General features: G+C 37.2%; 7 protein-coding genes across 26 annotated transcripts; 4 read left to right on the forward strand and 3 right to left on the reverse strand.

Moving 5' to 3' along the window:
* Positions 1 to 34,470: 34,470 nt before the first annotated feature.
* On the reverse strand, positions 34,471 to 40,699 carry LOC105684363 (histone-arginine methyltransferase CARMER). 3 transcript variants are annotated; one of them, XM_012397658.3, is made up of 8 exons: positions 40,496 to 40,699; positions 39,894 to 40,034; positions 39,307 to 39,801; positions 38,961 to 39,227; positions 38,644 to 38,866; positions 38,275 to 38,561; positions 36,890 to 37,026; positions 34,471 to 35,806 (listed from the first exon to the last, which is right to left on the reverse strand). In XM_012397658.3, the coding sequence occupies exons 1-8, from the start codon at positions 40,626 to 40,628 to the stop codon at positions 35,696 to 35,698; spliced, it is 1,794 nt and encodes a 597-aa protein (XP_012253081.1). In that variant the 5' UTR covers positions 40,629 to 40,699; the 3' UTR covers positions 34,471 to 35,695. The 3 variants fall into 3 exon arrangements, with proteins under 3 accessions (XP_012253081.1, XP_012253080.1, XP_012253082.1); XM_012397657.3 differs by having other exon boundaries at positions 34,471 to 35,824; XM_012397659.3 differs by lacking the exons at positions 34,471 to 35,806; positions 36,890 to 37,026 and adding an exon at positions 37,450 to 37,627.
* Positions 40,700 to 40,855: 156 nt separating this feature from the next.
* Positions 40,856 to 43,848, reverse strand: LOC105684364. The gene is made up of 9 exons (XM_012397660.3): positions 43,630 to 43,848; positions 43,277 to 43,523; positions 42,959 to 43,190; positions 42,781 to 42,878; positions 42,499 to 42,690; positions 42,288 to 42,415; positions 42,018 to 42,219; positions 41,659 to 41,939; positions 40,856 to 41,577 (listed from the first exon to the last, which is right to left on the reverse strand). The coding sequence occupies exons 2-9, from the start codon at positions 43,517 to 43,519 to the stop codon at positions 41,385 to 41,387; spliced, it is 1,569 nt and encodes a 522-aa protein (XP_012253083.2). The 5' UTR covers positions 43,520 to 43,523; positions 43,630 to 43,848; the 3' UTR covers positions 40,856 to 41,384.
* LOC105684341 lies at positions 43,761 to 47,143 on the forward strand. Of its 3 annotated transcripts, none has more exons than XM_048655962.1 (9): positions 43,761 to 43,858; positions 44,168 to 44,344; positions 44,541 to 44,645; positions 44,703 to 44,768; positions 44,823 to 44,956; positions 45,033 to 45,308; positions 45,401 to 45,614; positions 45,681 to 45,910; positions 46,029 to 47,143. In XM_048655962.1, the coding sequence occupies exons 2-9, from the start codon at positions 44,204 to 44,206 to the stop codon at positions 47,044 to 47,046; spliced, it is 2,184 nt and encodes a 727-aa protein (XP_048511919.1). In that variant the 5' UTR covers positions 43,761 to 43,858; positions 44,168 to 44,203; the 3' UTR covers positions 47,047 to 47,143. The 3 variants fall into 3 exon arrangements, with proteins under 3 accessions (XP_048511919.1, XP_048511918.1, XP_012253047.2); XM_048655961.1 differs by having other exon boundaries at positions 43,774 to 43,858; positions 44,015 to 44,344; XM_012397624.3 differs by having other exon boundaries at positions 43,854 to 44,344; positions 44,841 to 44,956.
* Positions 47,144 to 47,269: 126 nt separating this feature from the next.
* On the forward strand, positions 47,270 to 49,678 carry LOC105684342 (metalloendopeptidase OMA1, mitochondrial-like). 2 transcript variants are annotated; one of them, XM_012397625.3, is made up of 8 exons: positions 47,270 to 47,500; positions 47,596 to 48,117; positions 48,201 to 48,340; positions 48,419 to 48,592; positions 48,738 to 48,845; positions 48,919 to 49,119; positions 49,210 to 49,386; positions 49,486 to 49,678. In XM_012397625.3, exons 2-8 carry the CDS (start codon positions 47,772 to 47,774, stop codon positions 49,579 to 49,581), a joined length of 1,242 nt encoding a protein of 413 aa, XP_012253048.2. In that variant the 5' UTR covers positions 47,270 to 47,500; positions 47,596 to 47,771; the 3' UTR covers positions 49,582 to 49,678. The 2 variants fall into 2 exon arrangements, with proteins under 2 accessions (XP_012253048.2, XP_048511921.1); XM_048655964.1 differs by lacking the exon at positions 47,596 to 48,117.
* A 143-nt stretch (positions 49,679 to 49,821) lies between these two features.
* On the reverse strand, positions 49,822 to 58,020 carry LOC105684365 (adenosylhomocysteinase-like 1). 6 transcript variants are annotated; one of them, XM_012397663.3, is made up of 11 exons: positions 57,483 to 58,016; positions 55,758 to 55,805; positions 54,149 to 54,233; positions 53,683 to 53,864; positions 53,278 to 53,602; positions 53,065 to 53,215; positions 52,259 to 52,411; positions 51,926 to 52,091; positions 51,606 to 51,852; positions 51,396 to 51,516; positions 49,822 to 51,304 (listed from the first exon to the last, which is right to left on the reverse strand). In XM_012397663.3, the coding sequence occupies exons 1-11, from the start codon at positions 57,582 to 57,584 to the stop codon at positions 51,298 to 51,300; spliced, it is 1,587 nt and encodes a 528-aa protein (XP_012253086.1). In that variant the 5' UTR covers positions 57,585 to 58,016; the 3' UTR covers positions 49,822 to 51,297. The 6 variants fall into 6 exon arrangements, with proteins under 6 accessions (XP_012253086.1, XP_012253084.1, XP_048511920.1 ...); XM_012397661.3 differs by having other exon boundaries at positions 54,143 to 54,233; XM_048655963.1 differs by lacking the exon at positions 55,758 to 55,805.
* LOC105684354 (rho GTPase-activating protein 190) lies at positions 57,968 to 72,314 on the forward strand. Of its 5 annotated transcripts, none has more exons than XM_048655957.1 (24): positions 57,968 to 58,103; positions 59,588 to 60,745; positions 60,835 to 61,745; positions 61,829 to 62,038; positions 62,168 to 62,179; positions 62,355 to 62,541; positions 62,647 to 62,762; positions 62,839 to 62,991; positions 63,086 to 63,324; positions 63,418 to 63,619; positions 63,697 to 63,867; positions 63,933 to 64,184; positions 64,310 to 64,488; positions 64,578 to 64,761; positions 64,874 to 65,088; positions 65,190 to 65,606; positions 65,794 to 66,033; positions 66,113 to 66,313; positions 66,405 to 66,496; positions 66,572 to 66,956; positions 67,066 to 67,197; positions 67,291 to 67,341; positions 67,424 to 67,520; positions 67,603 to 72,314. In XM_048655957.1, exons 2-24 carry the CDS (start codon positions 60,575 to 60,577, stop codon positions 67,799 to 67,801), a joined length of 5,016 nt encoding a protein of 1,671 aa, XP_048511914.1. In that variant the 5' UTR covers positions 57,968 to 58,103; positions 59,588 to 60,574; the 3' UTR covers positions 67,802 to 72,314. The 5 variants fall into 5 exon arrangements, with proteins under 5 accessions (XP_048511914.1, XP_048511917.1, XP_048511913.1 ...); XM_048655960.1 differs by lacking the exon at positions 57,968 to 58,103 and adding an exon at positions 58,452 to 58,740 and having other exon boundaries at positions 65,190 to 65,387; XM_048655956.1 differs by lacking the exon at positions 57,968 to 58,103 and adding an exon at positions 58,453 to 58,740.
* A 3,926-nt stretch (positions 72,315 to 76,240) lies between these two features.
* LOC105684352 (potassium voltage-gated channel protein Shal) lies at positions 76,241 to 120,699 on the forward strand. 6 transcript variants are annotated; one of them, XM_048656222.1, is made up of 7 exons: positions 76,241 to 79,580; positions 98,175 to 98,337; positions 103,928 to 104,116; positions 104,234 to 104,386; positions 112,176 to 112,217; positions 116,480 to 116,563; positions 118,838 to 120,699. In XM_048656222.1, exons 1-7 carry the CDS (start codon positions 78,466 to 78,468, stop codon positions 119,000 to 119,002), a joined length of 1,911 nt encoding a protein of 636 aa, XP_048512179.1. In that variant the 5' UTR covers positions 76,241 to 78,465; the 3' UTR covers positions 119,003 to 120,699. The 6 variants fall into 6 exon arrangements, with proteins under 6 accessions (XP_048512179.1, XP_012253063.1, XP_020707042.1 ...); XM_012397640.3 differs by lacking the exon at positions 116,480 to 116,563; XM_020851383.2 differs by lacking the exon at positions 112,176 to 112,217.
* The last annotated feature ends 3,031 nt before the right edge of the window (positions 120,700 to 123,730 follow it).

Below are 123,730 nucleotides of genomic sequence, written 5' to 3' on the forward strand. Positions count from 1 at the left end.
AAAATCGAAATTTTTTTTTTTTCTCCAAATCTCGAAGTGAAAGAGAACGATCAAAAGTTCATGGAATCTCAGCATGGAAACGGAACAATCTGTAACCCAAAAACTAGAAACAGAAGAAAAAAAAAAAAGTAATTCGAGATCGTGATGTTTTACTTGTACATAAATTCGTGTACAATTTTCAATGTACATGCATACTACGCTGTAATGACCTGTGTACGATACGTGTATATTGAGGTATTATAACTAAACCTGCAGCAGCGGCGGCGGCGGCGGCAGCAGCATCATCATCAGAATTAATTTATTCTTTGCTAATCTTGTGAAATAAAACGAGAACAAATTTACATGCAAATTTCCAGCCGCAGGGTAATGAATGGTCGGACGTGTATAACGATATCATTTCTAAAGCACAGTTTCAGATTCCGAACGTAAGCGAAAAAAGGAAAAGAGAAACGAAAAAAATAAATAACGTTCGAAAAATCAGAAGAAAATTTACAAATTAAAACAATGCGACGAGAAATAATAGTGTATCTACGTGAAATATGGAAAGTGAGGGGAAAAAAAAATTCTCTCAAAAACAAAAAACAAAAAAAAAAGAGAAACACGAATGCACCGGTGGAACCGAAAGTAAAAAGAAAGTATCAGCAAATTATAATTTGAAAAAAAAAAAAAAGAAAATGATTTACATATTCATACGTGATGAATTTACACGATCCTAATGGAGATTTTGCGATACAAGTTTTCGACGATTTAGTTTTGACGACCGGAGAAATTTTTCTCAATTTTCAAAAAAGCAATTATAATAATCGGCCCGTGCAGCTGTCACTGTACCTGATGATATTATACGCATAATATACAGCCGCGTTCTCGATCCGGTTATACGTCGTGGTTTATTTTCAATTTATGTTATTTTATGTTGTTTTTTTTTTTTTTTTTTTTTAAATGTTTAGTTAAATTCGCTTATACGCTGCACCGTGTTAAAACGATCACCGCGAGCATCTCTCTCCCTTATTCTTTCTCTGCGGACCGCCCACGCAGCAAATAAGAGTGCAACGTAAGATTCTTGATTGTTGTGTTGCCACGAAGAGGATATATATTCGCACGTGTAAATCAGCCCGGAGGCCGATATCTCTTCGTTTTTTTTTTTTTTTCTTTTTTTCTTCTTCCTTTCGTTTTTCTCCTCTTCTTTTCTCTTTTGCGTTATTTGCCCGACTCTTAAGACTATTTTTTATTCCTCACTTTCTCGCCCTTTTTTTTTCGAGTTGCTCATTTTTATATTACCATTATTCATTTTTTTTTGTTTTTTTCTTCTTTTTGTTGCTCCCCCTTTCATCCCTCTATACTATATTTCTTCATCTGTCGTACAAGTTCCGCGAGTTTTGAACGCTTTTTTTCTTTTTTTTATTCGATTCGTTTTTTCTTTGGACTTTTTTCATTTTTTTTTTTTTTTTTTTTTTCTCTTCGCCTGCAACCGAGAAATTCGCGGCGTGTTATAAGCATGAGAGGGTATACTACGGTATAATGAAAACACGTAATCCGTCTTGTAAACCGCAACTTCCCACCTTATATCTTATGATTCTGACTGGATTTTGGGGCGCGGGATGAGAAACGTGTCAAAAATATATGGCCCGCGGTTAGATTTAAATACGGTGTATCGTTTAATCAGGTGTATAATATTTTATTAGCCGCAAATTTGTGTTCGTAAATGATCGTTTAAAAATTTTTTTTTTCAATCTGACAAAAAAATAATCATGATAATTTCGTCTCAACGAAGAAAGAAAATTTTTTTATTTCGTTTCACAATTCGTACGGAAATTTTGATTGTCAGTGTAATTTTTGAATCTCGCGCAGGTCGTTATTTGATTTTTAAGTCGATTTTCGAGAAAACATTGTCCGTACAAGTTTTTGTTCGTTGAACGTTTTCCAGTTTTTACGGATTCTTTTCTTTTCGCGCGGACGAAATTCTGCGGGATTTCAGCCCCGTGTCATGTGCAGAGAATTTTCCATCGTCTCTCATACGTACGCCGCAAGCATGGCGACGATTTCTGTCAAATAAAACGCGAGAGAAACCGTTAAAAAAAATGTTAGGTTAGGTCGGGCGAAAATGTTGTAAAAAATTAATAAAAACGACAAAAAAAAAAAAATAAAAATAAAGATTATCTAAAATAAAATTAATCAGAGGACTCGGTTATTTCAGGAATTACGCAGGAGACCTCATTTCACAAGCTATGCACATACATGTGCAGCCGCAGACTATGTGAAATATTTGTAGATAATGTACTCTACGCGTATAATACGTGTAACGTGGCAATGGTGATTTAGTAGTCAGTTTTATCCGTCGACCGTATAGATGAGATAAAAATCTGACAAACGATCGGATACCCATACGAAAAAGGTACATCGAATTCTCTCGAAAGCGGCTACCGGGTGACACTTATGTACATACTATATCATGTACCAATCCATACTGTAAGAGCTGAGACAAAAAAGGAAGCAACCCACGAAAAATTTGGATCGATTCGAATAAAAAACTAATCTTATAAAAAAAACCGTTTGTTCGTGGACACTCTTTTTGAAAATCTTTGAAATTTCAGGATTTTTTTTATTCCACAATTGGAAAAAGGCTTCCAAAATCGTCCGATTCCAAAAAAAACCGTGACGCGAGACAGCCCTAACTTTCCATCGTAGATGCGCACAAGAAAATAGGAGAAGCAAAAAAAAAAAAATAGGAAACGATTTTTGAGTTCCTATTTTACGGGACCGTTTCGATCGTTTCTTTTCGTGTCATTACAATGTTATAGTTGAAAGTTCCGCGCTTAAGAATCCCGCGAAATCGACGCGTGTGGTCCGCATGAGAACGGAGTAGCCGCCGCTCGATGCTGAGAAAGGGTAGAAGAAGAACATCCGAGATCGGTATGGGTTGCTAATAACACCTAAAAGTAAAAATAACAGACAAATGCGCGGAAAAACGAATAAAGCGAAAAAACTGACGAAGAGAGAGAAAAAAAAAAGAGCACCGAAAGAAATATATATATATATATATATATCGCAACGGCAAAACAGGTTGAAAATTTTTCACATAGACGCGGGTATATAGTCGCCTTCCGAAAGCATCTTTCTGCCAGGTCCGCTTTATATGATATAACTATGTGTATTTTATATATAGATATATGTATACATACGTAAGGAATGCCCGTGCAGCAGTTCATAGTAATTTCTTCCTCGCCGCACACGTTCCTGATTCGTCCCATCCATCCTGTATTCAACATCCTGTTCAGTATTTATGTACAAAAAGTAAAAAGGGAAAATAATCCATAGATACATGTGCATACCTGGTGTCCAATTTATATATATATAAATATGCATTCACTCATTTACATATATGAATTGGAATTTTCTCAAACGGTGTGCGATTTTTAATTCCAGTATCACGAAAAAGTGAAGAGAAAAAAAAAACTTCAATTTTCACAGAAACTCAACCAAGCTATCGTGAAACGCGGCCTTTTTTTTTTTTCTTTTCTCTACAAGCTCGAAAACTAGCAAATTATTTTCACGTGCAATTTTTCATCGTTTTTTTTTCAACAGTTTTCGGATCGTTCTTGCGATACGTAATTATTTTTTTATCGGTCACCCTGTAGATCTGGGAATGGACGAGTCAAGTATTTTGGTTAGTTTGTTCCATATACCTACCTGGTAGTTTTTTTTTTCGATTTCGTTTTTTTGTTTTTTCAGATTCGTACGAAAACTGAATTCTTCGGCTCGTCTGTGACCCGAATCTTTCGCATTCTATCGCTTCATTACCAAAGCGAATTGTCAGAAGTACCCAGATCCTTTTGCCTCCCCCCCTGATCCACCGAATAACCCTCCGATCCCGACGCGATTTGTACGTAGTACACGATATACATATGTACACAAACTCGAAAAGAGATAGAAGAGAAAATCCTTGCGCGATCCGATTGATTTCTTCCATTCGATTTTTTTTCTCCATCTGTTTCGTCGTAATCATTACCGTTCTTTTTTTTTTTCATCCACGATTTTAAACAGCTGCTCCGATGGTTTTGAGGATATTTTTTTGTCGCTTACGTCCTTTCATCATCATGGAAAGAAAAGCGACTATTATACTTTGAGGACGGTAAAAATAATGTCCTTATAAACCCTTTCTCTTTCAAGTATGTAGATTACATATTATTTTACTCGGTTTTCGTTTTTTTTCCCTCGTTTTCCTTCCACCCCTTCGTTTTTTTCTCTCTTCGCGATATTCCATATCGTATCTTTCTACCCATCCGTCTCTGCCCCTCGCAGAATGTTTTCTCTTTTTTTTTTCTTTATTATTTTATTTTTCCCTTTCTCTTAGCGCTACTTTATACGGGAGGGGGGGAAAAAAGGTGTCTAGACTTTCCGGGGCGAAGGGAGGACGGAAAATAGGGGCAGGAGAATCAAGGGGGAGCGTAGTGACGATCAGTTAACACGCGTGTTATAAGGTGAAAGGTTGGACGCGTATGTGGGGACAGGATGAATTGGAATAAAGAAAAAACGAAAAAACGAAAGAGAGAAAGAGAGAAAAAAAAATCAATTCGTAGTCCAACAAACAAATCATTATATAGATTTATTATCGGACACGACATTTCTAAGAAACGAATGATACACACACCATCTAATTTACTCGCACTTAATATCGCATATTCCATATCGAATAACGACAGTCGACGAAATCGATGGAATATTCAAACGGAAAGGTGGAAAAAAATTACCCGATGAATGAACCGGATGAATAAATAACGAGAGAAAGAAAACAGACATTTTGTGGTTCTTTTTTGTATTCCAACTGTTTTTTTTTTTTTTTTTTTCTTCTATCAAAGGCTTGAGCTTTGTGGCGGGCATTGATCGAGTGGCATAGACGAGATAGATTGAGGCGATTGTATATTTTATACGAGAATATTTTTTCGGTTTCTCTGCGACAAGTCCGTACGATTGAAAATCGCGATAAGTCTGCAGCGTCAAAAATCTGTACCACATTGCACAGGCAAAGTTTTCCCGAACTCCGAGATCGGGGGTAGCTGGCCTCGGAAAATATCCGCTTGACCTTGACGCGACCTGCTCATTTGTCAAGCATGCACAATTTTCTTGTGGGCGGGGCGTCGCCCGCCCAATCAAACCGAACGAGGCTCCGCCCATTCTCGGAGTTTGGATTGACTCAGCCTGTACAGTCTAACGCAAGGGTACGAAATTTTCATTCTCGTATACGGACACTGTATACATACATGTTGGTACATGAATTTAAAATTCACCGTACGTGTATGAAAAGTTTTGGTACCTCGTAACTTTGCGGAAAGAAAAACAATTATCTCGACTTTCCTTCGTTTTTCAACTTTTATTCTTTCTCTAAATTTCTTCCACTTCGGAATATTTTTTCCCATCTCGTTCGTTCAAATTCCTTTTTTTTTGTGAGTTTTTTCGATAATCTCTCGTCATAGCGTACGATAGCTATAGTATACGTTGTCCGAAAATTCCCCATTCATTTTATCTCGATGTTCATAAATACACGTGTTGGAAATATATGTATTTTTTTTTTATTTCGTTACATTTTTCCGCTTTTTCGCATAATTCAAGCGGAGAGAGAAAATTACACACTTCGCAGTAATCCGAACGGGACGAACGCCTGGAATATTATATTTACGCCGTGTATATGCGTGCGTATAATGCGAGCGAAAAGTGGGTGGGAAAAAAAAAAAGAATTTGAAAAGAGAAGGTAAAAAGAAAACCGGCGGAAAAAAAAGAGAAGTAAAATGGCGAGAAAAAAATTTTTTAATAAAAAAATTCTCTTCCTTCGCAATTTCGCGAATTAAAATTCAAAAAGTTTAATATCGCATTCGGACGCTATACACTTTTATACAATGTCTTCTTTCTTATTTTCTCATCTGATTTTTTTTTCTGATTTTTTTTATTCCTCGCTTTCCCGAATTCCACACAAGTATACCCCCTGTGATGCAGGTATACGAACGTATCTATAATTGTCTCGTTTGAAAAATCAATTACATATCCGTAACTCGATTTGTTTTTATTTTTTCGTTTCGTCGAAAATAAGAGTGCACGTTGACAAAACCCCCGGCGAAGAATTGAAGTAAGAATAAACTAAAAATAGAAAGAACAGCTCTTCGAAAATGGGGAAAGAAAGAAATGGGTGGAAAAAAAAAAAAAAACGAAGCTGTGAAGAAACGGTTTGAAATTGAATGAAACCGGTCGTTTTTTAGCAGCTGCGAACAGGTCCAAAATTTGACCTTTTCGGTCAGGGTCTTCCAACTACCATTACAAAATCTAATTACCCACGTGCGGTTTTCTTAACACTAATACCACATACGAGAGAGCGACCTAAAAGTGTTACAACCCGACCAAGACGCGCAGTAAATCACTTTGTAACTCGGCAAATTGCAGACTTTTAGAACGTCTGTGGGCCGACCTGAGATAGAAAGAAAAAAAAACGAAGAAAAGACAAAAAATCTAATAAAAACCTTGAAAGACGCCAACAATACAGAATGGCGAAGAAACACGAACGGATCTTACGAAGAAAGACAAAATTTTTAATTCCATATTGAAAAATTTCGAATCCCATTTTTCGCACCCAGTTTTTTCGGTTTTTTTTTTCTCGATTTTTCTAAGAACGAAGAGGAAAAAAAAAATGTACGTCCTCAGAATTTCCGATCATCGCAAAGAGTTAATTCCACAGTCGAAATCCCTGCGAGAATGGGTATAGGCGGGTATGGTATAACTATAGGGGATTCCTCTTATAGTTTTTTCTCCACAGGGGCGCTGGTTCTCATTGATATTCAAGTTGCATACTTTATTAAAGCGATGGGTGCACGGAGTAGTAGGTGGTAGCGCCGGTATAAAAGTACCTATAGCGATGCTGCAATAGTATAATAAGAATAGAACGCGGAGTTTGAGATTAAAGAAGAAAAGAAAAAGAACGTAGGGAAAAAAAATGCAATCGGATTACCAGACATTATACCTGCCAACGAACAGCTTATAGCCCCTTTATACTTTATAACAATAATGGCTGTACACGTATATAGCTAATAATGTAAAGGTAAGTCTAAACGGAAGATAAAAAAACGAATCACAAAACAAAAAAAAGAAAGATTTTTCCGGATTTTTTTATCCTTCAAAGGAAAGACAACCCCGCGTCATGTGGATGCTTTTTTGGCCCTCGATGAAAATTGAGACACTTTTTTTTTCGCCTATTTTGAATATCTCTGTTTTTCACAAAAATGTTACGATACGGCTGGGCGATGAATTGAAAAAATGAGCGAGAGAAAGTTTCGAATTTCTTGAGATTTCGAAATAATGTCCGAACGCCATTCGGACGATTCGAGTGACCGTTTGGCGTGGAGAGGAGATTAAGCCGGATTCGAGATTGCCCCATCGATTTTACGGGGACGTGTAAGGTCGTCGTCGCCGCTATAATTCGATATAGTAATTTTATTGAGCAGCCGGCTACTCGAGATTATTAGGATCGATAGTCGTATAAAAACTAATCTGTAGCATTACGATAATGAATCCGGTAAATTTAACGAAGAAATGTTACCCACTCGCCGCTGGCAAGCGTCGGATAAGGAGTAGAAACGTCCGAAGGGGGGGTCGGGAAACAAATGCGACGTTTTTATACGGGGCGTCAACGGCCCTATCTGCAACGATACAAAGGACCTCCGTGGAAATTTTCTCTACGTATACCACACGTGACCCTCGCTAAATCAAAAAACACCCCCCCCTCCAACGTAGAGTAGGTTTCATCCCTCGTCAGAACAAACGGGACTTTATCCAAAGATTATTGAATTATCGAATAGATGTAAGACTCGCGCAGGTTCTTTTCAGTGTCTCTCAACTCAAAAATCGTTCCAAATGAAGCAATGAATTTTTTTTTTTTGATTTTTTGCATCTAGAATTCGCCGATCCTCGGAGAAGAAAAATCGAACCGTCGAAAACGATGTGCTAATAAAAAAAAACTGTTATCTTTTTTTCCGGTACCTACGCTTAGGTGTCTCTAGGTTTTTGGGGGTTACGACCTTCTGGTCGTCGGGCTTCTAGATATCCGAAGTGGAAAGTTGGGAGTCTTGTCAGCGCTCGTGCGCGAGTCGTAAATAATTTTTCAATTACATATGTAAGTGGATGGTACATAGAGATGCACGTACGTATGTATGTGTACCTACGGATGGGATGAGAACAGTTCTCAAATTAAGTTTTAATCTGATTTTCTCATCGGCTACCGGATTTTATTTCCAATTTTTTAAATTTCTATCTCTCTCGTTCGAACGGAGATTTCACTTTTTACCGTATATACACAGTAATATATTATCCGCGCCGTTTCAACTAACGACAATTTATGTAGTTCATGGTTAATTTACTGCTCACGGGATATAGGGAGTCTAAGGGTGGTTCCATTGGAGATAATCGCCAAGCGCTTCCAGAATGAAATTCGTAGGATTTTTCACGCGACGATTTTGATTTCCGAAAAACCTGAGGAACAGAAAATTGCGTTTTCCTTTTTTTTCATGTTTTCTCTTCATTTTCATTTGATATTCATATACATATGGAGGCGAAATAACATAACCTCACAAATTGTAGTCGCCATTTTTTCTTTCTTTTACTTTTTTTTTTCTTACCTCACGAAAAATATACATCACGCGCCGTGTGTCTGACGAATTTAAACTTCCATTTGAAATGGTCCGCTCGAGTGATTTTTGTCATATACTGCAGAGTGTGAAAGACGTGTGAAGCAAAATTTATCATATTTTTAAGCTGGAGAGAAAAAGAAAAAAAGAAGGATCAAAAAGTAGAAGGAGAAAAGGTGAATTCATCGCGAACAATGCCGCGACTGAAAACGATATTTTGGCATTTTTAATTAAAGCAATAATCGATACAGCTGGAATATAATTGATCGGTTAGTTTCCCCATCCCGATACTCAGGGTGCTCCGGTACGAGAAATGTCGGAATAAATGAAATGAAAAGGTGAAAAGAAGTAATTGAAAAGAGAGAAAGAAAAAAAAATAAAAACCTCTTGTTCGCGTCATGAATTTATGAATGATAGGACCGTTAAGACGTTAGATCAGTCAATTTCCTCGGCTTTCATTTGTTGTATCGATATACCATCAGTTACGTATCTCTCAACATAGGCATTCCATCAAAATAATACAAAAAAGCTTTTTCACTCATTCGTTTCTTTGTACAGTTTTTGCTCTTATGAATCGTGTTTTTTTTTTTTTTCTTCATCTATTCATTTTTTCGTTGAATTTATTTTAGAATTAGCCAGCAAACTTTTCTAAAACGTTTTGCGAACTTCATAGAAATCCCATAATCATAGCTTCCGTCCAATCGATAGCGCTCTCATCGCGACGAACGTAAGTGAAAAGAAAAAAAAAAAAAAAAAAAAAAAACTCCAAACAACCGAAGAATGAAGAAAGAAGAAGAGACAACGAAAAAAAAAAAAAACGCCAAGATCCGCAGGAATTTTACAGGGAGAATCGACTTCTCTACAGTTCGTTCGTTCGATCGTTTGTTTCGCTTCGTTTCGTTTGCTCGAACTAAACTTACGACGCCGAAGGTCCAGACATACTTGAACCGCGTTATTGTCGTTCCGCTGTAGTTCAAAATCGAAGACACACGCTTCTATTGGTCAAATTTTTTAATCTCCCCCTTTTGCTAAACTCACGGAAAACTTGGCATCCGATACAAAAAATCGATACGTCTCCTTTCAATCGATCCGTTCGCCCCCCCCCTCGCGACCTCCACGAATAGATTCGAAAGCCATTTTTTCGAGCGAAAAATATGGACACCCTCTATGCAATGTTCACGCATACAATTTGAAAATCGACGGTGGAAAGCGAACGGCGGGACTGGAGGTAGCGGCTCCGTACGGCGGGTCGCAGATCCTTGAACAACGTTTCCATGTCCGCAATCTTATTGCGGAGTCGAAGGGCCGCCTGTCGATCTGATCCGTCCATCGGTCGCGCGCGACGTACTCACGAGGAAGAAGAATACGGATAGGTTAGGGTCTTTTTAACTCGCGACTGAATCATGCGACGCTCTTCGCTCCTTTCTTCGACGCTGCGCGTATATATGGTGTACGGGAAAAAAAAATAAATAAATAAAAATAAAAATAAAAAAAAAAGGAATCTCCGACCGGGTATATAACCATTCCGCGGACTCTTCTCGCGGACAACTCTCTCTCCCACCTTTTCTTCCTCCTCCTCCTCCTCCTCCTCCTCTTCTTCTTCTACTCCTTCTTCTCCGTATTTTCTAAAGATCCTGCCGAGCTCTCGGCAATAAATAAGGCAGCCCTAACTCTGAAACTTCAAGCCTGAGGGCCACGAGTTGCTGCAAAAGTATCAAGTCACTCTTATTCTTCTTCTTCTCCTTCTTCGTCTTCTTCTTCTTCTTCTTCTTCTTCTTCTTGAAGAGATTCAAGAATGAAAAGAAGCGGGAGCCCGTGATCGGTTAGACAGTAGCTTATACCGCTGCTTCAGCTTTTTACATACCTACCTTATGTACTCGTACGTACGTATATAGATGACGAAGGAGAGAAGGGAGATTCTCAGGTACATATACATATATACAAATATATATATTTCGTATGTATTACGAACTATGAAACTGCACCAGCAGGAGAATGCATCGGCGTTCGTCTGTCGAACGTAAACGAGAACGAAAGTCGAAGAGATGGAATATAAAATTATAGATACGTTGGGAACGCGAAAAATACATGGGTATTTGAAAAATTCAATATTTCCAAAAGAAATACAATGAATAAAAATAAAAAAAAAACCTCCAAAGCCCCGTTTTATTTTTACTTCAATGCTTTTTGTCCCACGGATAACGAACGATAAAAAAAAAAGGCACGCGATTTGGCACAGAATTACCCATAGAAAAAAGAGCCACGAAGTCCTATGTTATGTACAGGGTGAGTCAGCGGAGACCAATCGACGTTACGCCTCGCTTCTGTCACAGAATAAGGATTAGTAGAACCAGAAGCGCCAATAACGGCGGCTCCTCTGATGTTTTTGTTGACAGTTTTCGCGACCTTGAACGGTGGTCGCCATGTTTTGAACAAGTATTTTCTGGCGCGTTTTTCAAAACATCAATTCATAAACGTAGCATCGGCGGCCATCTTGTACTAATCTACTTGGTCAAAACATGGCCGCCGCTCGCTCAACGCCACGAAAATTGGCGGCAACAAAATAGCGCACTGTTGCTTCTGGTTCTACCTGTTCTTTCGATTCTGTGCTTCTGTAGCCAATGAACATCGAGAAAATCTGCGGAAGAAAATAGCGACACGATGGACCGGTTATCGTATTGGTTGTCGCGCTCTTACGAGGGGGTTTAGTCCCCGCCCCTTTCGAACGTCTCCGGTGACGCGCCCTGTACAACACAGCTATGATATACCCGTATTCATCCATCTGACGTTTAAATTACATTTCATGGAACGTGCAATCGGGCATCAAGTTTTACATTAATGAAAGTACATCAAATTGAAAACTTCAAACAGCTATTCGATCCTTTTCTATTTCAATGTAATTCCGATGCAATAAAAACTGAATGCGGAAAACAATGAATGAAAGAACTGAAAGAAATAGGATGTGAAAGAAAATTAAAACAGTAGGATGGATGAAAATGAAGGAATTTCTCATAAAATCAGTGGAAATTTTTTCCACGCAAAATTCAATCGATATTAATGGTTATCCGATAATTATCGCAGAGTATTCAACGACTCGCTATACTCTGACGTTCAATTTGTATTTCCTCGTCATGAATTTTCGTCATTTTCCTTTTTTTTTCTGTGCTCCTTTTTTTCGAATTTTCAAAAATCGGTGCTGTACCGATCCTTTTTGATAATCGTGTGTATAAAAATTTTTCCCCACCTTTCAAAAAATTTGACGACGATTGAACAAAATTGAGGGGAAAGAAAAAAAATCGAACAAAAGTACAAAAATGTCGGAAGGAGGAAAAGAAGATAAGCGTATGTAAAAGAATAAGAATATATTAAAAGACGAGAATCTGAGGAAGAAAATCGTGCCACTTTTTCGCATCGAATAAGCGATATAAAAAAAAAAAAAACGCATAAAGTAAAAGAATAGAAAAAGGAGGAATTTGACAGAAAAGTTTTAACCACTTGGGGAATCGCCGTCAAAGAGGGACGAAGGGAGGATGGAAAAAAAAAAAACTGTGAAAACGTACGGGATTCAACAGCTCAGACGAACAACAACCCCCCAAAAAAAAAAAAAAAAAAAGTGAACCGAAGCATTTACCACGGCGTATAATGTGTACATATGTACACCTATATAACGTACGAAATCAAGGTACATACCGACTCCTATGTACATACAAAGAGAGTAAACATATTTTTGCGGTTCGTTTATTATTCCAACGACAATAATATACCGCGTCTTTATATATTTTCTCCCTGGGGTCTTCGAATCACCTGGGGGAAATGAAATAATATTCCTCCTCGTTCCCGCTGCCCCCAAACCGTTGCAAGTTTAACATACTTTGGATGTTGAAAAGACGCGGTAATGTACCCGCTATGTGCGTATCTATCATGGGGTGGTCCGAACGAATTCCGGTTGAATCTGAACCTCGCTATTTTGAATTTGGGACTTTTTTTTTTTTTTTGCTTTCTTTCCCGGCCGTTTTTGAGTCACGATTTTGCGGGATTTTGAAAACGAGAACTACCGCAGTGTTCGAAATTCTCGAAATTTCACATTCTCATGTACGTATGTGTGTAGCGTGTGTACGTACACATATCGAATGCAAATGTGAATTCAATTACATGATTACTATATACATATACGTTCGGAGCGTGACGGTTTTATTATATATAATATATAAAACAATTCTGACGTTCTTGATTATGCAGTTCATGTACATATGTACTGCGTTAAAATACCGGGTATACCTATGATTTTCGCTAATAAACGTTGCAGACATTTTACGATCGATAAGAGAAATAATAATTTAATACCCGATGGCTCGTCAATATTCATGGAATGCCGTAGAGCCAAAAAAAAAAAAGAAAAAGGATACAGAAACATAATATTCGATTTCACCTTCATATATAGAGTATTGCATGCCAATTCAACGCGAGTTTTCAACCCTCCATTACTTCGGGGAGAAAAAATATATATTTTTTATTCATTTTTCTTTTTCCTCAACATCGCACCATCCCTGCAGGGGATGTCGAGTGGTTCGTTTTTTTTTCGATTCTTTACCTCACTTTGAAAATGGTTTCTTTTTTTTTGGTCCATAATTTTTGAATTCTGAATCAGAGAATCCAAAAAAAACCTTCCAAGTTTACTTATTTATTTACAGACCGCTTGCTTATTTATTTATTTTTGTTTCTGTAACATCTTCGTTTTCTTGTTTTCTCAACTCTTTGCCTGTTCATGAGAGTAGAGGAAAACATCGCTTTGATTAATCGTAGAACAGAAAATATTAATTGGCAGTCTAATTAGCGCAGAGTTTAGTAAAGTATATTCTTCGAATAATCCTCTGTTATCTTACTCTTGAAACTTTTTCTTTCCAAATTGAACCTTATTTTCGTTTCTCTTCAGCTTTTAGCTCTCCGAATCGCCGGGGAAAAGAAATTTCAAATTAATCATTTCAACCTTTTTTTCAAATTCCATCCACTTAGAATTCAAACCCTCAACTTTCCGCTCATGATAAATTTGAGAGATTTTAAAATTTCAAAATTTCTCTTTCTAATGGCAAAATTATTACCGTTCCGCAATCTGCTTTAAATATTCAAAAGATGGCGAATTCAAGCGAGCCTGAAACGTTCTCGTACGTACAACATAACCTCGTCCTTTGTACGAAGTAGATCGTCGGTAAAGAAAAGGTAGAAAAAGAAAAAACGAACGGAAAAAAAAAATTGCTATGCAAAATCGCTGCCGGTGAAATGTACATAATAAATGGAATTGATCGGAGCACCTACATATCATTGGGAATAAATAGATGCAACGGTTGAAAAGAAGAAAATGGAGGAAAAAAACAATTCAAAGATCGGAAGGAGGAAGATTGAAATTTAAGCAGATGAGGTCCATGTGACATGCGCTAAGATACAGCTCGTTAAATCTCGGGCGATTCGACGATTCGTCAGGATATTCAACTCGCTTTTAAATCACATGCGTTTTTTCTCATAACCTATACAAGAGCGTGCTCCGTCGGTACGTGAACACGCGAGCGTGTGTGTCTGTCTCTTTTTTTTTTTTTCATCGGGTTAAGTTAGGCGGGCCGGAGAGGTTGGTAATATAAAACGAAATCAAACGTCACTGCGAATTCTTGACGATTGAAGCGAAACGAAACCTCATGCGGAGAACGACGACGTATGGAGAAACTGTTACGTGAGGAACTGCCTTCCTTCCACTTTTGCGATGCCGTTGCATTTGTTTTTCCATTTTTTTTTTATTTTTTTTCATTTTACTCCCATCCGATTCCCGTACAGGTATACTCCACGCTACCGATCCCCACTCGCATTTGCATCCGCAAATTCAATCGAGACAAAAGAATTGCGACATCGGAAAACAAAAGATATAATAATATATTTAAGCACATGCTTAAAACGAATGAATTTAAAATAGGATTTTTTCTTCGGTATTTCTCTATCCAGGATTGATTCGATTTTTTTCTCTTCTTCGGTTTTATCAAATGATTGAATTCAGTTTTATCAAATTTCGTCTAACCTGAAACTGTTGATAGGTATTTACTTTTATTTTTCAAATTACATTTTGCTCTCGCTAATCGGGTTTACAGTCGAAGCTTATTTAGTTAAATCCTCGCTACGGATTTTCTGATTCGATGAAGTTTTACAGTAAAACAAACTAGAAAGGAAATGAAATTTTCACACTTTTTTATCGAACGCTCATCCGAAATTACACGAGCTGTAAGAACTGCGGCTGAAAACAAAAAATTCTCAACAAAATCCGGATGCTAAAATGACGCTAAAAATTTTCACATTCTCTCCGGTCCCACCTAGATATCGTAAAATTTTTTTTCGATCATTCCGCCTCGATTTTTTTTCATCCATTTTTTCAGGACATCCCCATTTGAGTCGGCGGATGCAAATTTGAATCTATGAACTTCTGGGGGTCGAGGGAGGGGGGGTCATCGGTAAAGGTGAAGGAATGTAAGCCCCTGTTTAAGCAGGAGAGCTTTTAAGAGGGTAGGTGGCTGATATAAAGTGGACACTCCACTAAGCGTGGCGGTAGACCGAGCATGCAAATTTTATAGGTTAAGTGCGGCCTGGCCGGCCATAGAAATAATTACGCCAGTTACCGCATATTTAGTGGGTCGCTGATATTATACACACTTACCGTATACACATTCACATCGCACGTACTACACGCATATACGTGTAATGTACACATATGTGTGAAATGAGAAAATATCGCTCTCTGAAACCGACTCAAAATTCGAAATTTTGGAATTCGAAACTGAAGAAAGAATTCTGAATCTTTTTGCAAAATTGACAGCGTCGGATATCGGGGGTGGCAAGACAGCTCGTTGAAAATTGAAGAAATTTCTATCGAAACAGACGATTGAAAAAATTCAGGAGATGATCAACAACTGTACCCAAAAACCAATTCAAAAACGCTAGCCAATCGATTTTTAGACAATTCGCTGCAATTTTCAAAATTATAAGAGCCCAAGTTTGGAGGGATTCATGAGTGGGTGAATGTATAATGATGATTTGCTGTGTTTTATTTCTTCGGTATTTGCAAAATCGTTTTTTTTCGAAATTCAATTTTATTTACATAATCTCGTCACGACGCTCCATAGATAAGTATAATAGTCTTCGTTGCAAGTTCCAAACCCATTAGCTGGAGTTTCGAAATTTCATCTGCAAAATAAAATAAAAAAAGAGATGGATACGGTGTCGCTGTCGTTTTCATTAATTCTGTGTTTTTTTTTTTTTTTTTAAATCCCAAAAATCAAAAAAAAAAAAACCTTGAATTATCACCCACCTGATATCACGAATACGCGCACAGGATAACTAACGATAAATTGTAATAGATTATAAAAATCGTTAGAAAAATTAGATACAGAATCGCGTAAGTCATCAAAAATTGATAAAACTTTGAAAAGACACTCTCCCCCGAGGAATCTTCAGCCCTTGATTTGTCCGCACTCCACATTATACTCGACGTTATTTAATCAATTTTCACCAATATTTCGTTTTTACTTCACGAGAAATAATCTGCTGTAACGTTGCCGATAAATAATTCATAGTGTCCATGGGAACGCTACTCAATTTTTTCATTAACGAAAATCAAGAAACCAATTTTACAACGACGAATGAGAAAATAATCGACGTCACGCGAATCGCATGTATCGACGTCCGATGGAACGAGAATAGCGTAACCTTCATATTTTTCGATTTTCCGATCGATTTTCGCTCTTAAGGACGTATCCCACAAAACCGAAATAGTTATAATCGAAATCAGTATTCTTTGTCAAAAATGTTATTATATAGGAAAAATAAATTTTCTGCATCATTTTCGCTTCGATTCTCATTCTTCCTTTACCTTTTCTCACAGGATACGTTCTCCTGTTCATCAATTCTCGCTTGATGTGATAAAATCGTTCCGAATGTGAAAAAAAAAAAATCCATAAATTATGTCACTCCCAATTCCGTTCTGCATCCCGTTCCGTTTTTTCAGATCGATAATTGCTCATCGTTCCCCTCTCGTCGCCCTTACCCTGCAAGCTCGACTTCCACCGAAGGAACGCGATGAAGGAGTTAGACGACGTGAAGTAGAGGGTACGTGCTGACAATATATTGTATAATGGTAAGAAAAGAAAGTGCTGAGACAAGCGTGGTTATCGATCGTGTTTTTTTTTTCTTCTCACTTTTTTTCGTTTTACTTTTTTGTTGTCATCTATTTTTTTTTTTTTTTCTCTCTTGCGTTTAACATTGCGGTCGCGCAGTATTTGGGGGTATTCGTCGGCGGTCGCACATTAAAAAACCATGAAATTGAAAGGAAAAAAGATCACCTACTTTGTCGTGTATTGTGTAAGAATCAATTTGGAAGGCAAAATCAACTCTGACAATGAAGAAATAACGTCGGCAAACAGACTTGGCGTAAAAGCTACGGGTCAAAGAGCAGTCGTGCAGGTTCAACGATAAAATGAAGAAGAAAACCAGAAAAAAAATATTAATAATCGAAAGGAGAAAAAAAAGAAAAAAATTAATTGTGAAATCTCCTCGAGTGCGGATAGAAGAAAAAAAAAAAGAAAAAAAAAAAAATTCTTTCAGCCAGTTTCCATGCAGGTTCACGATGGCAGGTGGGATTCGTTTTTTCTCTTGTTTTGTCTTCCACGGAATACCGCCTGGAATTGAGACGAGGACTTTTGGTAGAATTAAAAAAAAGCGAACGATGTAAAATTTTACGACGCTCCCAGTTTGATGGAATAACGAAGTTACATTATGCGAATTACGTCTCCATAAAATTTGCTGAAAAAATTTTCGTCCCGGTGTTCTGATTATTCGAAAAGTTATTCCCACTACGTTATACGTACAACGTAATTTCGCTAATTACGTTGAAACGCTTTTTTCGTAATCTTATATTTACGGAAGTGATTTACCTTCTCGAGAATCTCAAAACCTAATCGACCATGATGGAGTGCAAATTTTCGTCCCTGAAGAACGAACAATTTCTTCTTTTTTTTTTTTTTCAAATCTTCCTGCTTTTTTTCTCTCGAAAAGAAAATTTCGAACGACGATGACGCCGTCCTTGAACGAGGTGGGTACGTAACTTAAATACCCGGTTAAAGAGAGGTTGGTATTAGGATTAAATATGACCCTGGGGTTAATGTTGTTTGAAACGATGCGAAAAGAAACTGTTTTCTTTCTTCCCTCGGCAGAAATGAGGCGTCAAATGAGTAAAAGCTGCTGCTGCCGCCGCCGCTTTCGTTCTACTTGTTAAAGAGAGCTCAGGGTGTCCACGGCAGATTCAGGCCATTCGTTTACCCCCGCGGACGTCGAGGAGGTAAGAGAAACAGTTCACCACTGTACGAGTTACTTTCTTTTTCACGACTAATTGAACGCGAAACTCCAACCGCATTATTTCACCGGGCGGTATAGAAAAAAACTGACAAAAATAAAAGGAAAACACACACACAAAACCACGAACGAAAAAAAGGCAACGCGGACAAAAAATGGCAACTTTCCCCCCTTCCCCCCCCCCCCCTCCCGTCGGTGAACCTACGTCCGCGAATACATCAACCACACGAAATTCGATTCGATCCGCTCGTCGAAATGCATCGGGAGCGAAAATCGACGTTTTCGCTCCTTTCGAGCGGAGTGAAAACGAGCCTTTTCCTTCCTTCCGAGCGGACCGAAAACGAGCGTTTCGCTCCGCAGGTGATTTTTTTTTTTTTTTTTGGATGCCTAATCACACTTCGGTATAGGTTTGTTTGTGACGTTTGAAAAAAACAAAATTTCGTACAATTTTCAACATTTTTGGACTCCGAATTTTCGTAGAACCGCATAAGCCGATCTCCAGGTGCGGAATTCTGTGTACACCTTGCGGGATGATCGCGCATGATTATTTGACACCCCGTGAATAAATATGTTTCGATATATATACACGTATATATGTGTATACATATATAGGCGTGCCCCGTGTGTGTACGTACGTCTTGTGTATTTTAGTGATCGTTTTGAGATGACGCGTGACATGATCGTGTCTGGAAAAGATCAGAAGGGATTTATCGCTTGTTTAGTATATCGGTGAGTGTTTTCAAGTATCCGTCGAAACTATACCTACAGAGAGACGCGGAGTTGATCGTTCCCCGGCGTAGGTTTGTAGACTTTGGGATTTATAGGTGATTCGTCTTATGGTTGCAGTTATAATATCACGATATATACAGCCTCGTACGACGCGAAATCGCCTGCAACTACCACGATATCCTATCCTCCGTCGCCGTAGGTGGAAAGAAGAATGATCGAAAATTAAAATCGATCGTCCTAAATCAAGTGGAATTGAGTTTTTTTTTTTTCTGACGTGAAATCGTTCCGCTTTTCACGTGGATTTTCAGTCCGATCGTCCGAGTGTTCGGGTTGAAAATTCAAATTACGTGTCTCAGCTTTTGCGTTCCCGAGTTGCAGGTGCACGAGGTTGCGCGAGATCGCAAGTTTTGAAGTTTGATTACAGGTGTCGTAGCACGTCGACGACAAGTACTTTTCAATCTTTAAAAATGCAAATCGACTCTCAAGCTACGCGCGGCTCGAGATTTTTTCGAACGAGTTTTAGAGAGTTTTCGCCACGACTTGCATTATACCGCAGCCGAACCACCGAGTACACCACGGTATAAAATGTGATGTAAAGTAGTATATCGGGTTTCTTATTACGTGCGAAGGTGGCAATTTTACATTACGAGAACGCCATCTTCGTCTTCTCCTCGGTCTTCGTTTTTATCTTTTGGTCTCATAAAATTTCATCAAGTTTTTATGCTCACCCATGATTTTTTAACTAATGCCGACAATCGAGAGCCGAAATGAGATAATTGGGTACCGTAAAAACGAAAAAATCAATTTCTCATGTTATTATATACAATTCACTTACCTTTCCGTCGTCTAATTTCTTTAACGAGCTTTTTTTCGTTTCTTCGTTTTCTTCTTTTTTTGGTCATTTTCATTTCTACTTTCGCATGGCTTTCGCAATTTTGGAGCAGAAAATTTGATCCCAAACGTGAACGAAGCCATTTTACGTATTGAAGGAATTCTAAAACGAAAAAAAAAACGAGAATAAAGAGTTTTGAATGTTTTCAATATTACGCGGAATCGAAACCAAAAAACTACGAAATCAATTTCGTCGAAATTTTTCATATCGAAACTGCTGTATTGCCGAAGATCTGGTTACATAACAACGTAAAAAAAAAAAGGAACGGAAAAAGGAAGACGTTATATACCAAAAGCGAAAAAACGAAAACGAAATTATAGAATTTTGAGATTTATTTTCCATTCCGATTAATTTTTTCATTCGCCACGGGGATGATGATTCTCAATCTATTCATGGAATAGATGATAAATTGTCTGGGGTGGTGTATAATTTCAGATTAAACCGAAACACTTAGTGTGATTGTTGGGGTTATCATCTTTTTGCGGGCTGGCTGTATACGTGTATATATATATATATCCCGGTCGAGAAGATTTCGTTTCACCCTTCAGAAATCAGGGTGAAAATTAATAATTTCAGATACGGGTTTTAAACGCGATCGCGTTTCTCTGCACGTAATTCATTATGTGAATGTATACATATACAGATATATTATACATACCCTACAGACATACGTATACGACACGGTCGTCGTTGAAAATTTTTCTTCGACTTTTTTTTTCTTCTCCTCAATTTTTATTTTCTACCAAAAATAGTCTATCAATTTTTTTTCCATACGGCAACGTTCGGCATTATCGTCGGATCGCGTGTTTTAATTCTTTATCCGTGCGCGCGCGGCGACTGATCTACGGTGGATCATCTCGTAACGCCGATGAAAATTTCGTACAAACGTACCACGTCAAAGTACCATAAATCACGGAAATGAAATCGTGATACTCCGATGACTGTCTACGGATTTATTGGATTTTGTTTGGACTTTTTTTCACTTCTTTCCAGGATAAAACTTGGGGTATTGTAATAATTGCAGATACGCAACGGTTAACGCGACGTGAGGTAAACGTTGTCTGAATTTCGGTTATTCGAATTAATTTCCAAGAATATTTGCGCTTGTTTCACCATATGCCACCTTAAATGGGGAAAACGCTATAGATATATGTATATATATACCCATTGAGAATGTATATCGTAACGTGTTACTAAAATCCTGTTTTCCGCAAGCATTCGAATACGTTTCAATTACTCGCCTTATTGCATAAGGATAACAATTATCTCATTTATTAATATACTATAATAACCGTATAATATTTTTATTAACTTGCGTAAGACATCAATTGCATAAAATTCATCGATACAAATAATTCGTAATCGATCGACGTATATTCAATCGATTCAGCAATCGATGATAAAAGTCAAATTTGAATTTCCTCCCGTGGTTTAGAGAAAAAAAGCAAAATGAAATTTCAATTTTTTTTTTCACATTCATCGCCAACGTAATTATATTTACACCTACTCTGATATAATTTTTTCCTCATTCCTCATTCCAAAAACTAGAAATAAAATAAGAATCAAACGTTCTACACGAAAAGAAAAGCGAATAGTTCGCAAAACGAAGAAAGAAAAAACGAGAAAAATTATCATGCCTTTTATCGAAATTTGCGGGCTTATTTTACGTGCATTGCAAGGGTAGCAAAAATTGAACAAACATAAGCATCGATGTTGCAGTTTCTGTAGCTTATAGACACGGCAATTAACCGTTACGAAACTGCATGCGATATTATTTACAGTAACAACGGGTAAGCAAAAACTTGCAGAGTATGCGGTCGACGCAATGTGATTTCTTTTTTTTTTGGACTCTTTCTTTTTTATATAAATTGAAAACGACGATTGAAAAACAGAATCATCTTCGTAGTTGAATATAATTTTCTTTTTTCTCTTTTGTTTCGGGGTAGAATGTTTCGCCTAAAATCCACCCCTTTAAATTTTTATTTTTCACCGTCGACCAACTTCAGGGAATACGACAATTATATAAATTTATATCTGTGGCAACGTCATACGCGTACACCTATACACCTGTACCTCGTTGTAAATGCGTAACGTACGTACACGTTACTGAGAAAAGCTAATCCAATACACACGTCCAACCCCTGAACTCGCGGTTTCTAATAGCGGTATAAATAATATAACCTCCTGAATTATGTTTGTATTACGAATGATTTATACAACTTTATTGGGGATTATAAACGACCAGATCGCGTACTATAACCTTGATGTATAGTATCTACCCCATAAACTCCGGGCAACGATATCCATATTTCTTATTTTCAAATCATGTTTAATCCCTTCACTAAAAGAAAAAAAAAAAAGAAGTTGATGGTTAATTATTTTTTTTACAACTTGAAAAATATGCTACGCGATTCCATGTTATCGACCGATGATAAAAATGAAAGAAAAAAAACTTTAAAATTCTTTTTAAGCACGAACGCGTCTGTGCATCATTTTTTTTCTGGAAGTTCTTGCCATTTTCGAAATACTGTCATAATTATCATCATTATTTCTGAATTATATACATCGAATAGTTATTATATAGTCAATTCTTTTCAAATTCAAACATAATCTGCAATTTTATATTACCGACCGATAATAAAAACGAAAAAAAAAAAAAGAATCTCGAAATCCTGCACGCTTCTGTGTATTACCTATTTCCGTGAAATGTGATTTTTTTCTTCTTCTGTAGAATGTCGCAAATTTTTGGAGACGGTAATAATTATCATGATTGTTATAAATTATATATATATATATATATGTTTAATAATGGGGGGGTAATTCGGAAGGTTCTACCATATTATCTGCCTCGTCAGGAGCTTTCGTTGAAGAAGGGGTCGAGGTACGGGGGGGATGTGAACATTGAACGTAGCTTCAGGTTCTAAATCTTCAGAGTTTCACGTATATTATATACCATTGTGCGTTCCGGTAATTATCTTCACGCATCATTGCGTCCTTTCTATATAACGCGCAGAGACGTCGGCCTCTTTCCAAGATAACAAATACTGCAGCTTTCGCCGTCCTCTTTTCTCCTCCTTCCACCACCCCCCCTCCCTCCCCCCCCCCTCCCGCGTTCCCTTTTCTCTTCTATATAAGCTCTATGAAGATTATAAAGCTTCCTGAAAATATATTCACCATAAAAGATTAAAATAGTAATAATAAAACTGTTTTTTTTTCTCCTCTTTTCTTTTTCTCTCATTTTACAGTTGACTTTTTTACTTTCATTCGTTCGTTCGAAGGATCTCTCGCGAATGTAAAGCACTGTCAAATTCGTCGCACGGTTTTAGAATTTCGAAATCTCATGGGATTTTTCGTGTTATTCGAACAAATTTGAAAGAAGAAAAACATTCACAAATTTTCGAAGATTTGAAGAAGAGAAAAAAAAGTGAAAAAAATTTAAATACTTCACGACAGATTTCGGAGAATATAAATCGTTTTCCATATCGTTCGCTTTCAGTGCGGACATAATGGAGAAGGGATAAAAAGTAGTAGAATAAGTTCTTTTATAATCGCGGTATGAAAAACGCTAATCACTTTCACATTGATTTTAACAAACTGAATACACGTGTACACGTACGTGTACTATAAATTTTCATGCAGGATAGGTAGAGGTGCGGAGGTATAGCAGGAAATCTTGCGAATCTAGAATCATAGTAAATCTGCATAATGGCGGGTTAGCGTGCCTCGCCAATTCATTTCTCTCTTATAACTTCAGGCCGATACAACTGGAACAAAAGTGCACGACAGGAGGCTGTAATGCACGTCGTGTACGAATACCACGTGCAATTTTTTAACAATTACCCAATCATAAAAACGAACCGCAGCGGAAAGTGGAGGAAGAAAAGTGGAGAGAAGAAATTTTTACGAAAATTGCTTGCGGAAAATAATTTTTCTGGAAAATTCGAAATTTCAAAAAATATAGATAACATTATTTAGCACTTGCTATTACAATTACATAATACGCAGAAAACCATCCACGTTAATTGTACGAATCGGTTGAAAAAAGAAAATAAAAAAAAAAATTGATGTGGATTGAAAAAATATTTCGAGCAAAAATCGAATTATAACGATTAAGAAAGCTGCTGACGTAACATATCAACGAATTGCCGCTTAAGAATTGAAGAAAAAAGCAAAAAAAAAAACAAGAAACCGTTAGCAAAAATCGATAATCGTAAATGGCATTGGTTTTGAATAACCGAATGGAAATGTGACGGTGAAAAGAAAAGAAATTTCCGTATATGGTTCTGAGGCCGTTATTTTTGGTATTTTGTCTGGTTTTCTTTTAGATTTTTCTCATTTCGACTTCGACAAACCATAGCTTGATAATTTGATATGGAGAGGTAGGTATGTACGCGTATAATACACGTATACGTATGTATGTACCATAAAGAGGGAGAGAGAAAGTAAATTCAGTGAAACGTAACTCAATGGACCAATAAAACGAAGCTTTCAGTTTGAATCACAGGGGGAGTCGCTTCTTTCGCTTTAGAATCGCACGCTCAGCGTATACCTACTGCGTCTTTTTACGTAGAGGATAGGTATAAGTACAGGTATATAACTATATCTTAACTTGAAAGGACGAAATCAAGTATTGCAAGAGGTGCTTTTAGGAAGAATCTATTTTACTCGTAAAATAAAATTCTTCAATTATTTATCCTCGGCTTATTGAGTCGCCGCGATTTTATTTGACAAAATATATATATACATAGATATACCTATATCGGTACACATTTACGAACATATGAATCTACTGACGCTCCGGAATGGACGAAAAAAATTTTAACCGTGAAAATTTCCAACAAAATGAATAAAAAAAAAAAAAACAGAGAAGCAAATTTTTCAAAATTGTTTCAACGAACGAATGAATGGATGAATAAAAATGCGTTGTACAATTGTCGACTTGTTTTGAAAAGGAAGTGGAAAAAACTAGAGAAATATCTCTCCAATTTTTTTGAATCAAAAATTGGCCACGGTATTTTTGAGATTTTTTTCAAAAAAATCGATCACGGCATTGTTTTGAGTTTCTCAGTTTTAAAAAATTCGAAATTCTGAAACGGCTGGACAAGAAAAATTTGAAAAAAAAAAAATTGCTCAAAAAATCGAAGAGGGTGAGTTCCATTTGGTTTGTCGAAATGACGTGGAATTCCCCATGTACCGCCATGTACATTATACAGAGGGAGAAGCAGATAAAGCTTTCGAAGCCGAAAAAATTGATGTCTGGAAAGTTTTTACAAAAGAAAATGTAACGTTATAGATGTTGAACAAACTAACTGAACAAGCTTCAGAGTTCTGAAATGATTACAACAACTTTTATCCGTTTTACACTCGCGTGCCCTCCTCCATTTCATCTGACCCGGTCAATTCACTGTCATCGATTTCACGAAGTAGAATAAACCAAAATAAAGTTCCGAAAATCAAAAATTCAAACTTGGCTGATTTTTGAAAATTGGACGCGCATGTACCTAAAAAAGTAATGGTATTTCTATTTTTTTTCTTGTCGTCCAGAAATGTGAATGGTTTTGAAAAAATTTCAAACAGTTGTAATTCCTTTGCCAAAAATGGAAAAAAAAAAAAAAAACCATGCCGGTGATCCCGAAACGTTTGTCATCGTCGTTATACTTGTGATATATCTACACTCGTAGATGAATTTCAGAAGATAGCGACCATTTGATTCCATAATTCTATTAGATGATATATTTATAGATACGAGTATGTACTAAATCTGCGCGTAGAATGGAGTTAAGTGAACCCAATTCTATATTAAATTCGTCGGTTTTGAGAGGACAGAAATAACTTTGTCTACTCAACCACTCCGCAAACTATGTCTATAACTGTAGAGTTTTAAAGTAGAGTTAAACACATGGACTGTAACGAGCAAAAACGTCCCAACCAACAGAAAAAAAAAGGGAAATCAAAAGAAGACGACTTTTTACGGTCACCATTAGATCTCCAACGTCTTTATAAAATTCATTCAAGTTTTACGATAAAAATTCAGAGAAGAAAATGAAAAGCAATTACATTACACTGTTCCCATAGACCGATATGATATAAATTGAACGACGTTACCTTTGTAGTAAAATAAAATAGAATTTTGTAGAGATTTGTTTTCCCTCTATTTTGATTTTGTTTTCGTTCTTTAAAATTTTTTTTTTTCTCCTTTCTTCTACTTTCTCCAACACGCGCAAAACGAGATGGAATTAGCAGTTCGCCATTGTATCGTACGCAATCACTGCTATGCATATAGGTATAGTAAAAGTACACAGAAGTACATGGAAATAGGGCGTTCGCTGCAGGGTGCAGACACTTTTATGTACATTTTAAGGGCGACAAAAAAGTTTCCTCGTTACATAACATGTTAAACGCGCAACTTAAATAACCAACCAACTGATTTGTTCCAACTCTCTCAATTCTTTTCTCCCTCTTTACACGTGCAAAAAATATTTTCTTCTTTTTTTTTTTTGTTATTTCAGTTTTTATTCTTCTTTCGGAAATCTAGCGAACAATATTATCAACACTTTTACACGAATCGCAACGAAAACGGACGCATGAATCATGAAATGAATAAATCAAACAAATGAACAAAGAATATTTGAAAATTCGAAATGAAAGACAAAAACACAGACGAACGATAAAGTTCGTTAAACGATTTTCCGCAGCAACGTCATTTTTTTTTTTTTTTTTTTTGTCAAAAAATGACAGACTCGGTTCACAACCGATATAATTGTACGTGAATTATTTGGTTTAGCCGGCGGAGGAGAAGTAGAAAGAAAGTAGAAGGGATCTAAGAAATCTCGTTTAATTCCTATCTGCCTGACGGTTTGTTCGTGCCAAGTAGATTTTCTATGTATGTACAGTGTGTGTATACAGTTTCTCATTAAGTTCAAAATTAGAACATTTCTGTCCGTTTCCAGAAACAGCGGCATGGGTTGCCATATGCATTTGAAGACGGAATAAAACAAGAGCGACGTTACAGCGAGTATAGTCCTGAATGGTTCAATTAATTATTTAGTTACCCTACCGGAGTTGGGAGTCTCGTTCATCGAGTTTCTTCGTCTACAGATTCAGATCTCTTGTTAATTTATTCGCGGAAAATTTCATCGTAATATCAACTCGCGGAACGAAAAATTAAAAAAAAAATATAAATAAATGAATAAAAAAGGCAATTAAAATTAATTAAAACTGAATGAATTAAAATTCGTCGATTCGTCATCGAATGCCCCTTACATATGTACATACATATGGAGTTATGTTTCCATAGTTATTGGTACGAAGGTAAATATATATAATCTGATTTTTCTAGGGTGAAAAAAAAAGGATAAAATGAAAAGTAGAGTACCATTAATTGTTTATAGCAATTAGTAAAAATTCTAACAACCGCTGCACCAACTTTCTGTTCATTTTTTACATACCATATAAATGTATATAGCCGTGTATAAAAATTATTCTCTTGATTATACGTGATTCCTTTTCCAACGTTGGTTTTTTTTAAATAATTATTATTATCATTTGTGTTTCTCGTTTCAAATGTAATACGTATACAACAGTGACCTATATAAAAATATACGAAATATATGTATATGTATGTATAACTTGACGTCCTGCAGATCCTAGCAGATTTTATTTTAAGTATGCAAATGAGATTTTAACCTACAGCCAGTGCAGGCGGTACTTTGAATTTTATTCTTTTTGCCATGCAACTATTACCGTTATTATTATAGTTCTACTTATGACTATTTCGTTTTAAATACACAACCGACTAATGTGACCACCGAGAATTAGGTACGACTGCAGGGTCCCCGCAGACGATGAAACTTCCGGACAATTTATTTCAACGAGTAAAAACTTTCGGGTTTCTTTTTTCCCTCATTTTCTGTGAAATACAAATTTTCACCGCACTTCATTCCCTCCGAATGAATTTCATTTTTCGTTCCAGGTCCACCTCGAAAAGTCCGGATAGTTGAAGGATGATATTAATTTCCGATCGTTTCGAGGCTTCCAAAATTGGAGAGAAAAATCGCGCCGACGCGATTTTTTGGTTTTTGCTTTTCGACGCCCCCCAACCGCGCGTCACAGTAATTGTATACCGGCGTATACGCATTATACCGTTAAATGGAGTGGAATGATTCATGCGAACAGAACTGTAACAAGTTTCATGGCAAGTCGCGATTAATATTTAAACGTTTCGGTGTAGAATTTAGCTGCCTGTGTCGAAGTACTTTGGTAATGTAATTCGGTCAAGTTATCCCCAAAGGGTTGAACGTGATGTATAAATACACACATACCTCGCATGCGCGTATACCTATATTTCTACGCGAGTCCTCGGTTCACGGGGTGACCAAAATTTATTTTATTTACCCATAATTCACCTTATCTCGAAAGCTCTTGTGCACACATTCCGTTAAAGAGAAACGGCTAAAACTAACTTCAAGATTTTCGCTAAAATTACGACTGAAAAAAAAATTTCACCGCGAAAATTTGCAAACATTTAATCAACTTTCGATCTATAACTCGTCTATGCAACCGGAGTTATATGAATAGATTTTTTTTAACGGATGATAAAAATTCTTTACCTTTTTTTTTTTGTTTCAACAATATCACATTGTGTAGGAGAACTGCGCAACGGAATCAAAGATTTTATCACCCCGATTTTGATTGAAAGGCAAAATTTTAGTACGGGAGATCAAATTTTTACTGTAACGTTTTGCAGTTTTTCATGTGACAATTGCCAGAAAGGAATTTTTTTTGTTCTCAATTTTTGACATTTTTTCTTCGATTTGTGAACTTTGTTGCGCTTCGAGGATGTGTTCATCGAAAGTTAACTTACCAAAGAAGTTAATCTAGTTCGAACGACTTTGAAAAAAAAAACGTTTTATTTGACGTTGAGTTTTTCGTTCGTTTTTTTTTTTTTTTGAAAAATATATATGCGTCTGCTGATACTGGAATCTTCATTTTACCGCGGGTAACATCAAATAAGTTAAAAACCCGCATAAATCGAAGGTAATTTCGTATATGATCGCGCCATTAAACCGGTATGCATACTAATTAATCGAAGTCGCTTTAATTAATAACTGGAGAAAACTCGAATATCGATAATAAATAATTCGGAGTCATGTAACGCTTGCCCCCAAACTGAAAAAAGTCAGTAAAAGGTGAACAAAAATGTGCACATAAAATACAACGAAACGTAAATATTGAAACAAAATTCAACACCTGTTCTCTTCGTAATTCAAAACATTAAATGCGTATGCAATTATATGATCGTTATGTATTTATCTTTCTCCTTTTTTTCTCGTCGAGATAAATCGTTTCTATATCTCAATACCTGCAAATTAAATACTGTCTTATTCTCTCTTTCTTACTCTTTTTGTTCATAATTTTTTACGTATAAGTTGCATGCATACTGTACGTGTAAGTATTTTTTTTGACTACCGATCGATAAAGAAATTTCCTGCATTACCGTGTTAGAAAAATTAGTTCCGTTTCGTTCCGTTATTTTTTTGAATCAAATCGCAGCGGGACCCTGTACAATGTATTTTCTAATCTGTATGATATTTCTGATACGAACACGTAATTTAAAATAGATAGGCCGACCGTATGCCCGACTAAATGACTTCTCGAACTTAATCGCTAAATAATTAACAAAGGAATAAACTCCGCGGAGCATGAGAAGCGCATCGGCGCCTGACCGTAGAAATTTCTCATCAGCCGGACGGACTCCGTCGTCATCGAGTATTCCATTAACTTGCAGATAATACGTGTGATGTGTACGTAGCTACACGGTTTTCTATAAATTTGTAACGAGTATTCAAAAACCAAGAGAAAAAAAAAAAAAAAACATGCTAAGAAAAAAAAGGCGAACACATTTTTTTTCCTCTCCGAGATGCGAAAATTTGTCGATCGATTTAGGAAGCAGATCCGGATTCTCGAGCGATCAAACCCAAAATCGAAAACAAAAATCCGAGGCTGCCGGATTTTTTCGACCTCTGAGCGAAAAACTGTGAGCAAAAAAAAAATGTAAGAAAATTTTTTTTTCGCGAGACTAGGAAATCTTTTGAATAAATTTTACGGAAAGCCTGCATAGTCTGCGTTAGAAGTTCGTGCTGGTGTATAACGAAGGAAAAAATAAAGTTGACGGGGTTGCAGGGCTTAGAGAATGAAAAATTAAGGGTTGACGTTTGAGGATCTTAAACAAAGCGGCGAGATGTCACGGGCATGAGGCAAAATTACGTAGAGCTGCTTCTGCCGGGCATATACGTATCGCGTAGTATGAATCGAGTCGAGGACTGGGGGAGGGGGGGGGGGGGGATTTTTACGATACGTAAAAACAATGAAGAGTGTTCATTAGCCATGGGAAATCAAGTGTCTTTATATTCCATGCTTGACGAGTGGGTAATTCCCGTTCTGTATAGTTCCATTACTTATATTTCTTCTTCATCTCATTTGCACCGAAGGCAGCAGCGAAGCAATGGCCCCCGGGCGGTGTAGCGTCAGCAGCGTAGCTATTGTAAAAACTGTAAGAAAAAATCCCCATTAAGTACCCAGAAACCCCGAACCGAAAAAAGGGTCACGTGATACCTGCAGATATGCTTCATTTGTCACAAAGTTTTTCCCTCGCCGTCCGTTTTTCAACTCGTAATACGCACGAACCACACGTGTATATAGATACACTTTTGTCTCTTTCGTTTGGTGCCTTTTTTCTTTCTTGCTATTTTTTTTTTGTTTTCCACGGTGACCAGAGAAATAAGATGTTCAGAATTTTCGTGAAAGAGAAATAAAAAAACTGAAACAAGTATAGCACAGATGATTTATTAATCGATTCAATTCTGTCAAGTTTTTTTTTTTTGCAAATTGAAAAATTAATGCTGCTCAGGAAAATAAAAACGAATGATTTTATTTCGCCTTACAACGGGCACAAATAATTGGTTTTTTTCTTTTCGTCTCACATATATATGATTGAATGAATTTATTTAATCTAAAAAACACACATTTAAAACTACTTACAAATTACATTATATTTATTCAATCAATTAACGCTAATATGGAAGCTGTAAATACCTGGCGTTTATTTTCTTGTTTTATTTTAATTTTAATCTTTTCTTTCGTTCATTCGACTTATAATTTCATGATGAACGTGTACACCTGGGCTAGCTACACTACACAATGTGATCATCATCTTGTCAAATATCAATGGAAACATCGTCTAGGAATTATTTTTTAATTTGTTTTTTTTTGTTTTTTTTCTTTACAAATTTTGTCCGTCGGTTTCATTATACCATAATTTAAAGCGGTTGTAATTTTTTTCTGTTTTTTTTTTTGTATCGTTTGTTGGATGAATCGTATACGACGTAATGGATACCGTAATTAATTACAATTATAATTATAATGTAAGGCCGATCCTAGAACCCGTTTTTTTTTTTGTTTTTTTTTTTTACCATCGTATGACAATAGTTAAGGTAATAATTAGCGATGATACGATAAAAAATTATAACATAAATTAACTAATAATGGAAATATAACGTGTACGTCGTAATATCTTAACCGTATTTTTCAACCGTAATCAGGCTTTCCACGTCAACTCGACCAATATATTAATTTCTCTCGACATTTTTCTCAAAGAAACCGATCTCAAAGAAGCACTCGTGAATTGTTTCGGATATCTTTTTCTTCGACCGTTAATTTTTCGCGAGATGGATTGGATTAATCATAAAAAAATTAACGGCCGAAGAAACAAAATCTGAGAAAAATTCACAGGTACATTTTTGAGATCGGAAAATTGTATGAAAAACCGCTAAGCGGATCAAAAACGTTGGCAAAAACAAAGGCAAAATCATACATTGGTCGAGTTTACATGGAAAACCCCATTACACGTTACATAATCTTTACGATCGATATTATTATTGATACAATGTAGACAATGATTGTTGGATAGGCGATAGATTGAATAATTTCATTTCATTTTATTTCATTTTTTTTTTTCAAATTTTTCTTCGATTTTCTTCTTTTTTTTTTGTTTCTTTTTCTTTTTAGTATAGCAGCACCAAATTGTACTTCGGCGTTCGCCTATACATGTGACATTATTTCGTCAATTCCTTTAGCCTGAGAGGAAATACTTATATTGAGCAAAAAAAGGAAAAAAACAAAACGTGAACGTATATATTTTATATCTGTAAGTAATTTCAATAACATTAATATGAGCGACGCATATATATATATATATACCTATACTAATCATAAAACTAATACAAATGAATAAACGTAGGATCGAGTGGAAAAATTATCGATAATGATATCGTCATGTACAATTATAAATGCAAATTAATTCATAAATAATATAATTAGTAAATATTTATTCATCGTGGCAAGCAAAAAAAAAAAAAATGGCGACTAAATTTCATGGGTGCGTGGTACTATTCATGTTTCGGTGATCATTAGACATAAAAAAATGCGATTCTCTTTGCTTCTCAATTCTTTTTTTTCAACCACACTTTTTCTGTAATCAGAAAACCCTATTTTATCGCGTTACAACGCCCTAGGTCTCTTTTTTTTTTCTATCCAGCTTAGCGAGTGTATCTTCGTTTCATCGTCTTCGAATCCATTCGATATTTTTTTGTTTCTTTTTTGATATTATCTTAAAAAATTAGCTTCATAAAAATTAGCTATGGATAATAATTGATTAACGTAAAATACAAGTTCGTAAAAAATAAATAAGATCATTATATAATCAATCCTCGTACATGCTCACGACTTATATAAAATTATTGATCGATTAATTGTATAAATAATAATAATCACAAGACAATTGTATTGATCGAGAAAAAAATATGATCAATCGAATCGGATTAAAAAAAGGAACAAATTCACAAAATGATGAATATGTTAACGTAGTAGATGAAAATAATCCGCTGAACAAATTGAGACTAACCAAAAATTTGAAAAACTAGAAATTAGGAATGAAACAATACCATACAATGATTATAACATCGGTAATAATAATAAGAATAATAATAATTATGATCGTGATGATTTTGAGGAACAATATGTTACGATTAATTGGATCGTGTTTACGTGTAATATATGATTGTGTTTTTTTATGTATACGTAAAATGTATAATTAATTAGTTTAATCGCATGTATACATATATTGTTTTCAGAAAAGTATACATTATACATCATTGAATTTCACATCGTCTACAGCAAAAAAAAATTCCTTCATACTAATTATAATTTGGTATTGTTGAATCTTCTTCCTTTTTTTTTTTTTAGTTTCCTTTCTTGCTTCAGGACACATTCGCATAATTATATTTGTATTTATAGTATTAATAGTTCACAATTAACACATTTAAATATATTACCATACACACACGGCGTTCGATTCAATTATATGTGTAATATTACGGGGTTATTTTTCATCATTGTGGTTTTTGTTAATATTTTTGTCAACGTTATTTTCATTAATGTCATTATTGTTGTTATTGTTGCTGTTGTTGATGATGTTATGGTTATTTATTGGCTTTTCAAAACTATATGCGGAATAAGTAACTAAATATTTATATTAGGTATATATATGTATAGTAATGTGTATATATATCTTAAATTATACACCCTACGAACTATTATATAGATATTTATATTGCTAAATATCATTACGTAATAATTACTACTAATAATTGTTAGACAATATCGAGGATATCAATCGATGGCAGATCATTGTTTATTTTTATTTTTTTTCTGTTTTTGTTTTTCGTTAATCGTAATAATTATTTGATCAACGAGTCGACAATACTGACTGAAGCGTTCGGTTTCTAGTTTTTTAGTTTTTATTAACTTATTCATTTCATTTTAACTTTTTTTTCCCCTTCCTTCATCGAATTGTCATCAAAAGTTATACACATTTTATTTTATATTAACCCTATAATAATAATAATATTAACATTAGTATTCATTTTACGATCTCACCTTATTCATGCGGCGAAACTAAATGAAATATTGAATAATATATATATAATTTTAAATATTTTTTAAAATAATGAGGAATTGAAATGAGTATAATTACGGTAATGGATGAGTATTGAATTAGAAGTGTAAGATTTTCTGTTTATTCCAACAACGTCGTTGGAGAATCACAAATTGATAAGAGTATTAAAAAATAGTAATTCTTTTAACGTAAGTACAATCGCGCGTCAATCAGTTTATGAATGTCGTACATCTTTAGGACTCTGGAGGATTTTTCACTCGAGAGAATGAGAAAAATCACGTTCAATCAAAGGAGACAATAATTGGTGATTTTAGATTTGGACTAGGGTGAATATAACAGTGAAAAAGAAAAGAATCAAACTGATTACTACTAACCCGATGAAAATTTTGTGACTCCCCGCGTTCACCCTTATAAAATTATATTATATTACCCGAAGAAAATTTAATAACGAGCAGATGTACAAGACCAAAAAACAAAACGGACAAGAAATTGACAGAAATGTTTTCCAACAAACAGACGTAATTAATTAACGTATTAATTCTGGGAAGTTTTTTCTTTCTTTTCCCTTTTTTTTTTTGTCACAAATGATATATTCATCATCTTTATTTACTGAAAGAAAATAAAATATAATCCTACTCGTTTATTGTATGATCTTAAAATAATTATCGTTATAGGATTAAATCGACAAAGAAAACGAACGTATAAAAGTAAAAAACCAAAAGAAAAAAAAAAAAAAAGAAAAGAAACAAAACGACATAGAAATGAAATAAAAAAAACAACACACACAATAGTTCTCATGGCGGTATATAAGCTTTATCAGTTACAGTGTTATCTGCTTATTTTTTATCGGAGCAGATCGAATTGTTATTGATTATTATATTAAATAAAAAATAAAATAAAAATAATCTAAAAACACTTACTATACATATTTATTACGTTGATTAATAAACACACCGACGACGTTTGATCAATTATTGCTCTGTGCATATATATATGTTTGTTTTTTTTATTTTATTTTCTTTCTTCTTCTTCTTTTTTTTTTTTTTTTTGTTTGTTTAAGTATCGATTTTAAAATATCATAATGATGGCGATGGTGATATTAATAATATTAATATTAGTCATAATCATATAGTAATAGGTGATGATAAAAAATATTATAGCTAGCTGAAGTATCTTCTAATTATAGTAATATAAAATAATTCTAATTGTAAGTATTCATAGAATTTGGACTTCATTCGAGCACACAAAAGGAAAAGGAGTAGAAAAACGAAGAAGATCTACATTAATAGGCGATACAACTATCGGAGAACGTTGCGATGGTGGTTGAATGATTTTTAAGTAATTTATTTGATAATTATTAGTTTTTCTTTCCACCTTCATTAAACTCTTCTCGGTTTAAATATATTGTCATTTAAAAATATTGTTATCTACTCACGGTATTTTGGCAAATAACGTCTCTTTTATTTTCTCGAAACACCATTACGTGATTCGCGTGATAAGATTGGTTTATAATTTAGGAGATAATTAAGTATGTATAATTTGATAAATTTCTTTTCGACCGGATCGAAGTGTTTTGAAGTGGGTTAAAATAACGTAAAATTATAAAAACTAGAAGAACAGTTTAAAACCTTAGAATGTTGGCTACGAAAGTATCGCTCGTAATCTTCTCCAACGAGCTTCGAGGAGCGTCTTGTTTCTGTGAAAACCCAAGCCTGATCCGAGGCCGAAATGAAATTCTTTCTCGAAATAGTTGTAACGATATTGTTCGCCACGATTCACAGTGTCAGAGTCTTGTTGAGCGGAGATATTGAACGTCCTCACGATCCTTAGCGCGGAGGAAAGTCGAGGTTTACTTGTCGGCGAGCTAAATACGAGCCTCCGGCTTTGTTGTTTCTGCACGTTGATGCTAATCGCATTTTTCGTTCCGTTTCCGTTACCGTAGTTATAGTTATGGCTAGTTTTGTACAGCTGTTTTATCTTTCTGGAATACGGTGAGCGTGGAGGCTTCGCTATAGATCATTGCCGGTACGGTTGAGGCGACATTCCGTTACCAGGCGTAACGTAATCCCCAATCATCAGACTTGGGTTGACTGGGTAGTGAGAAGTGTTGCCGAGGACCAGCGATTGCTGGAAAGTAACACCAAGCTGTAGCGCGAAAGACACGCAGGCAGGCCAATACTTTAGTACTCTGTTTCAACATTCAAATCGGATACACACCAGCTAGCTGCTACAAACGATATCCACCAAGCCAGAAATAATTAGCCTTGCCCAAAAATTCGCGACAGAGTTTCATTTCATTGCCAAATATACGAAAAAAAAAAGAAACAACAAAACAATAAAAAGTCCTCTATAGGACTAGCGATCTCGAGGCCATCATCTCACTATCGGAATATGTACGCATATACATATATTTCTGAGGTAAAGTTTTTTTGAAAAAAGTAATTTCACAACGAGAAAGCATGACATTCAAGGATACCTATTGTCGGTTTTTAAAATGAAATCATTATAAATTATAACGATAGAAAAAAAGCGAAGAAAATAAAATTAATAAATAAAGTAAACGAACAATATATCCTACGTGGAACTTCGGTGGTCAGGAAATGAGTCGATGAGATGCTTCCAAAAATATGTTCACGCCTAACTATAGTTACGAAAAATTTTCCGCCGGTTATCGGGATAATACTATTTCGTTATTGAATTTCTGAAAATAATGTGAAATTAATAAGAGTACTTATTATTCTACAGAATAGTTTCAAAGACTGTTAGTCATATTATTATTTTTCTTTTTTCTTTTTTAGCTTTTCTTCTTTCACAACATTCAAAGGTCCTGTGGTTTCGTGGGCTCCAGAGTAAAGAAAAAGAAAAAAAAAAAAAAATTCGTTGTAAAGCCTGTAGAAAGACTAACAAAACTTGTTACGTTGCTTTGCGGAATTGAGTTAAATTTTTCGGTCGTAGATAAGACGTGATAAAAATCATTTAAATTTCGATCAACTCTTTGTAAAATTTCTGCGATAAAATGTGATGTAATCTTTTTTTTTTTTTTTTTTTGTTTTGAATTCATTGATTCATTTATTCAATTCAATTTAATTTATTTTTTCTTTTTTGCTCGACCAAATTATTTTCCAATTAATTGTTACTTCTCCGAATGTAAAATTACTGTGGATATTGAGTAGCTAGCTGGTTAAAGGCAACAAGGTTTGTTATACTAACTGTGGCCGGCGAGGTAAACATGTTTGGTGTAATTCCACCACCTATTAGCTGTGCCGCTTGTGTGCTCGTCGCTGTTCCCCCAACTCTCCCTCGACCCGTACTCGATATCGAACCAGGATGAATGTTAGGTTGACCTCCTGCCACAAAAATTAAGAGGATCCTTTAACTTGGCTGAATAAAGGTACTTTATTGTTTCTTGTTTTTATTTTTCTATTGTCATATCCAATTTGATGTACTAAGTTTTCTGTAAAAACAAAGTAAAGAAAAATCCCACCCCTATTTTCTACGGGAATTGTGATTGCGTGCAGATGGACTATTTTCATCATCTTTCAATTCTGTGACGACGCAACTGCGTATGTATTTCTATAAACTTTGGGACGAATAAATCTAAGCTAGCAAGCTCTCGAAGGTAAAATAGTGTGACGTTGTTTAGCTGATTATTTTATTATTACTTTTTTTTTTTTGTAAAACTGAAAAAACTTTATTATATCCATGATAATCATCGGATGTAAAGTGACCCGAAAAATATCTTTGATATGTAATAGAAAAGTGCTAGAGAATAATAATGAAAAGTTTATTTATTTATTGACATGAATTCAATCATCTTATTACAGATTTACAAAACTTTGATTAGCACAAAGGTGTTGGGTGTTGTATTATGTACAAATTAGGTTTATTTTTCGCATTGCTAGGTCAGGTAGTATATTAGATCACAGCGGCTCAATTCGGTACCGGAAACTGTAAATTATAAACGATCATACAAACATGTAAATTGCTCGCATGTACCAGCGCTTGAAATTTCGTTAACATCGAGAACCGAAACGAAAAACGGTGCTCTGCAAACTGAACGTCATTCAAGAATCGCAATATTTATCGAATCGGAACTTCTTAGCGTTGCCGGTTTGATACCAGAAACGCGACGCGGAAGTTAATTTTGTCAACAATCGTTTCGTCGATCGCAATATATCCGGCCCCAATAACTCACGTAGGTTCAATTTCGAAATCTCAGACTTATACCTCGATACAGGTGATCGCCAGTCAATTAACTGGAAAAGTCGTTCGCGGCGTAGGTTTGCAGACCATCTTTTGGGAAATCGGGATATTTTACCATGCTTGATTTTGCTCACTACGAAATTAGCATCCGGGGATACAAAGGAGAGAGATGGAAGGAAGTTTTTTTGAAAATTTTCCTAAAAACTACAAAATGCGTACTCCTAGGTTCTACGACGAAAAACAAAACAGCATGCGATAATCAAGACTAATTACACCTCTTTTCTAGACGAAGAAAAACGTGGTGAAGACGGATGGACAAACGGAGACTTGGATGCGAAATACTCGATAAACTGGTAAAATCCGCAACTACTATTATCTGAACAAACTCTTACCTATCGCTAATAAATTATTCTGATTGACCGCTGAGTTCGTGTCCATTGACACCTCTCCCAGGCCGTTAACGGACATTCCATTGACCATGTTGACGGCCTGCCTCGCCCCTTGAGCATCAAGATTTGTCCAATAAGCTTCGCTTGGAGAAGTATTGTTGAGACCTGGTGGCGGCTGGGCCGCTGCCCCCGTATACCTGAAGTACGGGTTCTTCAAGTCTAGAGTATTGCTGCTCGTCTCCATGTTAGTTCCCTCTAATTTTAGTTCTATCGTTACGTCGTAAGATTGTCTGAAACCAAAGAAGAAACATACAGTATTTCTGATCACAAGTAACATCGATATTGGAACGATTGTTTGAAATTCTTGCTCACCTTTTGTTGGCAATGAGTATAACCTTGCCGGAAAGTAGCTGACCGCTCTTACAGAAGAGGGGATTTTCAAGGAGGCACCGAACCTGGTACCAATGAGTCAATGGCTCCGTTGGTGCGGTACTTAACCAGACTTGCTGAGTTGAACCAATAAAAGCTACGTCAAACCAAAAGGCAAGACCGTGGCAGGTGCCACTCTCTAATATGTGAAAGTCAACGTCTATTTCTGTAAAGAAAGATTTTTTCATGATTATCGGAGCCCTTGTAGTGCAAATGATTTGTTATCGGTGGAGTTATTGCAATTACAGATTTTATTTTACCTATTTTGTGTAAATCAGTCTCATGTGCTGTCTGGAAATCTACTACGTGTCTAACTGACTTTGCCATACATATACGTATGTCAAAAGTATCGACGATGGGTTGCCTGAAGTATTCCTTTATGGCATTATTTCTCATTGCAGACAAATCGACGCCATGGAAACATGTCTGGTACCAAAAGTTTGCTTTATTAAATTGCTCCATATAGAGATTTTCATCTGAGAACGGTGCTACGTGGAGATCGCCTCTCGATGGGAACATTCGTCCTCCTGAAGGTGGACAAAGATATTAGAGAAGTTCTGAGAATAGGTAAATAGTCAACAACATAGACAAGTCTTCCATATTCACCTGGAGCAAGCCACTTCTTGGCATGTAGGTAAGTCTCGAGCATTCTTTCGTTGTATAGCATGTAACCCATTGGTTCGCTAACAATACAGTCTACGCGTTCAGGTAAATCAATTTCCTCTATTTTGCCAGCTATCACGATAATTCTGTCCGACAAATTGTTTGCCGCCACGAGGAGCTCGGCATGATTTGCCATATTGCTCGCCTCAACTGCGTAAACTTTTTTTGCCCCGGCTTGAACGGCAAAGAAAGATAGGATTCCCGAACCTGCTCCAACGTCCAAAACTATTTTGTCCTTGAAGTCTGATATGTTTCCAAGTATCGCACGCTGGTATGTACTTGTCCTTATATAATCCTGCATCATATTTTGCTGCTGCGATAGGTATCCGTAAAATTGAAAATACTGCATTGCCGAAGACTCTTCTGTTCTTTCGTTGAATGCCGACACACCCTTTCCATTTTTTAGCTTTAATATTTGAGAATGGAAGTTGCGAATGTCTACGTAACAGAATTACAAGGGACATGTTGAGTAAGAATTACATTCTACGTTCATTCGGCTATTTTTCTTTTAAAGTTTGAGCAAATTATACCTGTTTCGTTTGTAAACGTGAGTAAAAGACTCTCCGCATCCAACGTGAAGACATATCCCCGTGATGCTACGCGCGAACATTCTGTACTATGGGTTACTGGAAATTCTAGTAAAGAACTTCTTTCTCTGCTACCGTGATCCCCTGTAAAAATTAGAGTATTGCAAAAATAAAAGACAATTGTCATCCGTTTCTTTCATCTTGAAGAAAATTTCTAGGATTGAATGGATTGTGATTATTGGAAGATTTTATAACCCCTTGAAAATGAAGAAGAGATTCGATGAGGATAGTATTAATAAAATTGGCGTCTGGCTTGGGGCTAAAAATCAAAGGGGTGAAATCATGAAGTGATAATAAAGAATTTGATCATCGGTAACAAAAGAAAAAGATGAATGTGGAATTATTTCGCAGTAATAATTGTAGGAAAGGATAATGTGGTGATATAAAAGTCGAGCGTTGAAAGCTAGAGAGTGTTTTGAATTTAGTGAATTCGTACATCAGCACAAAGGGGGATACGGGCGTTTGGAAAGAGGTTATGGTCCTGAGGGGGTATCGTAATTTGTGAGATATTATTGATCGTGAGGATACTGGTCCCGGTAATATACCTGGTATTAATTCGACGCTTAGTCCTTGAGGATCGTAATTGATGTTGAGAGTAACTGGTTTTTCATATTTTAACGTCGACTGTCCATTGTTTGACAAAGTCGATACTGTCACCGCGCGAAATACTTTCGCCATTTTTATACAACGCCGCGTGCGTTTTTGCGCGCTCCCTCTAATCCGGCTAAATAAGTGTTAGAGTATGGCGATGTCGTGTTATATTTTGTACCTACGTAAGTATATATTCCCACAGATTTTTCACCGCTATTATTTATGTCCCGCAATAGTTTAAATTATCAGACGTAGCCTCCCCTTCCCTCTAAACAGGGCCCGCTTTTCAGCAACTCATTTATAAATCACACGAATAGATGGAATTTTTTTTTATTTCTCAATTTTATTGCGGTTCAACACAAACTGGATCCAGTTTATAACGAAAATTATTTCTCCGGGCCACCCCCACTAACACAACCAACGACAGTTCCGCACACACACATTGTCCCTGATGGCATACCTTCTTCCTTATTCCGCCACCTATAATAATCGGGGAAACTGCAGGAAACTCTGGGGATTGGAAACTGGGGAGTGGAAGCTTCCCTTTAGATCCTGCGGGGACCTCAAAATAAACCGTTGCGCACACGCCATCATTTCGTGTTAATTCAACGAATTCACAAATCCATATTGAATTCCCACAGAAATCAAGGGCCGACATTCAAAGCGGCACCTATACGAAGGGTAGTCGAAGACGATGATCCGTTACTAGCTCACAATATTTTACTAATTTTTCTCGCTACCAATAAACGTTGGAAACGGGAAATTATTTGAGGGAAAAAACGATTTTACATTTACAGCGTAATCGGTTGGATAAAAAATTTGCAGAATAAATTTGCGAACTTGTTAAATCATCGTGTTAGCCAAGTCGTAGCTCCTTGGGGGGGCGGGGTTTTTGTTCACAACAACGAGTAACCTTCTTGATGCTACGAGGGCGAAGGTAGCGCGTATTTCACTCCTCAGAATTTGATAATTCGCTCTCAAGCTTGCCCGTCTCAAACTGTTTGAAGGAACCGGTCGGCCACCCGCAAAAGCAAAGCTAGAAATAAAAGTATCATATCATTAGATGCGTTGGCTGATCACTGCTAACTGGATTTATATCATCTTGTACAATAATTACCGTATTTCTCTGCGTGATCCACGAAGAGTTGAATCGGCGAATGCCGTCTGTTTAATATCTCCAGAAGCCTTATTAACAGACTGCAGCGATTTAAGCGCTGCGTATTTAATTTTGCTCCTCACGATAATCGGGAGTGGAGCTTTGGTGGGAATATTATTTTTGAGTTTCGAATCAGACTTATCATAAGCCAGGTATGGCAGTATAGAATCACCAAAATGCTTCATAACCAGCGACACATTAACGTCGTGTCGTCCTGATTTTGAAATAGCGCATACGGATAGCTGGAAGAAGGATCAAAGATAAATATTGCGTCGAATTTTTCATTACGATATTTCGTTGCGCCACACATTTATACTTACCGCTAACCGCTGCCAAAGGACGGAACCAGGCACAGCATGTTCAAGAATATTTTCGAAAGATTGTGGTACGCTATTCTGGAGGTGATAAAGCTGCAGGGGCTGCACACCAGCTAAAAGTTCCGCAGCCATTTGCTTTTTTATATCAATCTGGAAAAGCTCAACGTCATCTCTGAGCAAAACTGACTCTAGGAAAGGCACGAACCTGAAATAAAATAATCGTTATTGCGGCAGGCAATTGGTATCGACATTCAATATTTGGAGATTCCATACCGATGAGCTGTTGCTGGCCACCGTAACATTAGTTTAAGAACACAGTCTTTGAACAGTGACTCTAGATTTGGATTCAGAATACTTTTCCCAAACAACAGTTCGAGCAATAGTTCTGTCAGTTTATCCACCTGGAATAATGTGTTTCGAGTCATGCCGCCAATGTGTTTATTATAATTTTGCACAAAAAAAGATATAGGCGAGGCTGTTTTACGGTTTGTAATTGGTGAGGATAAACAGTATGACTGTTATTGGCTACAGCAATAATTAAGTGGCAGGTCCTTGTCGAGGCTCGTGTACATTGAGCATGACTCGATATAATAGATGCACGGGCTATAGATATCAATTTATCTACAACTCCTAGTCCTCCTAAATCCGGATTGATTGAGCAGTCATTAAGAAGTACCTATGAAGAACAAGTACTTGCAAATAAAAAACTTTTCCTGAACATGCAGATATTCAAGAGAACCCTGAACAGGAATTGAAGTCAATTTACCTGAAATGTTTTTTGAGACCCATTGAACAGGGTTTTAAGAGCTCGTTTTGCGTAATTCTGTCTAGCCTCCGCAAGTCTTGTATCACTAATTTCAGTCTCTGGGAAGCAAGGGAGATATCAATTATGATGGACAACAAAAATATCACCTGACAATGTGTCAAATTAGGATATTTCGAACCTTTTAACAAAGGCAAATTGGTCTGTGTCAGATGTAAAGAATTGGTTGCTCTTTCTACAAGATTGACAGTTCGTTCTCTGGGCACAAAAACACGTGCTTCAGAGAGATACTCAGGTAGCTGTGCCGGAACTCCCAAGACTGGATCGGCATCACAGAGGGTAGCCAAAACTGCATTTACATCAACAGAAGTAAGCCGTTTTCGTCTGCTGTGCTTGAGCCTGGTAACACATTTCTGTAGAAAAAGACAAGAGCTAAGTTTGTTATTTTTTCAACAAAAGATTAGGTGATATTAAATTGGAGCATGATGTTTATACTTACATGTAAAACCTCTCGAAGCCTGTACGAAGCATCTTCGGCAAGCTTACGAAGCAACGGATCTGGAAGTGGATGCATTCCAAGTTCTTCGGCAATTGCACCCATCCACTCTGTACTTAGCACTGCATATCTCCTTGTCTCATTGCTAGCATTAGCATTTCCAGTATTTCCACTGGAGGTCCCATTATTATTAGCAAAATCATTGCTATTCTCTGCAGCGCTACGGGTTTCAATCACCTCCTTCATGATGCTAAGTAATTTGAAAAAATTAAAGGGTAAATAAGAATTTGATCAAATTCTGATCAAATAAGAACTGAAGAAATTCGAAGGAACAATGAAGTCAAGGAGAAAATTACCTATTTTTTGATTTTTGTGATCCTCTAGTTATCAATCAAGCCAATATCACCGCACATTGTGATTTCAATGTCACAGTTTAAATGCCCCATGAAACGTCAGTGAAGATTGTTTTAGTTTACAGGTTATGTTTGAAGTCTAGAGCAATGAGTTCAGACTTGAATTCGTTGGTCTAGAGCTCACTGCAAGTAGTAGGGCTTGCCCGGCTTGAGTCGGTGGGGTATTACGCAGGTAACTTTTCTGTTCCCAAGTAAATCTATCTAGTAGGATTGTTTAAAGTAGGCTTTCGCAACCTTAATGTTTTAATATTTACCAGCAGTTCTAGGTTTTGTTAGAAGTGTTCTCCTTATTAAAAAAATTATAGGTGTATGTAAATCTATTTTATAGGTTTTCCACGATCAGACAATGTGACAGCTGTAATTTGAATATTATCGTTGGTTGTTTTCATTTAGAATTAAACTGTAGGAATCAAGAACATTCTATTATAGCTCCTAAGTTGTAGAATTATATTTATGTGATATAATATTCTGAATCACCAAGAGTCAGACAAACTCTTGTTTGTCGTTCATCTTGTAAATGTCGGGGGATCATTTATCGAAAGCAACAGTTGTCCCTGATACTAGCGGCTCAGCAAGCGGCGAACTTACATCCTATGATCAAATCATGGCGAACGATCCATCAGAATTTGATGAGGAAGACGAAGATGTTGTTATTGCTGTAAGTCTGTAGTCACTGTCAAAAATGGAATTTGTAGTTACTAATAATAAAACTAAAATGTCCCCATCCACATTACCCATATTATGAACAGGAAAGTAAGAGAGAATTAAAAAAATAACAAAGATTCGTTTGAATGCAAATCGGTGAATTCTAGGATCGTCATATCCATGTCTCGGATTGATTTAAAAAATTACAGGGCAGCGAGCTTTACGAGGTTTTATCTAAAATGGGGTACACTGACTATGAAGTCGCCCCTATTCTCCACCGAGAATCATCTCCCACACCTGTTACAGAGTCGGAGGTGAGTTTTTAGGGATTCCTCTACTTGAACAAAATTGCAAAATTTTTCATTCTGCAGAAGCCAGCTGGAATTTGTGAGCACTTGCAGAACCAATTATCTGGCATATATTGGTGTCTAACAAAAGTGAGTTTCACGTAGAAACTTCTTTTGGAATACTAAGTAAGACATATTTTAAAGATCATCAGCTTTTTCCAGGATGATGAAGCAGTCAGAAAATCAATAGATATCATATCTGAATCGCAGAATCTTCTCGATGATCATACAGCGCAAATAAAAACTCTCTTCGATAACTGTCGTCAGTCTGATTTTAGGCAAGAATACCGTTAGCGTTTGTAATTTATCGCACATCAGGTCCTTGATGATAATTGAGGGACCTTTTCCTTTCAGGAGTCTCGGCAGCGTATTACCGTATCTACAATATTCGGCAGCTGTAGCTGGAGTATATTGTTTCGTGAAAAATTCAAATCCATATACTTTGTTGAGTAGTGTGCCGGTATTTTTGACTGTACAACATAAGTATGCTAGGTGGAAAACGGATCGAAATTTGAAAATATTAATATCTGAACAATCGGAACTCCATTACACCTTTAAAAGAGCACTGAGGATTCTAAATAACTATTACAAAATCAACGTTGGTTTCAATAGAGCGAAATCTGAATTCAAGTAATTAGTTTTATAAATATATTTAATTCTAATATTAGAGTATTCGAATCTCACTTCAAAATATCATTAATTTTTCTATTTTTTCTGATTAGTAATTTTGTCGTTGAGAAAATTGCTTTCCTGCAACCGATTACTGAAAGAGCACTCAAATCCCTTGGTGTTATATCAAGTTCGTATTATAAAACGACGTTAGATCTCTTAAAACTGATACCAAAATCATACCAGGATGATGCCGATCCTTGGATTACCTATTTTGAGAAAGATGAATTTACTAATTGCGGAGAAACGTCTTATGAACGTTTAAAGGTATGAAATGTTCGGAATTCGCTTTAGAAAAATGAAGAAAAAAACTAATCCATGTTATATTTACAGCAACTATTCTACAAGTATATCCTCGTACAGTCAGAAATGTTGTTAACACTAGCAGTTTTGGTTTCGCAAAACAAAGTGTTCAGCATTTGCGAAACAATCAAGTACGCAAGATTCATAGATAAACGTATCGAACAGCTCATTGAACTGACGAAAAAACACAGAATTGCCATGATGACAATCGTCGATGATTTTAACAACTGTAAATTAAGAACGATCCAGAATAAGCATAGGTACAAACAAAAAATTAACGAAATAGACTTCTCAAACTTATATCGTAGAAAATTGGTCAACACCAATTTCATTTTTTTCTTTCATGAAAAGACTTGGAATTATTTTTTTTTTTCGCAGAGGATTTCCAGGATCAAAGTGGCAAGACCTTTACGTTGGTCTACACATGACGTCTGAAAAAATGGAAAAGGCGTATAACAGTCTTTGCTCTGTGCTCCAGGATATCGAAAGCCATTTGGACAGAAAAACCGATGAAACGGAGCTTTTAGTAACTTTAACGGAAAAGATCAATGATCTTTGTAAGGGCGTTGATGAGATGAGGGACTTTGCTCATCTTAGTTCATTGATAGTTACCAAAATGGGAAAAGCGTCTTCCGCAGGTGACCGAGAACTGGCACACGACGAATCTACAAAAAGTCATCAGTCAGACGTACGAATAATCAAAGACACCGATCCAGAAATAATTGATGAAGTATTCGAAGAATATATCCGCGAGCGTTACTCGGAAGCCATGCTTAATGAGAAAAAGGACGATTACGAAGAAGTGAATCACAAGCTCGATAAATTGGTGTCGAAAAATCTGATGAGTGAATTGCGGGAAGCTCTGATTGATAAGAAGAAAGAGACCGAAAAAAGAGAATCTGAAGCCTTGGAGCGCATGAAAAAGATGGATCTAGATTCCCCAGAAGAATTGACCCCGAGAAATCAAGATTCAGCAAATCTTTCGACTGCTTCGGACTCCGAGTCTGAAAACGATTCAAAAAGGTGTCTGCATTCTGTGCCCTTGAGATTACCAGCACGCGAAGACGTGAAAAGCGAAATGAGAACCTCCTTCGAAGATGCAGCCACGACGGAATTACTAGAACCAAAAGTCATTTCCATTCCCCCGCCTCCTCCTCCACCACCAGCAATGATTCCAACTTTCAATCAATCAATATTCGATGTTGCTGAAGAAAAAACGAAAGACAACGAACACGATTCGGAATTTAGATGCCGCGTCCCTTTACCGACACCGCGAAGCTTTATATTGCCTACATTTTTATCTAATAATGAGGAAACTTTTATTGGCAGTGGCGAGAATTCTGAGGAAGAACTTGTCGAGAGTGAACCTGAGGATGAAGAAAAAGTCGAAGATTAAAGCTCTAAATTCTCTACCATTATTTTCCTTCGTCAAAAACGATTATCAATGGATAACAGATGCTATGAATGTAAATAAATCGAATGTACAAAACCGATTACAGTTTACATGAATTCTTCTGTTCAGTTCTGCTGACATTTTTGAATGTTTCTTGTTTCTTATGTAATTACTCTGTATCGCTGCTGCGATATATCTAGGATTTTAAGCGAGTTTAACATAACCTGGAATGGTACAAATAGTGCATCATTTTTCGTGCGGAAATTTCGATTAACCTCAAGTTATTTCTACATAATTCATCGAACAAATTCGACTGACTACTGAACTAGAGAAGAGGCTCAGAAAGATATATGATTTATTCGCCGCAAATCGGTTGAATATTTCCAAACAACCTACTAAAACTAAGTATGCTGATGCAATGCAGTTGATCCACATGAAAACTTTTGCTCATAGAAACGTAAGTGGTTTTTGTGGTCCCGTGTCAAAGCTGCATTTATTTCAAATGTGAACCAGTGAGTTTCGAGAGGTGATCGATTGCTTGAAATTTTGCAGGAAAATTGCATCTGTTCTAGGCAAATTTAAGATTCTATTCTTCTTTCAAGCTGATGGCTAATGTAGTGCCCGTTGAGGAAACTTTGTAGAAAATGTCGTTACAGTATTGACAGCATATACGAAACGCGGACGGTTTCGAACTTTCTAAATTCGATTATCGTTGCAATATTTAAAAAATGTTTTCCACGTTGCGCGGGGTTTGTCCGGCGCGATTTCAAATAAAACGCGCGTTCGTCATTTGTCTCGTTCCTCCTACGCGATCGATACAAAAATTACCGCCTAAAGGTTTCGCGTTCAAATGCCACAACACTGTTCCCGTGAAAATTCGAATCCAAAATCGTAAATTTCATACAACTAAACGGCTCGACATACCTCCACTTTTCGCGTTACTTCTTCGCCCAGTTTTGCGAATCGGATCTTTCATTTTCGGTCGCACCATCAGGAGATGGTGGCTCAAAAAAAGCCCGAGCGAACGCGCCCAGTACACTGCTTGGTTGCAAAAACAGAAAAGATACATTTATGGTGAGCTTTTCAAGTTTTCCATAATCGTTTCACCACCTCAAATTCATCCCTCTGGTATCATATTGTCCTACATTTATTTTCAGGAACCATCGGATCATTTTTCTTCGTACTGTTGGTCTATTATTTGGCGCATATCGAAAGAACCGTAGTAACAAATCGTCCGAGGTTTATAATGTTCACAAAACAACAAGAGGCCGCTTTTGCCAAGCTAATATTCGACGCGGTAACGATAATGAACAATTCTTTCGCTAAACAATATCCGTATTTTTCATTCATTGATGATATTTATTAATCGGCGTAGCACCTGGAGGAGCACAAGGATCACATCCTGCCAAAGGATCATCCAATTTACAAACGGTTACTGAAAATAACAAACCGGATTCTTAACGCCAACAAGGACTTGCCGTATGTCAAGGACAAACAGTGGACTCTTAGCGTCATCGATAACCCGACGAAAAATGCTTACGTTCTACCTGTTCGTACAATGTAAAGTAATTCATAGACTGAATTGGAAAATAGGTTCAACTAGATTACAAATTTTTGAGAAGGCGCAAGTCTTTTTCTGGTTCAGTTTTCACGCGATTCCTGATCATTGAATTGTTGAACTCATCCTTCCACAGGGTGGAAACATGTTCATTTTCACTGGGGCGCTACAGATGGTTGAAAACGAAGATCAACTGTCGTTCATAGTAGCCCATGAAATGGCTCACGCGCTGCTTAAACATTCGGTAAAACTAACAAATTTCCATGCAACAGTTATTTTAGACAAGGCTTGTAACGAAATTTTATATTTCAATCCAGATCGAGCAGGTATCTAATGGTTTCATAGTGGACCTGTTACTGGTATTTCCGATAATAATAATTTGGGCAATATTTCCCGACTTGATTGCTGGACTTCTTCAATTTCTCGGAACATCGTTTGTAAAGATATTGCACGATCTGCCCTACAGTAGAGCGCTGGAAACCGAAGCCGATGAAGTGGGACTGACATTGTCAGCCAAAGTAAGCGACGCTTATTTTCAAAAAACGTTAACGAGAGCGAGAAAAGAGTGAATAATTATTTTTACCATTTTTTTTCCGATTCGCTGAAAGGCCTGCATTGACGTACGAGAGGCCGTTGTTTTTTGGGGAATGATGCGAACCCTGAAAGACATGAATTCTGAACAGGATCAGATACCTTGGCTTTCGACGCACCCGAATGACGAAGATCGAGAGAAAAATCTCAACAGCCAAATGGCACAAGCCATTGCCTTGCGCAGCACTTATCAGGTATGAAACCGCAATTGCAATCGCTTTGATAATATAATTGTTCAAACGAGGTGAGAGACCGACTAGAAAGGATTATAATAATAATAATATTCGGCACAGTGTCCAATGTTGAATCCGAGAGATCCTAGGAAAATATTCTACGAGAAGTCTCAAAAAGAACTCGCTGCGCGTCTTAAAGATAGTGGGATTTTATGATGACCCAGGTATTTTAGTTGAATGGAAATTTTGTCATATACGTGTGATCAATTTCTATCTGTATATGAATATAAATTATAAATTATTTGCTAACGAATTAAGTTATTTTCGTCTTACCGCTTTTTTCAAACTTCAGACGTTCGATGATTATTTTCTTCTCCCATTGGTTCTCCGACGAGTGAAATTTTTCTTCACTATTCACGGTAGAAGAATTTGATAGTAGAAAATTAAATATTCTCATAAAATCAACATCGTACGTTTTTATTAATACTCAATAGCTTTATAAAAATACAGCTGACATTGTTTTGGAGTTTTACGTGGGTTTACAAAAAAAATAAAACCATAAACTAACTTGTCTTTTGTCTTTTTGGTTTTTTTCTTATCTTGTTTTCAACCGGACGTAACAAAATGGCTGATTCATGTACTCTTATTGTATTTTAATGCTTGTAAATTATCAGTTTACTTATGAATAACGGTTTACCAACTAACAACAAGCATAAACGTATCCCAGTCGCCAGGATAATTTCAGTGTACGAGTAATTAATGTACATTTCCGTGTCGCTACTCTTTAATTTTTTTTTTTTTTTTTTTTATTCCGACACTTCGGGAAACTCTGTAATAATTATTACTTTCGACAAATCAAAAATTATTCTCACACAATTTGCGAATAGGGGTAAGCTTAAGTACCTCGTTTGACAAAGTCACCTACAATTAAACATGCCAAATAACAATGGAAAGTAGCACGATCATTACCTAATCAAAATTACTGCAGTATAATTTTGATTCAAATTAGAAATTAAGAGACTCACAAGTAAAATGGCAATAATACCAATGGCTAAGGGTTTAACGGAGACGTGTTTTTTTTCTTCTCTTTCTCAATGAAATTATCGTTGAAACTTTAGATCTGCTTTTTAAGAACGGTATAATCCATTGTAAGGCACTATCTCGTACAATGATCGTGCCTTTATGAAATCAAATAGTTATGACGTAATGTTTTTTTATTTTCGTCGGGTTTCAGGCTTCAGATTTCAGAAGGAACAACTTTCTAAAATTAAACTTTGAGATTTGGGATTTACACGAAAATCTACAATCTCTACGCGAATAAAATGAAACAGGTAAAAGCAAAAAATAAACACGACTATAGTTAAAACACAGAAAAAAATCGAATAATTAAATACATGCTCGCATGTAAATCGGTAGTTTAAAAATCGTTGAATACTCACGTGTGTATTACTCATTACTTGCGTTTGAATGAATACCAGTTACTGGTACGGTATGTTTTACTTTGATGTTAAAAATATAACTTAAACTACGATATTCAACGATACACGTTCTTTCAACTATCAGACAATTAGCCGAATAATTTTATACATCGTAACGTAATACTGAATCAAATAAATTAGTTATGGTGTAGTATGCACATCGGTTTTGTACGGCTAGTTAAAATTTGTTTTATTCGGACGTTTTCTGGATTCATTCGTGATTTGATAAAACTATTTGTCTTTGTTTTTTTTTTTTTTTGGTAAAAAATAGCAAGAAATACCAACATCGCTAAACGAGGCCTGCAAAACTCGTCGGGATTTAGCTATACGTACACATACATCTCTACCGACACAACTAAGTTACTTATTTATTTCTTTATTTATCTATTTATTTATTTATTAGTTTCTTCACACGTTATCGTTGCTGCTTTCCTTATTTCGCTGCGCACCGTCTCTAATAGCTGTAGAGCGAGTTAGTGAGTCAGATAGGGCGGAATTTTTTTTCATTGTTCCGCGATACTACGATCCATACAAGATTAAATAACGACTTACCGATAATAGTTGGGCTTGAAAGGACCAGCCTTGTTAAGCCCCATGTATTTCGCTTGTTCATCCGTAAGCTCCGTTAAATGAGCGTCGAACGTAGGCAAATGCAACGATGCTACGTATTCATCTGAAGATAACAAATACATCGTTTTGGATGGATACTTTTTTAGGCAAACGAAAAAATCGAGGCTTTTTCAAAGTTTCGGATAAACTCACCCATTTTTTTTGGTAGAAGATAAACGTCGCTCTTGTATCGGCCCTGAGGGGCGTTGAAAAGTTCAATCAAAGCCAGGGCTTGAGTAGCAGCTGTTATGGATACGACGAATGATGGAATACTGGAACATGATAAATTGACCAATCTTCCCTCGGCCAGGAGAACGATCCTCTTGCCGTCAGGCCATATAACGTGATCGACTTGGGATCTAACTTTTTCCCATGTTAAATCAGGAGTCCGTAAGCTATTCTGTTTCGGTGAGAGGGTAATTGAAGTAATTAGTCATCGTGCGAACGAAGATTAGGCATTTTTGTAAACGTACAATATCTATTTCGGTGTTACTATGTCCCATGTTGCACACGACCGATCCATTCTTCATCTTATCCATGTGTTCTCGCGTAACGACGTTTTTGTTACCGGTTGCAGTTATCACAATATCTACGTTTCGGATCACTTCGTTTAACTTAACGACCCTGAATCCGTCCATGCTGAAAATATGTCAATGCGATAAATTTGGAATAGGCAAAAGGCCAGCGTGAAAAAAAAAGCAGTTACGCAATACTATTGTAGCTGCAAGAGAGCGGGTTCTTGCATTTTACAAGAAAAATCTTTACCTCACACGATGGTAATTTAATTGACTAATATCGACCCTCACCTGGCCTGCAGAGCGCATATCGGGTCTATCTCTGTTATATACACGATGCACCCTAAACCTTTGAGGGCCTGACAGCACCCTTTTCCGACTTCTCCGTAACCACAGATCACGACTTGTTTCCCTCCGAACATGACATCGGTAGACCTTTTCAAACTGCAGAAAAAAATTGATAATTATTCATGAAATTCGGTTAGCTGGGAATTTAAATATCTTAAATGCTCGAAAATATACTCCAGCATGATAAGGCGCTTCATAGTGCAAAATAAATTTGTTCCCAATTCTAATTTTGAAACATCCAATTCGAACGAGGACCTTGCAATATCCGCCTACCTTTTTCAGTAATAAGTCGATCACGTTTCGTAATGAAATACAGACGGTTTGATTGTTTATTGAATAATGTAATAGGTGGAACCTGGTTACCGCTACGTGGCTCGATTACGTAATATTTTACAATTAATATTTATTTGAATACTCTGTAGATGCGTTACGTAATACCTATTCGATAAAAGCCTTGGCTTATATTCAAATTGCCTGCCAAAAGAAAGGATAATATTCATGAATAAGTCTATGTGACTTTGCACTTGTGCAATTATACGTATACAGATAGATTTCTCTCGTTTTATAAGCGGATAAAAACTACCTCAACAGTTTCCATGACATGTAAGACTGGCAAAAATTTTAGTCTCGTCCTTCTTGTCATTACTACCTATAGCTTTTTGTTTCAAACAAAAAGAGCTGGGTTTAACTTAGCACTGGACTTATCGAATTTCTGAAAAGTCAAAATAAATTGTATCTGTGAATCTCACCTGTCGATAATGCTCTCACGACAGCTATAAAGATTGTCGAATTTTGTTTTTGTTACACTATCATTAACGTTCATGGCTGGGACAGAGAGTTTACCAGCTTTAGAAAGCTGGTAAAGCCTGTGGACTCCGGTAACACTTTCTTCAACAATCCCTGTGGAAGAGAATGCAACGATAAGACTTTTGTAAAGGACATTAGGCCTTTGTTATAATCACCTTGAATCATTTTGAACATCGATGGATATTTTTTTAGCATTAAATGCGTTGCATCTCCTCCGTCGTCCAGGATCATGTTTGGCTGCCAGTTTTCAGCAGCTACACATTTGTCGATGCACCACCAAAAGTCCTCCTCAGTTTCTCCTCGCCATGCAAATATTGGGTAATTTGCATGAGCTAATGCAGCTGCGACCTCATTTTGAGTAGAATATATGTTGCAGGCTGCCCATCGTACTTGTGCACCTAACTGTACCAGTGTCTCCACTAGCACAGCTGTCTGAGCATTGATATGAGTACACCCAACTATCTTGGCATTTTTCAGAGGCTGAGATGGAAGTAAATTCATGAAAATCAAAAAAGTCTGGGCAGAGCAATGCTCAGGAAAGTGAGAGTTAGGTAATCTACCTTGTCGTCAGCTGCACGTTTGCGTAGTGCCATAATTCCTGGCATCTCTTGTTCAGCTATTTCAATCTCTCTTCGTCCAAAGGCGTACTGATTAATGTTACGGACACAGAAGTCTGCGAATCCTTTTTCCGTCTTTTGTAGTTTTTCACGTGGAGACACATCTTCCTCGTCAGATGAGCTTCCTAGATTTAATAAGCTAAAGTAAAGTAATGGGCTACTTCGGTAATTGAGAGCAGAATACATTCATGAATTAAATCTCTGCACCTTGTGTTAGTTTGTATTTATGTATGATAGGTGAGAAAAGAACTATGAATTTTTAACTGGTACTTTGTGATAGAAGCGACAATGTTGATGATGTTTTGATCATGTTGGAGTAACAAATGACCAAAGAAAACTACCTCCTTCATCATGAATGCAACAGAAATTGATGTCAACCAAAAGAAATGAATGAGCAACGTACTCATACCGGAGCTGTAGCTATCGGTGCTGCTTGCCGAGAGAGAGCGACTCCTGTAGCGATTGGCTTTCTTTAGGGCTCCGGATTTGGCTTCCTATAAATTTGCATAAGATTTTGAATTTCTGTTACTCTCATTGGATCGACTTAGTAATTTCTCACAAGTATTGTAAAGATGAACATTAAATATAATCAACAACATGAATGATGCCACTTATCATTTTAAGGCAAAAGTGTGGCCTAGCCCAAAGGCACATGCTACTGATAGACATATAATATTACTGTGCGTTTTTGTATACAGGCTTAAAATAAGCGGAAGAGTTGATACTTTGTTTGAGGAACCTCCGGCAGTAAGGTTGAGAATCGCAGGCACAAAACTAGAGTATTCCAAGATGTGAAATTCAGCATCATGTAAAATAATGCCTGCCATCGAGAATGCAATTGGCGTACTTGCTAGTAAAAATTTTCATCTTCCAAACAACGCTGGGAAAAAGTGAGTTGAACTTTTTCATCACATCAGTCTAGATGTCGATCATTAGCAATAGGCATTGCTGTTAAAATAATGATGTGGAAGAAAATGGATTTCATCAACAAAAAGAGACGAGTCCATTAGGAACATTTGAAGAAATAACACGATTATAAAAACCAAAAATTGAAGGAAAAGAAAAAATAAACAATAAAAAGTAAGCAAATAATTTTTATATCACAGGACAAGGGATTATATTCAATTGTGAAAGCCTAAAAATGGTAAAGCGTCCGCTGCGACTAATAGGGTAGAATAAAATTTTGTTTGCCCCATCAATCACTGGACCGTGCAGACAGCAGCTTCCATCGTTTAAGCTCATTTAACGTAACTAATTACGTAACTATGAATACAGCGTGTGTAACATAGACACTAATATTTTGTGCATTATAACTTCTTCTCACTCTTCGTTAAATTAAACCGTTGCCAACGTTGAGTATATTAGATAGCTTGGGTGTGTGATTATCGCTAAGACCAATTGCTCGTTTACCCTCTATTCTCATTCTCTGTTCTCTTTCACTCTGTTTCTATAAAAATAATTAATGTTCATAAGTATGTCGACTCTTCCAAACAAATAGCCATCCGATAAAAGTCTCCGTTAAGACACTCCTGTGTAAAGCACGAAATAGAACCAGTTACCTATATTATGTATGGGACGATTGAAACATTGGATCAGTTTTTCTTAAAAAGTTCACCCTGATTAGCTGGTCGGTGGTTCAGGTCTTCTTACTCAAAAATCAAAGCCATTATCTAGAAGGCAAAGCTCGGTGACCCCTTACTACTTCTCAACTATCAAGCAAGAATCTAAAACTCCACTTCATGGGTCTAACTATTCATCTTTTGACTAATTTTTCTTTTTTCGTCTTCCTATTCGGCTAATGTCTAAATTACTACATTTAAAATTTTTGGCTGCCTTTCAAAAATCTCATGCTTTAATCGTCGGTTAATCTTCATGCTTTTGCTAATTATGTGTTATTGGGTGAATGGAACAAACAGAAATAGCCGTATACACGATCCAGTTTAGTGTAGGATTTAAAGACAGATATAAACACTACAGCATTAGATTGTTGAGATTCGTAGACAAACAGTCTTACTTACTAATTTTGCTCTCGGGCCGTGAAAGGCATTATTTGAAGCCTCTAGGCTCTGAAATCATAATAACGAGCACTTCATAATTCACTTCCACTCATTCTGTCAATATTTTATCTCAATATGTTTGTTTTTATTTCTCTCATTTTTGTCAGCAACTATCTTCACCAAGTGATCAAATGAAAATTCAAAGTAAGAGGTCAAAAAAGTATATACTTCAAGTCGATATACAGGTGATTCGAACGCACAAAACATATAGTTCTAAATACTTCACAACATTTTTCTTTTAAACAAATTATTAATTTCAGATTAAGAAATAAAAAGAACCATTCTTCATGCATTGTTCTATGTACGATTGTTATCAATATTTTGTCTAAACTATTATCACACAGAGACGCACTGTGAGCATTTTAAAAGAAACCTGTAAAAAATATGAATTAGCTGCATTGTTGTAATCATGATAACATTTTTTTATCAACTTTCCAGTAACGGTTTACAATTTTTCTAATTACTCCCAAACGATAGTTGGATCACCGTCTTTCCTATTATTTAATAGATACCTATTATAGTAGATCACATGCGAATACAGCCATAGAAACATACGCTACAAAAGCATCGTCAAATCAATGTGTACATGATATAGAGGCAGGTTTCAAAACACAACGTGAAAAATTCAATGCACTTATCAAGGGGTCAGGATGTATACAAACAGATATATTCGAATAGATGGACCTGACACTTGAATGTGTTGAAATAGTGGTCACAAAGCCCTCGCTCAATGCATAGCTGATCCGGAGAGATTCTCCGGAGCGACGAAGAGAACTTAAGTCTGGCATATTAATCAGAAATCAATGATCGAGAAGAAGTGTGAAAAGCAAGCTCATTGCGAGGATATAGGTAAGTGGTTGAAGTATACGACAGGTAACATCTTTGCTACCAGCGCAGTTCGACAAGAGCGACAAAGAAAGTCGAAATATCAAGACCTAATTGAATGACTGATAGTATCCTTTTCCAGATTCAGACATGACTGATTCATGTTACAAAGGGCCCTCTTAGTTTCACATTACTGTAGTTTATTACTTCTTTCTTTTTTTTTTTTATTCATTGAATACTTTGACCTATTCAATATGTTTCATATCCCAAGAGACACCAGGTAAGTAAAAAACGAAAAGACAAATAAGAAAGAGAAGAAACAGACGTGATAATACAATATTAATTATTTACTGCACCTGTGCCTCAGTCGGTGCAGGCATTTAAAAACAATTATTAACGGTAATTCAATAATAGGAACACGAAACAAACTCGATTACCATCTTCGAAAACCTAACTATTTCATTAAGATTCTTTTGAATGAACTTGTTCATATTTGAATTAAGATTCCCTGATTTGAAAATTCGTGGGAGCATTAGCACAGTGTTTTGTTAAATTCACAGCCAATCAGAATCTGGTCTGATTCGAATGAACAATATTTGAATTCTGTCACTCTGCGAAGATTTTGTTTATTTAGAGAATGTAGTGTTGATGAAGCTGAAAATTTATCAATGGATCGCCGTAATGATACACAAATATTGGTGTATAATAAAATAATTCAATCATCGAAACCAGCAGAAGTTGCATAATTTGTTATGGAATTCACGGTGTTTCGTCGTAGTCAGATACAAATATCAATAACACATAGATTTAAAAAAACTGAATGAATGAGAATCTTAGTATTTCATTTCCAGTATTTATTACCTTCGTTACGGTGCCGGGATCAGTAACTGGTCCATCAGAAACCCGATTTCTAACATCTTTTCCAGACGTGGTGCTATCGGGTCCATCACCGCTGTCTGCCATTTTGAATCTCTCCGAATTCTGCTTTTCTTGGGTCGATTGCGGTTGACCAGTTCTTTGCCACTCGGGGGTTTGCTGATTAAATTTGACAATTTTTCCGCTCGATTCAGCCGACGTGAAATACCCAAGAACTTTCGGACTTGGTTTTCGAACTTCCACAACGAGCAAAGGCGCCCGCTGTACTGATAATTTCACTGGTTATTTCAGTGTTTCTTTAATTTCTGATAACAATCAGTCAACAATACGTCGACGCTGGCGATAGATGACGATTACGCTTCACTCGAGTCGTAAGAATAAACTAATTTGCAGATGGCGAATGTCGGGTGCGATGAAGCCGATAATTTTCATGTCACGAGTTTTTAAACGCCCCAAATTAATGACGTAAATGACATTCGGAGGCTATTCGGCGGTCGAAGGCTTGTTCCAGATCCGAATATCCCGAACAGCTGATTTTTCTCCATTCCGTTGCTGCCTGGGGCTGGAAACCCATTCCATAACGCCAGTCGAAACATAAATTCAATGGTGAGTTTCCATAAATCTTCCAATATCAATAAATTCATATACACAACCATTAGATGGCGTTAATATTTCGGAAAAAAAAATTTCGACCTTCAGAATACAAACCCAACCAATGATATCCAACAATTTTCGTCCGGCCAAACAGTTGGGGATTTCTGATTAGTAAATTCGAGACCCGCCCAGCGGTAAAGTGGGGCCATTTTCCAAAGGATCGCTCCTATTGGGCGAATTCATCCAAGTTTCTTTGGTGGAAATAAATGGTGGCATTAAAAAAAAAAATATATTATTTCTACTACCGGTTTGCCAAACATTGTTCCTCACCAATTTTCCGTATCCCACCTACCAAGATGGCTCCTATAAGGGGCTGTACTAGATATTTGACATGAAGTAACAAATGTGCTGTTATTTTCGCTATTTCAATAAAATATTCAACCGTATTTATTCAGAATAGACAATCGGTGTTTGTACCTCCAATTGGTGTAATCGTGATTTTCAAATTATGCCTCAAAGTTCAATTAAAACTCAATAGAATTTAAAAGCAGCGAAATCTAAGGAAAAAAAAAAAGAAAGACGAGAAGCTTAAAAAAAAAAGCAGCAAGTGTGATTCGGTGAAAGAGATCACAGCGTGTGTGCCAGACAGGTCGGTGAGAAAATATTGGAATTTTTTATTCCCACCGAATTTTCATTTTATCATCTATGAATAAACGATCACATCTATCGCACATTCGGTTTTATCCGAAATATCGTTGCGCCCATCCGTCGGCTAATTTTATGACTTATAATCGTCATCGGGTTGAGTGGTGATCAGGATCTAATACATATCGAATAATACGATTTTCACTTCTACCGGAAAATAAAATACGTAAAGCGACGAGAAAAGTGAATGAAAAAAAACAAAATGAAAGAAATAAGAAAAAAAACTTTTACCAATATCCGTTAGTAAATTGGCCCCTGCTGCTGCCGTTCGTTGTATACAATGCATATTGATCTTATTCCTACCTGTCATTATATTATATCAACCAATTTTACATTTGTCATATGACTAATAATTCAAAAAAAGAAACCTTTATGTAGCTATATAATTAACGTGCTTTGAACTATAGGCGCCTTTCCACCGCACAAATTTTCACTTGTTTCATTGTTCACTTGTTATTTCTTTTCACCCGTCTTTTTTTTTCATCGCTTTTTTGAATTCAATTTCCAATGGACGGTCTTCCATTGTTTCTCATTCGAACTATAAATAAAGAGTTCGAATTTCAAACAATGAATGGAATAGAAAAGAACGAAAATTTAAAGAGCAGCATGCAATTTATGATTACCACTGTATTGTAATGCAAGAAAAAAGAGTCATCACAAGTTTAAACTGTGAAAATGACATCTTATTTTATTCTTTATTTTTGGTTATGTAATTATTCGGTATTAGTTTCATAAGCTAGTATTATGTACTTGGATTAAAATTGATACTTTTTCTCCTATTCAATTTACAGGTTGAAATCTTCATAGATCGTGCCATTCCATATACAGTTATTATTAATATTAAAAATAATAACAGAAACAACAAGACAACAAGAACAAAGATTGCTCACATCGGTCGTAATAAAACCGAAAAATAGGAAAACATATATGAAAACAATCTTAAAGAAGGATTTCATGAAATATAAAGCCACGACGATTAGGATAATGAATAATTAATCATTAACAATCCAAGATAATTTGTACAAAAGCGAATATATGAAAATTGAAAGCACTCGTAGAAATCACGTGATTTGAATTGATATTAACGCATAAATTTAAAAAGGATATCACAGTAAATTTTTCACCACCAGAATAAATTGTTTCTTTTTTCTATTGATGCTAAAAACTAGACTTAGAAACTAGAAAAGCAAAACGAAAACAGAAAGAAACTAGAAATCCAAAATAAAAAATAATAATCATTCGATATTAGATGTGTAGTGTATTATAGTGATTCGATTTTGAATTGAAAAGAGAATATCGAATTGACTGAATGTCTTTTATACGTGACTATTTAACATTTAATATAAAAAGAAAACGATTCATTAAGTCAAAAGAAAGCTGAATTGTGATGTCATTTTGTACAACTAATTATTTTGTCTAACTCCATTGTATTACTAATATTATTGTAATTATTTTTTTTGTACACATCGTATTAGATGATATGTTCGAGAAATTAATTTCTTTATTTATTACAACATAGATTAGAATTGCGAATCAATGATGAACTTAAACTCCAAATAGTAGAGAGAGAGGAACAAAAAAAAAAAAAAAATATATAGATATATATTTATTTAAAATGACTTAGAAAAACTTTTTTACGAATACAAATAATATAATAATAGGTAACACAGAAATTTTGTTTTTCTTTGAATTTTATTTTTCAAAACGTTGATCCAAACGTCTTTCTCAAACTCTGTCAATCAGAACACAAAAATTCATAATACTTTTAAACGGTAAAAATGGCACGAAAAACTGACAATGTTAGAGGCATCAACGTAGCAGTCGTTGGGCTGTCGGGGACTGAAAAAGATAAGGGACAACTCGGAGTTGGAAAATCTTGCTTGTGTAACAGATTTATGAGATCACTCAGCGATGACTACAGCGTTGATCACATATCAGTATTGTCACAGGTAATTTCAACGGTCTCTTCTTTGCAAATGAGTCCACCGAAGTCACTCTCTCGATGAGATTCTCACGTTGTCTTCTTTGCTTATTACAGTCAGACTTCAGCGGGCGAGTTGTCAACAATGATCATTTCCTCTACTGGGGTGAAGTTGTCAAGTCCTCCGAAGATGGGACTGATTTTCAGTTCCAAGTTATCGAGCACACAGAGTTCATAGACGATGCATCATTCCAGCCATTCAAAGGTGGTAAAATGGAACCTTACGCCAAAAGATGTGCAGCTACAAAGATAACGAGTGCGGAGAAGCTCATGTATATTTGCAAAAATCAATTGGGCATAGAGAAGGAGTACGAGCAAAAAGTGCTACCCGATGGGAAGCTCAATATCGATGGTTTCATTTGCGTGTTCGACGTCAGCGTTGTGCCCCACAGATCTATAGAAAAGCAGGTAGAACTTGTTGCAAATATCCTGAACAATCTGGTGAAAACGAAGAAGCCAGTTGTGTTGGTGACCACTAAGAACGACGATGCCAATGAACAGTATGTCAAAGAAGCGGAGAAGTTGGTCACAAGAAAAGAATACAAAGGAGGAATTTTGATTGTCGAGACATCGGCACACGAAAACATCAATATTGAGTTGGCGTTTATGATACTCGCCCAGCTCATAGATAAGACAAAGATGCGCAGCAAAGTGGTTCCTTTTGCGGAGGCTGCAAGGGCGAGGAAGGAGTTACTCGACGCATCCACAGAGTCTTTGCAACGACTTATTCGGATACATATTACGGATTATCGCGCACTCTGGTCACAATCCTCTAAGAAACTTTCACAACACAAAGAATTCGTCACTTTTGTACAACTGTTCGGAATCGATGCTACACAGAGGCTTTTCAGGCGGCATATTAAAAAGTTAAAAGACGAACAGATGGCAAAGAAAATTCAAGGCTACTTGGACATGCTTCCCGACGTGCTCCACGAAATCTGTCCAGATATTTCCAACTTGATAAACGAGTGAGGAAAATTCTACGATTGAAAATTATGAACGGACTAACGGTAGCGAAAATCTCTCTTTGACATGATCTTTCTTCTTCAAGGGAATGGTCGACCATACAGCAGCTCATTAAAGATCATCCAGATTTTCATCAGTATTTCTACGAGTGCCCGGAAGATATTCCTTGGATAGACTATGACTTTGGTGAGAATAATGGCTCGAAAATCCCCTACGACGTTCTCGAGACACCGGAGGCTGAGACCGTGTTTAAAAATCACGTAAACGCCTTGCAGCAGGAGCAGAGGCGCTTGGAGTAAGTTTTTCAAAGCTATATTTTCCATTCGGTCTAAAAACGTGCATTTCGTATCATCTGACTTAATACTCATCTATTGTACCGAACTAATGCTTTGCTCTATTCTGGGTGGCGTTTATTTTCATGCAGACTTCCAAAAAGGTAACGACATCAAACACGTAATTCTTTCCACTGCGTTACCAGATATAAAAAGAAAGCATGACAATTTGTAGAAATTTCACATCAAAGCTACGCCATTCACATTAATTATTGACTCCGAATGAATTAACGATTGAATAATAAATTTTCGGGTATTCTCATGCGTTTTTATTTCAAGATGGAAGAAGCAGTTCAAACAATTGCTCGAAGAAACCGGGTATGTCACGCCCGGAAAACACTTGTCCGAAGTCAGGGTTCTATTTATGGGTAGAGAGTGTTTTGAGGCTTTATCACACGTTGATTGTCAGGAAATTTACGATCAACATCAGAAGGAAATCATCGAGAAGGCGAAACACAATTTTCAGGTATTCAAATTTTCAAAGGAATCACGCGGTGATGATCAAGCTCTCCGATATTTAGGAGAATCAAAAGTGAATGGAAAGGAACAAAAATTTCTCTATTCTTTGTAGGAATTACTTCTCGAGCACGCAGACCTGTTTTATCATTTCAAAAGCATAGCTCCATCGGGAACTATTACTCAGGACGATATAAAGGAAATAACTGACGCTCTAGTCGATGATTTTAGGTACGCTGTTGAAAAATCATGGCTTGGAAGCGAAGATTAAAGTGAATCGTGTTCACTAATGATCCATTTTTTGCAGGTATAAGGCTTTGGATAGGCTGGATCAGGACAGAAAATTGATGTTATTTCAACACCTAGGTTTCGTCCACTGTCCGATCAGAGAGCATTGTCCGGCGTTCCCGAATTGCATGGACGCTCTGATCGAACGTATTCTAGGGACTAAAGCTCACAGGTGATTAAAATTTGAATCAGTAACGAAATTTGGATCTTCGACGTAAAATTGCTTGTTTTTTTTCTTTTCAAACAACGAACGATCTTTTCCACAGACCGTCATCTTGGAACCACAGCAGTCAATGGCAGCTAACGTCTGACAATAATCAATTAAACTTAGTGATACTCGGAAGTAACGGACTTGGTGAGGAATTCGCGTGCGAGATAAAAGCACAGACCGAAGATGACGAGGTTGAAATAGACCTTCAGATATACACTCTGGGGTATCGAGTGATCGAAGGGGACGTCGGACTTCCTCATAATTCTTTCACCACCTCAGACTTCATGCCTCACGGTAGATAACGAGCGTCATTTGAATTCACACACCGAAGTCATTGAAATTTTGTTGTTTTATTTTTCCCCCCGTAAATTCGTACGTTTCTTTCAGGCTCCTTTTGCATTTACGCGAACGAGGAGTCTTTCGAGTACATACGTTCCTCGCTCGAAAAAACGTTACTCTCAAACTTGGAGCAGGAGGATAGACTGCCCTTTCAAGGGCTTCCTATCGTCATAATGTTCGTTGCCGATGCCTGTATCGACGAAATGGAAGCTTTGAGACTTCGCGAGGAAGGACAAAACCTCGCGGACAGGTATTATTCGTACCACCTTCTTTTACCCGCTTGATCCGATTTTCGCGGTGTCATGATCCGATCTTACGAAATTACAGTTTGCAATGTCCGTTCATCGATGTATGCGTCGAAGAATTGGAACAGAACAAAAGATTTCCAAGCGCATTGGTGAAAGACGCGCTTCAGCAGCTGATACAATCTATAAATCACAGAGCAGGTTTTCTGAACATCTATCAAAGCGTTATAGAGTGCTTGGAGCCTGACATAAGGTACGTTACACGAATAAATTCACCTGAAAACGATGTAAATCTATAAAAAAAATTTTATTCCACAGGATAATAATGTGCATGTTTTGCGGGGATCCCTACTCCGTGGAAAACGTTCTCGGACCTCTGCTGAGTCATCAGTGTTGCTTTTTGAGCGGCGATCGGTCCATCGTTCTGGAAACATTCTTGGGTGAATCGAAACGACGCGTCGCGGTGATAATATCCAGTTTTCACGGCGCGAACGCGTTCAGAGACGAACTCGTTCATGGTTTCATTCTGGTTTACTCGACGAAGAGGAAAGCGTCCCTGGCCACGCTGAAGTAAGTCCAAAGATTTTGAAAATCTACGCTCAAACTTGGTCTCCGCATAGTCGTACTTTCCGGTAATCTTTGCCACCCCGAATTTCCGTAGCTCTGAACTGTATTTTTTTTTTTTTTTCCCACAGCGCTTTTTCGATGAACATTCCCAATCTGCCGATTCAAATAATGGCCGTTACGGACACCGGCGGTGCGAACGCGTTCTTCAATTCCGATCTCAGTCATTTATTGATCACCGAGGGAAACGCCATCGCCGATAGATTGCAAGCACATTTTATGACATCCGCTTCGAGTTGTCAACAAAAAAGTAAATTCCGCCGACCTCCTACTAGTTGAATTAGAGCTCTCACGTTAACCCGATCGCCTAATACATACTTTTGATCGTTCGACCCACAGCCGCATTCTACACCCCGTTTTTCAAAGAGGTTTGGGAAAAGAAACCGGAAATCGAACAAGCCTTCCATATGGAGGAACCCGGCAATCTGAACGACAGCGGTGAAGGAACTTTGGAATACTCGGCACTCCATCCGATGCCTCCGCCGAGACACGAGAGTTACCATCTCCAAACCCCCGACGATGGGTAAGTGTATCTGACGTTGAATGATTTTTCATTAGTTTATTGAATTTTTTTTTCCTCGTCGTTTAACCGGCCCTCAAAAAAAAATTTGAATTGTATATCTAACATGCAGCAGTATGTCTGTTACGTTTAGGAGCGGTTCGGAATCCTACGAGCAGTTAACGCCGGACGGAGAGCTCGGTGAGTCCGTGCTAAACGAACAGTTTCACGACAATCGAGCGACGCCGAGCGACGATAGCGATATTTACAGCCACGTTGATTATCACCGTGAAGAAAGAGAGCGGGAAAGGGAGTTGCTGAAGAGCGGAGACTTGACCAGCAAATTACCTGGTACAGTTGCGGCGCGATATTTGCCGTGGGATTTATTGTGACCACGAGTTATATTTTTTTCTTTGTTCTCGATCGCTCGTTCATTGAGATTGCTGTTTTAGGATGGGTGAAAGATACGTTTATGCACCAAGACGGAGGAATAAATAGGTACTCGCATCGAGCCTTCACGACCGGACGTCGTCATATATCCCAGACGAAGCCGCGTCCGAAGGGAAACAGTCAGACGTTGAAACAACCTGGGAAAATAAATTTGAAAGATTTTTCCAACGTGACAGACGTCATAGCGAGGATGACGATAGGTGAAAAAGATGAACATGGCTCAAAGATTAATTTGGGCCACGCGCCGTTAGCTACGCCTGAATTAGTTGATCTCGGTTCAGAATACGCACAAGTTAAAGACGTCGTTCCAAATTCCATGTACCCGCCGTACGACGGCGATTACATGTACACCCTAGTTCACGATTCCCTTGGGAATAATAAATCGAAATTACGACATCGGCGAGAGAAAGGACAGCCATGTGAGCGTTTTTTTTGTTTTTTTGATTTCTCTTTTTCAGTTCGTTATCATTTCTGTTCGTTAGTTTCGAAAGTATATATATTCTTTGACAATCGTAGCGAAAAATCAAAAATTCCAGGAGTAGTTTAGTAATTCCCGCGTCAGTTCACGAACATCCGATAAACGATCTTTTTTCATTTTCTCTACAGCCTACAGCGAGTCGGACTCCGACTGGAGTTCTCCGGAACGACAAAGGACGATAGATCTCCTGGGTAAAGTTAACAAAAAGTCGTCGACGCACAAACGAATACGCAAAAAACGCACCGCTATACCAGTCGCAACCCCGAAAGTACCGACATTAGCGAGTTTAGGGAGCGGCGAGGGTATCACAGGACTGAATTACACGATGAAAGAGGATAAAAATTGGCGACACGACACGATGGAAAGAGGTAGAGTTCTTCTCTTTTCATTCTCTCACTCCATAACTGTTCGTTCGTTGCACATCGTTTTATTCGTTCCGAATTTTAGTTTCCAGCGGAATTTCCGACAGCTCAGAGTCGAGCGATCCGGAACACACGTCGAGGTCTCGACCCAAACAGCACAAAACAGCCGGTGTGGGTTTCAGGAAACGATTTGGAAACTCCACTTCGCAGCAGCAGTATTTGGCGGCGACGTTGCAACACCAATTCAATATCAAACACATGTCGCAAGACATCCTAAACGCTGCTTGTAAGTTCTTCGTTGAATATCCCTTGATTTCACCTTTGAACTTCGTTTGACATTGAATCACCATAAAATTTGACGTCGGTCGGTTTCGCAGACAAACAGAGGATAGACAACGCCTACGGAACCATTCCAGACGACGAGTCTAGCTTAGAAGTATCCTCGCCGAGGGAAATCAATTCTCCTAGTGTAAGAATATATCGTATGTTACGTAGGAGGATTTTTGAATTTTCTTTCATTTCAACTATAATTATCGCATTTTAGTTTGGTATCCTGACAAAAGGAAAGGATTGCGACAAGTTGGCGAGAAAAAAAGACAAGCAGAAGGCCAAGGAGGATGAGAAATTGGAGAAGCGTAGGCAAAAGGAGGAGAAGTTGAAGAAGAGCGCGGAGAAGGAGAAAGAGAGGGAAAAGAAGAAGCAGCAAAAGCAGAAGAACTCCAAGGGCGGATCAGGGGGAACGATATCCGGGCAATCGCAGCAGCAACTCCTTATCGAAGACTTCGCTCAAAGCGAGACCAACCGGATTCCGCTCTTCCTCGAGAAATGCGTCCAATTTATCGAAGACGAAGGACTCGACTCCGAGGGGATTTACAGAGTTCCTGGCAACAGGGCTCACGTGGAACTCCTCTTTCAGAAATTCGAGGAAGGTCAGTGCTGCACGTTATTCCGCCATATCGTTCGTTTCAGACTGTGCAACATTTTTTTTCACATTCTTTTGAGATTTACAGCTAATGTTTGTTGCTGGTTTTCTTGCAGACGGCAATATAGACATCCATTCCTTGGACATTCCGGTAAACGCGGTTGCGACCGCACTCAAAGATTTCTTTTCCAAAAGGCTACCGCCTCTCATCGACAAAGAACGAATGAGCGAGCTCGAGGATATTTCCGGTGAGTTTTGCGTCTCTTAAATATTCCAATCCGATTTAATCCCGACTGTAACGGTCCAAAGAGCGTAGAGTAACATCGGCAATTGAATTTCAGGTGCTCGTGGCATCAGCAAACCGATGTCGGCGACCTGCATGAACATGGAAGGTGAGTTTCAGCTGTTGCGCGATAAAAATAAAACAAAATCGAATAAGTTGCGCTAACAATAATTGTTCCTTTCACGTTACAGACCGGAGCGGAAGGCTACTAGCCCTTCGTCACATGCTTAAGAAACTAAATCTGATAAACTTCGACGTTCTAAAGTACATTTTCCAGCATTTTGTTAAGTAAGTTCGAATTATGGTCATCCCACAATAACTCGACTCGACCGAATATCTAATTCATTCGTTTTCAATAATTATCTGACAGGGTGGCGGAGAACTGCAAGTTGAACAGCATGGACAGTAAAAATTTAGCAATTTGTTGGTGGCCAACGTTATTGCCGATTGAATTCAACGACATGGGGAGGTTCGAGGCGATGAGGCCGTACTTGGAGGACGTAGTTCAGACGATGATCGACCAATACCCATTTTTATTTTGCGGAAAAGAAGCTATCGTAATGGTTTAGTGACCATTCGAATGATTGAAACAAAAACAACAAAAAAAAAAGAAAAAAATCGTACGAATAAAATTGAAAATAAATTTAAAAATCTCGTCGAAATACGTAAATTGTAAGCGGTGAGATCGTGTAACAGTTAGTTTGTGTAAAAAGTACTATAAAAAAAAAAAAAAATAAGAAAAACCAACAAAAAAAAATAATAAAAATAATGAATTATCGTATGCTTTAAAATTGTTTGCAAAACTATTCAATAATCTGTGGACTAAATATCTAATATCGAGATCGAAGCTGCGGTTAATCTTTCGACGAAACCATCGTATCTTCATTGTGACTAAAATTTTATAAAGGTATTCCTCTTCGTGCCCGATGGGGTGAAAAAGAAAATAAGGTAAAATATAAAACATAATACGATAATCAAAAACGCTGAACACATTTTGCTGTGCAGGTTTCAGGGGACTACTGATTAGCGAATGAAAAAAAAAAACAAAAAATAAGCAAGAAAAAAAAAACAACAAAACTCACAAAAAAAAAAAATATTCATGTTATTCAGAAAAAGTAGTGGGTCTGATTTTTTATAAGTAAATAAGTGTATGTATGTTTTTATCGACGAAAGAAAGAAATGAACGGTTCTTTCGGGACTCTTGTTACATGAATGTTGTCCATAATTAGATAAATTGCAAGTGTTTCGCTGGGATTTTCTGAATAAGTATTTCGAATGTTGATAATGAAATAAGTAATCCCAAAAAGAGGTGTCACTTTTGGAGTCCCCTTGACCGATCGTTTTGATAATCGAAGTTTACTAGATTTACGCAGCTTTTTGTAGAATTTCAAGTTTGTACGTATAGAAAAAAAAGCTAAAACGAAAGAGGATAAGAAAGAAAAAAAAAGAGAAAAAGGAAAAACTTAAAAAAATTATTCAATTTTTCAAGCTTTTCATGTTGAATGTATATCTACGGATTGCTTATTATACCTAGGAATATAGATCGACGTGCGAATAGAAGAGCTCGAATTCCTAATCGACGAGCTTTGACTTTTAATATAGAATTATTGTCATCACCGCTTAATTTGCTTCGTAAAACAAAAAAAAAACAAAAACATATATATATATCCACACGTATTTCTTCCGTCACCGAATCCGACAACGTTTCTATAACGAAATGAGAAATCAACATTTTCGGCAATCAAACTTACAAATGCAAAAATAAAAAATTGATCAAATAAAGCAAATAACACATTAAAAAATTGAGAAAAAATTGAAAAATAAAAAAAAAAAAAAAAATACACTTTACTGTCCGTGTGTAAAATTTATTCAATCGACAATAATTGACAATGATTATGTTTTAGACCTCATGTGACTTTTGATTAATTTTTTAATTATTAATTTATTTCTCTATACACCTTAAATTACTTTCCATCGTTTTGACAATGAGCCTGAAACCTTGGAAAATGAGATTAAAAATTGAACAAAAAAAAGAGAAAAACGCACGGTTATTTCTAACAGTATTATTAGATTTTCTTTTTCTTTTTTTTTTTCATTTTTTCGTAACGTTCTAAAATTTCCTACAATTTCATATAATAAGCGTACACACCCTACTGTACGTTATGTACGTCTTATACGTACGGGCGTATTAAACTATTCCGTAATATTTACGTGTCTACCTTCTAAATATATAAAGTACCTACATGAATCGTGATCATCGTTGATTAGCCCGCGAATTTTTTTAAATTAATCAAATAAGATTTTATACATTCGTACATTCGTATATATATAGATACATTAAATATAATAATTTTTAAATTTATAATATTACCACTTAAATTTAGTACTAATTAAAAATTATAATAATAATTATTATAAAAACAACAACAATAATAATAATAATAAAAATATTAATAATATTAACGATGAAGTAAGAATTACAGGATATCTAAAGTAATGATAATAATCATAGAAATGGTAAGAATAATTGTTTATAATAAAAGGCGTTTGCTTAAACGTTGACTGTGCGGTATTAACATATGCCATAGAATATCTGATCGTCGGAGAAGAAAAACCAAGAGAAAAATAATTAAAAAAAAAAATGTTGAACCAATAAAAACCACAAACAATTGCAAAAAATCACAACGAGTCGAGTCAAGATACTTTAATGATTATCACGTATATATGTTCAAGAATTGAGAAAAATGCTATTGATCGTTGCTTAGTATGAAAAGAGAAGAAAAGGAAAAGAAAATTTCCGAAAGGAAAAGAAATGAAAGAAAACGGCACTATATATTATATGAATAAAAACTCGTATTACATTATATGTATAGATACATGTGTTATATGAAAATCATCATATTTGTACAGAGAACGGAGGAGAAAAAAAAAAAAATGAAAAAACTTACGAAAAGTAAAAAAAAAAAAAGAAACAACCGTGTGTAGACTAGTCAGATTTTCTTCCTAATTTCTGCTATGCATTAACATACCTAATATATATATTTAATAAGTTAGCGTAGAGTTGATAACAATAACGATGAAAAGAAATATAAAAATAAGACGAAGAGAGGAAGAAGAAGAAAGAAAATATTACGAGTGAAAGAAAACGAGACGTAACAATAAAGAAAAGAAAAATGATTAAGGGAAAACGAACAAACATAATCTCGAAAACATTCCAATTTCCGGTATACTTTCGATTTCTCTGGCTCTCTTTTTCTTTAATTTTCTTTCCTCCCTTTTTTGTTATTTTATTTCACTTAACTTTATTTTATTATATTATTGGTTTTCCGAATTACTGTACAAGTGTGCGAAATGCTAGGCGTGCGTGTGTGTCTGTAAATTTATAATTTATATATATATAAATATACGTATATATTGTATGTGTTAATTATAGTGCTTATTTCAGATATATAGTATATCAAGATTATTTGTCTTTTATTTTTATAATAATTCGCATAATAGATGTAATTATTTTGTTCAATTTTATTAGACTGATTGTGCTTAGACGTTTATTAAATTTATTTTAATTTAACAAACATTAATGATGATAATAATAATAATAATTCTTCCAAGCTGTCGCTGATATCGTTGTTGTTGTTGTTGCTCTTATTGTTTTTTGTTGTTCCTCTTGTTGAATTTCCGTGTTCCTGTAATTTCTCTCTTTGTCTTTTTTTTTTCTTCGTTCACGAAAGAGAAAAGTTGAAAATCAAAAACCGAGAATTAGATTTTCTTCAATATTTTCAAACGTACCTCATCGGAATAAGTGGTAGCGCAATCGATGTAATTGAATTTGATTTTTATTGATTCTTGAAAAAAAAAAAGAAACTAGCAATTGATGTCCGCCCATCTCTAACAGCTGTAATTATGTTCTTCTTCCTGACTATTTTATTTGAATTTTATTAAAAGTTCATCGCTCGTCGAGATGAAAAAATTGAAATAGATATTACGTATAATTAAACGCTGCATTCGTGACGCGCGGTATGAATTATCATACCGTAATTTACATGTAATTATATATAGTAAATAAAATAAATGTGATTATCAAACGATTCGTCGAAAGATAAATATCAGCGAAAATTAGTTCGTTTTCGAGTGCATATATGAATATATTGTTTTATATATACAATAACTGCTTGGACTGTTATAGGTATAATAATAAATATAAAAAAAAAAAAACAACAAAAAATGATGTACGTTTTTATTAACCAAAAAAAAAATAAAAAAATTAAGCAAAGATCATCGATCGATCTGGTCTCTAGATACAAGATACATTCGAAACACGCACCGATATGTCGTCAGAACATAGGAGGAGAGAATTAGAAAATGGAAAAAATGATATTAACAAATTGAATCAATGTTACGATTATAAATTATATGCAATATAAGACTATGTATTGTATGATATAATTTCCAAAAAACAACTAAGACAAATTATGTAATCAATTCGAACGGTAACACGTACCTAGGGTGATATCGAATTGTATTGTAAATTGAATAAATAATCGATGGTGGAAGTATGGAAAAACAAAATGGCGATTACCCCGAGGGAGAAAATAGAAGAAGAAAAAAGAAACCGAATAATAAAATACCAAATCTTATGATAATATCGTAATATTCGTAAGTCGGACATACATAAACGCACATTCATACATGATATTTATAAATAAATGATAAAAATAGTAACGATAATAATAACGATAATTTATAGATAGAATAATTGTATCACCCGAAATACGATGATTCTAATTGTACCATATATAGGTATATATACATATAACATTATTTATATATCTTTATATACCTATGTTATGCTTTTTGATGTGTATATAATAATTGTTGCTACCATGCCGCTGATGGATGCCGCGCCGCTTATACGTTTGTAAGCCTAAATGTATATTCGTAATTTTATTGAATTTTATTTTATCATATTCTACAATTTTACTACAAATAATACAGGTTAACATGTAGTCATACACACTAATATAAGAACACTTAACGCGACGGTGAAAATTTCTTTTTCTAATATAAAGTGATTCATCCGCATTTTTTTTCTTCTTTCTTGTTTTTTCTTTTCTAATTAGCTGTAAGTCTATCTCCGTCTATTTCTATCTCGATACCTCATCCATCTTTCTATCTCTCTCTCTCTCTCTCCTTGTCTTTCTATTTCAATTTTTTTTATCAATTTCTATCCTAAAATTGCTTTAAAATCTGTATTTATTAGAATTATAGCATTAGGAATTTATATACATAATAAGAAATACATAACTATAATATATATTTATTTGGTATACATATAGAAGAAGAATAAGAAACGAAAGAAAAAATGGAAAGACAAGAGAAACGTCTCTTATTTGCTTAATTTGACAAACATGAATAAAAGAGAAAAAGAAAGATACCTAAAAATGTTACAGGTATATACGAAGAATGCGTGTAATATAATATTAATAAGAGTAATAACGAGGACATGACAAATTCCATTGTCGGTAAGAATGAGCAGTCATATTTGAACGAACATTACAATTACATTAACCATGATAATAATGATTGTTACTCAAAACACGAGCGTCGCGCGTATACGCTAACATGTACGGAAACATAGAAAATTATCTGATAAGCGCCCAATTTTATAAATAATAATTTATTGTACATCTAGAAACACGATTACAGATGTTGAAAAAGAGAAAATGAGGAGAAACAAAATTAAGAAAAAAAGGAAAAAAACAAAATCAAAAGATGACCAATCGAGAAACATGTAATTTTAAACGGATATAAATGGAAAAAAACAATTAAATTTGCCTACCGCGCCACCTCTCGAGTATTTATTAGAACTACGTAGGTGTTTGATATTAGAAATAAATTATAAGTGAAAAAAAAACGATACAAGCAAAAAAAGAAGTAAGGAAACTTGAAATTTCCATTTTCATTCGTCTCGGCGATATACCTACATATTTTTGGCAACAGTTTTTCAAATCGTTTTGATAATATTTGATAATACTTGAATTAATTATATTAATCAAATATCTATGTTATTTTAATTTTCACTTTAACTAATACCAATGCTATTATAATCGTGTCACATTGATGCGAGTCACACACTTATAATACACATTTGATGTGACCCTTGCGCAACGACTTAAAAAAATAATAGAAAAAGAAAAAAGAAACCGAATACGAAACAAAAATTAAAAAAACTAACAGTGGGAAAATAATATTAACCAAAAAAAGAAAGTAATAAGCATTTTTTATCCGAATTAATAATTATACTTATATAATATTAACAACGTATATGTTTAAGTTGCGGATCCATTACGAACTTGCGTATTTGAAAACATTGTTAATATTATTATCATCACCATTGCACTGGCATAATCATCATTATAATTACAATAATGATGATAAATTTGAGCTATATTTTGTAATTCATTATAATTATGCATTTTGGATGTATTATATGATTAATCGTACACATTGTATATTTAATCACACCGGAAATGTAAGTGATCGAAAAAAGATGGCGTCTTACGGATGATACTGATGATGATGATGATGCTTACTTTTTTTTAGTGCGATTATAATGATGATGATAATGATAATGACGATAATAATGAGGATGCGGGGATATGAATCGTCAAGAATTTTGAATATAATGTTCTTCCACTTTGCAAGAAGAGCGGTGAAAACTGCATGCGAGAAGAAAGTTCAATAAAATTGATTCATTTGAGAAAGAAACCTAAAATAAAACCGTTCGCAAGAAGATGGAGGAAAATGAAACGAATGCGTCATCGCCTAAAGAGAAATATTATGTATCAGGAAAATATACAATACACGGACGACGTGAAGAAGACGAAATAAAAGTGGACATAAATATTCGAAATAATACAAATAAAATGAAGGAATAAAAAAGAAGAAACGACAAACGACAAACGATCGAAATAAGGGTGGAAGAAAAAAGCGAAAGGAACCTAAAACCGTCGAGTGATGAAACGAAAGAGATGAACAAAAAAAAAGAATTCAAAAAACTATGAACACTGAATATTGGTGTACGAGAAAACTATTCAAAAAATAAACATCGTCTTTATATGTAAAATTTGAACGCCGAGTCTCGCGACTCTTTCAACTAATTTTTGATTTCATCATTTTTTCTCATTTCAGATCCGAAAATTTGAATAAAAAGAAAGACCATTTCATCCCCTAATTTTTCTAGGTTTTATCGCTATCGCAATTCCATTTTATTCTTTCTCCTTTTTTTTTTTTTTTTTTTTTTTTGCAACACCGTAACCCATCCGCGCAATTCAGTGACTGCACGTTATGCCTCGTCATTCGCATGAATTTTTAGGTACAATCCAGCCGAGCACATAACGTACGTATATAGGTATATATCCATGTGTACGTATGCATACATACGCCGCACACGTACGACGCGGTCTATTAAATAGATTCGTCGTTGGCGAAATCAGATTCACATGCAAATTTTTTCAGCAAATATTCCGAAGCCGCCCAGACCAGCGTGAAATTGATGCGCTCATCCGCGCGGGGCACGGATATTCCGACTACCGTATCCCACGTACGTACGTACGTACGTATGTACAGGGTGGGCAAAATCTCCCGTGAAATTCAAAATCACGGGGATGTTCGTCGATCGAACGGGAATGGAAAAAAATCCGTCCGACGCGGACGGATTGCGTACTTGACTTATTGTTAGTTATCTTTTGCAGCGAAAACCGCGCGGGCGGTCGCTACCTTTCAATTTGAATAGCCTTTCGGTCGCCGACTACAGATGGCGCTGTTTTGACGTTGACCAATTACCGTAAATCCGTAGTAAACGGGACGCGTATCCGTCGAAACGGGTTTCTCCTGTCGACCGGCAACCCGCAATACGCGGTTATAAATATAAACCACCTAGATCCGCGTATTTTATAACTGTATACAGCGCGCATACGTACGTAGTAAATGTGCACGGTCCCCTATATACTATGTGGCAACAGCTGCACGTACATACGAACGCGTTATACTATATATTTGGTATCGTATACATACCGAAGTGTACGTATATGTATGCGTACGTACATATCGCGTATACGTACATCTATATACATACCTCTATATATATATATACTTGTACAGCTAGTTCGGTACGGCTCGGAGATTTGAAAAGCTCCGTGGTTCGGATCGATCTTGCCGACGGAAAAGCTCTCCTATCCTCCGTCTCTTTCCGAGCCGCGGGAAAAGCACCGGGCAGGCGACTCGCTCGCGCCAACCTAAATATATATATATACCCATGCGAACGTTATAATAACTTTCCCGTTCCACCCGTTTCGAAAATGGAGAAGGAAAAGATGAAAAAAAAAAAAAGAAATCGAAGAAAAATCTTCGTCGTCATTTAACGCGTTGTACACACGCGTGCGTGCATCGTCGTCGACGGGCGCGATGCAGGGGCGTCGATTGCATATTTTATTTTTTCCATTTTTTTTTTCATTTTTTTTCATTTTTTTTTTTTTTTCAGAGGATCGCTCAGAGTCCGGGGAGTTGCAGGTGGCCCGCTTTCGAGGATGGTTCGGTAATTAGTGGCGGCTTTGGGAGGTTTTCCGATTTTGTTTTCCCCCGGTTTTGCGGGGGCGGGGGGGGGGGGGGAGGGGGGGGAGACGGGTTCTGGGAACGGAGTTTCGGAGGCGTCGAGGCTCTCCGTCTTATCCGTGAGATTTCGGTCGGCTTTCCACCTCTCCGTCTCTCTCTGTCTCATCGTTGCGCCGACGGTTTTCCGCTCACCTGACGGAGCCGTCGGGTTACGGTGACGTCACGTCTCGCCCGTTGCCGTTGGCAACGGTGGACGAGGATACGATTTTGGACGCTCGACGTCGCCACCGGCATAGTTGGGTAAAAATCAATTTGAACCTTTGCCGAGGGATAGGTAGGTGGTGGTTGGTCGGTTTTAGAAAGTGGTGGTGGTGGTGGTGGTGGTGGTGGTGGTTGGTTTGCGTCGCGGCTGATATTCCCTCGCTGTTAGCACGCGCGCTTCTTCGTCGGGAATCTCTAGCGGGGCCAGAAAGCAGCCGGAGCTTTTTCTCAAACCGTCGCGCGTATTAGTCACGAGTCACCCAACTCGTCGTCGTGCACGCTCCTCGCATAAACGCGGTTCTCGCATAGGAGAAAAATCGTGCTACGTCGGGTGGTGTTCGAAATACCGGGGGGGGAAAAAAAAAAGGAAAAAAACAAAACAAAAAAACAGAAACAATCGCAAAAAACGGGGATCTAGAAAGCGAGGAAATTTCGGGGAAAATGGAAAACTGAACTGAAGGGAAATATCGAAAAGGAAAAGCGTGTCAAAGTCACCGGGGCAAACGTGGATCAGGCCCTGAGTTCGAAGCTCGAAAAGCTCGGACGACCGAAAAGCAAAACAAAAAAGGAAACCGGTGAATTTTCGTAAAAACTAGGGAAAATAAGGAGAGTGGCCTCGAAGTAAACGAGGATAACGATGAACGCGAGCCCTGGAGGATTAAAAAAAATCCTTCGGAGTTCGGTTTCCGGTAAAATGGGGAGTCGAGAATCAACGTGAGTTCGCGGATTTGAAAAAAACGGGGGGGGAGGAGGAAGAAGAAGTTGAAAAACTTTCTGGGCCCAGTGTTGATATTTGGGGTGCAAAAAAAAAACAAAAAAAATACGTGACAAATCAACGAACCTTGGCTAAACAAAACGCAGATCAAACGGGGACGAATTGACGTAATCGCCCGTCGAAATTGTCCCTCTCGTAAAGTTACGTGCGATGTAACCACCTTGTAATGTAGATACGAAGTGAAGTTGACCGCATAGGGGTTTTGTGCGGGTTGTGCGTGAAATCGTACGGGGAGAATGTATTGTGGTCTGTTTTTCGTGTCGTTCTAAGTGCGCGTCGTTTTGTTTTTGTTTTGTTTTGTTTTTTTTTTTTTTCTCTCCATCGCTCAAGCTTCGACTCCGGAGGAAAACGGAGGGGCACGGCTTACGCGAAGAGAAAAGGAATCGCCGAACAATAACCTTTGAGTTTCTCGTACACGGGAACTGCTCTGCTGTATTGATTGAATTCCGGGGCGCCAAAGAGGATGTAAACCGATGGTTATAATAATCGAGGAACGTCGAGGTGACGGTGATATTCCCCAGAAAAAAATTCGAACGGAAACGAATCGGGGAAGAAGAAGAAAAAATATCGTACACGCCATGTGCCGTGCGACACTCGTGAGATGATCACCTAGAACCGTGTGCGCCCACCCGAATATGAAAACGCAGGGGAAAACGTAACGCGGGTTCGAGAAAGAAAGAAAGAAACAAACAAAAAAAAAGAGGAGGCGAAAAAAGGACATTGAGAAACGGGACGAACCCCGAGGTCACCGTTTCAAGGGAGTGGTATCTGATACGCTGCGACTTGAAACGCCGACAAAAAAATCCTCAAAATTGTCACACGGGGATAAAGACGCTCTCAACTCTCAAGTTTTGCCTCGGTTGAATTGATCGCGTGCCTCGAAAAAACAAAAAAACAAAAAAACAAAAACAAAAAATAACGAAAAAACTGAGGGAGAGAAAAAAAAAAGAGGATATCAAAGAACGTTCAATGCCAAGCGGACCGTCGGTTTTTGATCGTACGTAAATATTTGCGAACACTCTTCGGAATGTAGAGCGAAAAGAAACGAGGCGAGGAGAAAAAAAAAAAAAAATAAAAACAAACAAGCGAACTTGAAAAAGCGAGCGGAAATGACGCGCGGTTGTCTTTTCATAATTTTCCCATCTCGTTTTCAGACGTTGAAAAATGATTGTGAAATTGTCACGAGGACGCGCTTTCACTCAAAGACTTTGTAGATGAGGATCGCGTCTCGCCCGTACGTGCGTTCGTGATAACGAGGTGATAAAAAAAGAAGAAAAACGGGAGAGCCGAAGGATGGAGTAAAATAAAATAACAAAAAAAAAAAATAAGAAGAAAAACAAAAAAAACAACGGAGCATCGGCTAATTTTCGACATGTCCGAAGCCGTTCGGACGTCGTGTCCGTTTGGATCGTCGGGATTTGTTGATTGTTTCGCGAAATGCGAACGAGCGATTGAAGGTACCGCCCGCGGAAGGTGTTAACCCTCCGTCCCGGGCCGCGGACGATCGGGACGATTAGATTTTCCCTAACAAATTCAAGTGGCAGGTTGCGACAGTTTGTCAAAAATTGAAGGAGTCAGTTAGCGATGGCATCGGTTGCCGCATGGTTGCCGTTCGCTCGCGCAGCGGCAATAGGATGGGTACCGATCGCTACTCACCCCTTACCTCCGCCGCCTATACCGAAGGATCGCCGGAAAGCCGACGACGAAAAACTCCTGATAAACGTCAGCGGTCGTAGGTTCGAAACGTGGCGGAACACCCTCGAGAAGTATCCGGACACGTTGCTGGGCTCGAACGAGAGGGAATTCTTCTACGACGAGGACACCAAGGAGTACTTCTTCGACCGCGATCCGGACATATTCCGGCACATTCTGAATTACTACAGAACCGGCAAACTGCATTACCCGAAGCACGAGTGTCTGACCAGCTACGACGAGGAATTGGCGTTCTTCGGCATACTGCCGGACGTTATCGGCGATTGTTGCTACGAGGACTACAGGGACAGGAAACGCGAGAACGCCGAGAGACTGATGGACGATAAATTGAGTGAAAACGGTGATCAGAACTTGCAGCAGCTGACCAATTTGAGGCAAAAAATGTGGCGGGCCTTCGAGAATCCGCACACGTCGACGGCCGCGTTGGTTTTCTATTACGTTACCGGTTTCTTTATAGCCGTGAGCGTGATGGCGAACGTCGTGGAAACCGTGCCCTGCGGTCACAGGCCGGGTCGCGCCGGTACACTGCCTTGCGGCGAACGTTACAAAATCGTGTTCTTCTGCCTGGACACCGCCTGCGTGATGATATTCACCATGGAGTATTTGTTCCGGCTGTTCGCCGCCCCGGATCGTTTCAAGTTCGTCAGATCCGTGATGTCGATAATCGACGTGGTAGCTATATTGCCGTATTACATCGGGCTAGGTATAACCGATAACGACGACGTTTCCGGTGCTTTCGTGACACTGCGAGTGTTCAGGGTGTTCAGAATCTTCAAATTTTCCCGCCACTCCCAGGGACTCCGTATTCTCGGTTACACCCTGAAATCGTGTGCCTCTGAACTCGGTTTTTTGGTGTTCTCCTTGGCCATGGCGATCATCATATTCGCCACGGTGATGTTCTACGCCGAGAAGAACGTCGACGGTACGAACTTCACGTCGATTCCCGCCGCCTTCTGGTACACCATCGTCACCATGACGACCCTCGGGTGAGTCGTTTACGGAACGTTGGAACGAGAAAAATTCGAATCCGAGGGAATTCGAAACGAAGAGTTGACGTTTCTCTTTGTTGTCGGTGATTCGAACAAGTGAGACGGATTATTGTCCCCACGTCACAGATTCGCGCCGACTATACTTGGCGCCTCCGAGCCAGTCGCAGCGGCAGCAGGCGGCATCGGCATCAGGCTGGCGCGATATACGTAGGGCTGATTTTCTGGTTATAAATAAAACTGAAACTTGCGTGGGGCCGTGAATTTTATGTTTTACAAGTATAAAAAGTCAGCGCGGAAACCGTTCCGTTACGCGACATAGTAAGTTCAGAGTGTGCGGGACAGGTATTTCCATGCTCTCGATGCACACGAGGGATTTTCTGGATAACCTAAAAAAAAAGCACAAAAGACTCGCTTCGATTCGCGGCTCGTTAATTTGCCCACGTTGTAGCCCAATCGGTCATCTATAAATAGTCGTTTATTATTAATATCCAGCCTCAGTTTTTCCTGTCCCTTCCAAATCCTGTTCGCAGAAATTATCATTTTTCACCTGCGGAAAATTGATCCGAGGAAGATAACCTATAAAAACGAATCGAGGAGATAACCTCAAAAAATCATTGCAATTCGCAGATGATTAATTTTTCCTTTTCGTATCCGAATAAATAGTCGTTGATTATTAATTTCCATCGAAACTTTTCTGTTTTCAACAATTCTTCGTACAGATTATAATTATCCACCTGCGGAAACGTAATTCGAAGACAATAACCTAAAAAACGAATCCAGGAGATAACCTAAAAAAATCATTTCAATTCGCAGCTGGTTGATTTTTCCTCCTCGCATCCGAATCGGTCACCTATAAATAGTCGTTGATTATTAATTTCCATCGAAACTTTTCTCTTTTTCACAATTCTTCGTGCAAATTTTAATTCTTCTCCTGCGGGAAATTAATTCGCGGAAAATAACCTAAAAAACGAATCGAGGAGATAACCTCAAAAAATCATTTCAATTCGCAGCTGATTCATTTTCTCATCTCGTATCCGAATCGGTCACCTATAAATAGTCGTTTATTATTAATTTCCATCGAAAATTTTCCTCTCCCTGCCACACTCGTTCGTACAAATTATAATTCTCCACCTGCGCAAAAGTTAATACGCGGAAAACGTTCAGTTTCCGTTTGAAAATATTACAAAATTTCGAGTATTATTTCTACTCGATGTTCCACTATCCGCCGAGGGAATCGTCGTCCGTAAATTGTACAGAGAGCTGAAAATTATCCTCGACGAAAAATTTCATATCCTATGAAAATAAACCGCGAAAATGAAGCGGCTTTACAGCGATCATTTCACCGGAAAATGTCCCATGTACGGATATAAGTAGGTGTAATAATAATCATGGTGATAATACTATAATACCGTACGTTTGCATTCCGGTCACTGGGTAAAGCCTTCCCCATTTCCCCGTCTTCTACGCTATTTTTTTTTTTCTCCTCTTTCTCATCTTCCTTTATCTATTTTACTTCTTTTTTTTTTTTTTGCTCTCATTCTCCTCACCCCATTTACCTATTATGATACTTATTTCTCTGCGTGAGCCGCTCCGTGCACGTTGTTGAAGTACATGGCAGTTACCTAATGTCCGCGTTTACACCTATAGCGTGAAAACGATTTTCCACCTTTTGCAGTTACGCCGTACGTAGTACAAAAGTAGAATATGTACATCCAGTCGGTTGGTAATCCTTTTTAACTACACATTGCACGACTCTCGAGTCGTCCGCACGTTTTTTTTTTTTTTTTTTTCGAATCTTCTGCAGAGAATCACCGATTAGCTTCCTTTCTTTGTACTTTTTTTTAATTTTTTTTTCTTTTTTCTAAGGATTTTCTTTCGCTTCCGCTTGTTATATACATCCACCGCAGCTGGGCGAGTAAATTCTCTTTGGTCAGATAATTTTTGCTGCGACGGTTTTACACGTAAGTGTAATAACGACTCCCCAACGGGAAGTGCTCGGAGACGAGAGCTTCAATTTTTCCTTTTCTCTTCTTTCTATTTTGTCTCTTTTTCGTTTCGCTGAATAGCGTCGAGGGAAACGTAGAATCCGAATTGTGCCGGATACATAATACAAAAGAGCGTGTAACGATATAATTTATTTTTGGGGGGGGGGGGGGGGGGGGGGGGGGTGTCCAACCGGTAAACCTGCACCCCAATTTTCTGCGATTTAATGTAATTATGTCCCTGCAGTGGCTGGTGATATATTACAACCCTTATCGATACGTGCAGCCGCACAAACCCCACCCGCCGTCGAACTACATAAAGGGAGAAAATTCTCTTTCGGGAGATTAGTCTGAAATGGGGGAATATAATTTTAATCGGTCGTGGTAATCGTAAACTTTATAATTACCATTTCCCCTTTAGTAACTGGATATACTTACGGTATAACCATAAATAAATTTGATATGATATCGTATTAAACTTACTTAAGTTTTTTTACTCTTCATTTTTTAACGATTATTCTTTTTCCTTTTTGTCCCATTCGCGATAATATGTTGTGCACCGAGAGCGAAAACGGCAGTTTTTCTCGAATACACTACTTTTTTTTACAGCGGAGCGAAAACGCTGGTTTTCACTTTGCTTAGGAGAAGCGAAATGGTATATTACACACCTAGGGAGCAAAGTAAGCTATTTCTCAGATCACATGTATTTGTTGGCTGAGACGAAGCTTCTTTATTTACTGCCCATGGTGTGTTTACCATTTTTTTTCTCGACGGAGGCGAAAAGCGGCAAATTCGCTTCGCTCAGCGGGAGGAAAGTTGCCGCTTTCCGTCCGGAGGGAAAGAAAATGCTCCTTTCCCTTCAGAAGGAGTGAAAACGCTCACTTTCGCTCCTCCCAACCGGTCAACGAGCATTTTCGGTCCGCTGGTGAAGAAAATTACCATTTCTCATCCCCACGATATTAAACGTACGTCGCTTTTTAGACTAAAGGGAGAAAAAAGGAAGAATTTGCTAATTTTAACATCCTTATAATAAACTCTTCACAAAATCCCATCAAATTTACCTTCTAATTTTCCACTGTATCCAGCAATTTCAGCACTATGGGAATTTTTCCTATTTTCATTTTGTTTTTGTTTTTTTTCTTTCTTCATTTCGGTTGTTTCATTATTGTTATCATATTCCGTCCAACGAATTGAGATCATTCCCACGGGATATAACGGTGGAATTTCTAGTGCTCCCTTTTTGAAATTAAGCAAGAGCGCTTGTGGTAAATGCCATTTTGAACGATAAAAGAAAGCGAGAGATAAAAGAGAAAAAGACGACTGAACGAAAAAGCGAGAAAAACAGAGAAAAATGGAACAAATAAAATAGAATGGAGAGACGCCGTTCAAATAATGAACTGCCCAGGACATGTACGCATAAAAAAAACTAAAAACGAAAAAAAAAAAAACACGTAACGAATGGAGAAAAACGAAAATTATTTTTCCCCTCCCCCACCTTCTTCCATTATAGAAGTAGAAATGTTGAAAGCATCCTCGGGCATATAAAGCTCGCTGGTTTCTCCCTCTACTTGTTTTTTCTTTTTGTTTTTTTTTTCAGTTTTTCTTTCACATTTTTGAGTTGGGAAAAAAAAAAAAATTATTATGATAACAAACGAACTTGCCTTTATGCTTTCAAAGTCCCTCTGCACTGCAGTTATACATATGTATATATACGTTGTATACGAGATTGCCTGTATGGAAAAAAAGCTTTCTACAAAAGCTCAAAAAGAAACGTCTCTAAAACTTTCGCTTCTTATTATTATGCTGACGGAAAAAAAATAAAAATAAAAATAAAAATTGCCATCAAATCTCGGTCAATTTCTAAACGTCGAAGAATTTCTCTGCGTAAATCGAGATTCAGGCATTCTTCATTCTGCGCGTTTTCAAATTTCTTTTAATCTTTGAAAATTGTTCCAAAAAATCGGCGATAATTTTCTTGAACTCTTTTATTGGAAAACAATTTTTTTTCTCCAGCTAAGCACGAATATTTTTTTTCAAGGAAACTACGATCGTGTGATAAAATATTTGGAACATGAAAACTCTCGTCCTGAACTGCGTAGGGTACCTGCTGTAAGGAAAAAACGGATATTGTCGTAGAAAAGAAGAAAAAAAAAACAAAAACTGTAACGAAAAATGAAAAGGTCGAAACAATCGATACCAAATCACCGTATTGCCCGGCTCTGTATTATACGGCGAACCGAACTCTTTTATATTCGTTGAAAGAATATGAAATATCATTTTTTTATCTACATAGGTGCATATCCATGGGCATGCATAATACATAGGTATGTAAAAATTCGTTGAAATGCGATCAAAAGTCACTTCACATACACGTACATATATCTGATATATGTTACATACCTATATACCTGTAACTCTGGGAACACGAGGGCAAAGTGGGGTGGTAGTTTTATCGTATACGTCGACGAATATTCTTCAGATATATATCCCCCATATATTATTCGACTACGTCTACATATGCGGAAACGAATTTTATCACTCTCTTATTTCAACTGAAATTACAGGTCCGCTTCTTACTTCGTTTTTTAACCCTTTAAAATTCATTTCATCTCTATTTCCGTCCTTTTCGAATCATTTTCTTTCCATCTTCTCTCGACTGTGTTTCTTCTCTTCTCTCGATTGAAATAAAAAAAAAAAAAAAGGAATTTGAATTCGCTGTCCGTAAAATGGAACTCAATATGCACGGATAGAGTGATTTTTCTTGACCACTTTCTTGAACAATTTTCCAAAACGAATTTTATGAATTTTTTTTTCAGCGATTTTGATCGACGTGAATATTGCTTATAGTATAATCTTCATAGTAATACGTAACGTGCGGTGAAATATAATTTTCTCATTCAAGGTTACGCGTGGCTTAATTATTAATTATTCTAATTTTATTATAATATTCCGTTCGGCGGGATATTATAACTTCGGATACCCGCTTCATTTCATATCCTATTTAAACCTCTCCAAAGCTTTTTCGAAAGAGGATTTACTCGTCACTTATTATTGCACAATAGACGTACGTAACTTCGTTGTATTTAATAAAAAGAAAAAAAAAAAAAAAAAAAACGAAACGGAAGAAAAGCTCCGGTGACTCGACTCCCAAAGCTTTTCTTCATTTACTGTAATCAAAGCCCCCCCCTGACACGACGAAACGTGAAAACTGGAATCTGATTCCGAAATTATTTGCGATCTTTTTTTTTTTTTTTTGGACACGTTTTGAGTATCCAATTAATTTTTTTTCCAATGTTCACACTTTCCATCGCTGTGGCTCTGGACGGAAAAAAAATTCTCGCATCGGGCTTGTTACCGTATTCACGTCATGCAGCTGGGGCTTTTGTTTCCTAATTCGGGGTGGCGCTTTTTTACCGTTCCATATACAAAACTAGCTAACTACACTAAATTCTCGTGTTTAATCCACCCTCGCTACCCTAGATCTATTTTGTCGAGTATATTAGAACGGGGTCTCTATGTAGGTGGTAAATAAAATCTATGTATATATAACTTACGCGTGTACAATACAGAGATATGTAGTCGGATTTCTGCGATACATAGGCGGGGCCCGAGCGGCCACCTTTACCCTCACGATATGATATAATACGAAGGTAAACGTATACTAGGTATGTACCTGGTTCAGGAAAGCACAAAACCGTAATATATAGTAAAACTTTGGCCCCGATCCAAGCTAAACATTTCAAAGGTATCGTGGTCAGTTTTTAGATCGTCGCCAAGTAAACATTCCCTCTCCCTCCCGACGTATTTAAGCTACAAATTCGCGGAGTTCCGAATATTATATCCTCCTCATTTCCCGCGGCCGCCCAGCCCTCCCCCCCCCCCTTTTCTCTCTTATTTGATTATTCATTTCCACGTGATGCGCGCGTTATACAGATCCCCTCATTTTCGGATCTCTTTACGGAAATGGAACTTTTCATCCACACGAATAAATGCTCACGTGATACCCACGCGGAATTCTTGTTACAGTAGTGTGCGGATGAGTTTTTTTTTTCGTTCATTTTGTTGTAGCGAAATTTTTATCCGTCCATTTGTTGTTTCAGTTTTGACAGTGCGGTGACAGTGCGATAGGGTGAGGCGACGAAGGGTGTCTGGAGTCTCGTGGAAATGGCCCGAGGGTTGAGGAAGGCTTATTTCCATTCGGTTCTATAAATACACTCTCTGCTTCAAATTCAGATAAATAGTTTGCGGCGATAACAAAAGACTCGATAAACTTGCGAGGAGAAAAGTTAGTTGGTGTCAGGTAGCACAAACCTGAAACAATCCTCCCTGAAATTGTTTGCCTGATTTGTTTGCATCAATTAAATCTTGTGCTGCCTGAAACATCAATGTCGATTAACTTGCTAGCCTGAAACATGAATTTCGACAAACTTGGTTGCTTGAAACATCAATTTCGATTAACTTGCCAGCCTGAAACATGAATGTCGATGAACTTGGCTACCTGAAACATGAATTTCGACAAACTTGGTTGCCTGAAACATCAATTTCGATTAACTTGCCAGCCTGAAACATGAATGTCGATAAACTTGGTTGCCTGAAACATGAATGTCGATAAACTTGGTTGCCTGAAACATGAATGTCGATAAACTTGGTTGCCTGAAACATGAATGTCGATAAACTTGGTTGCCTGAAACTGATGATTCCATGAATTTTGTCAATTAAATTGAGTGTACCAATATCAATTGACTAAAACTAGTTTCCCTGAAATAAAGTATTCTGAAAGATTTTGTTGATTCAACTGAATTTGTGTCGCCTTAAACATGAATGTCAATGGAATCAGTTCCCTGAAACTGATTTTGAACATTCAAGTTGCCTGAAACACAAATTTGACCGAACTAGTTTCCCTGAAATAAATTATTGTGAAAGAGTTTGTTGATTCGACTGAATTTCTGTAGCCGGAGCCATGAATGTCAATTAATTATTTGTCTCAATCCAACGTTTTCAAAAATTTTGTCGACTTAACTGTGCTTTCGTTTCCTGCAATACAATTCTGACTGAAACTAGTTGCCCTGAAACAAATGATTCGAAAAGATTTTGTTAATTGAAATAAATTGGTGTGCCGGAACCATGAATGTCGATTGAATTGGTTTCCTGAAATTGTCGATTCAATTCCAGGATTAATTGCCTGCCTGAAACTAGTTGCCCTGAGACAAATGATTCGGAAAGATTTTGTCGATTGAAATAAATTGGTGTGCCTGAACCATGATTGTCGAATGAATTGGTTTCCTGAAATTATCGATTCGATTCCAGGTTCAATTGCCCGCAAAACAATTTTGCCTGAAACTGGCTGCTCGAAAGACTTTGACTGAAAGCCGCGGTCTCTAAACAAACGATTTTACCGATTCAGTTGATTCCACCAACAATAAACTTGAGTCGCCTGAACCGGAAAACTTTGTCGACCGTACGTGAACCAGATATTCCGTCGTTCTAAGCAACTATTTTTCAGAGTGATCAACCTTACCGCGCCACTGCTGACCTCGGTATTCCTTATCGCATACCGATATCAGTTTGCTCGCGCTCCGTTTATTTTGTATTCAGACAAACAATTTGTTCGCAGAATGCGCCCGGCCCGTCTACCATTATCTACGATGCCTCGCAGTTTCCTCGCAGGTATTTTCAGCCATTGTTTCAGGCTATTAGTATTCGCGTTTCTGTCTACCGGGAGATTTTATACCATCTGCAACGTATAATACGTCATGCGTACCGTACATACATCGAGCAGTCTGCGAGTACGCGATGAATTTCTGTAGTTTCTGTTTACGAGTGTAGGACTAGTCGCGGTCGGTATAAAGAGCAGAGGGGCAGGTAGACGTATAGAATTGCTTCTCGTGTAGGGTGTACGACGGGGGTAACCGTTAATCGATAAGAACGTGGCGCACTTTGCTACTGAAACGAAACAATGGATCGCTCGAGTGGCTCGACGGAAGTTTGAATGGAACATCGCGGTGAGACGATTCTCGACTTCCTGGACCGCGATAATATTTTCTCGTGGAGACTGTCAGAGGGAATTTTCTCTGCCCTCCAGTTACCAACGTTTCTCTCTATCTTCACTTTGTATTTTATTTTATTTCATTTCATTTTATTTTATTTCCCACTTCTCTCTTCGCCTTTTGACTCCCCTTCCCCCTCTTCGCCACTTTTTTCTTCCTACCCTTTTTGCGTTATTATATTCTTTTCATATTTCCGCATTTTTACACCGAAAATACGAGCACTCGAGTACACATTCAGACCGTGGATCGACCGTTGGGAGAACCTTTCGTAATTAGCAAAAAGTGAACGAAAAAAAAAAGAAAGAAATAATTGCAAAAAATGCAACGAGAGAATTTAGCAACGTTTTAAAATAACCTCCGAAATTCGGCGTTCGATGTTTGAAATTTGTGATCCCCGCAGCGCTTCTCATTTCGAGACTTAATATCCGTACTCTACTCATCCTGTTTTCCTCTCTCCATCTCCTTAGACTTAAATACTTTCGGCTTTACTGTCCCAGCTTTACGAGCAGTTTTCTAAGATGATAACAAAACGCGGTATGTGTAAAATCAGCTTTCGGTGCTTTTATACTCGGATGGATGATCGCATAGAAATCGTTTTCCATTAAACTAGAACACATGCTACGAACGGTCCAGATTGAAGAGGCGAGCGTATGACGTACGTCTGCTTTTCACAGACCCGCCTTGTGTCGCCGTTGGAAAAGAAAAAAATCCATGAAAAAGAAACAAGAGAAAAAAAAAAACAAAAAAAAAACAAGGAAACGAAAAAGACGTTTCAGTTTTAATGACGATTATTATCGCGTGGATCATCGGCCGTCTCGGGTAGAGCCGGTGGCTGCGTTGTGGGAATCGTAGCAATTCCGCGTGATCGTTGATATATACTTTGGTTATTTCTCTTTCTCCCCACATTTTCGTCATTTTATTTCTCTGGTTCTAATTTCACCTGCTTTTTTAAAACGAAATTTTTATCCGCCTCCGCGGGGCATTTTCCTGCATATTCTGCGAGGCACCGTCACCGGCATTTCCATTTTGTGAGATAACTTTTTTATCTCACAAATTACACCCGCCCTGTGAGATCGCTTATAATTCGATCGAAGTCCACTTTCTCGGAAAAAGTCGAGTTTTTCCGCCAATCGAACTTTTATTTATTCCCCACGCGTACCGCGTGATTTTTCGATTCTGTTTTAAATTCTTGGTACTCAACGTCACGAGACTTGAACTTTTTTTTTCGATCGATCCGGCGGATTCGGCGGATCGATTATTTTTGTCATTCCAAAAATAACAGCAACTTTCGGGCCCCCATTTCCTCTAGGCGTTTAGAAATTTTTTTTTTTTCGATTCTTCGACCCGATTGTTCGCAGATAAACATACGTCGATCATAAGAGGCGCGCGTTGGAGATGAAGCACTAAAAAAAAACACCCTGAATTTCCAACCGATCATGCCTAGCTATCCAAACTATAAAGACGTTATTGACGAGATCAGGTGGCGAGATCGTGGGGAGAAAAAGCGGAGAAAAGAAAAAAGAAAAAAAAAAAAATACGACGATAAAGTGAGAAAACAAACGTATAACGATGTGCGGATAGCCGATACGCTGTAGGAACTTCCATAAAAATATCACAGTCAGTCTGAAATCGACCGCAATGACGGTAGAACAGGTAGTGAAATATAGCAGAACATCGGACGATCGAATTACTCTTAACAGGACGATCATCGCACGTGTTAGCTGTGAATTATAGAAAAGAAATAAACACGTAACACGTATACACTACTTTTCCATTTCTCAACGGAGTTAATAATATTTGATTCCGAGTTTATTTGAAATTTTTTTTCCACCCTCGTAGCTCGTAAACTCTTTCACTTCTTCATCGATTTACGTTGAAGCTTCCCTCTACGGCGTATCATTCACGTTCGTTCGGTCGCGCGGCGCGGAATGTCGCGAGTCCTTTCTCTTTGTACAAATGAGAGAAAAGTGAGTGAGATGAGAAAAAAACTTTCCCCCCCACAAACAGCGCAATCGTAGAGTACGACAAAAAAAAAAACTCGCTAGATGGCTACGCGTCGGGGGCGCTCTCGCGGCTGATATTGTCCGAAGAGTTCGTCTCAACGAAACTCGAAACGGAGAGGCTCGAGGATACAGTTTGGCAAAGGATTGTATTCGGTGTTTCTCTTCCTTTGGTTTTCATCCTTTTTTTTTTCCCTCTCTCCTCGGGAGCGAACTTTTTAAATGTATTAAAATAATAAAAATATAATGCAACGTACTTTCTAGCGAAGTAATGCGAGGCGAGCGTTCTCAACGGCGATTGTAGAGCTTCTTACAGATTTACTGGCAGGTTCAACGTGGTGTACGTGAAACGTGGTAAAAAGGGGGTTAACCCGATGAGGTATACATATTACTGTGCCAAGGACTGACAATAAACGCCAGACGCCAAATAACGAACCTTAGCTATTTTTTTTTTTTTTTTTCTCTTCTCTTTTTTACTCTCGTTTCTACCTCCTTTTGCTTTTTGGTTCGCGAACCTGATCGCCGGCCAGATTTGCAACCCGGCCAGAATGCCGAACCAGACGGAAATGCAACCAGACGGATTTCGAGAGGCGGACGATAGAATTTCGTTTGGTTGGCATCAGAGGCGGGCAGAAAATTTTTCGCGCATAATTTGGCGCGAAAAATATTGGACTCGGATCTTTCACTTCGTTTAATGGAAGCACAAATCACAATTCGAACAAAATTGCGATATTGAAATCGGACGGGAGGACGCAGAAGCCATTCCAACCTACGGAACCGTTGAGAAAGGTTATAGTGGAGGGAGGTTGGAATTTTATTGACAGTTTTTTTTTTTTCCGCCTCACTTCCGAAAGACTTGCGAATCGATTGACAAGTACGTCGTTAATAACGCGATCAACGTTGAGAAGCGAGGATGTTAAATTGCGACGAGCTACGAGTTGTATCGGATGATTGATATCGGAAATCCGAAACGGTTGGAAGCGCAGGAAAATTAACAAACGAGACGCGTAATCCGGAGCTTGCGTCAATGGTCTGTACAGCGGTGATTGCATTACGTTTTGATCGGGCAAGCATTAACCCCGAGTAGAATGGGAGCTTATTCCAGATCGTCAACGAGTTGAATCAGAATTCAGAGCTTTTTTTTTTCAAGTTTCTGCCGCGTTATTTATCGAGGTATTTCCTTTTTTTCGGTTGTTTTATTCAAGTTGTTTCAGTCGACTTTAGCGGACGATCTATTTGTCTTTTTCATCGGGCACCGGCTGCTGATCCTCTCCGTCATTTTTTTTTTTCTTTTTTCTATTATTTTCCTTTCCCGAAAACAGAGCAGCTCGCGCATCGCCGTGATTCGATCGATAGCCCCCTCTGGCATTTCGGGGTATCTTTATTTATATCTAATTAACCAAGGATGCCGTGAGATGCGCGCTATCTTTAGAAGCTTCTGAAGGAATTTTAAAAGAGAAATTCTCAAATCTATTCAAGTGGCTAGAACATCTGCGACTACATAACCTTGTTAGATCCACGCGTCGATTTCACGTCATTCGTTCGATGAAATAATAAAAAAAAAAAAAAAAAAAACTTCCAATATTTTCAAAGTCAACGAACTGTAACGTAACCAGCTTTTTTTAGGTTCTTCGAACAGACTCCATAGAATCAGAACAGTGAATTTACGAGATTTGGAAGTTTTTTTTTTCTATTTCTCAATTTTTTTCCCATTTTTAAACCCCGTCCGACGAGGAAGTGGGAATACGTTTTCGTCGCGAAATTTAACACGCTATTTTCATACCCATTATGTAACATCGTTCAATCATTCATTACGATCTCTGGTATGATCTCCATTGGGAATATTGCGAGGTGGAAATTCCTCGTTAATCCATAGAGGAACTAAAATCGCGTGATGTTGTGTTGCATATATGATGTGTGCGGTTAGTCCGATGAATGCACGGAATATATAGACGGGTATGTAAATGATTTGGAACAGTGTGAGTTGCGGGTCATCAGGATATAATATAAGTTTAGCTTTACCGCGTGCTAAATTTACAAACCGTTGCCGGACAACAGGTGCTAGCAGATTATAACGAGTTCTTGGATCGTCATCGGTTTACTTGTATCATTTTAAATGAAAAAACGTCCTCAGAATGGCCGAAATATTCGGGATTTTTTTTTCATAACCTCAATTGATCGGCAAGTTTTTTTTTTTCCAATGGACAATAAATCTTCACTTTTCGTTTCTCACGATCGATGAAAAATGGAAAAATCCTTGACGACATATTTTTTACGACCCCTCACCAGACGCGAAAAAAGTAGAAGAATTCACCCAAACCCATGAATTTCAACTTCTTTTTTTTCTTCCCATCATCAATCTGCAAGTTTATAAGCAAACTTTTCGTCACGGATAGTTTGCTCCGAAGATCGATGAGTTGTCCAATTGGACGTGAAATTTATTCCTTCTCATGTTTTGTTTTCAGCTACTAAATGTTGTGCTTTTCTTTTTTTTTGATTCGTTGTTGTAGTCCCACTTGCCGATTTATGCAAATCGGAATGGCTCGCTTTGATTACTTCATACGTTGGAGCGTAATTCTTTTTTCGTGTCCAATGTACGTCTTTTTTTTCTGTCTCTTTTCACATTTTCTTCTCTTTTTTTTTTCAACGGAAAAGAGGTCAAGATGCGAAGCAGCGGGTGACGATAGGCAACGATGTATAATTTAGTTCTGTGTTATTAATTTGATGTTTTATTTCATAATATTTTCAGCAACACTTGAATTTCCTTCTTCTTTTTTCGCCAGTTTTAGGTTAGGTTGATATGTGCGATAAACAATATCATAACCACCTCGTGCCGCCGCTGCCGCTGTGCTGCAGTTTCAACAAATTAATTTTTGAGAGGAAATTTCTTTTTTTCTCCTCCTCCTCCTCCTGCATCTTCTTTTTTTCTTGCCATTTAGCGCGTCCGGGGCTTTTCAAAAGATGAACCCTCTGGATTTAAAGTGTGTTGAATTCAGCCTGCACGCAGCTAAGCGAGTCGTTCCAAAAATGTACCGTGAATCAACCAGATAGATAGAAAATATATTCTCTATATTCACGTCATTCCTCTCCGTCGCTGATACGTTTTTTTTCTTTCTATGGCGGAACCGGAAGGAAACTCACGTCTAATTTCAAACAAATGACGAGGTGTCCGAGCCTGATTTTTTTTCAGCGCAACGTCAAATTTCCAGTTTTTGGTCGATTAGAATTGAAAATTCCATTTGATGATTTCTTTCAAGTTACCGCATGATGTCTGTACCCGATTTACTCGAATCATTTTCATCATGGATGCAAATAACGACGTACCTTTCCGGCTTTTGATTTCTTTTATTTTCATCATTCTTCTTTTTTCCTGCCTCCCGGTTTTGTTTTCCTTCATTTTTAATGCTCGTCTTTGTTCAAGTCTCATCGTTTCAAGCTAAAATCCATTGCCGCTGAAGCCGGCTACCTTATATATATATATACACTTTTAAATACAGAAAAGCGAACGAGCGAGTAACCTATAGGTATACGCATTCGCGTCGCTTTGAATTACGCCATCAACGACGACCAAAACGGTTCGTGCTGTTGGTAAAGTTCGTTATCAATTAGAGTCAAGGTTTTTTTCACCCCCTTCAAGTTTACTTTGCTCTCAACTATATGAATATATCATCTCCCATCGTATACTTTTATGTATGTAAATCCCACCTTCGAAATTACATAGCCACACGGAATATCACAAAAATTTTAAGGTTAAGTTCTTTCCGCCTTTACAATTTTTAATTCTCATTTCTTTTTCTTTCTCTCTTTCTCTTTCTCGTTTTCATTTCATCCCCGCTGACCTTTCAGTTATGCTCTTTACATTTAAATCTCCTTCGAAAAAAAAAAAAACAAAAAAAAAACAAAAAAGCGCAAGAAAACAGCAAACGTTGAACAACGGTACTCGTTATTCAATATCGTGTGTAAACGTTTTGCGGAAAAGAAATAATTGGGAAAACTAGAGAGAAAAAAAAAAAGGAAAATCTAAAAAAAGAAAAAGATACAATTATTTTTACATCGTAGCTGGCACACGATTCTCTCTCTCTCTCTTATTTTTTTTTTTTCTCACAACCATGCCAGATGCGTTGCCGCGGTAGGTTGTGGTGCAGCAGCCATCGAATGAATAGTTTCTAACAGGAAGCGAAGCGTGACCAGCTGGTGGCTTTCGCGATCCTTGCGAGTTTCTCTCTGTCTTTTCTTTTTTCTTTCTTTCTTTCCTTCTTTCTTTCTTGTTTTTTTTTCGCTGTGTGTGATTCGTTTTTTATCGGACCAACGAACAGCCGAGAATTCTCGTACACGTAACGTGTGGATGCGACAAGTTCAAGGTGTCGTTTGCCCGTCGGGTTTCGCTTCTGTTGGTGCAGATGCGCAACCGTACGCGCGGTGTCTTTGAAACTGTCTGATGCGAGCCGACGACGACTACCGGGACACGAAACGCGGGGCTAACATAAGTTGTGGGTATAAAGAGTACCGTCTATATCTATTTCTGGTACGATTCTAAAGATAGACTTCTACTCGACTTGCGTCTGCGGAGGAATTCGAGGAACACGTAGTTTTCCGATTGCAGTTTCTCTCGCCTATTTTTTCTCCCCCTTGGATCACCGCGTTCGCGCGGTCGGAGGCTCGGATTCGAAAGGGTGAAATCTGATTTTCTTTTTCTGGTTTCCGAGAAAAAAAATTTTGCGCCACAAGGAAGCATCCCACAAAATTGAATGATACTTCATTGACGATAGTTTCGTTTTTTTTTTTTTTTGTAGATCAAAAAAATACGGTGCTCAATTTCGGAAGTAAAATGGAGCCTCTCTTTTTTGGCGGCAAAAAAGGCGCGCGAGAGTGAAAAAAGGATTTTTTTGGTCAAGTTGTGAAAAAAAACAAAATGAACATTATTTTGCGAGTCGAGTCGAGTCGAGTGTGAGATTGAAAATTTGATTTTTCGAGGGTTACGTTGACATGCAAAAGATTGAGGCGCACCAGCGATCGAGTGAGGAGGTGTAGGTACTTCACTTTTGCGGACGTGACTTTTTGCCGATAGTTTATATTATGTTGCTTTACTTTCCTCATTTTTTTTTTTTGTTGTCTTCGCGGCGTGTCGACTCAAAAGCGCCTCTTCGAGGCCCGATCGTCTTTATATCTCCAAAACAATCATCGTCATCGTCGTCGTCATCGTCGTCATTATCCTGATTTTCTTTTTTCACAGCCCACAAATGAATTCACACCGTTTCCGTTGCGAAAGAGAAAAAATGAAAAAAAAAACGAAAAGCAAAGTGTCATCGATTTTTCCACGTTACGTATTCAGGGTTGCGGAAGGCCGGCGTTTTACTTTCCTTCTTTTTTTTTTTTTTTCTCTTTCTTCCTCGTTTTAGGATCAAAGATCAACGTGTAACGTGACGGTTCAAAGAGCCTCGCAAATACGTAGGTACTTACGTACACCTAATCTGCAACAATGTATGTGTACACGCTACATATATATATATACATATATATATATACACATACATAAGTATGTATATAGGTAAAAGTTTAATCAATTTTTCAGACCTTTTTTACGGAAAAAGTAGGGGGCCGCGCAATAAGAGAACGAAGAACCAACTCGCATCACGGCTACAATTTTTTTCTCTTTTTCCCCCATTTCGTTTTTTTACGTACCGTACTTACACTCATACACGTATATATACCCTATTTTATACGGCGGATCGGTCGTACACGCTATACGTGATCGGGTCATGAGCTACGGGGATAAATAATTTACCCGAACCCCCTCCCAACGTCCCACCTACCTTATACGCCTCTTTTACTTTTGTTCTTCAACTTTTGTTTCGCGCAAGTTCCTCCTTCCCTCGAACCTTGTCGTTTGCCCGTACGTCCGTGAAATAGCGAGCGAGCTAGGCTTTTTTTTTTTTTCTTCTTTTTTGGTTCCAACGCTTCCTCTGGCAATAGAATTTACGACACACCTGTATATGCCATTTAGGCTTGATCACCGACTCGTCGTGCATCCCCTTTTCACCTGCAACGATAAAATTTTAACATCAGCCCGACTCCAGGGTACGTACGTACGATTTCGAGCCGGCCGGGACGGCCGTTCGGCCGCCCGGTTCGCCGGTGTACCTGCGCCTGGCCTGTGCACCTCCTAAATTATTCACGTCGTCGTCGTCGTAGCTTGAAAAGCCACTTTGTTTGTCGCGTAACGTTGGTTAGTTGGTCGGTGGTACCCTCGTGACCACCTCTCCACAATGCCTTTCGGCGTGCCGATATTTTACCACAGCCCTCGAAAGCTCCCGCCGTTTTCCATCCATCCTGCAATTTTCTCTCACCATCTATCTCTCTCTCTCTCTCTCTATTTCTATTTCTATTTCTCTCTGTCTTTTTGGACTACCTTCTAGCGTGTAGCGTAAGGTTATTTGGCGCGACGGCTGACGATCCTGTACAGGACGTTTCAGGTTGCTTTAAAAAAAAAAAAAAGAATATCGACAAACGCACGCGACAAAATCATTTTTTAATCGGAGCCTTATTTTCAGTACAAACTAGCTTTTGTTTATCCAAAATTCGTCGACGGGTCCTTGACCTGATTAATCTAGTCGACGACTGAGTAATTATGATCATTATTTTTCGGTTTTATTGAACATTCGATTTTTTTTGCATTTGCAGAAATTTCGACAAAGCTTCTCACGGATTCATCACAGTCGAAATTATTCGCAGGCGTTGCTGTGAGCATATGCGAATAGAAAGACAAAAAATACAGTGAAGGAGAAGTGAGATAAAAATGTGTGAAAAAAAAAACAAAAAAAAAATAGAAAAAGCCGAGGGCGAGAGAAATGGGAGAAAAAAAGTATGCGCTATCTCGTATTTCGAATAAACATACGTAATATAATATAACACACGTGAAGTGGGTTAGAGGTTGGGTAGGGGCGAGGAAAACCTAGAACGAACGGGTTGCGGGTTGTGCAAGCTCGACGGGCGCTTGCGTGGTAAAGCTTTCGTTTGTTAGAAGTTCTCTTTTGCCGGGTGGTGGTTATTTATTCTACCGGAGAATTTCGTCTTTTTCTATTATCTACTTTACGTATACGTGTACGCCAGATAATTCTAAAGTCGCTGTGTATAAACACACGTATATTGTATGTATATACCCAACGCTATGTACATTTGTGTGTCACGGTGCGGTAGAGAATTTCATTTTAGTCTTTTTGACTCTCCGTATATTCTGTACGCGGTATCTGGTATATAGAAAAGAAAAAAAAAAAAACAACAAGAAAAAAAAAAACCAACAACGAACAAAACAGAGAACGAGAGATGGAAAGGTATTAAAGCTGCTGCAGCTTGCTACACTCGTCAGTTGATGCGGTGAAGGTGGTAGTAAGCCTCGCGATGCTTATGTAGCGTGGAAATACCGCCACCCCAATTAGGGTGTTTTCCAACGCGCTTATTAATCCGGTCTACCTAATTTTCAAATGATATAATTAGTGTCTCCACGCACGGTCGCGTTTTCATTTTTTTTTTTTTTTTTCATTCATTTTATTTATAATTCAATTTTTTTTTTTCTCTTCCGTCGTGCTTATTTTCCCTCAACCTTAAGCCTCTCATTGTGTGGCGTTTGAGAAAAAAAAAAAAAAAAAAAAATACCGACAGAGCGTAACGAATTTTTTTCACCGGCCGAGCGAAAATCGGCACTTTCGCTCCTCCCGAGCGTAGCGGAATTTCGCGTTTTCGCTCCGCTGTTGAAGAAAATGGCGTCTGAGCCGCGAGAAAAACGCCGTATTCGCTCGCAGTGCATCACGTACTGCGCCACAATTTTATCTTTTTTTTTTGGAAAGATTTTTTTTGCGCGCACGCATAAACGCCGGTTAGAGAGAATTTTGATCGAGCGAATTCCGACCCGTCGACGCGTTACGTACGAAAAGGGAAAGATTTCGCGAGGGGAAATTTCGAGGCGGTAACATCGCGATGGGATTTGGCGATGTCGTTGACCCGAAATAAGATCGTAAAACCTGGGGATTTACGGGGTTCGAAAAATAAGGTGGACGCGAAGGTGGAGAGAAAAAAAAATGATAATCGACGTAAACCGCATCCCTTGATGACTCCATAACAGACAGTAATATCGCGTTACTTTCGCCATAGGCTCTCGCCGAATAGAAAATGGCGTTGAGAAACTCTGTGTAGCGAGTGAAAGTTGGCGGTAATTTTTCATCGTAGCCGAAGAAATGTATTTATTAAGTTTTAACGACGTGGAAAATTAAATGTATGGGGAGAACGAAACCGCGAGAGACCCGGAGCACCCGGTCCACGACGCGCATGGTCGCCGGACCAGAAGCTCTAAATCGATGCGGAGGGAAAATCCGGGCAAATATCGCCGTGAGAATTTCCGCCGCTTTTCACGTAGCCACGCCGAAGGATCCCGCTTTTCGATTTTTCCGCCGTTCGATCGGTTCGTTATTTCACCTAACATCCGTCTCCGTTTTTTTTTTTTTCTTATTTCCTGTAAAATCTTTTCCGTGTTCTTGTCTAACAATGGGTCATTATTTGTTGCTCCAGGTACGGTGACATGGTACCGGAAACGATCGCTGGGAAAATCGTAGGAGGAGTCTGCTCCCTCAGCGGAGTATTGGTCATAGCCTTACCTGTACCCGTTATCGTGAGCAACTTCAGCCGCATTTACCATCAGAATCAACGTGCCGATAAGAGGAAAGCGCAGAGGGTACGTATTTTTTATCATCATCCGAATCGTTTTTTCAAATCATTTTTCAAACGAGAATCGTGAATTTATTTCAAAATCTGGCCGGACGTTCGATTTTTTAAATTTTGGTAAAATCAATATTCTGTGCATAACGATCATTCGTGGCCACTTTCACGTTTCTGAAATTTTGAAAAAATTTCTAGACTCAGGCCAGACGTTTCAGGGAGTCTGAAAAATCGTTGGAATCGGATTATTTTCTTCGGAGTCATTTTTCGAAATGTCAAGTCACATCGACTCAACTTCGTTAAATCTGAACCGGAAATCTAAAACAGGGGAGTATTTCGAAGGGACGAGATATCGAAAGGGGTCGCGGAGATCATTGGCCTCTTATTTTTCGCCGGGATTATTTCGGACGTGAAAATATGGGGATAAAATTTTACAGCGGTATTCGCGGAGTTTCTCTAGAGTAGAGATCATTTTCAACTAAGGATGATAAATCCGTTCGGATTACGACGAAAAATGTCGTTATACGGGTTCTACTTATTTCGAAGTCGGAAATTTCGGATCGATATTCCCGGCCGCTGTTTTCTGCGTTATTCTCAAAATGGTCAAAAGTTTTCACCGTGTACATGCCTATGTATGTATATGCGCGCAAAAAGCTCAAACATAACTTTCCAACAGTCTCCCGACTTAACTCGCTTCGCCGACATTTTATATATTTTATTTTAGTTTCCTTTTCCTTCTGCCACAATAAAACGGGCATCTTCAATTTAACTTTTACTCGTATTTTTCGCTCCAACATTTTTTCCTCTCCTCATGGGATCAATTTTTCTCTTCATTCGATATTTTCTTTCTTCTCTTTTATTTTTTTTCTTTTTAAAAATCAGTTATTCTACGAGCAAGAAAATAAGAAAGAAAAAAAGGACCGAAAACGTAACTTTTCATGAATTTCGAAGTGAAAAATATCGATCCAGTAATAAAAGTACGATCATTCGATGATCGTATTGGTCGTCCTGAAATTTGAAAGAAAACGTTCGATTTCCCGCCTCGTTGGCTCCCGTCTTTTCTTCTCTCCAATTGTTGTTCCCAGAGTTTCTCTGATTCGCGGTCATTCATCGTTTCATTTCGCACGGTCTTCAACTCCAGCAAAGCATCGAAACTTCTTCTTTACGGTTCGCGAAATGTGTGAAGAAAAATTGTCCAATTTAGGCGATTCGATGAACCCCTAATTCTTCTATCCGCCGTTCGCAGCCCACCAGCGAGCTCGCCCGTCTTGAGATATTTCCGTTACCTACTGATTTTTACGCTCAAATATACACCGATCGAACTATGTACCGTATTTATATACTGCGCCTAGTATAATACGCAGTAAATTCATGGTTTATAATAGTACATAGCGGTGGGCTTCCGATTTATTGGTCTTCGTTAGCGCGCGGTTTAAATCCGCATTTAACTGCCGTTCGGCGCCGCTTGTTGATTCCAGCTTGTTATTGTCTTCGGTTTTTTTTTTCCCCCTTGGCTTTTTCCACATTTTTTTTCTTTCTCCCATCCGACGCACCATTTTGCGGTGACGTCGATCGGGTGATCGTGCGTCTGTATCGTACGTTCTGCTGATTCGTATAGATCCGATGCTTGAAATTTTCTAGATTTCAACCAACAATGTGAGATATTCCAGCTCCACATCCGGCCCTAGCAAAATGTCATTTTCAGATCTGCAGCTCACCGTTGATCCATCTTCGCGTTCCACATTACGAGCTTTCGTCGTGTCAGGTTAGGTTATGTCGGAGTAGGTAAGCTTCTGCCGTCCCGAAAGAGAAGAGTTTATGATTGAGATAAAGAATCGCCTCGCCAGGGGAAACGTATGGCGAGCTTTCGCAAAAAAAAAAAAAAAAGGGAAAAACGAAAACGTTGTCGCGTGGTTTTTAGTTGGCACCCGTCAATTCCGAGCATTCTTATTGTTTCTTTTCTCTTTATCGACATGGCGTCTAAAAGATTCCTCATTAGTCTTCGTTTTCGTTCCAGGGGATTTACGATACTCGGAGGCAAAATCTTCGAAGGAACTTTCTTCTTCTTCGAAGTTCTTAAGACATCGTCAGTCCGTATTTTCCGACCTTGACGCCATGTTCTTAGTGCAGCTTACGGAATCGAACTTAGACCGATCAATCCCGTTGAAACTTTTTTCCATTTACTTTTTTTCACTTCTAAACCATTTCCCGCGTAACGTCGACTTTGCGGTTCTGAATTATTAATCATCATCATCGCCGTTCTTCCATAACAATTGATTTTTTTTTCAGTTTTTTTTTTTTTTTCTCTTTTCTATCTCGTATCGTATTTCCATTCTATACACCGTTCGCCGTGTAGTTACAATGGGTTTCAAGGGGTTTTACACCCTCTTTTTATGTCCGAAGCTGATTGCGCGAGATTTCAGGGGTCAGGTTAGGTCGGGTTAACAAATTGTTGGATGTCGAGAGAAGAATAATCGTCGTTTGCAGAGATGCCACGGGTTGTTGGCAATTTTTTTTTTTTTTTTTTGCCATCCCTCTGCACCCCAGTTTGCTGTTTTTCTTTTCTTTTTTGTTTTTCATCTGCATGTTGTTTCCCATTTTTTTTTTTTTCTCGTCAAATTACTCGACCTGCTCTTTTTTTTCTAAAGGGACGATTTTGTGCGGAGGGTAAAATTGAAAACAAAAAAAAAAAATTATCTCGCGTTGTTCTCATCGCGTAGGATATGTACGATTGATTTTCGTTCGTACATATATTATACAGGTAGCGGGACGCGTGATTTTATGGAATGAAATGATATTCATTTTGCAGAAACGTAGGTTGACGCGGGGGGTTCCTACATACGATGCATAAGAGATGCGATAAGTTTCGGCTCAACGTAGGGGACAAATAATCATAAATCTTAATAGGTAAAACAAATTTTGATGCCGGTGGGCGATGAAAGCTTCGACGGGTTTTAGTACGGGTAAATTAATATCTTAAACATCCGGCGGATAGGTGACTTATTTATAGAAGTTATGAGGTAATTTTCGCATACCGATAGCTGCGAATAATGAATTAACGATGGTTGAACGAGCTGTGATAGCGTAGGATAACAACCAGCGCAGCGTGACCGACAGATTTTGCTCCTTAAAACCTGAACTTCTGAAGATTTTCAGATTTTCGTTATCCCGCGTACGAAAGTGACGAGTGATTCTTCAAAATGGGCTCACCGACAGAGTCGGGTGTCGAGGGACCGATATCCGGCCGTATTTTATAAATTCGATTCGTGCCTCTCGATTTTTAAGGTTTTTTTTTTTGTGAATGAGGGTGTGGGAGATTTTTTTTTCCAAGACTAAAAAAAAAACGAAAAAACCAAACAATATTCCCAAACACAACACGGCCGACCGCTTCGCAATTAAACTTTGTTCCAAACTAGCGCTCCTGCGGCTATACGAAATGTTGAGATCTCCCACGCCCGTGATGTCCCTCACCTTGTATACATATATACCGTGTGTCCCAGAGTTTACACCACGGTATTTCCGGCTGCCTGCCGTCAGGCGCCATTTTCCCTAGATGGCGCCATTTTCCCTAGGTGGCGCTATATTCATTTGAGGTCTTCGGTTCGACTTGCCCGATGGCAGGCAACCAGACATACTGCGGCGTGAATGTTGGGACACACGGTATACGGGAAATACGGACTGAAAAGTTGTACTCAAAATAAACCTTCTCGAACCAACCACTTTTCCTCTCGCTTACTTTTATACCGTGCAGTGTTTTTCGTCCCATCGTGTTTTTCGCTTTTTTATTCCTATTTTTCCTCCCTTTTTTTTTCTTCAGTTTCTTTCTTTGTGGACTCGCCGGAGGTTCTGGCGAGAGGAGAGGTAGAAATCCAGAGACAAAGAAGAAACGAAGGAAAAAAGAAAACCCTCGAGGAACGTTCGCGACGTACAATTTTCTTTGTCGGGGTGCTTTCTGTGCATATAAGTAGACTAAAAAGACTGGAGACCGGTATGATATGTACTTTTGTGTATAGATTTTGTCTATGTGGTCTGTGTAAGACTCAGCTTTTCCGTAGTGATGGTAGCTTCGCTGTACGTAGGTGGCGAAACTGAGCCACGAAATCCCTGAGGCAACATGCGAAAAAATAACGAGGCAACAGTTACGATTACTATTATAATACACTGCTAGTTTCTAAAGCGCTGAACAAATTGTTGGTGATTTTTTCTACGTTTTTCTGGTTTTTGTCTTTTTTTTTTGTTCTTTCTATTGCACCAAAAAATTTTCGACTTCTAAACACACGTTGAAGAGGCTGCCTGTCATTCGTTATTCAAATTTGTCGAATGACGATATTATTTTTCTCGAATCTTATTCTCTCCTGTTTAAAAATTAGTCAAAAAAGGCGTTCTGATCAATTTTTTCGCAACATCTGCTTCGAAAGTTCCATTTTTCAGAGCTAAAAAATGTGCAGTGAGTGCCCGATTTATTCACCCTCAAATAATCAATCTACCTTACCGACCGAGCAGTTTTAAATTAGAAATTACTTTATTCCTTGTTATTTTAATCAATAAAAAAAGTAATACATTAGTTTTTAGGTCATGTTTCTCTCGTATTGATTTTCAAAGCAGGTGTTGCGAAACAATAATGTGGATAGGAAGCAAATCTGACGATCGAAACGTTGCACATTCGATTTGAGGTTATGCCGCGTTCGCTCGAGGACTCGATTGGTCCACCATCTGTCAAACTCGTCGTCACGTGACTGCGACATAACCAATCGCAACGACTCGATTGTCGAACGATTCGCCAGCTACTTCACTTGTAGCATAAGCTACTGTTCCGGGATGGAATTTATCTGAGAGAATTGAGGAAAAAATTGATGCTCGGTCATAAAAGAGATGAGAGTAGAAACGGTACCACTTTTGAATAGGTTATGAGGGTACGCAACGTGAACCTTAAGCTCATTTCGCAGCGATTCGATTTCCAGATGATTCGCCACCCGTTTCACTTGCAGCGAAAACTACCGTCGAAACTTTCCGTGGTCGAAAATTTTTTCGCTGTACTCCGAGGCTGCCGCGAATTTTTCGTGAAAAAAGTCCGTGGATATTTCCAGAATCCGGGGCCGTACATTCCGACGTCTAGCAGCGGCGGCAGGCACTTGTTTGTGAAAAATCAGCTCGCGGTAGACTAGCCTCAGGTGTATCCTTAGGTGTTCTCGGTCTAGTAGGTTCTTGACCGACCTGGGAACTTGAAGAAACTTCTCGTGTCTCTGCTGCTGCTGCTGCTGCTATTGCACCCTATTAAAAGAGGGTGTCTCTTATCCTCACTCGTGGCACGAGGGGTTAGAACAGGAAACGCGCTCGGAGTCTACGTTCTATAAATTGAGTCGCTGTCACTGCCCCTACCGCTGTGCATACGCGATAATAAACTCTTCCATTTATTAAAGAGGAAACGGGGCAGGGTCGAGGGATGCCTGGAAATTATTTTTCTCTCCTCCTCTTCCTTTTTTTTTTGCTCCTGTCGCGAGCGATCTTGGAAACGGATTTCCGTCGCATCTCGAAGTTACCGAGAACCCCGACTACCGACCGATATGACCGACTAAATTTCGTTTTCTGTTTCGAAATTTTTGCAGAAAGCGAGATTGGCCAGGATCCGAATCGCCAAGGCGTCGAGCGGCGCGGCGTTCGTCAGCAAAAAGAAGGCGGCCGAGGCGCGACTCGCCGCCCAAGAGAGCGGTCTGGATCTGGACGAGCATTACAGAGAGGAGGACATCTTCGAGCTGCAGCATCATCACCTTCTGAGATGTCTGGAGAAGACAACGGTGAAGATATTACATAACTTTCTCTTGTTTGTGAAAATTTCGGGGTAAAATTTTGACTCGCGGTGGTTCATTCTTTTTTTTTTCTTTTCTTTTTTTTTTCTCATTCTTTTGATCCAGGATCGCGAGTTCGTGGAAATGGAGGTGCCCTTCAACGGGGCCCCGAAGAGGCCGGGTTCACCGTCGCCTCTGACCTCGCCCGTTCACAGCACGGCGTCCCACGGCGGGCTGTTTCGCTCTTGTTGCGGGAGGTGTTACCCACAGAGATATCAGGTACGCCGTCAGCAGCACATTCTCGCGTCCACCACCTCGATCAGCGACCTTCAATCCGCCCCCGCGCCATCATCGTCATCCCCATCGCACAATTCGCCCCATTTCACTCACGTGCCATCGCCGAACCCAGCGCCCCTGATCCTAGATTCCGTAAATTCGGTGAATTCTGATAGCGCGACCGCAAACGTACCGAGCGTCGCTTTTCACGTACCCCGTCGTCAGCTGCATACCGTGCAGACTAGCGACGGTATGCCCTGCAGTCCCTACAACGAGACTCGCGTCTGATTTTCATCAAAATTACGCCCAGTCGACAATCTTATGAGGAGCTAATTTACGACTTTTCAACTTTTTCGTTTTTTTTTGTTGTTTCTCGGCTCTTTTTTTTCTCATTTTTCATCGTCACTGAGGGGGCTCGTTGCCGAGCCTATTACGAGCGAATCGCTCACAGGGTGTATAATTCATCCTCTCATTCACCGGGGTGATGGGTAGATAGGTAGATAGATAGATAAATAGATAAATAGATAGAGAAATTTGGTTCGTACTTTGCACGTCATGTATGAGACTGGTTGATAGATGGTGAATATAGTTTAATGTATTTACACGGAGCGTGACGAAATTTCCAAGTTCAAAAAACAGAAGCAGAAATATATAAATCGAAAGACGGCCAGTTTTGTGAAAAATTTTTTCCCACTACAGAGAAAAGATTCGAACGATCTTTTTTCTTCGATTATAAAAAATCTATGATTTTCGATACGCTATAAAAAAAAAAGAAGGAAATTCGGTTGAAGCAGATTTTTTTGCATTCACCAGCTTGGGCAAAAAATTAAAAAAGAGGGGAAAAAGAAATTGGTCGAAATAGAGAAGGTCTCACAAGGTTGGCTGTCTTGAAATTTTTTATCTGACTGATCTGACGTGATCTGGGTGAAAAATTAGGGTACATATAGTAACTTGTTGGAAATGATGTCAGAAGAAGAGAAAGAAATTCCCTAGACGATGGCAAAAAATCCCTAGTTTCTTCGAATCGGTTGCAAGGTATTCCGAAAATTCCTAGAATCCGGATACCGCGCTTTGTGTACGTACATTAATTTGATTGCGAAAACGAAAAGACATCTTTCGCATAATCGGTGCACGAAAATCGAGGCGATAAGGAGTATAAAAGAGAGGTTGGAAAAAAAAAATGAAAAATTATATCACCAGGAATTAATAAAATGGGTATAATAGAAACTTACCAGATACTCTCCGCTGTAATAAACCTTCAACCTCAACCAGAACGTTTCATTGCTATTTTAGCTGACGCTAATTTCACGCGGTTCTGGTTATTTTATCAGATAAAACTGACGTCACTGAAGTGAATTAATTCATAGTTCCTACAGAGAATACGAAGCGAACCAAATCGATGTATGAAGGGGCTCTCTCTGATTGATGTTGATTCATTTTTTTTTTTTTTTATACGAAGTTTCAACCATAAAGTAAGAAATTACAGAAAGCGGTTTATAAATATAACAAGCCTCCAGATTTTAGATTATCGATTTCTAATTTCGTTTTTCAAAATCATCTCAATAATACCGTAGAGATAGAATAGTCTGTGATGAAATGAATGTATATAACAGATTACTGCTATACCGATCGATCGATCGAGTGAAAAGTAGAAGAATAAAGAACCTCTGGCTAATAAAAATAATTAACATATCAATAAATCTCTGAAATTAGCATATGGGTGGGAAAATTTATCGCTGTGGAAAACGAAAAGTTTTACTCATACCCACCCCGTAAGAGCGATTGATCGATTTTTTGTTCGCTGTTGAATATAACATCACGTGCATATTTAATGTAATGGATTTCTATCCGTCGGAAAAAAAGCGAAAGAATATTGAAAGAAAGTAAAGAAAGAACGGAAATTACGATTAATCCCAGAAACATGATCGGCTTCACAATTTAGATGATATAAGCTCGAACAAAGCTATGATAAAACTATTTTCATATCAAGCAGCCTTTTGTCTTCCTTCACATAGGTGCATACGTATTACATTTATACCTCCGAATATTAATTCCTGGTGTATAAATTATATAGTTATAATAATAAATATACGGATAATTTAACTTCTGTGGTACGATCTTGACTGCATATTGTTATGCATGGGTATAAAATACCCTGAAGAGCTATAAATCAGATTAAAAAAAAAAAAAAAAAAAAAACAATTCTTACGATACATAATTCTTTCAAATTTTTGCTAATATTCGCATAATTTTTATTAAAATCTACCGCATATAATATAAATTTAATTAACGAACAAAAAAATTATGTAGGCATTACGCGTATACATAAATAATGTGTATATAGATATAGATAAATCGACCTACATGCTGGTTCAAGCTTTTAATGATATGAATAATGATATAATAAATCTAACAATAATATTAATTATCTCTAATTAAAAAATAATATAAACATCTAATTCTGTGTGTATAATAGTCATACATATATACACATATACTACACGAAGAGAACGACAGAATTACTTGAGCCAAAGGAAGTTGAGAAAGAATTTTTGAAAAAATAATAATAATTATCTAACTACAATTAATTAGAAGACACTTTGATATTTAAATAAATATTATAAAAGACTTTCAACTACGGTATTCTAAACCACGGGCCTTTCGCGAACGGCTTGATTCATTAAAATATTGCAGCTATTTTAAAAGTAGAAGAAAAATGTAAAGAAAAATGAATAAAATAAAAAATAGAAAAACTGCACAGACGAAAAAAAAAAGAAATGAGAAAGAGAAAATAGCGAACTATTTTCAACGCAATACACGTGTGTACATACTTATATATCTGTACAATATACTCTCCGGTAATTGAATCGATATTAGGATCGAAAAATACTACAAGGGGGGGTGGGAGGGGTGGAAAAATGTAACGAAAAGAAAAAAATAAATAAATAATAGTACATACTCAATGATGATATGGAAAAGTGAAGTATTAAACATAGGTATACCGATGAATAGGTGAGGAATATCGATAAGTTACATAAAAATTGATTGAAATCGTATGCGCCGTGTGGGCAAAATTTTCAACATTTAAAATTCTTGTGGGTTACTACCCCCTGGGTTTCTACCACTCGATATTATATCTAGATATTATGCATAAAAGAAAAAGACCATTACGCGTATTATAACGTCTTCCATTGCGTTCCAAGCTTCCCGCATTGTCTTGACCCTTGACCCTTAGCTCCCGCGCCACCCTGCCCCGAACCCCTAGCGCCGTATTCTCACTGAAAAAAAAAAAAAAAAAAAAAAAACTAAAAAACAAAAAAAAAAATAAAAGAAACAATCCCTCGTCTTCCATGCGGGGTGGCGGTCGACTTTTGTATGTATTGTTCTTTTTTTTCTCGTTACCGTTAAGATTTTGCTTTTTTCTTCCTTTCGTTTTTTACTTCTTTCTTTTTCCTTTTTTTTTTTTTCTGTTTTTTCTCTCCTCACTATCATATTCGACATTCGTTTCATGATTACGACCGGAGGTAGCGAAAAAAAAAGCAGGAATATCAAAAAAAAAAAAAATGAAAGAACAACTAAGAAATTCCCACCCTCTGAGTTTCTTTCTCTTGATTTTCCATTATTTCTTACTTACCCCGGGACACTTCTTTTTTACGGACTCTTCAAGAATTTTTTCTCTATACCCCGGAGCGGTGGTTTTAAATTCTATTTGTCACGAAAGATGTGACCCCTCGCCCTACATATGTTGTGTCCATGTAGACGGAGTAGTGGGTACACATATAAAATTCATAAACTTGCTTATAATTTATAGGGAAAAAGTTTGCCCAGTCCGTGTAACGTGCAGGGTAGGGTTTATTTGGAGATCTTTCTCGAATAATAATCTACCAACGGATTATGATGAGCGAGGTTTCTTTTGATATTACAACAAAACGCTTAATCACGTTATAATTCACAGATGATATAAACGCGGGCAATAAACGTAATCACGCGTGTTTATTATGATAATAATAATAATAATGATAATAATAGTTGATAAATTATTAGATAGGTAGTTAACGCGGGAAAATATATGTGCAGTAATTTAGATGGCGGCCACCGTTTTATTATCGTATATATGCTATTTCTTTGTACGGCGGATAAAACCTTTGATCTTTTCAGTTTATACTCGACTATCTAAATTTTAAATAAATCGTCGGCATCGCAGACGATGCGTTCGAAATTTTTTCTTCGCCTCAGTGTTGTCCTTATTTTTTTCGTCTTCCTTTTGGAATCACATCACAGATTTTTTTTTTTTTTTGTTGAATAATTGTCATTTCAGATATTCAAAATAAGCGCTATTAAAAGTGGAAGGGGATGGAAGGGAAATGAATAAACATTGGGAAACCCTCGCTGGAATATTAAGTTCTGTATTTCAATTGAATTATTCGATATACAGTCGTTTGAACATTGATTTTCATTTTCCTTTGTCTTCATTGTTCAAAAAAATTTTCTGAAGATGTTGACTGAATTATTCTTCTAGTTTTTCGGGATTTTACTCATTATTATATATCATAAGCACGGATTAGATATAGACGGAATTTGAATTCATTCCGGAAAAAATGAATTTGATTTTCCGAAGTCAAATATTTTCCCCCCACAGATTGAGGATCTGTAGATTTTGTACATTTTTCACTTTTCGAGGTTCAAAAAAGTCACTGTCACGTTTAAAAAATTTCACCTGGGATTCGAATGAATACTACATCAAAATCGCCATGCACAGATGAATTTTTCAACATCACGGGGTTGGTGTGTGACGAATAATATTGACGCATTTAAGGGCGTAACGGATGAAAAGTCGTGAGCATTTTTAACAGGTCATAAAACGATGAGCTTAGGCAAATCGTCCGATCGCATCGGCAGTCGTAAACGTCGAACAAATGACAAAAATCGTTATTTAGAATGGATTTCTGCGCGTAAATTTGAAATTCTATTCATCATCGGCGTTTATAACCTAAAAAATCGGGCAAACATATCCTCCGTCGTACAATCGGTACGCGTAAAAACCGCCATGATGGATTTATCCGAGAACTTTTAGTGCCGTTATACGGCGATTTTATTAGTTTTTCATCCTCTATCGCCATCGTCATCCGAGTTATTTTATTTACAAATAATGAAGATTGCTCTCTTCGGTCATCGACTGACCAATGATACTCAATCAAAATAGTAGGTTATAATATAACATAGAAAAAGAGAATATCATGAATAATTAATATTTAGGTTATGAAATCATTAATCATATCTTCTTAACGTGAGACAATTTTTATTCTTATAACTAATTATCTTTGAATAAATTTATATATATACATATATATATACTGTGTATAATTGCGAAGCATATTGAAAAACAAAATATCGGGAATAGTTGGTAGGTATGATAAGTAAAACTCAACAAATACCTAGATATATAAATTTTATCCTATAAATTTCTGAGGTGCCGACATTTACTGGGATGGCTTGATAAATCTAGTTGATAAATTTTAGCTATTAATAAACATGATACACGAACGGAAAACGTGGAGAAAACACAAAAAACAGAATAAAAATTCCGCCTGACAATCGCATATGTACTGTGAGTCGACGATTGTTATATAGAGTGGTTGTTTGTTTTTTCTTTTTTTGTTGTTAGTTTATCCCCATCACTTACTCGCGCGGTCTGGTGTGATAAAAAATTGTGGATAGATTGATTCGTTGTTTTTTTTTTTTCAGCGCTTTCATGCGCGCCATTTTGTTGGATAATATTCGCTCGAAAGAATTTCGATTGTTGATTGAAAAAAAAAAAAGAAGGAAATAACGTACTATACGCTTTGACATTCCAATTGAACGCGCGTCATTTCTACACGCGATTTCGTGATTTAAATAAACTTTATTGCTTTAATTTAAAAATCAGCCGTCTATATAATAGCGGATAGGATGAGGTGAATCCTGATTGTTATAGCTGCAGTTGTATGGAATATTTATCTTGTCACACGCGTTGAGTGTATTAGCTTAGTTGTAAATGTGAATGTTTCAAGGACCATTTAAATGAACCTATAGACTTCTGACCCTTTTTCAGAATTTAATAATCTCTCTCGTCATATCAATTATAATGTGTACATAATATGCTATAATATAATAGAAGATATCAACAGGTAAATTTAAACATTATACAGGGCGACTCACAAGAAGTGTCCAAATAGGCGGAGGCTAATCGGGTCATGCCCCGCCTCTACAGCCAATGAACGGCGAGGGAATGACGTCGCTTAGTCTCCGCCCATTAGGATACCTCTTGTGACTTTCCCTGTATACTAAAATATCTCTACGATGGGTTATATGAATTGTTCCTCGGTTTGATAACTCTTTAAATTTTCCGCTTCAATCATTTCTGAATACAGTAATTATCAATTGTTTTTTTTTTTGTTTCTGGTTGTTTAGTTAAATCGATAACACAACGATTGAAATCATCAAACGTTTCACTTGTACACGAATTTTTTTTATTCAAACAAACAAAAAAAAGTCAATTGAAGGATGATCGGCAACAAAATTGTTCCGTGAATCGACAGCATGAAAGTTTTGTTGAATCGACGGTAGGAATGTTGTTGAATTAACGGAAAGAAATTTTTCCAAATCCGTGCTTAAATTCTACAGCAAAAATTTGTTTCATCGAACAAAAGTTGCAAGAAAATCAATCAGCCGGCAGTTTTGAGAATCGAATGTATGTTCTAGTTCCGATTCGATACTGAAAAACGTCTGAATCGACTAAACCGAACGGTTTAGTTAATCGAGGAAATTTTTTCCTCCCACCCCAGTATGTACGTTCGATGAAAATTAGAGTGTAAACCGGGACATTGGATTTAATAATAGACCAAGTATTATTAGGTATTTTAGTTTACATCGTAACTCGTGGGACGGTGCAGTTTCTAAATAAAACGAAAACTAAATCCAGGCTCTCTTTCTCTCTCTCTCTTTCTCTCTGGTATACATGCTACGGATAAGTATGTGGATATATATGTATTCATCGATTACCCGAAAAATTATTTCTTGATTGATTATATTATACCAGCAGCTATTATGTGAAAATGATAAATTGGTGTCAAGTTGATTTGCGGAGTTCTATAATCATCTACAGAAGTGTCTGGTGTATTTTGCCACTCCTTACCGAACAACGTTTCTCTATTATATTTAGGCCTAGGTATATAAAACGTCACGTAACCGCCCTAATATTCTCGAACTTTGGATATTTGAATCCCTCACATTAAAATTAAACCAGCCACGTTATCAGGTGTACAAAATACTCCGATAATAACTGAGAACATAGAAACTTTATTACGTTTACATATTTTTCGTTCGTCTCAATTCATTTTTTTTTTTTTTCCTTCACCATATTTCATACGATTATTTGAATCATAAAAAAGTATTTCGTTTCACACCGATCAAAATAATTCTCAGAATTTCGGATTTTGTTCATTACAGAAAATTTTGATACTCATAATTATCCAAAACAGATGAGATAAACTCGAGATGAAAAGCAGCGGTTTTTTTTTTTGGACAAGATTCTTCGCTAACGAGTGGTCAACAAAATCTGAGATTCGGATATTTTTTCGAATCGGTATTGATGTCAAAAATATATTTTATCTTTTTCTTATTTAATAATTACATCCTTCAAATTTTACTTGAATATATTTTGCTGATTTTTACTTTTTTCTTTCTGTTTCTCTTTATTATTCTTCGACATGGTGATTTTTCGTAACTATACCGCATGGGTTTTGGAAATTAGGACCGTCGTGTGTCACCTGAGGATGGAAGAACTGATGGTCTTGTAAGTAATTAACAGCCCCTGTTTTCTTTTTTTTTTCTTCTCTTCATGGGGAATGTGCGATTCAATTTTATATCCAAGTAATTATCGCCATGGGTGTATAAACTTTCGTGATCACTTTTTTGTTGATCTTTTTGTTTGTTTATTTCACAAAAAAAAAAAATGTTACAATCACGTAATCACAGAATTGGAAGTAACGGTAGCGTTGGACAAGTCCCCAATTAATTTTAAGAATTATATCTCGTCAGTGTTTGATAAGAAAAAAAAAAAAAAAAATGGAAGAAAAAATCGCCAGGCAAACCAAACGTTGAACTTTGTGTTTCTATCTGCATATATGTGTGTTTAATATTATTATACTCAACACATTAGCCGTCGTTAACCCTTGACGTCAACCTTACGGTCACCCAATCTCGCTTTTGTATCTTTTATGTCGCAATTATACCAAATGGACCCTTAAATTATACCACTAACGTTAAATAATTGAGAGGATATCCGTAATCACCTTCGCTAATTGTTGTTTATTTTCTGAAATTTGGTACATGTGAACTTATATAGCCGTACGTACATTATTATGTGTATCTATCCGTGTGGTGCATCTCCTCGACTTTAGTTTGTCTTTTTATCAATTTGAATAATTCACGATTCTAAAAACCCTTCGAGTAGGTATTCGCTTAGCTCCTCCCCCGCCCCGCCCCCGCCCCGCCCCTGGGCCCGGTCGTTCGTCTTGACACGCCTTATTTAAATTATCTCCGCAGAAATAGCGCAAAATTATTCGTCCGCACGTCTACCAATCTCGAAACTCGCACTGTTTCCATAATCGAAAAAATTAAGGTATGAAAAATCGTTTCGTCAAATTCTTTGACAACTTTAGAATACAGTTGTGTGAATCGATCTAGCGAAGTGGAACGTAGAAGGTAAGTGAGTTTTTTTAGATTCTGGACTTTTTTCTAAGCAATAGCATTTATTCATACCAGTTTCCAGCTCAGTTTGGAAAGATCAAATTATGCAATCGGAAATTAAGAGTCTGGTTTTTTATTTATTCAGTTTTTAGTCGGGTTTATATTTTGTTTGTGGTCCAATATTGCGTCAAAGTTTGCGACACCCGATTCACGTTTACCGAGCTTTCGATTCAATATTGGTTTGGAAAAAATAATTTTTTCTTCGGAACGACAGGAAAATCGAAATTGACCGAAATAGTCGAGGCCGAATGAATACCGAATTTTTACGGTTTGAAATGTATTCGTTATAGGTTTTTGGCCAACAGCTGAGCCGATCAGACCTCCAATTACCGCATTGCATTGTGTTAAAAATCGTTCGCGTCGCATTAGCGATTTAACAAACGTGAACTTTGACGAGATGAGATTTTTCAGAGGGTCGTTAATTGCGCCTCGCTGCTTCCGCCGTTCGATAACGAGGAACGAAGAACCAATAAAGGACGACAACATCGGTGAGAGGGAGATGCAAAAATGAATGAAGAAAGGAAAAGGAACGAATAAAAAAGAATCTCTTCAATCTCAGCGACATCAATGAAATCAACATATTGAGGAAATCACCCACCGCCAATTATTTTTTGGTCAGAATAGCGAACGGTTATCACCGATGCAAGCTTACCATGTCGTTCCATTTTTATCAAAAAAATCATCGTCAGCCCTGCGAATTGGTCGAAAATAAAGTTAACTTCAAATTAAGCGGACACTACATGGTCGACGAGGAAAAACCGCTCCTCTTTTTTGGCGATCCGTGAATAGCGTCTCCTTAATTTTTTATAGCAAAAATTCGTCGATTGGTGCTTTTGAATGAGAAAAAAAAAAAAAAAAACGCTGCATTCGAACGATCTGTATATTCCGGTTGAATCAATGAATGACTAAAAATATATACGTACGGAAATAAAGTTCGATGAAAAAAAAAAGTATAAAGAGATTTCTATATTCATTTTCAACCCTTTTGTGAAGTCTGATGACAATTACTCAGATAACCGACTACTTCAGAGACTCATCATCGAGTCGACAATAGAAACAAACAACAAAGAGAATCTCTTCCCACTAGAAATCTGCGGTATCTTTTTGTTCAGTTATTATCTCTTTCTCTCCTCATAATCAGTATGTGTGCGTACCGCGTGCTCATCTCAAAACTAGAAAAATGGAAAAAAAAATCTTATCGTGTATTGTGAGGACGTAAATTGATTATAACGATAAACGCTACTTCGGATGGAAAATTGCCAACAAACAAATAGATAAATAAATAAATAAATAAAAATGAATGCTCCTGGCTTTTCGTCATTTACATAAAATACCATTTTCCGAGCTCCCCTCGTTGCAGATTAGTTTAGTGAAAAATGTATCATAGATCTTAGACAATTTTGGCGCATTCAGAAAAATAATTCGGGTAGACCACGCGAATCAGCCGGATAGCGCGGGTACCGGGACCGAAGCTTGTACCATAGAAAAAATGGAATCTAGAGAGAAAATGAGCGTGTGAATGGGAGATGAAGAGAAACGCTAGATGATAATTTTAGGAATGCATGAGAACGGGAGTTTTCCGAAGGACTGAATGAACCGTCAGATTGAATGCGATAACAGAGAAACGATTTGACGAAAAATAAAAACCAAAAAAAAAAAAAAAAAACTGAAAACAAAAGTCTAGCCGTCGAAAATGTAGCGTGTGCTTTGGGTGTGGATTTCAGCAGGCGTACAGTCAGTACATCCCGGCGACTAGGGCCCAGGTTTCGGGTGGCCCAGGCGGCGGGCAGACAGGAGTCGCCATGGACGGCACGTATCTGGTCGAGGCCTCTTTTTGAACGAGGGGAGCGCTTCTCGTAGACACGTCTTCCTCGTAAATTTCACCGCCAAAGAGAACAGAGAATAAAATAAAACGAAAGGAAATCACGAAACTAACGAATCGACGAAACGGAAGACTGACGGACCCACGATTTCGAGTCGAACCAAATTTCCGACACATTAACACAGTCGAATTTCCCACGACCGTCGACCGACGAGAAAAATTTTTTTTTTTTTTTTTTTTCGAAAAGACACCGCTGAAAATTTCTGCAACCGCGCAACGACACGATTTCATTTATGACGATACACGAGACTTCTAGAGAGACGAGAAAACTGAAAAAAGGGAAAAATACTTGGCACTGTTGAACGAATGAAATCGAATAAATACCGAGTACTAAATACGCACACATACAGTCGATGCACGTACACATACTTATTTATACAAAAAGAACTACTATATATATACCCATACGATTAACGAAACAAATTCCGACCGTGAAAGAAGGGAAAACAATTTTCGAGCGAGATACCCGGACAATCATCGAGTACGTCGATTGATCCCGATGACGCATCAGAAAACAAAAAAAAAAGACACGCTGACGTTTTATAAAGCCGAAGCACCAAGAACAAAACGACATGTGTTCAAAGTACATAGCAGAATAAAACGTAAAAACGAGAGAATAAATTAAAAAGAGAAAAAAAAAAAACAATGACTAATAAAAAGATGATAAACTTTTAAAAAAAAAAACAAATTGCCAACCAACGCACCTCACCTCACTCAATCAATTCTTCTATTTCCCTATTTCTCTGCCACCCGCGTTCGACGACGCCGTTGGACTCTACGACGACACGGATCCTCATCTTCATCGATGCGATCGACCGCGCGCACGCGAATCCCGGCTGTGTGAACCTCGCCGCAAATCCTCCGGAAAACCACTGGAACATTCGAACGTGCGAACGCATCATCACGAATGGCCGCTTATCCGTGGGGGAAAAAACCAAAAAAAAAACCAAAAAAAAAAAAAAACCACTAATAACGATGGGGACGCGTGCGAACGCGTGCTTCCGGCGTCGTTCCATACGATACACACGATTGTCGATACCCACTCAAAATTCGTTTCGTTTTTCGTTTGGTTTGATTGTTTTTTTTTTTTTCTGTTGGCACCGTAATTCTTTTGTTCTGAAAATGACGACGACGGTGACAACGACTAACGGCAACATTTTTGAAACTACAACTTTTTTTTTTCAACAATTTTGATAACAACAAACATCAAACAATGATAACGAACTTCAAACAAAACGAACACGAACACGATCAATTTAAACGAAATTTTGTACACTTTACGAACACGAACAAAAAACAACCAACACCATTTCACCATGAACAACAACAATAACAACAACAACATCAACAACAACAACAACAACAACATCAACAAACCGTCGTTGTCTCGGAACAACGAAAAAACGTCGTTGAAACCCATGAAGAGCTTGTCGTACCGGATCGCGTCCAACACGAGCAAGGACAGAGTGGTCCTCGTTTACGGCGACCGTATACAAGTCCGGAAAAAGGTAAAACCCCAAAAAGCAAATGAAAAAAATGAAATCAAATTAATGAGTAAATCAATAAATATTCGAAAGGGCTGTTCTTCTCACGCAGATCGCACAAAAACAACACAAAAGCAATTAAAAATATATATATATTTATATATATAAATGTAAAGCTAAATCTACATAATTTTTTAAGCGGTGGGGAATCAAATTACAGAATGGATTTCGCGAACGGATTTTTATTGCCACGATTCAGCTGAAACGCGAACCCTTTCTCTTTCTCTTCAGCACATTTGAATTTGGGGCCTTGTTGCTTTGGAATCACGTGAGATACCCTCGAAATGATGTCACGTTTCCCGAAACTTTCTAGTAACGAAAATGGTTCGTGTCTCAGCTAAAATTTTTGTGACAAAAATTTGTGCTCGGAATCCCCTCTGTACATCTATCGCGGGGAGTTGCTAATGATCATCAGCAGTCCCGCCCCTTCCGCAGCTGCCTACTCTATACGCTTATGAATATATCATTTATTATATACATTATACATATATGGTACATGGGATATTCCATGCCGAATCTCCTAACCTGTGATTCTGACGATTTTCTAATCGAACGAAATTTCCTACTTTTCTTTGTCAGAAAACAGAAAATATGCTGAATTCTGTCGGGTGGTGATTTTTCTCGTTTTTGCTTAAAAATTTTCGATCATGTTGAGATAAAACGTTGAGGAATCATCGTTTTGAAAATGTGGATTTCAATCAAAATTTTTCGAAAATATATCCACGACCTTCGGAAGAGTTGAAAGATTTCTACGAATATCATGAAATCTTCGGGGTCACAGCCTCGGTGATTCGGCATGCGGGGCGAATTTTTCTGAACTCCGATATTGGGAGGAGCTTGATTGGGCCCTCACGCGCCTGACCTCGACTCGACCGCCTCATTGATTGAGCATGCACATTTTTCTCGTGGGCGGAGCGTTGACCGAGCAAGTGAACCGAATGAGGCTCCGCCCACTCTCGGAGTTCGGAATGACTCGCCCTGTACAATTTTTTTTTATGTACGTACAACATGCGTGATGTATGTATATAAAATATATTACTACATATAATATTATTATTATTATTACTATTCTAGTTTCCTACTCTTTTTTTTTTTAATCACAACGTTGTAGTCTCGTCCGCGTTCGTTATGAATGCCATTGAAATTGAAGTAGTCTCAACTATCAGCGCCTTGGCTTTTTTTATCCGACGAATCGGTGTCGCTTTGACTATCGATACATAAATATTAGTTTATATATATATACATATATAATAAAATACACACATGTATGTAGTTGTATTTTATCAACCTCGCTTTGCTCTTTACGCACTTGATTCATGCTTCGCATCACCTGATTCTCCCTCTCCTCCCCCCCCAACCCCTCATTTTCGTATACATAAAACCTTGCCCTCCTCCAATCGCCTCGCAGCACAGCTTGCTCGCACATCTATCAATGTACATATATGTATTTATCGAATAATAAATATTTGATAATAACATCCAATAAATAGCGGTATAATATTAACTTTTACGTAATGTAAATTCAGTAGCAACGCCTGATTTTTTTTTTTTTATTCAATTTCTTCATTTTTGCGTAAGATTTGAAAAAAAAAATTCAATTTATAGCTATTCGGCCAAGAGAATCAGAAATTGTTTCTTTTTTTCTTTGTTCAAATTCGTTAGTAGTTAATATTATTGTTATGAGTAGTGTTTTCTATTGATTGTTGTTCTTATTCTTGTTGTTGTTGATGTTGTTGTAATGTTACTAATTTTTTTTGTTCCGATTGTTGTTGCGTTAACGTATGATCAAATCGTGCAATTAACGAACAACGATGGAGAAAAAAAAAAAAAAATAAAAAATCAAATCGCTAGGGGAATCATAAATGAAACAAACAAACATTACGATAGAAAAGAGAAAACAGAAACGAAATGAAATTAAACCAATTGAAAATTGAATCAAATAGAGTCACGTTGGTTAGTTTATTTTTGAAAAGTGATATTATTTTTCCAAAATCAAGGTAACGCTTTTCCTCCTCTTTTTCAAAAACCGACAAAAAAAAAAAGAAGAAAATACGAAAAGTCTATCGCGTTTTCGATGTCGATACAAATCACGATGGATATTCGAAATGAAGCGAGAATTTTCGGTCGGATAATTCAACAAGATCGGGCGATGACAAAAAAAAGAGAGGGAGAAGCGCGACCTTGGCGGTATTGATAATAATCGTTCGCCTTTCCAATATTCTGCCCGAACTGTTTCAGGATCTTAAGAAGCGCGGTTCTCACACCTGTGATATGCAGGCCCTACAACCACTTCCGGTTCCCACAACCACACATACCGCAACTTGTACCGGAATCGGAACCGCTGCCGGAACCGTCCCAGCTTTAACTTCCGGCTGTCAAACTTCGATTTCTGAACCCGCCTGAACAATCCCATCTGCAATCTCAAAATCAACGATATTTAGTCGCGTCGGAACCTCGCGATGATAAAGAACGAATAACACACACGTAAACAAAGCGCTGGAGGATCCGAACGACGTGACAAAAAAAAAAATGAAAAAATGAGAAAAAAAAAACACCACGGCAAGAAAGATCGATTGAGAAAAATGTGGAGTTAGATTGTTGACGACGAGAGAATATGTGCAACGCGAACTTCGCTTACGTCGAAACGAATAGAAAAAAAATTTCTGATAAACGAGAGACTAGCGCAAGGGGTCTGGTCGAGATTTTCAAATTACAAACTCGAAGGGTCGCTTATCATTTTTAGTACCGCTATGATTTCGCACTGTCGTTTGGGGGCCACGTGATTTTTTGCCAATCGGAAACAATTTGAAATTTTTTTTCATTCGGCAGAGAAATTTCCGAGTACAGAAGAAGATCAGAAATAATAAAAATTCACGATTATGTTAATTCAAAGACGAAAAAAATACTCGAATACTTTTTAATTGCAGTCTTTAACGGCCGACAAATTATTTTCGCGCAATAGACTGCTGAGACCTACATTTCAATTACTTCCAGTAAAATTTTCTGTGCAACTCACACTCACAGTTATTCGAGGTATGATTGAATCACGTGGTGTCTGACGGATTCGATTCAATCGTTAATTTCAATCGCTGTCGTTTGTTTCAATCACACGGATATGTGACAAATGAATTGAATGTATGTTGCGGTTTTTTATGGCTGAAACTACACGTTTACGATAGATATCAAAATGGCGGTGCAGGGGAGACAACGAGGAATAGGTGACAATCGAGTCCGCAGTTTCGTCCTGATTCCTTTTCCCTTACCAATCCAATAATAAAAATGAAAAAAAAAAAAAAACAAATTAATAAAACAGATTAAAAGAAAAAATAGAAATCGATAGAAAATAGGAATGCCAGGAGGATTGTTCGATTTCCACTATAACGCCACTCCTTGCGTACATTATATGCATCTATAAATACTTTCGTAGTTGGTAGAAGCGTTCGTCTTCGTTTCTTTTTTTTTTTTTTGATTTGCACTTTCTCTTTATTTTCTTTCATTTGCTTTTTTCTTCTTCTCTTCTCTTCTCGACCATTGCGGGAATATTTTAAGGGACCAGGGAGACTTTGAAAGGGAGAAAGACTCGCGGGAGTGTTGGATATAAAAGAAAGTCGGTAATTGTGGACCGAGGACAATAAAAAAAAAAATAAAAAAATATGGAAAAAAAACGACACCAAAAAAAAAAAAAAAAAAAACACCGAGATGATATCGATCAGATGAGGAGATACCGTATACCTTTACCCGTAACGCAGGTATTTTTAGGGTGAATATTTTTTGTTTTCGCAAACGCAAAACGCAAAAAGGAAAAAAAAGATCGTTGGGTGGCGAGATTTTTTTTTTTATATTTCTCACAGCGCAGAAAATAAATATCTTGGGAAAAATCTGCGTGTAATGAAATACATATGTCTGCACATATGTATAACATATATATGTATATATTCAAAATCGAATATTCGACTGCCAGTTACACATATACACATACATACATCAATTTATGTATCGTGAATTAGTTAGTTTTCTTTTTTTCTCTTGCAAAAGCAGCATAATATCCCTAATTTTTGGATTTCTTTCGGCCGGTTTCTGCTTGACTTTCCTAAAACATTGAAAAAATATCGGATAATATCTAACCCTGCGGTCGATCTGCTCAGATAACACGATCATGTTCAAGGTCCAATACTATACATTGTAGGTAATATTATGTATACGTAGTTATTTAAATTAATTCGAATCGATTTCAATCTATGAAATTTTATTAGGAGGAAAAAACGAACAAAATAAATGAACAAATTTTTCGAAAATTTCTTTTAATCCAATTATTTGATATCAAATATAGGATCATTAATTGAATTCATTCTCGAAATATAATATATAATATCCGTCTGAATAAAAATCAACTCCGTACACGTATGATAAATATATAATTAAAAATATGTCGCAATTTTATATTCTATTATATTATATTATAAATATATACATACATATATATATACTATTGAAAAACAAGAAAAAAAACATACAAATATATATATATACATACCCCCAATTATTTTACACAGACTATAATTTACATAGAAATATATATACACATAATTGTATAAAACTAAATCTATATTATATCCAAATATATGATATATATTTGAATCACACGAATATATGTATATATAGATATAATATTGAAATTAATTTTTCCTTCTTTTTTTTTTCTCGTTTAATAATTTTGTTTTTTTTTTTTCTGAGCCTTACATACCTACTATATAAAACACAGCAATATTTATCGCATAAATTAGATTTCGTTGAGATGACGGTTATGCGATAAAAAAGAAGCAAAAACTACAAAAAATCGTTATTTTTTTTTTGTAGTTTCGTCGATGTTCACCATATTATTTTTAGTAAAATTTATACCATCGTTTTATCAGGCGTGAAAAAAAAGAGAGACACACACATACACATTGATAGATATTATACATCATAATTATAATTAGGAAATTTGAAAACGAATGAGAAAGAAAGATATTTGAAGAAAAAATTTTATGGAGAAGTAACAAAACCCAAAGGAAAAAAAAATAAAACTCATATATGTATAATTATAAAATTACCTTGGAACCTGTCCGGTCATTCCATATACATGAATATTTATACATATATTTATATATGTATATATATATTTATATTTATAAATATACATTTATAAAACCTATAACTACATTATATATAGCTGGTAATCTCGTATAACATGAAAATATATAGGACACGACTGAGATTTATGTAGATGATGCGAATAAGAGATAATATCTAATTTATTTAAATGAAATTGTACCAATATAACAATTATACCTGTAACTCAATTTTTTCCTTTTTTTCTTCGTTTACCTATTGAAGTTTTTTCATCTTCCGAAGTTTCCTTCGACTCTTGGCTCGATAGATCGACGGAAAAAAGAGAAATGATTTTATAAAATGAATAAATATTTGTGTTATTTTAATAATCAACGAATCGCGATCACCTTATGCGACGAACCGCGAGTAAGATGAGAAGAATTTTTTTTCTTCTCACCTCCGTTCTCGGTTTTTTCTTCTTATTCGTTTTTCAGTTCGTAAAAAGAATTCAATCGAATAAAATAAATAACGATTGTAATTTTATCAGCGGTAATTTCAATAGTGATAATATTGACATTATTGTATTCAACTATGATAAGAAATGAGAGTATTTTTTTTGCGATCGAAGATGAACGAAGAAAAAATGGGAAGGAAGAAACTGAAATCTGAGTTTGAATTTTTATTGGCTTTTTTTTCTCGATTTCTGCGAGGATGAGAAATCGAAAACGAAGAGAAAATACAATTGAAACAAACAGGATTAGAATTGAATGATATTATTAATTATTGATAATGTAATATATCAAATATGAAATTTCGTAGTTGTGAATGTATACCGTTGTTCTTTCAAAATTTCGAATGAAAATAACTTCATCGTATCGATCGATACGTGAATATGAAATATGATAATTATGCGATATGAATAAATGAATGAATGCGTCTGAGACGTTCATGTAATGTTGATATAAAAAAAGGAAAAAGAGAAAAAAAAAAAAAATTCAAATCGCGTCGAATCGTCTTTATTCATACAATATATAATATACCATACATATAATATAGATTTTAAACAAATGAATAAATAATTAAATTAATAAATAAATCAATAACATTTAAATATAATAGTTGTACATATACGAATATATGAAACAAATTATAGATAATTCAATGAATTGATCAATTAATTAATCTTTATAGATAAATTAAAAAAGTTGTAAAGGGCGGGGGTGGGTGGGGGCAAGAAAAAAAAATTTAATAATAATTTTAAATAAATAAGATAGTGAATAATTTTAAATTATACGAAGAAGAAGAAGACAAATGATGAATAAAAAGATATACTATATATTAATAATAATATGTATAGAAATGAAGAATATTAGAAAAATCAATAAATTAACGAAAATTCAATCGATTTTCAGTTATTAATTTATCAATTTGAATAGGTTATTGTATTCTGAAGAGAGAAATAAGAAAAATTGTATAAATATAATATAACGAGAGAAAACAAAGGAAAAATAAAATTCTAAATCATTCAAGTGTAGACTATATATAGCGGTATAATAAATTAATTACATAAGATAAATATGTATAGCGTGACGTCGTATAATTAATGATCGTAATTTGTAGAGGAGAACTAACGAAGTATAGCAGAGAAAAAAAGATAAGAAAAACCAAAAAACACGGAGAGGCAAATATTAGGAAAGAAAGAAAGGGAGAAGGAAGAGAGAGAGAGAGAGTGAGAGTGAATTAGGAGAGAGAGAAATATGAAGAAAATAAAATGAATTCAAAATGAAGTAAAAATCTAATTGATTATGAAAAAAAAACCCTTGTCGTAAACTGCAGATTTCATCGAATATACATAATTGTTTTTTTTGTTTTCTAAATTTTCTTTTGCTAATTTCATGGTACTGAAATTTTCAGTCTGCAGTTGATTAATTATTACGATAGTGTTCACTCGTATACATATAACATATGTATACATATATAATATTATATACGTATATATACATATATACCATAGATCGATACCACCTTATCTCGCTCGTA

The sequence above is a fragment of the Athalia rosae genome, chromosome 5 (assembly GCF_917208135.1).
Source record: "Athalia rosae chromosome 5, iyAthRosa1.1, whole genome shotgun sequence".
Lineage (NCBI taxonomy): Eukaryota > Metazoa > Arthropoda > Insecta > Hymenoptera > Athaliidae > Athalia > Athalia rosae.

What these genes read in the sequence shown, in the direction of transcription:
- LOC105684341 (XM_048655962.1), top strand. Translation starts at nt 44,204, where the DNA reads ATGTCGGGGGATCATTTATCGAAAGCAACAGTTGTCCCTGATACTAGC. An exon ending in TATATTGGTGTCTAACAAAA is followed by an intron (nt 44,769 to 44,822) that starts GTGAGTTTCACG and finishes CATATTTTAAAG; the next exon opens with ATCATCAGCTTTTTCCAGGA. An exon ending in TGTCGTCAGTCTGATTTTAG is followed by an intron (nt 44,957 to 45,032) that starts GCAAGAATACCG and finishes TTTTCCTTTCAG; the next exon opens with GAGTCTCGGCAGCGTATTAC.
- LOC105684365 (XM_012397661.3), bottom strand. Translation starts at nt 57,584, where the DNA reads ATGGCAGACAGCGGTGATGGACCCGATAGCACCACGTCTGGAAAAGAT. An exon ending in ATCCCGGCACCGTAACGAAG is followed by an intron (nt 55,806 to 57,482) that starts GTAATAAATACT and finishes TTATGATTTCAG; the next exon opens with AGCCTAGAGGCTTCAAATAA. An exon ending in ATATGCGCTCTGCAGGCCAG is followed by an intron (nt 52,092 to 52,258) that starts GTGAGGGTCGAT and finishes ACATATTTTCAG; the next exon opens with CATGGACGGATTCAGGGTCG.
- LOC105684352 (XM_048656222.1), top strand. Translation starts at nt 78,466, where the DNA reads ATGGCATCGGTTGCCGCATGGTTGCCGTTCGCTCGCGCAGCGGCAATA. An exon ending in GTCACCATGACGACCCTCGG is followed by an intron (nt 79,581 to 98,174) that starts GTGAGTCGTTTA and finishes TTGTTGCTCCAG; the next exon opens with GTACGGTGACATGGTACCGG. An exon ending in ATAAGAGGAAAGCGCAGAGG is followed by an intron (nt 98,338 to 103,927) that starts GTACGTATTTTT and finishes AAATTTTTGCAG; the next exon opens with AAAGCGAGATTGGCCAGGAT.
- LOC105684342 (XM_012397625.3), top strand. Translation starts at nt 47,772, where the DNA reads ATGTTTTCCACGTTGCGCGGGGTTTGTCCGGCGCGATTTCAAATAAAA. An exon ending in AAAATGCTTACGTTCTACCT is followed by an intron (nt 48,593 to 48,737) that starts GTTCGTACAATG and finishes ATCCTTCCACAG; the next exon opens with GGTGGAAACATGTTCATTTT. An exon ending in GACTGACATTGTCAGCCAAA is followed by an intron (nt 49,120 to 49,209) that starts GTAAGCGACGCT and finishes ATTCGCTGAAAG; the next exon opens with GCCTGCATTGACGTACGAGA.
- LOC105684354 (XM_048655957.1), top strand. Translation starts at nt 60,575, where the DNA reads ATGGCACGAAAAACTGACAATGTTAGAGGCATCAACGTAGCAGTCGTT. An exon ending in AGGCGAAACACAATTTTCAG is followed by an intron (nt 62,542 to 62,646) that starts GTATTCAAATTT and finishes TATTCTTTGTAG; the next exon opens with GAATTACTTCTCGAGCACGC. An exon ending in GGGAAATCAATTCTCCTAGT is followed by an intron (nt 66,497 to 66,571) that starts GTAAGAATATAT and finishes ATCGCATTTTAG; the next exon opens with TTTGGTATCCTGACAAAAGG.
- LOC105684363 (XM_012397657.3), bottom strand. Translation starts at nt 40,628, where the DNA reads ATGGCGAAAGTATTTCGCGCGGTGACAGTATCGACTTTGTCAAACAAT. An exon ending in AAGCGTCGAATTAATACCAG is followed by an intron (nt 40,035 to 40,495) that starts GTATATTACCGG and finishes TAATTTTTACAG; the next exon opens with GGGATCACGGTAGCAGAGAA. An exon ending in CACGTTTACAAACGAAACAG is followed by an intron (nt 39,802 to 39,893) that starts GTATAATTTGCT and finishes TCTGTTACGTAG; the next exon opens with ACATTCGCAACTTCCATTCT.
- LOC105684364 (XM_012397660.3), bottom strand. Translation starts at nt 43,519, where the DNA reads ATGAAGGAGGTGATTGAAACCCGTAGCGCTGCAGAGAATAGCAATGAT. An exon ending in GGCTTCGAGAGGTTTTACAT is followed by an intron (nt 43,191 to 43,276) that starts GTAAGTATAAAC and finishes CTTTTTCTACAG; the next exon opens with AAATGTGTTACCAGGCTCAA. An exon ending in GGTCTCAAAAAACATTTCAG is followed by an intron (nt 42,691 to 42,780) that starts GTAAATTGACTT and finishes TGTTCTTCATAG; the next exon opens with GTACTTCTTAATGACTGCTC.